Genomic DNA, 144,179 nt, shown 5'->3' with positions numbered 1-144,179 from the left:
AATGGATGTGTTTCAAGCCTTCTTGACAGGCAGGGCCCCTCATGATCAAATGACATCATTAACGTTTCAATCTGCCTCCCAGAAGATAAGACAGTAGCCATTTTGTGGGTCTCTGGGTCTAGACTTTTTCCTGGTCAGGTCACCTGGTTAGTCAGGACAAACTCATGGCGTTGTGGATAACAATCTATTTTTTGTCAACCCAAGAAAAATAATTGGATGTGCCTTGAAGAGGTGTTTGAAGCTGACCACAATTTCCATCCAGAATACACATATTACTGTCTGAAGACCCAAGCAGGAGCTCGCTTGACATATCCTTCCACCGTCACAGCTGCTTTAAATATAGACCCCCTGTTAATGGCAGGAAAAGAGAGCGTATCCCTCCCCTGGCTCTGGCCACGCATTGACAGTGGGTGTAAATGAGTTATAGAGCCATTTCCCAGCAGACACACAAGATCACTGACGAGAGAGAGGCCCGATGCAGACTGTAAACCACACAGACGGTATGTAGACAGTGTTTTCCGCTTTAAGCCCTACCCTGTGACAGTGGTAATTACGTCAACAAAAATAGTGACTAAAATATTTGTCAAACACGTATTTTTCCGTGGTAATTGACGAGACTTTAGATGACTAAATAGACAAAAATAGAAAAAACAATAACTAAAATAAAATGATTCTTCATTTCAGTTGACAAAAACGAGAAGAGACAAAATTATCTCTGTGACTAAAACCGGACTACAAAGTGGGCTGGACAAAATTTTGGGTGAGAAAGAGAGCTTTTCAGTGATAAGCACAATAAATATTAGTAGCACAGATGCAAAGTTCTGTTCAGCAGTGGGAAGGATGCGCCACACCCTCCACTCACAGACTAATTCAGCTGTTGAGCTGTGGGGGTTCAAGTGATGAGTGTAGGCAGACAGGCTCTGCTTTGGCTCCACTTCCGATTATACAAATTGCGCAGGCGACTCTCTTGCTTCCCCATAGCTAACCAGTCAACACCAGCCTTCTAGTTAGCTACCCTTTGTCTCTTTAAGAGACACAAACTGCCTTACATAATTTAAAAAAATATCAGCATTGAGTTTAAAAGTAAAACAACAGTAACTACAGTGTGTTTTTCTCTCCCTTGAGTATAGAAAAGGAGACTGTCTTTGAATTTGTAGTCTGGCTTACCCTTCACACTTTCATTACTGCATTTCATAGTTAGGTCCTGTAGCCAACGTAGCCAAGTCTCCCTCTTTTCCTCAGAGAAAACGGCTTTTTTATAGCACTTACCATTCAAAAGATATGACCCATATGTTTTTTATTTCTATCGAGCATTGGCAGGCCGCATTTTACACATCACAGGCCATTCTAAAACTAGGCTACTTGTGGACCTGACTGTTAACCATTTGTTTAGGCTACACCTTGTTACCTCATCAGCTACCTCTAGCTAACAACCTGAGGCGCATTCAGCAGGACTCAAAGTTTTGGAACGTTCAGATAGAAATATGCTATGTAGAACAAACATGCCTCTCTGATATGTTGAATAATGAATAACATTGGCTCTATTCATGGAATTTCTATCTGCAATGTTCAAGAACGTTTTGCAACTGAAAGCGGCCGTGGTAACATTACCAGTAGCCTATATGCAAACATTTGGTGGCACAGAAAGAAAGGAAAAGGAATAGCAAACAATTTATTGACTAAATTCCTCTTGCCACAACACTATATCTGTCAGTGGAGGTTGCTGAGGGGAGAATGGCTCATAATAATGGTTGCAATAGAGTAAATGGAATGGAAACATGGTTTTCATATGTTTGATACCATTCTATTCTCTCACTAACCCGTTCCAGCCATTATTATGAGCCATCATCCCCTCAGCAGCCTCTACTGATATCGGGGAAATCTCAGACTTCCGACTTCAGTGCATTCAAGACAACTGTGAATTCGGGGGAAAAAAAGAGCTTAGACTGGGGAAATTCATTCTGAACAGTGATCCAACTCAGAATTCCAAGTTGGGAACTCAGGCCTCTTTCTAGATCTCTGACTTTCCAACCCCTAAGATCACTGATGTCATGATTCAAACTCGACCTCGTTCCCAGTTGTCTTGAAATAACCATTAGACCCACTACTCTTTTATTTGTTAAATAGAAAATGGTTACAGTCTTGTCCCACCTATCGCTGCAACTATCGTACGGACTCGGGAGAGTCGAAGATCGAGAGCCACGCGTCACCTGAAACACGATCCTGCCAAGCCACAATTCTTGCTTAACCCGAAAGCCAGCCTCACCAATGTATCGGAGGAAACACCGTACCTCTGGCATCTGAAGTCAGAGTGCATGCGGCCGGCCCTCCATAAGGAGTCATTAGAGCGTGATGGGACAAGGACAAACCCTCCTCTAGTGCCTTAGACCGATGCTACACTCAGGAGGCCTAGAACCACTGGTCTAATCATGCAGGTCCAGGATTTGTTTCAGCCAGGGTTCATTTGCATTTCACACATGCTTTATAGCGCAGTTCAGGGTACCAAACGCTCCAGGATCCAGATCATAAGGGGATATGTGAAAGCACCCTAAGGAGTTACAGTAATTCTTATATATTCCTATATACTGTATGGTTGTCATATTTCTGCTGTTGGGAAGAGAATAGGATGTTATGCAAAAAAAAACATGTTGGTAGGACAAGGCTATATATGTTTGTACACATGGAAGTCAGTGATGTATGTTTACTATAGGTTAATGAGGCAATACCAAATGTAATGACTAAAATGAAAGGGCATTTAGTTGACTAAAATGGCCCACCGGTTCCATCATTTCGACAATAACTAGACTAAATCATTATTCAAATGACAAAAATGTGATTAAGACTTAATAATATTTTAGTCAAAATGACTAAGACTAGACTAAATCTAAAAAAAGAGTGCCAAAATGAACACTGTGAGCAATATAGATATAATTTCACTCATGCCACCATCTTCCATTTCAATGGAATCATGTCTCTATGTGTGTGTGCTCGTGTGTGTCCTGCCTGCACACGTGTGTGTGTGCACAAGAAGGAGTGTGGGTCAGATATGATGTGAAAGGTTTATTGATGTGTACAATTATGGCTGGGGCATGGCTGTAGGCTGTGAGCCATACAGAGAAGGGACAGGCTGGGGTGTGTTATCAGTGCCTCAGAGCCACAATGGACTGCCAGTGGTAACAGAATCATAGCTAGGGACATGCATCTTTATCAGTGCCTCAGAGCCACAATGGACGACCTGTGGTAACAGAATCATAGCTAGGGACATTCATCTTTATCAGTGCCTCAGAGCCACAATGGACGAACTGTGGTAACAGAATCATAGCTCCTACAACTACCCCAGTGATGGATGAACAACAGGAATATCTCCAGGGCTCTTAACCATCTCTCTGCATCCCCTGGCTGGACAATATACCCTTGAGAAGTATTATAAAAAATGGGATGTATTATAATAACAATGGATAGTATCTATGTGCCTCTCCATCCATTCTCTGCTTTATGAAGTTAAAGCATGTAAACATACAGCTACAATACAGGCATACTGCTCTCTCTCGCAGACTTGGAGCTTATCTATGAATGGAAAAACAATGTAGTTATGAAGAAATGTATTTAGACTTGCAGCTCCAAAGCCTTTTCTCATACCACTCAATGTTCCACAGTTGAACTGTATCAAATACTGATAGCTGCCGATATCAACTTGATGTGTTGTCATTATCAACTTGATGTGTTGTCATTATCAACATGATGTGTTATTATTATCAACGTGATGTGTTGTCATTATCAAATTGATGTGTTGTCATTATCAACATGATGTGTTATTATTATCAACGTGATGTATTGTCATTATCAAATTGATGTGTTGTCATTATCAACGTGATGTGTTGTCATTATCAACGTGATGTGTTGTCATTATCAACCTGATGTGTTGTCATTATCAACGTGATGTGTTGTCATTATCAATGTGATGTGTTGTCATTATCAATGTGATGTGTTGTCATTATCAACGTGATGTGTTGTCATTATCAATGTGATGTGTTGTCATTGTGAGAGAATTGATGTAAGGGACTGGAAATCCCATGTTAGGTCTTAGGTGTAATCAATCAAACGTTAGTCAGCTGCCATCTAGATATTTCCATGGGTAAGAGATCAATACCACAGCTGAATGATTGACCAATGCTAATTCAATTGACTTTTTCAATCTGAATGAAATCTATTCAGAAGCCCGAATTTGCCTGCTCTCTTGCTTTAGTTAAAAGTGAGTTAAGTAAAGAAGACAAGAGAAGAGGACAAACAATACAGAGAAGGATTGATCTAGCCTCTACAGAGAAATGCAGTGCAGCAGTCATCATTTAGCCATATATTTAGTTTCTAGATTCCTTGTTTTATGTTCACTGTATTTTAGCAATTTTCCATTCTCTGTTCTGCTTGGGGTTGTAAAGTGGTTGCAATCACAAATCAAATGTATTTTTCCTCAGAAGTTGCTTTGTCCCAGCACCCAGACTTTACCCAGACTGTCTGTTGCAGACTACACATTTAAATTCTACCTTCCCCCAAGTTCTAAAATTTACAGCACTGTTACAACTGTAGCTGCTCAGTTTTACCACAAACAAACAGACAAAACACCATGGATAATCTTCAAGAGGGGTGTTATTTGGTCCACCTAAGGCACATATGTCAAACTCATTCCAAGGAGGGTTTTCTGCGGGTTTTCGCTCCTCCCTTGTACTTGATTGATGAATCAAGGTCACTTATTAGTAAGGAACTCCCCTCACCTGGTTGTCTAGGTCTTAATTGAAATGAAAAACCAGCAGACACTAGGCCCTCCATGGAATGAGTTTGACACACCTGCTGTAAGGAAACATGACCTCAGATTAGCCATGATTGATGGGGTCATCTGACAGACACAGAAACAAAGCATGAAATGGACCTCGAGCCGTTGCTGTCCTGTCTGTATGCATCCACAGACAGACTCTAGATGCTGGCTCTTTCTCAATTTTCCTGCCTGTCCTCGATTCCTCGCATCTTATCTCCTTGTCTCCTATCAACCATATTGGAGTTGATGGTCCAAGGTCCCTCCCTCGAACGTTCTTTTCCAATGCATTTTGAGGAGGTGACGAAACAGAATGTGAGGAATCGAGGAAAGAGGAATTGAGAAAGAACCACCTGACTTTCGTCTTGAATTAGCATTAGCTCCTTAAAAACATGAACCCCCAGAATAATCCATCAGTCTGTCCATCAATAGGCCGTATTCATTTCCAGGCTTTAAGAATCAGCCCCTCTGTTTGTATCGTACCCGGCATGGAGGTGCAGCAGGTGGCCCTGACGGAGGGTAATGAGCTGCAGCAGGTGGCCCTGACGGAGAGTGATGAGGTGCAGCAGGTGGCCCTGACAGAGTGTAATGAGCTGCAGCAGGTTGCCCTGATGGAGGGTAATGAGCTGCAGCAGGTGGCTCTGACAGAGGGTAATGAGCTGCAGCAGGTGGCCCTGACGGAGGGTAATGAGCTGCAGCAGGTGGCCCTGACAGAGGGTAATGAGCTGCAGCAGGTGGCCCTGACGGAGGGTAATGAGCTGCAGCAGGTGGCCCTGACAGAGGGTAATGAGCTGCAGCAGGTGGCCCTGACAGAGGGTAATGAGCTGCTGCAGGTGGCCCTGATGGAGGGTAATGAGCTGCAGCAGGTGGCCCTGACAGAAGGTAATTAGCTGCAGCAGGTGGCCCTGACGGAGGGTGATGAGCTGCAGCAGGTGGCCCTGATGGGGGTAATGAGCTGCAGCAGGTGGCCCTGACAGAGGGTAATGAGCTGCAGCAGGTGGCCCTGACGGAGGGTAATGAGCTGCAGCAGGTGGCTCTGACAGAGGGTAATGAGCTGCAGCAGGTGGCCCTGACGGAGGGTAATGAGCTGCAGCAGGTGACCCTGACAGAGGGTAATGAGCTGCAGCAGGTGACCCTGACAGAGGGTAATGAGCTGCAGCAGGTGGCCCTGACGGAGGGTAATGAGCTGCAGCAGGTGGCTCTGACAGAGGGTAATGAGCTGCAGCAGGTGGCCCTGACGGAGGGTAATGAGCTGCAGCAGGTGACCCTGACAGAGGGTAATGAGCTGCAGCAGCTGAGTGCCATCTTCCTTGGGAATTCCCTGTCTGGAATTACAGGGAGTAAAAGCGTAGCCTACGCTTCTAGCATGACAAAGACCAAAGCCGGCGGGAGTACTATTGAGGACAGTGGTGTCTCTCGAAGGATCTTTTAAACAAACAAAAAGGGTTCTACTAGCATTTGTTACATCAACAAGAAAATAGCTTCAAGTGGAGTCGACTAATAAAATAATGGACAACTTGACCAGGGAGGTCCAGGACCTGAAGAACAGTTTGCAGTTCTCCCAGGGTCAGCTTGATAAGATTAAACAAAAAAACGTCAAGAAGACAAATCTGTAAGTCATTGAGAGAGGACATTAGTTCTGTGTGTGAATCCAAAAGAACAATAACAGAGAAATCAGATTATCTCGAGGGACAATCACGGCGGAACAACATTATTGTAGACGGAATTGCAGAATCTCCACATGAAACCTGGACGGAGGACAAAGTGAGATAAATGATCTTGGGAAACTGAAGATGGACCACAGGAAGATTGAGTTGGAGGGTGCCAACAGGACTGGAAAACCCACACTGGCTCAGGTTCAAGGACAAGGTAGCGGTTCTGGAAAAAGTCATGAACTTGAGGGGAACATACATTTTCCTCAACAAGGACTATCCTGAAGATGTGCGCCAGAAGAGAAAATAACTTATCGCGGCCATGAAAGCTGTCAGAGCGCGTGGGGACATTGCTTACATCCGCTATGACAGGCTAATTGTCCACCCTCCCTTCCAAAAGCCAGGAAGGGAAGAGAGAGCAAAGCCTATGGGTTCGTAGCTTTAACCCTGCAGCACTTACATGCACACCAACTGATATTTGTTTGCTTCATTAGTTCTTTTCCATATTATGTCTGTCTCTGAGAAGTTACCCAAGAAAGGGCTGAAAACAGTCCCTTATTAACATGTGTAGCCTTAGAAATAAGGTGAATGAAATCAATAACTTGCTAACATCAGATAACATTCATATATTAGCCATTTCTGAGACTCATGTAGATAATTCCTTTGATGATACAGCAGTAGCAATACAAGGGTATAACATCTATAGAAGAGACAGGGATATTTATGGGGGAGGTGTTGCTATTCAGCACCATATCCCTGTAATTCTTAGAGGAGATCTCATGTCAAGTGTTATTGAAGTGTTGTGGCTGCAGGTTCACCTGCCTCAACTAAAGCCTTTTCTTTTGGGGTGTTTGTTGCATTGTGTTCATCACTGATTGTCTAGTATAGCATCCGTGATTCATATCATCGATTGGACAGTCTATTTTGTTTATGTTTTTATCGGAAATGACTAGGTGGTTTGGTGGTTCTATTATATTTTGAGATGCTACTCGTTGAGATAAACATTAGCTTCAACTGAAAACAAGTTTTTTTTTTTAAATGGTATAAACACAACACATAGGCCACCAAGTGCTAACAGTCTATCTAAATAAAGTGTGTGAAATGCGAGATAGTGTATGTGATATAAATGGAGAGGTCTACTTTCTTGGGGACTTGAATATTGACTGGTTTTCATCAAGCTGTCTGCTCAAGAGGAAGCTTCTCACTGTAACCAGTGCCTGTAATCTGGTTCGGGTTATTAATCAACCTACCAGGGTGTTTACAAACACTACTGGAACAAGATCATACACATGTATTGATCACATTTTTACTAATACTGTAGAACTCTGTTCTAAAGCTGTATCCGTACCCATTGGATGTAGTGATCACAATATGGCTTTATCTAGGAGAACCAATGTTCCAAAAGATGGGCCTAAAATAGTGGATCATACAACATATTTTGCTGTGACGCTTATGTGGATGATGTAAAAAAATATTTGTTGGTCTGTTGGAGCATGCAGACGCTGCACTTGATGAATTTATGAAATTGCTTCTTCCAATTATTGATAAACCTGTTAAGAAGCTGACTCTTAGAACTGTTAAGGCTCCATGGATTGATGAGGATTTGAAAAACTGTATGGTTGAAAGAGATGGTGCAAAATAAGTGGCTAATAAGTCTGGCTGCACATCTGACTAGGTGACTTACTGCAAATTGATCAATTATGTGACTAAACTATACAAAAAGAAGAAGAACCTCTATTTTGAAGCCAAGATCAATCAATGAAATAAAGAATGATGGGAAAAAACACAGGCATACTTCAAATTAAATTAGGGGCAGAAAGACAAATTCAACTCCATCTTTCATCGAATCAGATGTCTTATTCATCACAAAATCATTTGATGTTGCCAATTATTTTTATGATTACTTCATTGGCAAAGTGGGAAAAGTTAAGCAGAAATTGTCAACAATGAACAGTGTGCCAATATATTCATCCATAAAAAAACAAATAATGAAAGAAAACCATTGTAAGGTTGAATTTTGTGAAGATAGTGTGGGGCAGGTGGAAAACGTATTGCTATTGTTCAATAATGACAATGACTGACTATAGCCACTCCTATCTGTCATAGCTTTAATCGGAGCCGAGAGGAACGTGTTTGTCCTCAGGCCTGGAGGGAAGCCAAAGTCATTCCGCTACCCGAAAGTGGTAAAGTGGCCTTCACTGGTTCTAACAGCAGACCAATAAGCTTGCTGCCAGCTCTTAGCAAAATGGTGTTTGACCAAATACAGTGCAATTTATCTGTAAACAAATTGACAACAGACTTTCAGCATGCTTATTAAGAAGGGCTCTCAACATGTACTGCACTGACACAAATCACTGATGGTTGGTTGAAAGAAATAGATAATAAGAAGATTGTGGAAGCAGTAGATTAAAGTGCAGCCTTTGATATTATTGACCATAACCATTTTTATGGCTTTTCAACCTCTGCCATATCGTGGATCCCGGGATATCTATCTAATAGAAATCAGAGGGTTTTCTTCAATGGAAGCTTTATCAGGTATCAAGGTAAGACCCAAGTGCAGACTGTGTGAAGTAACAATGTTAATTGTAACAACAGGGCAGGCAAACGACAGGTCAAGACAGGCAGGGGTTGATAATCCAGAGTAGGAGTGAAGGTACAGGACGGCAGGCAGGCTCAGGGTCAGACAGAGTGGTCAGGCAGCCAGGCTCAGGGTCAGGGACAGGCAGAGTGGTCAGGCAGGCAGGCTCAGGGTCAGGGACAGGCAGAGTGGTCAGGCAGGCAGGCGGGTACAAAGTCAGGACATGCAAGGATCAAAAACCAGGAGGATGAGAAAAAGAGAGACTGGGAAAAGACAGGAGCTGGCAGGACAAACGCTGGTAAGCTTGACAAAGTATTGCTGATGATTCAACCATATACGTGTCAGCAACCACAGCTAATGAAGTCACTGAAACCCTAAACAAGACACTTGTAGTCAGTTTTGGAATGGGTGGCCAGTAATAAACTGTTCCTGGACATTTCTAAAATGAGGAGCATCGTATTTGGTACAAATCATTCCCTAAGCTCTAGACCTCAGCTGAATCTGGTAACGAATTGTTTGGCTGTTGAACAAGTTCAGGAGACTAAGTTCCTTGGTGTTACCTTAGATTGTAAACTGTCATGGTCAAGACATATAGATTGAATGGTTGTAAAGATGGGGAGAGGTCTGTCCGTAATAAAGAGACACTGTACAGACCGGCACATCTTGAGCTTCATCAGAGGGCTAATGTAAATACTATGCATGCCAGTCTCTCCTGGCTAAGAGTTGAAGAGAGACTGACTGCATTTCGTCTTGTTTTTATAACGTGTAGAAAATTACAAACTGTTTACATAGTCAAATTACGCAGAGCTCTGACACACACACTTACCCCACCAGATATGCCACCAGGGGTCTTTTCACAGTATTATATGCAGTCATTAGTGCATGGAACTTCCTTCCATCTCTAATTGCTCAAATGAACAGCAAACCTGGTTTTAAAAAACAGATCAGACAGATAAAGCAACTCAGATAAAGATATTTTGTGTGTATGTATTGATATGTAGGCTATGTGTGCTGTTTTGTATGTGTATGTATGTAGTTCTGTCCTTGAGCTGTTCTTGTCTATTAATGTTATGTATCATGTTTCATGTTCTGTGTGGAGCCCAAGAAGTGTCGCTGCAGCTTGGTCAACAGCTAATGGGTATCCTAATAAAATACTAAATATGCTAAACACAGAAAATGCTGCCTAGATGTCAGCCATCTACAGAGACATCAGTGGCCTTCCGTTAGAGTACATTTCATATGAAATTATTACATTTTATAGGTTTATCATATTTTACCCACATAGATCATACAAATCCAATCAAATGTAATTTGTCACATGCACAACTAGTGTAGACTATACCATGAAATGCTTGCTTACGAGCCCTTCCCAACAAGTTTTAAAATAATAATACACAATTTATCAAAATTAGTAACATGAGGAATAAAAAAAATACACAAGAATGGAGCTACAGGGAAACTAGACAGAAAGTATGAAGAAATCATATTTTCAAATACCTGCCCTTTTTCAAGCACGCAAACCGATAAAAAATAACAACAACAAAAAACTATTAAAAAACATCTGTGTGGCCCTCAGTTGAATTTCGAAATCCCGATGTGGCCATCGAGCCAAAAAACTATCCCGCCAATCTGAGAACGACGTAACCCCCTGGGCACAGATGTCAATTCAACGTCTACTCCATATTGGTCCAACGTAATTTAATTTAAATGTACCCAATGGGAAATTTCAGTAATGGATTTATTCTTTCTAGGTTTTAGGGTAGTAGCCTACAACTAGAATGTTTTCTTAGGACATTACATTTACTGTTGGATGAATACATACAGCACCTTCAAAACGTATTCAGGCTCAATAACTTTTTCCACATTTTGTTCAGTTAAAGCTTTATTCTAAAATTGATTAAATAAATAAAAATCCTGATTAATCTACACACAATACCCCATAATTACAAAGAAAAAATAGGTTTTTATACATTTTTGCAAATGTATAAAACCCTAAAAACAGAAATACCTTATTTACATAAGTATTCAGACCCTTTGCTATGAGACTCGAAATTGAGTTCAGGTGTATCCTATTTACATTGATCATCCTTGAGATGTTTCTCGACTTGATTGGAGTCCACCTGTGGTATATTCAATTCATTGGACATGATTTGGAAAGGCACACACCTGTCTATATAAGGTCCCATAGTTGGCAGTGCATGTCCGGCAGCGCAGAGACCGGATTGTCTCGAGGCACAGATCTGAGGAAGGGTACCAAAATATTTCTGCAGCATTGAAGGTCCGCAAGAACACAGTGGCTTCCATCATTCTTCAATGGAAGAAGTTTGGAACTACCAAGACTAATCCTAGAGCTGGCCACCCGGCCAAACTGGTCAATCGGGGGAGAAGGGCCTTGGTCAGAGAGGTGACCAAGAACCCGATGGTCACTCTGACAAAGCTCTAGAGTTCCTATTTGGAGATGGGAGAACCTTCCAGAAGGAGAACCATCTCTGCCGCACCATCAATCAGCCCTTTATGGTAGAGAGGCCAGACGGAAACCTCTCCACAGTAAAAGGCACATGGCAGCCCACTTGGAGTTTGCCAAAAAGGCACCTAAAGACTCTCTTTAGAAACAAGATTCTCTGGTCTGATGAAACCAAGATTGAACTCTTTTGCCTGAATGCCAAGCGTCACATCTGGAGGAAACCTGCAACCATCCCTACGGTGAAGCATGGTGGTGGCAGCATCATGCTGTGAGGGTGTTTTCAGTGGCAGGGACTGGGAGACTAGCCAGGATTGAGGCAAAGATGAACAGAGCAAAGTACAGAAAGATCCTTGATGAAAACCTGCTCCAGAGCTCTCAGGACCTCATACTGGAGTGAAGATTCATTTCCAACAGGACAACAACCCTAAGCACACAGCCAAGACAATGCAGGAGTGGCTTTGGGACAAGTCTCTGAATGTCCTTGATTGGCCCAGCCAGACCCCGGACTTGAACCCAACCGATTATCTCTGGAGAGACCTGAAAATAGCTGCGCAGCAACGCTCCCCATCCAACCTGATTGCGAGAATCTGCAGAGCAGGATGGGAGAAACTCCCCAAATGCAGGTGTGCCAAGCTTGTAGAGTCATACCCAAAAAGACTCGGGGCTGTAATCGCTGCCAAAGGTGCTTCAACAAAGTACTGAGTAAAGGGTCTGAATACTTATGTAAATTATATATTTCAATTTTTTTGTTTTGTTATGAGCATAAATGAGCACAACTTGCAGACTTGTTTACGTGTTGCTGTGCGTTTTTGTTGCCAACCTTACTTTGCTACCTGACAACTTTACGGTTTTTACTTTTTAATTACCGTTTATATTTTTAGTTTTTCCCTCACTCAACTTTTTTTCATTCAACTTTTTCACTCCGGACGCTTTATCTGGACATGGTTCATCAGGACCTCCAACAGCCAAAGCTAAGTAGTAACATTAACATGATGCCTCCTAATTGCAGTCACTGTATAATATACAGGAGAACAATCGCCTTACGGCGAGGATAGCTGTGCTGCAAGCCCAGCTTCAGACGCAATCGTTAGGCAAGCGTAATTTCAGTGTAGGAAAGGATGAAACAGCGTCTGTGCATCCAGTAAGTACAGATAGTAACGTTAGTATAAATCCCCTTGCACGGTCCCCGCAGCCGGACAACTTTCTCATGGCTTCTGGAGGGAAATGCTGTAGGAATGCTCAACCGGTGTCGCTCATTCAGCCGACAGAAACTTTCAACCGGTTTTCCCCATTAATCAGCGAGTCGGAGTCTGAGGCAGAGCCTTCTCTGGTCTCTACTCCTCCCGTTATGGGGTCTGAGACGCCGAAGCTTCCCACCATTAGCTCTGACAAGTTGAAAACCCTAGTCATTGGCGACTCCATTACCCGCAGTATTAGACTTAAAACGAATCATCCAGTGATCATACACTGTTTACCAGGGGACAGGGCTACCGACGTTAAGGCTAATCTGAAGATGGTGCTGGCTAAAGCTAAAACTGGCGAGTGTAGAGAGTATAGAGATATTGTTATCCACGTCGGCACCAATGATGTTAGGATGAAACAGTCAGAGGTCACCAAGCACATAACTTCAGCCTGTAAATCAGCTAGAAAGATGTTTCGGCATCGAATAATTGTCTCTGGCCCCCTCCCAGTTAGGTGGAGTGATGAGCTCAACAGCAGAGTCTCACAACTCAATCGCTAGTTGAAAACTGTTTTCTGCCCCTCCCAAAATATAGAATTTGTAGATAATTGGCCCTCTTTCTAGGACTCACCCACAAACAGGACCAAGCCTGGCCTGCTGAGGAGTGACAGACTACATCCTAGATGGAGGGGTGCTCTCATCTTATCTACCAACAGAGACAGGGCTCTAACACCTCTAGCTCCACAATGGAATAGGGTGGAGGCCAGGCAGCAGGCTGTTAGCCAGCCTGCCAGCTTAGTGGAGTCTGCCACTAGCACAGTCAGTGTAGTCAGCTCAGCTATCCCCATTGAGACCGTGTCTGTGCCTCAACCTAGGTTGGTCAAATCTAAACATGGTGGTGTTCGCCTTAGCAATCTCACTGGAATAAAGACCTCCATTCCTGTCATTATTGAAAGAGATCATGATACCTCACATCTCAAAATAGGACTACTTAATGTTAGATCCCTCACTTCAAAGGCAGTTATAGTCAATGAACTAATCACTGATCATAATCTTGATGTGACTGGCCTGACTGAAACATGGCTTAAGCCTGATGAATTTACTGTGTTAAATGAGGCCTCACCTCCTGGTTACACTAGTGACCATATCCCCCATGCATCCCGCAAATGCGGAGGTGTTGCTAACATTTACTATAGTAAATTTCAATTTACAAAAAAAGAAATACTTTTTTGTCTTTTGAGCTTCTAGTCATGAAATCTATGCAGCGTACTCAGTCACTTTTTTTAGCTACTGTTTACAGGCCTCCTGGGCCATATACAGCGTTCCTCATTGAGTTCCCTGAATTCCTATCGGACCTTGTAGTCATAGCTGATAATATTGTAATTTTTGGTGATTTTAATATTCACATGGAAAAGTCCACAGACCCACTCCAAAGGGCTTCAGGAGCCATCATCGACTCAGTGGGTTTTGTCCAACATGTCTCTGGACCCACTCACTGTCACAGTCATACTCTGGACCTAGTTTTGTCCCATGGAATAAATGTTGTGGATCTTAATGTTTTTCCTCATAATCCTGGACTATCAGACCACCATTTTATTACGTTTGCAATCGCAACAAATAATCTGCTCAGACCCCAACCAAGGAGCATCAAAAGTCTTGCTATAAATTCTCAGACAACACAAAGATTCCTTGATGCCCTTCCAGACTCCCTCTGCCTACCCAAGGATGTCAGAGGACAAAAATCAGTTAACCACCTAACTGAGGAACTCAATTTAACCTTGCGCAACACCCTAGATGCAGTTGCACCCCTAAAAACTAAAAACATTTGTCATAAGAAACTAACTCCCTGGTATGCAGAAAATACCCGAGCTTTGAAGCAAGCTTCCAGAAAATTGGAACGGAAATGGTGCCACACCAAACTGGAAGTCTTCTGACTAGCTTGGAAGACAGTACCGTGCAGTATCGAAGAGCCCTCACTGCTGCTCGATCATCCTATTTTTCCAACTTAATTGAGGAAAATAAGAACAATCCTAAATGTATTTTTGATACTGTTGCAAAGCTAACTAAAAAGCAGCATTCCCCAAGTGAGGATGGCTTTCACTTCAACAGTAATAAATTCATGAACTCCTTTGAGGAAAAGATCATGATCATTAGAAAGCAAATTACGGACTCCTCTTTAAATCTGCGTATTCCTTCAAAGCTCAGTTGTCCTGAGTCTGCACAACTCTGCCAGGACCTAGGATCAAGAGAGACACTCAAGTGTTTTAGTACTACTATCTCTTGACACAATGATGAAAATAATCATGGCCTCTAAACCTTCAAGCTGCATACTGGACCCTATTCCAACTAAACTACTGAAAGAGCTGCTTCCTGTGCTTGGCCCTCCTATGTTGAACATAATAAACGGCTCTCTATCCACCGGATGTGTACCAAACTCACTAAAAGTGGCAGTAATAAAGCCTCTCTTGAAAAAGCCAAACCCTAACCCAGAAAATATAAAAAACTATCAGCATATATCCAATCTTCCATTCCTCTCAAAAAAAATGAAAAAGCTGTTGCGCAGCAACTCACTGCCCTCCTGAAGACAAACAATGTATACAAAATGCTTCAGCCTGGTTTTAGGCCCCATCATAGCACTGAGACTGCACTTGTGAAGGTGGTAAATTACCTTTTAATGCCGTCAGACCAAGGCTCTGCATCTGTCCTCGTGCTCCTAGACCTTAGTGCTGCTTTTGATACCATCGATCACCACATTCTTTTGGAGAGATTGGAAACCCAAATTGGTCTTCACGGACAAGTTCTGGTCTGGTTTAGATCTTATCTGTCAGAAAGATATCAGTTTGTCTCTGTGAATGGTTTGTCCTCTGACAAATCAACTGTAAATGTCGGTGTTCCTCAAGGTTCCGTTTTAGGACCACTACTGTTTTCACTATATATTTTACCTCTTGGGGATGTCATTCAAAAATATAATGTTAACTTTCACTGCTATGCGGATGACACAGAGCTGTACATTTCAATGAATCTGTCACACCCTGACTATAGTTTACTTTGTATATTTCTATGTTTTGGTTGGTCAGGGTGTGAGCTGAGTGGGCATTCTATGTTTCATGTCTAGTTTGTCTATTTCTATGTCTGGCCTGATATGGTTCTCAATCAGAGGCAGGTGTTAGTCATTGTCTCTGATTGGGAACCATATTTAGGTAGCCTGGGTTTCACTGTGTGTTTGTGGGTGATTGTTCCTGTCTCTGTGTTTTCACCAGATAGGGCTGTTTCGGTTTTCGTTACGTTTCCACGTTTGTTGTTTTTTTGTAGTTTTTGTATTGATTCGTGTTTTACGTTTGTTGATTAAACATGGATCGCAATCTACACGCCGCATTTTGGTCCGACTCTCCTTCACCAAAAGAGAACCGTTACAGAATCACGGTGAAGCCCCAAAATTGCCCTCGCTAGAAGCCTGTGTTTCAGACATAAGGAAGTGGATGGCTGCAAACGTTCTACTTTTAAACTTGGACAAAACAGAGATGTTTGTTCTAGGTCCAAAGAAACAAAGAGTTCTGTTGAATCTGACAATTAATCTTAATGGTTGTACAGTCATCTCAAATAAAACTGTGAAGGACCTCGCCGTTACTCTGGATCTCTCTTTTGACAGACATATCAAGACTGTTTCAAGGACAGCTTTTTTCTATCTACGTATCATTGCAAAAATCAGAAACCTTCTGTCCAAAAATGATGCAGAAAAATTTATCCATGCTTTTGTTACTTCTAGATTAGACTACTGCAATGCTCTACTTTCCGGCTACCCAGATAAAGCACTAAATAAACTTCAGTTTGTGCTAAATACGGCTGCTAGAATCCTGACTAGAACCAAAAAAATGGATCATATTACTCCAATGCTAGCCTCTCTACACTGGCTTCCTGTTAAGGCAAGGGCTTATTTCAAGGTTTTACTGCTGTCAGTATTTGTGATGGGATGAAAAGTGATTTTAGCTTCTAAAATGTGAGATTTGGGTTTTCATAAGGTAGGGCTCTGCTCAATCAGTGGCCCGCCCCTGTGAAGGGACATGGGCTATAAAACTTTTCGAACACCCCCTCCTCTCCCTTCCTATATAAGCCCTTGACGACAATATAACCTCCTGTTCCGAGGACGACGGTCCGATGTCAGAATTGTTCAGATAATAACAACAGAACAAAGCCAAGATCAGCGTGAGCTTTGGTTGCGAATGGTATGAACTTTGAACTATTATTCACTACAGAAGTGATACCTCCTAGCCGTTGAGTTAGCAACAGCAGATGCAAACGCAGGTTAGGAAGGAAAAGACAGAGTATCCCGTCTACCACACAACGACGTTACTACAACATATTCAATTTACCAGCAGAGACATTCTTCAAAGGACAAAGGACTCGGTTTGGCAACACGGCCTTCCATCTACCACCAACCCACCGAAGCGCAGCTCAGAGTAAATCTTTATTGCATTTTCCTTTTCCAAATGGGCAGTAATTTAGAATGCATAAGATAATGTATTTACGATAGCACAGCTTCGCCCTTTGTTCCTCAGTCTTCCCGCTCTTTCACTCAAACCCAGACCCTTTTTTTGTGTGTAACCAGCTTTCATATCAGTTCCACACGCTAGGGATGTTTTCCTTTATGACGTCATTTGTAATCAAGTTATGATTTAATTATGTGTATGTGTAATTCTGTGTGATTAGTTAGGTATTTAGTAAATAAATAATTAAACCCAATTTTGTATTGCTGATTCAAATTGTTAGCCAGGGTTTGTGCAGATAACCAAGAATTTACAACTTTCAGATGAGACTGAATTAAGATGACAATTAATATTGACTGCTATTGATGTAAAATATTACTAGGTCTTTAAGAGTTTATTCGGAAGATAACAGCTCTATAAATATTATTTTGTGGTGCCCGACTCTCTACTTAATTACATTTACATGATTAGCTCAATCAGCTAATATTAATTACGGATAAATTATTTTATAGAATAGCATGTCATATCACTTAATCCAGCATAGCCAAAGACACGACACTGCTAACCTACAAAGCATTACATGGGCTTGCTCCTACCTATCTTTCCAATTTGGTCCTGCCGTACATACCTACACATATGCTACGGTCACAAGACGCAGGCCTCCTAATTATCCCTAGAATTTCTAAGCAAACAGCGGGAGGCAGGGCTTTCTCCTATTGAGCTCCATTTTTATGGAATGGTCTGCCTACCCATGTGAGAGACGTAGACTCGGTCTCAATCTTTCAGTCTTTACTGAAGACTCATCTCTTCAGTGGGTCCTATGATTGAGTGTAGTCTGGCTCAGGAGTGTGAAGGTGAACGGAAAGGCTCTGGAGCAACGAACCATCCTTGCTGTCTCTGCCTGGCCGGTTCCCCTCTCTCCACTGGGATTCTCTGCCTCTAACCCTATTACAGGGGCTGAGTCACTGGCTTACTGGTGCTCTTTCATGCCGTCCCTAGGAGGGGTGCGTCACTTGAGTGGGTTGAGTCACTGATGTGATCTTCCTGTCTGGGTTGGCGCCCCCTTTGGGTTGTGCCGTGGCGGAGATCTTTTTGGGCTATACTCGGCCTTGTCTCAGGATGGTAAGTTGGTGGTTGAAGATATCCCTCTAGTGATGTTGGGGCTGTGCTTTGGCAAAGTGGGTGGGGTTATATCCTTCCTGTTTGGCCCTGTCCGGGGGTATCATCGGAGGGGGCCACAGTGTCTCCTGACCCCTCCTGTCTCAGTCTCCAGTATTTATGCTGCAGTAGTTTATGTGTCGGGGGGGATAGGGTCAGTTTGTTATATCTGGAGTGCTTCTCCTGTCTTATCCGGTGTCCTGTGTAAATTTAAGTATGCTTTCTCTAATTCTCTCTCTCTAATTCTCTCTTTATCTCGGAGGACCTGAGCCCTAGGACTATGCCTCAGGACTACCTGGCATGATGACTCCTTGCTGTCCCCAGTCCACCTGGCCAAGCTACTGCTCCAGTTTCAACTGTTCTGCCTGCGGCTATGGAACCCTGGCCTGTTCACCGGACGTGCTACCTGTCCCAGACCTGCTGTTTTCAACTCTCTAGAGACAGCAGGAGCGGTAGAGATACTCTTAATGATCGGCTATGAAAAGCCAACTGACATTTACTCCTGCGGTGCTGACTTGCTGCACCCTCGACAACTACTGTGATTATTATTATTTGACCATGCAGGTCATTTATGAACATTTGAACATCTTGGCCATGTTCTGTTATAATCTCCATCCGGCACAGCCAGAAGAGGACTGGCCACCCCTCATAGCCTGGTTCCTCTCTAGGTTTCTTCCTAGGTTTTGGCCTTTCTAGGGAGTTTTTCCTAGCCACAGTGCTTCTACACCTGCATTGCTTGCTGTTTGGGGTTTTAGGCTGGGTTTCTGTACAGCACTTTGAGATATCAGCTGATGTACGAAGGGCTATGTAAATACATTTTATTTTATTTTGATTTAACATGGTTCACATCATTCTAGCATGACATAATAAACAAATGCTCTTAGCTGGAATAGTTTAAATTCATGGTACAATGTAGCTTTTTCTGCATTCACAGGACTAACACCATTTCTCAAAAACTTTTTGGCTCTCACCGTTCTCTGAGAGAACCCAAATGGGCTCGGAGGTGAGACTTTATCGTAATACTCCATGAGAACTGATTAAAAAAAGGAGAAATAACTGCTCTCTCTGTCTCTCTCACTCTCAATAAAGCTTGTGTTCGGGGAAAAACAGCCGTAATGTCTTTCAGTTTAGCCTGGGGGAAAGTACTGCGGTGTTGAGGCTATATCACTGAAAGGTCAGTCCATCCTGAATCTGATTAAAACTCTTTCCTGGTAACAGTCAGTGCCAATCAGACAGAGCTATCATAATTGTATAAAGTACAACATAACAGCGGGGGTGGGGTGGGGTTTGGAATATTGGATATTGAGATGTGTTAACACATCGATTTGACCTTTTGTAGAAATTAATGTAAATCAGTTGCCAACCTGTGTTTTCCCCCAATGTTCCCTCTCTGTCTCTCTCCTGTTTGTTATTTTGTTCTTACTATTTTTCCTTTCTTTCTGTCCTATTTCCTTTCTTTATCACACCCCATCTCTCTCTCTCTCTGCCATCTCTGCAGAACTCTACCAATCAAGCCCTTTATGGTAGAGTGACCAGACGGAAGCCACTACTCAGTAAAAGGCACATGACAGCCCGCTTGGAGTTTGCCAAAATGCACCAAAAGACTCAGACCATGAGAAACAAGATTTTCTGGTTTGATGAAACCAAGATTGAACTCTTGGTTTCAAACCTGCCACCATCCCTATGGTGAAGCATGGTGGTGCTAGCATTATGCTGTGGGGGTGTTTTTCAGTGGCAGGGACTGGGAGACTAGTCGGGATCGAGGGAAAGATGAACAGAGCAAAGTACAGAGATCCTTGATGAAAACCTGCTCCAGAGCCCTCAGGACCTCAGACTGGGGTGGTTCACCTTCCAACAGGACAACACAGGGACAAGTCTCTGAATGTCCTTAAGTTGCCCAGCCAGAGCCCGGACTTGTACCCGATCGAACATCACTGGAGAGAACAGAAAATAGCTGTGCAGCAACTCTCCCCATCCAACCTGACAGAGCTTGAGAGGATCTGCAGAGAAGAATAAGAGAAACTCTCCAAATACCGGTGTGTCAAGCTTGTATCGTCATACTCAAGATGACTCTAGGGTGTAACCATTGCCAAAGTTGCTTTAACAAAGTACTGAGTAAAGGGTCTGAATTACTTACAGTACCAGTCAAAAGTGTGGACACACTCATTCAAGGGTTTTTCTTTATAATATTAATTTCTACATTGTAGAATAATAGTGAAGACATCAAAACTATGAAATTACACATATGAAATCATGTAGTAACCAAAAAAAGTGTTTAAAAAAACATATATATTTTAAATTTGAGATACTTCAACGTAGCCATCCTTTGCCTTGATGCCAGCTTTTGGCATTCTCTTAGTCAGCTTCATGAGGTAGTCACCTGGAATGCATTTCAATTAACAGGTGTGCCTTGTTAAAAGTTCATTTGTAAAAGACCAAGTCCATATTATGGCAAGAACAGCTCAAATAAGCAAAGAGAAATGAGAGTCCATTATTTCTTTAAGATATTAAGGTCAGTCAATGGGGAATATTTCAAGAAGTTTTAAAGTTTGTATAAGTGCAGTCACAAAAACCATCAAGGGCTATAATGAAACCCTTGTTTCATGTTGTCCACGATCAGCTCCTTGGTCTTTCAGAACTTGGGGGAGAGGTTGTTGCTCTGGCACCACACTACCAGGTCACTCCTCCCTGTAGGCTGACTAATTGTCACCGGAGATCAAGCCTACCACCATTGTGTCGTCAGCGAACTTGATGATGGTTTTGGAGTTGTGCGTGGCAGACCAGTCATGTGGGAATTACAAACTGGGACAAGGAGAGGTTGAAGAGGACAGTTAATATGCTCCACCGACATCTGTGTTGATTTTGTTAGAGAGCATAAAAAACAGGCTTTATAAAGTGCACCTAAAGTGATTTTAAATGACTTGACACATGAAACAATTTTCCAGATTGTCACGTTGGTATGAATGATTAGGGAGACAGGCTCAGCAATGCGTAATATTTTTTTACATTTCTTACCCAAATTACAGCATGCAGTGTAAAGGCACGGAGACAAAGATCAAACAAACACTATATAAAACACAGGGTTGAAACCCAAACAAAAGAGCGAGGAGTACCTCGAATAAATAACACAAGCGCACAATGATTAACACACAGAACGAGACCCGAAATCATCTGCACAATCCACAATGGCAAGAAAGCCAAAAGACATAGCACAGGCACTCACATGCACCAACAGACATTGTAACAATAATCGACAGGACAATGGTAACCCAAGGACACACTTATACAATTACTAATCACTGGGAATAGGGGCCAGGTGTGCGTAATGGAAGTTCTGGAGGGATCCGTGAAACTGATACTTTCATTGGTGTTCAATGATAATATCAATCTCCATTGGGATATTGTGATTGTACAATGAAATGTGTTTTTTAAATTTGATATACAATAGATCCTTACATCGGTGATGTTGTTACACTCTCCCTCCTATGCTAAAATAAGATCTGATAAGCCCCTCCATGACAACACAGGGTAAGTTCTTTGAAGTGCACCTCTCAGCCCAGACCATTGTTTATTTTTATTAACCTTTATTTAAAAAGGCAAGTCAGTTAAGAACAAATTCTTATTTACTACAACAACCTACCCTGGCCAAACCAGAACAACGCTGGGCCAATTGTGGGCCACCCTATGGGACTCCCTCAATCAAGGCCGGTTGTGATACAGCCTGGAATCGAACCAGGGTCTGTAATAGCACCTCTAGCACCGAGATGCAGTGCCTTGGACTGCAGCGCCACACGAGAGCCCGACCTACAGTATATAAAGGTGTACCTTCCTGCCCAGACTTACAGTATATTAAGGTGTACCTCTCAGATCTACAGTTTATTAAGGTGTACTTCCAGAACTACACTATTTTAATGTGTACTTCTCAGACCTACAGTATATTAAGGCGTACCTCAGACCTACAATATATTAAGGTGTACTTCTCAGACCTACAGTATATTAAGGTGTACCTCTTAGACCTACACTATATTGAAGTGTGCTTCTCAGATCTACAGTATATAAAGTTGTACTTCTCAGACCTACAGTATATTACGGTGTACTTCTCAGACCTACAGTATATTGAAGTGTACTTCTCAGACCTACAGTATATTAAAGTGTACTTCTCAGACCTACAGTATATTACGGTGTACTTCTCAGACCTACAGTATATTAAAGTGTACTTCTCAGACCTACAGTATATTAAAGTGTACTTCTCAGACCTACAGTATATTACGGTGTACTTCTCAGACCTACAGTATATTAAAGTGTACTTCTCAGACCTACAGTATATTACGGTGTACTTCTCAGACCTACAGTATATTAAAGTGTACTTCTCATAACAAGCATATTTTCCACAGATCTGTTATTTGGCCGGAAGAGGCAGCGGGGTCATTACTATATCGGGACCTATCCCTGGAGAGGCCCGCACTCCAAAATAAACTCCACACACAAACACACACACTCAGAAATTATGACACAAACACGCCTCTCTATGCTCCATACGACCCCATACGTACTGGTGTGGGATCAATAATTTGATTGCTTTCCTGTTGCTCGGAATTGTCCTGCATCACATGAAATGCAGATGAGCTTTGAGATTTACATACATTCACTGAAACCTACACTAACACAAGGTTATATTAACATATGCACTTTTCATGTAGCTTACTTTTGGACAGCTAATAGCCTAACGGCCGATCATGCAACGTTATGGGCTACACTTTAAGGACCTGTTGCTGCAGGATTATTTTGCTCTGACAAATAGGTCAAATTAAGATCCCACATCTGTACATATTTCTCCTCGCCCAGGGTCTAAACTAACACAACTAGCAGTGTGGAGACTAGGTGCAGCCAGCCGCCTAAACAAGATGTATAAATAAACACAAGGTGGGGTAGGGAACCAGGGAGAGGAGGCCGGGGTAAGAGGAGGGGAGGAGTCAGACCTATAGCTAAAGTAGGCAGACTAGGCTGTGTTTCGCAAAAGCAGCTTATTATCGCTAAGACTGGGGCTCTTCAGATCACAGATAGCTGGCCTCAGGGCATAATCACTACATACAGTACTGTAGAGGCCTTGTGTTTAGAAGAGTGTGAATTAAGAAGCCTGTCTCGTCCATAGAATAATATAATAATGGTCTCATCTCCTACACCCACATGAGGAGAACATATAGGGAAGTAGGCCATGAAGAGCAATATAAGCCATTCCTGTACATCTGAATATCTACATCCTCCGCTGAGTTTGCATGTTGCTTGATTGCATTTTTACAGCTTTCAGAGAGGGGGGGGGGTGCATTGCACACTTCTAATCACAATAGCAGTCTCTTTTTACACACTGAATAAGGATTATGCTAAATGTGGATCATTTCCACATGAAAGGGTCAATCTGCGATTGCTAAATTCAATTTTGGACTTTTAAATGAATCATACACCTATATATACCCATTGATTATTGAATAATATAACTTATGAATACCTCATGAGCTTAGTTCCATGTTCTTACCTCACCTGAACCCAACACAAACTTGTTTTATTCCTTTGTTTGTAAACAAAGTAATTGTAAACAAACACTTTATAGCCTCAAAACATTGTTAAAAATGTCATGTTGATCTCATGGATGGTCAGTCCTTGCATTCATAGCGCTGTCTATAAATTTGAGATTGGCTACATTTCTTCAGCTCATCCCTCAGCTACACCCCTGAAAAAAGGGTTCCAAAAGGGTTCTACGTATATGCTTCCCTCAGTGTTTAAACTTTTACATCAGGAGTTCGAGTAATCTTATCATTTAAAAAAGATACACATGAGAATGTTTTAAACTGTACCTATATGGGAATAATTGTGCACGTATCTGGTATTCCCTTAATCATTTTACATATACGGTACTGCCGTGATTTATGTCTTTCAAATGAGTGGAGTGATTTTATAGAGTGGAGTGTAGGAGAATAGAAGGGAATGAGTGAACCAGCAATGTATTGTACTGTGTAGTAAATATCAAATTGGACAGTTTAGCTAGTGTTGATTTTTCACTGTAACATGCCTAGTGTTGATTCAGGAGTTAAATTAACTTAAACCTTAGTGGTATTAAAAAAACAGTATTGGTGTTAATAACGAGAGCGGAGTGTGATTGTGTCATTTTTACTCTGTGTAGAGTAAAACACTCAAAACCACTTATCATAAACTCAGCAAAAAAAGAAACGTGAAAGACCTTGTCTTTCAAAGATTCGTAAAAATCCTAATAACTTCACAGATCTTAATTGTAGAGGGTTTAAACACTGTTTCCTATGCTTGTTTAATGAACTATAGTCAATTAATGAACATGCACCTGTGGAACAGTTGTTAAGACACTAACAATTTAGGCAATTAAGGTCACAGTTATTAAAACTTAGGACACTAAAGAGGCCTTTCAACTGACTCTGAAAAACACCAAAAGAAAGATGCCCAGGGTCCCTGCTCATCTGCGTGAACCTGCCTTGCATGCTGCAAGGAGGCATGAGAGCTGCAGATGTGGCAAGGGCAATAAATTGCAATGTCCGTACTGTGAGACACCTAAGACAGCACTACAGGGAGACAGGACGGACAGCTGATCGTCCTCGCAGTTGCAGACCATGTGTAATAACACCTGCACAGGATCGGTACATCCGAACATCACATCTGCGGGACAGGTACAGGATGGCAACAACAGCTGCCTGAGTTACACCAAGAACGCACAATCCATCAGTGGTCAGACTGTCCACAATAGGCTGAGAGAGGCTGGAATAAGGGTTTGTAGGCCTGTTGTAAGGCAGGTCCTCACCAGACATCATCGCCAACAACGTTACCTATGGGCACAAACCCACCTTTGCTGGACCAGACAGGACTGGCAAAAGTGCTCTTCACTGATGATGAGTCGCGGTTTTGTCTCAATAGGGGTGATAGTCGGAATCGCGTTTATCATAGAAGGAATGAGCGTTACACCGAGCCCTGTACTCTGGAGCAGGATCGATTTGGAGGTGGAGGATCCGTCATGGTCTGGGGCGGTGTGTCACAGCATCATCGGACTGAGCTTGTTGTCATTGCAGGCAATCTCAACGTTGTGCGTTACAGGGAAGTCATCCTCCTCCCTCATGTGGTACCCTTCCTGCAGGCTCATCCTGACATGACCCTCCAGCATGACAATGCCACCAGCCATACTGCTCGTTCTGTGCGTGATTTCCTGCAAGACAGGAATGTCAGTGTTCTGCCATTCCTCACAGAAATGTCTGGGAACTTGCAGGTGCCTTGGTGGAAGAGTGGGGTAACATCTCACAGCAAGAACTAGCAAATCTGGTGCAGTCCATGAGGAGGAGATACACTGCAGTACTTAATGCAGCTGGTGGCTACACCAGATACTGACTGTTACTTTTGATTTTGACTCCCACTTCGTTCAGGGACACATTATTCCATTTCTGGTAGTCACATGTGTCACGACTCCCACTGAAGGTGGCTCCCCTGCCTGTTCGGGCGATGCTCGGCGGTCGTCGTTGCCGGTCTACTAGCCGACACTGATCCCTTTTTCCTCTTCTGTTTGTTTGGTCTTATTAGTTGCACCTGTTCCTTTTTGTGTTTCTTGATTTTTGTATATATAAGCCTGTTAGGCCAGCCTAGGTTTGTGCGGGATTGCTATGCTGTTAGTTTGTGGATGGTTGTTTGTATCTTATTTTTCAGTTTTGGGTCCTGTGTATGGGCCGGTCAGTTAATGTGCCTTGGGTTTTTTGCTCTCTGCACCTGAATCCAAACCCACTGTTGTTGAAGAACTCTGATAACATGTCTGTGGAACTTGCTCAGTTTATGTCTCAGTTGTTGAATCTTGTTATGTTCATGCAAATATTTTGCTAATTTTGCTATTTTATTTCAAGGCATGCTCTATTTCAGGTTGCTTTTCAGAATGTTTTGTTTCAATATCTGTGTTTTTGCATGTACATTGGTTGATTAATATTATGCTATACAAAAATAAATAACGTATCTTTTTCTAAACTAATCCAATCTGGTAGTAGTTGGAATTATTGCACTCATTACTGAGATGGTTGTTCCTGTTTAGATTATTTAGGTAGTCTTCTTACTCTATCCTCTCTACCCTGGTAGTCATTCGGAATGCAGGTTGCGGGTGATTAAATGAGCCAATGGTTGGATATCCTCACTCTGGCTGGATTCCAGTAGATATTACACTTCACTTTGCACGCCGGTGTAGCGTGACTTGCAGGCCTGATGTGGCCTATAAACCAGGAGTTTCCTAAGACCACTGTGTTAGGGTATAATTTGGCCCTCAAAGAAAGGTGTCATGATATATGTAATGTATTGTCATAAGGAGTTTAATTTTAAAGGCTAGTAAAGCTGGTGAAACTGTTTATTAAGGGTTCTAGGAAGAACTCTTCAAAGATGAAAAAGGTTCTGAGTAGAACCTTTTAAAGGGGTTTCTAGGCAGAACTCTTCATAGAGGGTTCTAGATAGAACCATATACAAGGGGTTCTATGGCAAACCGTACATTAACAACCCCTAAAGGGTTCTACCTAGCACCAAAAAGGGTTCCCTATGGGGACAAACCGAAGAACCCTATATGGTTCTACTTAGCACCTTTTTTTCTAAGAGTGCATTTGCCAAACCAGTGGTGGGGAGGCGCATTGTTATTGTTTGAACTGCAGATTGGCCCTTTAAAGAAAATAAAAAGGTTCAAATAGATGGAGAAAAATGTGCCCACATGTAATTATAAAGCTGCAATGGCTTTATAAATGTGTGGCAATTAACTGCTTTGATTCCTTGTAATTCATATATAGACATTTACATAATGTTCCAACAGTGTAAATCTTAATTATCACAAATAGTACATCTAAAATGGCACCCTATTCCCTACTGACTATATAGGGAAAGGGGTGTCATTTTGACCTAACATATATTGATAAAGTCATTACCGTCAGTTAAAGGGACCATTTAAATGAAATCTCCACGTCCTTACAATTCAACAGTGGCTGGCCTGTGAACCGCACTCTAAATTAAATCGTGGAAGACTTGAAGATGGCGAGAAGGAGGGAGGAATAGGGGGAACAAACAAATTAGAATTAAGATGGGAGTTTTGTGGCTTATTGGGGCCAACAGAGGGCAATGTTATCTGTAACATGCATTTAAATCTGCCATATCAGGTGCAGAAGCACTTCAGGGATGGAAATGAGGCTTGTTCCATGGATGTTCCATTCAACCCTAGTCACGCCAAGGGCAGATTCATACAAATGCAGCTACCACACAACGCATATGTGACGCTTGGAGCGCAATGATGAGGAGTGAAGGTGGAGAGGAAGGGCCAACCCAAGCCGTCTTTATGATAATACATAGGATTTATTTTTTCCTTTTAAAACTTGAGGGTGACTTTCGTATCTTAACTTGATGTATTTCCTTTCCATATAGTGGCGTGTCCCAATGATGTCATTCCTAACCAGATACTCCTGATACAGTACGAGTCAGTACGGAGCTAGGTCGTTCTGTATCCCAGAGACATATCACTGGTTGGCCTGTCAGCTGTGTCAGCCAGAGATAACACAGAGCACTTTGTCACATAAAGGGCATTTAAGGTGATGCGTTGTGGCCAATAAGACAATTTTGTTTCAATTAATACATTAATTGATTTGTTACGCTAATTTGATTGTTTTTCCTTCTGCTGTCCCTCACTGTTAGGATACTCGTACAGGGAACAAATATTATTGCACCACACTGTTTAAAAGAAGTGCTATGTACTGTAACACTAAAACTAGTGGCAACTGAGCTGCCACCAACTTTAAGGAGACGAAACCTTAACTTTGCTGGAGCATTGAAAAACATGGTTGTGAGGGTATTGGGACAGATTTATGATGTACTGAAACATTCATCCTGAGGTGTTCTGAAACATGACATGGTGTGTTGTAACATATGGGTGTGAGGGTATTGGGACAGACTGAAGGTGTACTGAATTTCTTTATAAAGCCCTTTTTACATCAGCAGATGTCACAACGTGTTATACAGAAACCCAGCCTAAAACCCCAAACAGCAAGCAATGCAGATGTAGAATCCCAGCTGGCAGTCTTTTTCTGGCTGTGCCGGGTGGAGATCATAAGATCATAAGAGTACATGGCCATGGTACAAATTCGAACAGGAATATCACGTCAGTGACTCAACCCACTCAAGTGACGCACCATTCCTAAGGATGGCATGGAGAAGCTAGTGACTCAGACCCGTGACTCAGTCCCCTTAATAGGGTCAGAAGCAGAGAATCCCAGTGGAGAGGGGAGCGTGCCAGGCAGAGACAGCAAGGGCGGTTTGTCGCTCCAGTGTCTTGCCATTCACCTTCGCACCCCTGGGCCAGACTACACTCAATCATAGAACCTACTGAAGAGATGACGGAGTCTACGTCTCTCACATGGATAGGCAGACCATTCCATTCAAATTGATTTTAAAGGAGAAATCCCTGCCTCCAGCTGTTTGCATAGAAATTCTAGGGACAGTAAGGAGGCCTGTGTCTTGTGACCGTAGCTTACATGTAGGTATGTACAGCAGGACCAAATCGGAGCGATAGGTAGGAGCAAGTCAATGTAAAACCTTAAAATCAGCCCTAGCCTTCACAGGAAGCCAGTGTAGAGAGGCTAGCCCTGGAGTAATACGATACATGTTTGGGGTTCTAGTCAAATTTCTAGCAGCCGTGTTTAGCACTAACTGAAGTGTATTTATTGCTTTATCCTGGTGTCTGGAGAGTAGAGCATGACATTGTGTGTTGTAACACATGGGTGTGAGGGTTATGAGACAGATTGAAGCATTGAAACATTCATCCTGAGGTGTTCTGAAACATGACATTGTGTGTTGTAACACATGGGTGTGAGGGTTATGAGACAGATTGAAGCATTGAAACATTCATCCTGAGGTGTTCTGAAACATGACATTGTGTGTTGTAACACATGGGTGTTAGGGTTATGAGACAGATTGAAGCATTGAAACATTCATCCTGAGGTGTTCTGAAACATGACATGTGTGTTGTAACACATGGGTGTTAGGGTTATGAGACAGATTGAAGCTAAACTGAAACATTCATCCTGAGGTGTTCTGAAACATGACATGGTGTGTTGTAACACATGGGTGTTAGGGTTATGAGACAGATTGAAGCTAAACTGAAACATTCATCCTGAGGTGTTCTGAAACATGACAGGTGTGTTGTAACACCAGTTAATCACGAATGTGTTATATATTTTTTTAGGGCAATGGTCAGTAAAATATCAAGAATACAAAGGTTGTCTTGATTCATATTGAAAGGTTGAATAAACTGCACAATGCAGTCAGTCATTCAGGCCATGGGGTTTGTGAAGAGTCACTGACCCATTGACTGCATGCTATCATCATCATGCCTACCTGGCTGACATCAATACACATTCATTCAACCCTGGCTATTTCCCCTCGGGTAGGAGAGGAAGCTAGAATAGTCCATTGTCAGAATATGTCATTGTGGGAAGATGGGAAACAAGACCCCTATATTGTTGTCATTTGAGAGTGTTGGGGGGGGGGCATCCTAGGTGATATCTTGTGGCCAATGACACAATGAGCGGAAACGTCTATTTGTTTCAATTAATGAATTTAGAAATTAATCCATTATTAAATGTTATCAATTATACAATTGTTTCTCCTCATCTCATTGCAGTCTCTACTGGTACAGTTGGCAAATGGTATTGGACCACCTGTAAAATGTTGTCTTCCCCTTACAGGGCAATGGTCAGTAAAACAGCAAGAATACAAAGGTGAACTTGATTCATATTGAAAGGTTGAATGAATTGCACAATGCAGCCTGTCATTCAGACCAGTTTTTTTAGATTCAGTGACCCATTGAGTGCATGCTATCATCATCATGCCTATCTGACTGACATCAATAGACATATGGCTCTGGCTATTTCACCCTATAGGCAAGAGGGAGGAAGCTAGAGCAGTCATTGTAGATGATCATAGTGGATGATGGGTAACAAGCGAAGCATTGTCTCTAAGTACAGATGTAGGATCTTATTTAGAGACAGTTTACTACAGCAGGAAAATAATTCTGCAGCAACAGGAAATGTAAATTATTATGTGGATTATAATTAATGGACATTTTTCGTAGGGGTTGATACATTTTTTTGTTCGGGTAAATCAAGTCTGACATTTTAAAGTGGAATAAAAACAACTTCAGAAGCCTTTTTAAAACTTGAATACACGAGAAGTTTGCATTTCTGGTTGTGCAGGAAAATTCTCAGTAACAAAAGACTGATCAAATTAAGATCCTAGATCTGTAGTCTGAATCAATGCTATTAGTTACCTTCTATTTTATTGAGTTTCTTCATGGCTTCAAAGTCCATGTGTCACCCCATGTTATCCCTGCAGGAAGCCAAATAGCAATTTGGTGAACTAATCTCTAATCTATTAAGTAAGTGGGGCTGTGTTCCTCCTCCTCTGTCTCACACAATAGACAAGACTGTAGTGGTCTGTTGTGTTAGGTGAGTGAGTCGCTAGACTGTTACTTGCTTCTTGGAAAGGCTCCTTTTGGTAGGACTGAAATAAACCCATAATTTCTCACTCACTCACTTTAGTACACACACACACGCATGACCGCAATCATGCACACAGGCAGGCAGGCAGGCACACACACACACACACACACTTCCAATTTAGTGCCCGGATTGACAATTATCATTATGTTCCCATCTAATTTTGCCTTTACAGATACTTAATTAGTCCTCACGGTTAATGTACTGTTTTATGTAAATCCCTATACAGTCTAAGCGCATCCATATACCTTTGTGGTGTGGCGTGGCACAGACCCCACTGTCTGTCTCCTTTCATGTTGTTAAGCCATGCTGCTTTTACTGTAGCTATAATGTCATCTCAAAAGGTAATCATGATGGACATGATCGGTCATACAAGACATGGTCCAACCATCCTAACCCTAACCATCCATTCAGTAGCTTTACGGCCAGTCAATTAGCCATAAAGACTACCATTGGTCTGTTGATTGGGAAGTGAAGGCAGGCGTTGTGAATATTAGCTGCAGCCATCTGTTGTTTCTGTACATTTCCATACTGCCAGGTATTCCTGAAGTTGTTTTTGGCCACATACATTTGTTTTATACATGTTGATGATGCTGCTGTACCACAGGAGGTTGGTGGCACCTTAATTGGGAAGGACAGGCTCATAGTAACGTCTGGAACAGAATTAATGGAATTCCGTTCCAGCCGTTCACTCCATTCCAGCCTTTATTATGAGCCGTCCTACCCTCACCAGCCTCCTGTGTGTTGTACAGATAATGCAGTGCTGATTTGGCTGAATGGAACCCCTGGACTGACACTACCATGTCTCCATAAGGAAGCATCCATGATGCAAGCAGACGCACTTCACTAATCAGTAGCCATAAATCATTGAATGTATAGTATTCACACAACATTGTGCGATAGCGGATTTTCGCCACTGTGATGAGACGCCCTCTTCTTGCACATCCTGGATGTGCAGGGGGGATATTTTCAACCATACAGACACAGGCAGGCCAAGCACTTGAGCCTAAGGGGTTTGCTGTCCTCATCCTCTCTCTATGACTGAAAGAGAGACTCAGCCAATCTGTGCACGGTGACGCACCGCAAGGCTGGATCTAGATGCGCTTCATCATCATATTTAACACACCCACCCTCGATCTCACGCTGGACAGACAGTGGTTCTCTTTTTCCTCGCGCAAAAGCCACATATTCGAGAGAGAAAGCGAATCGGCACCTGTCCGAATTATTTATTTGATTTGTCTCGTTTTGGTTGTTTTGTATTGCCTGTCGTTATTCCGGATTTGTTGTGTGATCATTGACATATATTTCATACTGGGTCACTTACTGTGCAATAGGCTATATGTCAACTAATTCACTTAGCCTACACTTTTTTAATTTTATTTTTTACCTGCGGCGCTTTTCAACGTTGGTTCGCCGTTTATCGTGGCAAAGGAGGAATCTCAAATAGTATTTTATTTATTTATTATATTTTGACATTGGTGAATAGCGCTCCCTGCGCGTTTCCTATCCCGGACTGGACCAATGCGTTGCCCGTGGCCAGCGGATCCACGATAGCCTCGTTTCTCACACCGCAGAGTTCACGCTCAACGGCCGGACGGATGTGTGCCAGCAGACCCCGCGAACACACACCTCTGATGGATCATTTATCTACCGTTTTTGAGCTTTTATTTCGGGCCCCTTGCACTTTCTTTATACCTTATGTTGTGCATAAAGCCTTGAGGTCGGACTCGGATCTATAGAGCAGAAAGCAGTTGAGATAATGCCGCTTGCTCAACTTGACCGTTGGTCTGAACCGAATCGACCTGTTTTACCTGGGCGCATGCGGAGAATCCTCTCGTTCTGAATCACAAAAGGAGCCTTCTATGTGGTTGGGAATACAAAAGTTGAACACTGAAAACTTTAGTCTACTCAAGACGGCTATAAGTGAAGATGGTTTCGTGTTCAACGTGTATTTCATTAAATTGGCATCCAGCGTAATAAACATAATCAGTGATGTAGTGAGTCTGTTCATATGCGTGCTCATCATTTGCAGTAAATACTCACAACAGCTCAAACAGAGGACTATGAAGATGCTACTCTTCCGTAAATTCCGGGTTTTGATTCTCATGGTGTTTCTAATCGCCTGCTCGATGCACATCTTGATAGACTTGTTACCAAAGCTGGAGAGGCGCGGCAACACCGGCTGCTCCTGCTCGCACACGCCGAGCGAGGGCCCTCAGAACTGGGCTAAACACCGAGCCAGGTCGGGAGTGGAGTCGGGCTGGCCTAACAAACACACTCTGAGAATCCTCCAGGACTTCAGCAATGAGCCAAACTCTAACATCTCTTCCCATTCTCCGGAGAAGATCCCCAAAGCGGGGGATAAAACGGAAGCCTTTATACGGCCTGAACATTATGCGCAAAATGGTGACCAAAATAGACGGTTTATACCGGACACTGTGCTCAACAAAAACGTACCTGTCAAAGGTTCAAGGTTGCGGGCGCTGTTTGACCACCCATTATTTAAGAGAGCCTTACCATCTCTGACCGACGAGGACACATTGTTCAATGTCAATACAGACATCAGATTTGACACCAAAGGCGCCACAGAGAATCAGGAATGGTAACCTATATTTTTATAGATATTTATAGACTATCACCAGTCTATCTGAAAGTGATTATTATCCTCCTCAAATTCAACATAAGACATGAACATACATTAAACAAAAAATACACCTAAGATATGATATGTTAATGACAATTGTAATCGTGTTACTACATGAATAAAAGTGTTATTACACAAAGGGTTATAGGCTGCTGAACCGTATTATCAAATGTCCCTCTTGCAAATTCAAGTCCCTTAGTAAAACAGGTCACCTCAACACACAAAACACTAAAACAGCTGAAGCACTAAAAAGGATGGGGATTCTGGGGTTACACAAAATGCATGATCATGTCATCCTCCCTGTTGTAATAACACTGATGACCCTCTCCCCCCCACCCCCCCCCCCCCAGGCATGCTGAGCAGAACGTGGAGGAGTACTCTCCGACAGGAGGGGAGCTGACGGTTGACTCCTACCCCAACTGGCTCCGCTTCCACATAGGGATTAATCGATATGAGCTCTACTCCAGACACAACCCAGTCATCGATGCCCTCCTCAGGGACTTGGTCTCACAGAGAATCACCAGCGTTGGTAAGTCAGAGGAGAGAAGGTAGCTTCTCTATAGCCTGGTCCCAGATTTGTTTTTACTTCGTTCAGCCAACTCTCATGCCATAGAAGTTGAGAAACTAGCCTGGTTCCAGATCTGTTAGTGGTTTGTTTAGCCATCTCCTCTGACTATCATTGACACAGATAACTTGGCGAAGGCACATACAGATGAGACGAGGATAGTTTCTCCTCTGTATGGCACAACAACAATAGTCAGAGGACTTGGCTAAACGAAACACAGAAACAGATCTGCGACCAGGTTCTCTCTCCAAATCCACACGCAGTGAAATGAGAGGATGCAGGATGGATACAGCTTGGTCTGGCAGTATGGCCAGCTACATGCTGCTCCCTCCAGCCCATGTAATTACACAGCTATATGACTACTGAGAGGCCAGGATGTCAATACCAATTGAGACTACAGAAGCCATCAGTTGGTAGTTTGGGTTTTTCTTTATATAGCATGCCTAGCTACCTACTCAACTCATTCACAGAAAGAATACAATACAAATGATCAATGGATATTATATACTGTATATTGATAATGAATGACAAATTCCATTTTCTAGTTGATAGGTGACATATTTGGTAATGTGTAACTCACACTAGGACATGTAGAACATAGAGCCTAAAGCCTTTGGGTCTGTTACATCAGGGCATCTTTATAGAGTGGGTATGCCAACAGTCTAGAGACTGAAACGTTGACATTTTCCTCTTTAATGGTTCACCCTCTTCTCGCCTTTGCACAGCCCATGTCAACATCTCTTTTACATTGAACAAGATTTTCTCAAAGCTATTATGGTATATTTCAAAGACTTTGTGCCTCTTTTTGGGGGCCAATTTGCTTTACGGCCAAGAAATTGACTTGAATTTTGTCCCTTTTTGGATGTGAGGATTTCATCTTCTGCCCTCTGAACAGCTGTCTCAGGAGTCCCTGTAGAATGGCTTATTATGTTCTAGGTTCTAGAATGAGAGAGCGAGAGAGAGGGAAGAAAGAACAGAGAGAGAGAATAAGGGAAGAAAGAAGAGCGCGAGAGAGAGAACAGAGAGAATGGAAAGAACAGAGAGAAAACAGACAGCGATGTGAATGCACTCTTTGTCCTTCACCTCCCAGTCTCCTTCCTGATCAAACAAACACTGTGACATCATCTGTCACTCACTCTGAGTACACAGTCACACAGTCTGAACTAGAGATCGACCGATTATGATTTTTCACCGCCGATACCGATATCGAATTATTGGAGGGCCAAAAAAGCAGATACCGATTAATCGGCCAATTCATTTATGTGTAATAATGAATATTACAACAATACTGAATTAACACTTATTTTTAAATAATATAATACATCAATAAAATCTATTTAGCAAAAACAAAGTGTTGGAGAAGAAAGTAATGTGCCAATATGCAATATGTGCCATGTATGTGCCATGTAAAAATGTGTGCCATGTAAAAATGTGTGTCATGTAAAATATGTGCCATGTAAAATATGTGCCATGTAAAAATGTGTGCCATGTAAAATGCGTGCTATGTAAAATATGTGCCATGTAAAATGTGTGCCATGTAAAATATGTGCCATGTAAAAAGCTAACGTTTCAGTTCCTTGCTCAGAACATGAGAACTTATAAAAGTTGGTGGTTCCTTTTAACATGAGACTTCAATATTCCAAGATAAGACGTTTTAGGTTGTAGTTAATATAGTATTTATAGGAATATTTCTCTCTATACCATTTGTATTTCATATACCTTTGACTATTGGATGTTCTTATAGGCACTATAGTATTGCCAGTGTAACAGTATAGCTTCCGTCCCTCTCCTCGCCCCTACCTGGGCTCGAACCAGGAACACATCGACAACAGCCACACTCGAAGCAGCGTTACCCATCGCTCCACAAAAGCCGCAGCCCTTGCAGCGCAAGGGGAATAACTACTCCAAATCTAAAAGCGAGTGACATTTGAAACAGTATTAGCGCACACCCAGCTAACTAGCTAGCCATTTCACATTGGTGACACCAGCCATTAGGCTGATAGGCTTGAAGTCATAAACAGCGCTGTGCTTGTGAAGAGCTGCTGACAAAACGCACGAAAGTGCTGTTTGAATGAATGGTTACGGGCCTGCTGCTGCTTAGTCAGACTGCTCTATCAAATCAGACTTAATTATAACATAATAACACACAGAAATGCGAGCCTTTGGTCATTAATATGACACAATTTCACTAGTTAACTGTACGGTTGCAAGATTGGATCCCCTGAGCTGACAAGGTGAAAATCTGTCATTCTGCCCCTGAACAAGGCGGTTAACCCACCGTTCCTAGGCCGTCATTGAAAATAAGAACGTGTTCTTAACTGACTTGCCTAGTTAAATAAAGTTGTTGTTTTTTTAAATTTAAAAAAAGGAAATTGGCGCCCAAAAATACAGATTTCCGTTTGTTATGAAAACTTGAAATCGGCCCTAATTAATCGGTCATTCCGATTAATCAGTCAACCTCTAGTCTGAACTGAATCAGTGGGAGAGGTTGACCATCCTCTGGAGAGGGAAATTCATTGCATAATTGATTATATCATCTCTGATGATTTCCTTGTACTCTACAATGTCATCCAGTGAGACTGATTCTGCCATACTGTAATTGCTGTCAATGATGGTTTGAGTTGTTTGTCTTTGTGTATCTCCAACAGCCATGAAGTCTGGAGGCACACAACTAAAACTCATCATGACGTTCCAGAACTACGGACAGGCTCTGTTCAAACCTATGAAGTAAGTAGACTGCTTTATAACAACCAGAAATGTGTCTCATGGTGATGTATTGTATAGGTTCAATAGGCTATTCGTACAGTGCCTCAGGGGGACAATCTAGATGAATAAAGGTTAAATGAAAACTAAATTAATTTTATTTAACCTTATTTGTATCCAGGTTGGCCATATTGTAATGATAATATACTTCCTCTGAGAGACTTGGTCCTTTGGTCCTAATCCTTTTCATCATTGTTATAGCTAGCTGGGTTTTAAATTGAATTACTTTTGTTATCGTAATTGGTTAATCATATTCACCCTCCTGTGGTGTGTGGCCTCAGTGGCAGTGTGGAGAGCTGGGTTAAGCCTGTGGCTGATCCCAGGGGGGAGAAGGAGGAGGCGGAATAGGAGGAGGGAAGGGGGAGAAGGTGGTGGAGGAATAGGAACAGGGAAGGGGGAGAAGGAGTAAGAGGAGGGAAGGGGGAGAAGGAAGAGGAGGGAGGAAGGGGGAGAAGGAGAAGGAGGAGGGAAGGGGGAGAAGGAGGAGGGAAGGGTGGAGAAGGAAGAGGAGGGGGAAGGGGGGGAGAAGGAGGAGGGAAGGGGGAGAAGGAAGAGGGAAGGGTGGAGAAGGAAGAGGAGGGAGGAAGGGGGAGAAGGAGGAGGGAAGGGGGAGAAGGAAGAGGGAAGGTGGAGAAGGAAGAGGAGGGGGAAGGGGAGAAGGAAGAGGAGGGGGAAGGGGGAGAAGGAGGAGGGAAGGGGGAGAAGGAGGAGGGAAGGAGGAGGAGTGAAGGGTGGAGAAGGAGGAAAAGGAGGAGGGAAGGGGGAGAAGGAGGAATAGGAGCAAGGAAGGGGGAGAGGAGTAGGAAGAGGGAAGGGGGAAGAAGGAGGAATAGGAACAGGGAAGTGGGGAGAAGCTATTCATAGGCTGTCATTACTAACTCCTTCAGTCTAGTCATATTAAGTCAAGCGAGACACACCTCAAATCAGGAGAGAAGCATACTGACATTTTAAACCAGGTGGTTCGAGCCCTGAATGCTAATTGACTGAAATCTGTGGTATATCTGACAACATGCAACGGGTATGACAAAAAATTACTTTTTACTGCTACTAATTACATTGGTAACTAGTTCATTATAGCAATAAGGCACATTAGGGGTTGTTGTATATGGCAATATAGCACGTCTAAGGACTGTTCTTACGTACACAATGCAACATGGAGTGCCTGGATACAGCCCTTATACCATATACCACACCCCCTAATGCATTGTTGCTGAAATATGCAATCAAAATCCATCCAGATTTTCTCTATGCGGTACACTAATATTAAATTTGAACAAAAACAGGAAATTACGTTTGTTTGGGATTTAAATCTATTTGTTGTTTGAGGCTGTCAACTCATGTCTGATATTATCTATCCCCTTGGTGTTCTAATCTAAAGACAAGAGGGGCAGGAGGAGTATGAGACTTATTTTCACTCCCCCGTCTTGATACATTTCATTTAACAAAGCATGGCCATCAGAACTGTCTTGATGGCAGAGTTAGACCCCAATCTCCATCCAGCTGGACTGGCAGACATTTCCTCTGCACTATTCCCTAGACAATATTGTGAACCGACACACACACACTTACATTTGAGACATTTAGCAGACACTCTTTTTCAGAGGAATCAGTGTTAACTGCCTTGTTCATGGGCACATCGACAGATTTTTTCACATTGTCTGTTCGGGGATTCGAACAGCAAACTTCCGGTTACTGTACCAACACTCTTAACCGCTAGGTTACCTGCCGCCACACACACATGCATACACATGCATGCAAACACTTGCACACTCACACACACACTGCACCATAACACCCCACCAACTCTCTCCTCAATCTGTTTGCGTGTTGCCACATGGTGCATCAAAGAGACAGAGGCTGCAACATCAAAGGCTTCACATCAGCTTCTCCTCTGAACACAAATGCAAATGCATCAACATTTGAGAGAGAGGAGCAGAGCGTCTGGGTACCAATCTGGCGACGGACTCTACCGGTAAACTGGGTTCAGAATAGAATGGCACCGAGCAGGTGCAGAACAGAGCAGGAATCCAGTAGTGCTGCTCTGTATCAATCCTATGTCTCTCTCTCTCTCTCTCTCTCTCTCTCTCTCTCTCTCTGTCTCTCTCTGTCTCTCTCTGTCTCTCTCTCTCTCTCTCTCTCTCTCTCTCTCTCTCTCTCTGTCTCTCTCTCTCTCTCTCTCTCTCTCTCTCAATTCAATTCAATTCAATAGACTTTATTGACATGGCAAGTTAAATTACTTGTCAAAGTATACGGTACCAGTTAAAAGTTTGGACACACCTACTCATTCAAGTGTTTTTCTTTATTTTTAATAAATGATAATAATGAAGACATCTAAACTATGACATAACACATATGAAATCATGCAGTAATAAAAAAGTAGCCGCCTTTGCCTTGATGACAGCTTTGCACACTTTTGGTATTCTCTCAACCAGCTTCACCTGGAATGCTTTTTCAACAGCCTTGAAGGAGGTCCCACATATGCAGAGCACTTGTTGGCTGCTTTTCCTTCACTCTGCTGTCCAAATCATCCCAAATCATCTAAATTGGTTTGAGGTCGGGTGATTATGGAGGCCAGATCATCTGATGCATCACTCCATCACTCTTCTTCTTGGTCAAATAGCCCTTATACAGCCTGGAGATCATCCGGAACCAACCTGGAACCAAAAATCTTAAATTTGGACTCATCAGACCGAAGCACAGATTTCCACCAGTCTAATGTATATTGCTCGGGTTTCTTGGCCGAAGCAAGTCTCTGCTTCTTATTGGGGTCCTTTAGTAGTGGTTTCTTTGCAGCAATTCGAACATGAAGGCCTGATTCACACAGTCTTCTCTGAACAGTTGATGTTGAGATGTGTCTGTTACTTGAACTCTGTGAAGCATTTATTTGGGCTGCAATTTCTGAGGCTGGTAACTCTAATGAACTTATTCTCTGCAGCAGAAGTAACTCTGGGTCTTCCTTTCCTGTGGCAGTCCTCATGTGAGCCAGTTTCATCATAGCGTTTGTTGGTTTTTCCGACTGCACTTGAAGAAACTTTAAAGTTCTTAAGATTTTCCAGAATGACTGACATTCAAATCAAATCAAATCAAATCAAATTTTATTTGTCACATACACATGGTTAGCAGATGTTAATGCGAGCGTAGCGAAATGCTTGTGCTTCTAGTTCCGACAATGCAGTAATAAAAAGCAAGTAATCTAACTAACAATTCCAAAAAAAACTACTGTCTTATACACAGTGTAAGGGGATAAAGAATATGTACATAAGGATATATGAATGAGTGATGGTACAGAGCAGCATAGGCAAGATACAGTAGATGATATCGAGTACAGTATATACATATGAGATAAGTCTGTAAACCAAGTGGCATAGTTAAAGTGGCTAGTGATACATGTATTACATAAGGATGCAGTCGATGATATAGAGTACAGTATCAACGTATGCATATGAGATGAACAATGTAGGGTAAGTAACATTATATAAGGTAGCATTGTTTAAAGTGGCTAGTGATATATTTACATCATTTCCCATCAATTCCCATGATTAAAGTGGCTGGAGTAGAGTCAGTGTCATTGACAGTGTGTTGGCAGTAGCCACTCAATGTTAGTGGTGGCTGTTTAACAGTCTGATGGCCTTGAGATAGAAGCTGTTTTTCAGTCTCTCGGTCCCAGCTTTGATGCACCTGTACTGACCTCGCCTTCTGGATGACAGCGGGGTGAACAGGCAGTGGCTCGGGTGGTTGATGTCCTTGATGATCTTTATGGCCTTCCTGTAGCATCGGGTGGTGTAGGTGTCCTGGAGGGCAGGTAGTTTGCCCCCGGTGATGCGTTGTGCAGACCTCACTACTCTCTGGAGAGCCTTACGGTTGAGGGCGGTGCAGTTGCCATACCAGGCGGTGATACAGCCCGCCAGGATGCTCTCGATTGTGCATCTGTAGAAGTTTGCTTTGTGCATCTGTAGAAGTTTCATGTCTTAAAGTAATGATGGAATGCCTTTTCTCTTTGCTTATTTGAACTTTTCTTGCCATAATATGGACTTGGTCTTTTACCAAGTAGGGCTATCTTCTGTATACCACCCGTACCTTGTCACAACACAACCGATTGGCTCAAACGTATTAAGAAGGAAAGAAATTCCACAAATGTACTTTAAACAAACCACACCTGTTCATTGAAATGCATTCCAGGTGACTACCTCATGAAGCTTGTTGAGAGAATGCCAAGTGTGTGCAAAGCTGTCATCAAGGAAAGGGTGTTTACTTTTACTCATCGCAAATATAAAATATTTTTGATTTGTGTAGCACTTTTTTTGCTTACTACAAGATTCCATATGTGTTATTTCATAGTTTTGATGTCTTCACTATTATTTTACAATGTAGAAAATATTAATAATAAAGAAAATCCCCTGAATGAGTTGGTGTGTCCAAACTTTTGACTGGTACTGTATATATAACAAAATAGTGGGACCAACAGCAATAATAATAGTAATAGTGGAAATGGGATTACCATTAACAGAAATTATGTCTACTTATGATAAGGTAAAAGGTTTATGTTTTGTCTCTATATGATATGGTAAATATATCCAATGCAAAAAACATCTACATTTAAATTGGATTAATATGCATATATTTCCATTCATTCCAATATATTCCCGTTAATTCCCAAAGTAAGTTTCCACCTATGAATATTCCCCAAAATGAGCAACCATACTCCGATCACTCTAACATAAATGAAAATGTAATTGAAAATCTAATCAAACACTTCATGGCAGGCCATGAGCTAATGTTGTGCAAAATTTGTATAGGCTATGCACAAGAAAAGAGTGATGGCCTCTACTAAAAAGAGGAGGCTCTCAACAGCTTTCTTTAGATTAGACCTACTGTATTTTATAATTAAGATTGGTCAAAGTAACCACTCTTTTCCTTGATTATAGCTTACAACAACAATATTAATGATAATAAAAATATATATAAGCAGTAGTAGTAGACCAGTCTCAACAAGTCAGTAGTAGTAGACCAGTCTCAACCAGTCAATAGTAGTAGACCAGTCTCAACCAGTCAGTAGTAGTAGACAAGTCTCAACCAGTCAATAGTAGTAGACCAGTCAATAGTAGTAGACCAGTCAATAGTAGTAGACCAGTCAATAGTAGTAGACCAGTCAATAGTAGTAGACCAGTCTCAACCAGTCAATAGTAGTAGACCAGTCAATAGTAGTAGACCAGTCAATAGTAGTAGACCAGTCTCAACCAGTCAATAGTAGTAGACAAGTCTCAACCAGTCAATAGTAGTAGACCAGTCTCAACCCGTCAATAGTAGTAGACCAGTCAATAGTAGTAGACCAGTCAATAGTAGTAGACCAGTCTCAACCAGTCAATAGTAGTAGACCAGTCAATAGTAGTAGACCAGTCAATAGTAGTAGACCAGTCTCAACCAGTCAGTAGTAGTAGACAAGTCTCAACCAGTCAGTAGTAGTAGACCAGTCTCAACCAGTCAATAGTAGTAGACCAGTCAATAGTAGTAGACCAGTCAATAGTAGTAGACCAGTCTCAACCAGTCAATAGTAGTAGACAAGTCTCAACCAGTCAATAGTAGTAGACCAGTCTCAACCCATCAATAGTAGTAGACCAGTCAATAGTAGTAGACCAGTCAATAGTAGTAGACCAGTCTCAACCAGTCAGTAGTAGTAGACCAGTCTCAGTCAATAGTAGTAGACCAGTCAATAGTAGACCAGACCAGTCAATAGTAGTAGACCAGTCTCAACCAGTCAGTAGTAGTAGACCAGTCTCAACCAGTCAATAGTAGTAGACCAGTCAATAGTAGTAGACCAGTCTCAACCAGTCAATAGTAGTAGACAAGTCTTAACCAGTCAATAGTAGTAGACCAGTCTCAACCAGTCAATAGTAGTAGACCAGTCAATAGTAGTAGACCAGTCTCAACCAGTCAATAGTAGTAGACCAGTCTCAACCAGTCAATAGTAGTAGACCAGTCAATAGTAGTAGACCAGTCAATAGTAGTAGACCAGTCAATAGTAGTAGACCAGTCTCAACCAGTCAATAGTAGTAGACCAGTCTCAACCAGTCAATAGTAGTAGACCAGTCAATAGTAGTAGACCAGTCTCAACCAGTCAGTAGTAGTAGACCAGTCTCAACCAGTCAATAGTAGTAGACCAGTCTCAACTAGTCAATAGTAGTAGACCAGTCAGTAGTAGTAGACCAGTCTCAACCAGTCAATAGTAGTAGACCAGTCTCAACCAGTCAATAGTAGTAGACCAGTCTCAACCAGTCAGTAGTAGTAGACCAGTCAATAGTAGTAGACTAGTCTCAACCAGTCAATAGTAGTAGACCAGTCAATAGTAGTATACCAGTCTCAACCAGTCAGTAGTAGTAGACCAGTCTCAACCAGTCAATAGTAGTAGACCAGTCAATAGTAGTAGACCAGTCTCAACCAGTCAATAGTAGTAGACCAGTCAGTAGTAGTAGACCAGTCTCAACCAGTCAATAGTAGTAGACCAGTCAGTCCTAGTCAATAGTAGTAGACCAGTCAGTAGTAGTAGACCAGTCTCAACCAGTCAATAGTAGTAGACCAGTCTCAACCAGTCAATAGTAGTAGACCAGTCTCAACCAGTAGTAGTAGACCAGACCAGTCTCAACCAGTCAATAGTAGTAGACCAGTCTCAACCAGTCAGTAGTAGTAGACCAGTCTCAGACCAGTCAATAGTAGTAGACCAGTCAATAGTAGTAGACCAGTCAATAGTAGTAGACCAGTCAGTAGTAGTAGACCAGTCTCAACCAGTCAATAGTAGTAGACCAGTCAATAGTAGTAGACCAGTCTCAACCAGTCAATAGTAGTAGACCAGTCAGTAGTCAGTAGTAGTAGACCAGACCAGTCAATAGTAGTAGACCAGTCAATCAATAGTAGTAGACCAGTCAGTCAGTAGTAGACCAGTCAGTAGTAGTAGACCAGTCTCAACCAGTCAATAGTAGTAGACCAGTCAATAGTAGTAGACCAGTCTCAACCAGTCAGTAGTAGTAGACCAGTCAAGTAGTAGACCAGACCAGTAGACCAGTCTCAATAGTAGTAGACCAGTCAATAGTAGTAGACCAGTCTCAACCAGTCAATAGTAGTAGACCAGTCAATAGTCAATAGTAGTAGACCAGTCAATAGTAGTAGACCAGTCTCAACCAGTCAATAGTAGTAGACCAGTCAGTAGTAGTAGACCAGTCTCAACCAGTCAGTAGTAGACCAGTAGTAGACCAGTCTCAACCAGTCAATAGTAGTAGACCAGTCTCCAGTCAATAGTAGTAGACCAGTCAATAGTAGTAGACCAGTCTCAACCAGTCAATAGTAGTAGACCAGTCAATAGTAGTAGACCAGTCTCAACCAGTCAGTAGTAGTAGACCAGTCAGCAGTAGTAGACCAGTCAATAGTAGTAGACCAGTCAATAGTAGTAGACCAGTCTCAACCAGTCAATAGTAGTAGACCAGTCAGTAGTAGTAGACCAGTCAGTAGTAGTAGACCAGTCTCAACCAGTCAATAGTAGTAGACCAGTCAATAGTAGTATACCAGTCTCAACCAGTCAATAGTAGTAGACCAGTCAATAGTAGTAGACCAGTCAGTAGTAGTAGACCAGTCTCAACCAGTCAATAGTAGTAGACCAGTCAATAGTAGTAGACCAGTCTCAACCAGTCAATAGTAGTAGACCAGTCAGTAGTAGTAGACCAGTCAAGTAGTAGACCAGTCTCAACCAGTCAATAGTAGTAGACCAGTCAATAGTAGTAGACCAGTCTCAACCAGTCAATAGTAGTAGACCAGTCAATAGTAGTAGACCAGTCAGTCAATAGTAGTAGACCAGTCAATAGTAGTAGACCAGTCTCAACCAGTCAATAGTAGTAGACCAGTCTCAACCAGTCAATAGTAGTAGACCAGTCAGTAGTAGTAGACCAGTCTCAACCAGTCAAGTAGACCAGTCTCAGACCAGTCAATAGTAGTAGACCAGTCTCAACCAGTCAGTAGTAGTAGACCAGTCAGTAGTAGTAGACCAGTCAATAGTAGTAGACCAGTCAATAGTAGTAGACCAGTCTCAACCAGTCAATAGTAGTAGACCAGTCAATAGTAGTAGACCAGTCAGTAGTAGTAGACCAGTCAGTAGTAGTAGACCAGTCTCAACCAGTCAATAGTAGTAGACCAGTCAATAGTAGTAGACCAGTCTCAACCAGTCAGTAGTAGTAGACCAGTCTCAACCAGTCAATAGTAGTAGACCAGTCAATAGTTGTAGACCAGTCTCAACCAGTCAATAGTAGTAGACAAGTCTTAACCAGTCAATAGTAGTAGACCAGTCTCAACCAGTCAATAGTAGTAGACCAGTAAATAGTAGTAGACCAGTCTCAACCAGTCAATAGTAGTAGACCAGTCAGTGGTAGTAGACCAGTCAGTAGTAGTAGACCAGTCTCAACCAGTCAGTAGTAGTAGACCAGTCAATAGTAGTAGACCAGTCAATAGTAGTAGACCAGTCTCAACCAGTCAATAGTAGTAGACCAGTCAATAGTAGTAGACCAGTCAGTAGTAGTAGACCAGTCTCAACCAGTCAATAGTAGTAGACCAGTCAATAGTAGTAGACCAGTCTCAACCAGTCAGTAGTAGTAGACCAGTCAGTAGTAGTAGACCAGTCAATAGTAGTAGACCAGTCAATAGTAGTAGACAAGTCTTAACCAGTCAATAGTAGTAGACCAGTCTCAACCAGTCAATAGTAGTAGACCAGTCACCAGTAGTAGTAGACCAGTCAGTAGTAGTAGACCAGTCACCAGTCAATAGTAGTAGACCAGTCAATAGTAGTAGACCAGTCTCAACCAGTCAGTAGTAGTAGACCAGTCAGTAGTAGTAGACCAGTCAATAGTAGTAGACCAGTCAATAAGTAGACCAGACCAGTCAATAGTAGTAGACCAGTCAGTAGTAGTAGACCAGTCTCAACCAGTCAATAGTAGTAGACCAGTCAGTAGTAGTAGACCAGTCAGTAGTAGTAGACCAGTCTCAACCAGTCAGTAGTAGTAGACCACAACCAGTCAGTAGTAGTAGACCAGTCAATACCAGTAGACCAGTCAATAGTAGACCAGTCAATAGTAGTAGACCAGTCTCAACCAGTCAATAGTAGTAGACCAGTCAGTAGTAGTAGACCAGTCAGTAGTAGTAGACCAGTCTCACCAGTCAGTAGTAGTAGACCAGTCAAGTAGTAGTAGAGACCAGTCTCAGACCAGTCAATAGTAGTAGACCAGTCTCAACCAGTCAATAGTAGTAGACCAGTCACCAGTCAGTAGTAGACCAGTCTCAACCAGTCAGTAGTAGTAGACCAGTCAGTCAGTAGTAGTAGACCAGTCAATAGTAGTAGACCAGTCAATAGTAGTAGACCAGTCAGTAGTAGACCAGTCAGTAGTAGTAGACCAGTCTAGACCAGTCAATAGTAGTAGACCAGTCTCAACCAGTCAATAGTAGTAGACCAGTCAATAGTAGTAGACCAGTCTCAACCAGTCAATAGTAGTAGACCAGTCAGTAGTAGTAGACCAGTCAGTAGTAGTAGACCAGTCAGTAGTAGTAGACCAGTCACCAGTAGTAGTAGACCAGTCAATAGTAGTAGACCAGTCTCAACCAGTCAATAGTAGTAGACCAGTCTCAACCAGTCAATAGTAGTAGACCAGTCAATAGTAGTAGACCAGTCTCAACCAGTCAATAGTAGTAGACCAGTCTCAACCAGTCAATAGTAGTAGACCAGTCTCAACCAGTCAATAGTAGTAGACCAGTCTCAACCAGTCAAGTAGTAGTAGACCAGTCAATAGTAGTAGACCAGTCTCAAGTCAGTAGTAGTAGACCAGTCAGTAGTAGTAGACCAGTCTCAACCAGTCAGTAGACCAGTAGTAGACCACCAGTCTCAACCAGTCAATAGTAGTAGACCAGTCAATAGTAGTAGACCAGTCTCAACCAGTCAATAGTAGTAGACCAGTCAATAGTAGTAGACCAGTCAGTAGTAGTAGACCAGTCAGTAGTAGTAGACCAGTCAATAGTAGTAGACCAGTCAATAGTAGTAGACCAGTCTCAACCAGTCAATAGTAGCAGACCAGTCTCAACCAGTCAATAGTAGTAGACCAGTCAATAGTAGTAGACCAGTCTCAACCAGTCAATAGTAGTAGACCAGTCTCAACCTGTCAATAGTAGTAGACCAGTCTCAACCAGTCAATAGTAGTAGACCAGTCTCAACCAGTCAATAGTCGTAGACCAGTGTCAACCAGTCAGTAGTAGTAGACCAGTCTCAACCAGTCAGTAGTAGTAGACCAGTCAATAGTAGTAGACCAGTCTCAAGTAGTAGTCAGTAGTAGTAGACCAGTCTCAGTAGTAGTAGACCAGTCTCAGACCAGTCAGTAGTAGTAGACCAGTCAGTAGTAGTAGACCAGTCTCAACCAGTCAGTAGTAGTAGACCAGTCTCAACCAGTCAGTAGTAGTAGACCAGTCTCAACCAGTCAGTAGTAGTAGACCAGTCTCAACCAGTCAGTAGTAGTAGACCAGTCTCAACCAGTCAGTAGTAGTCTGACCAGTCAGTAGTAGTAGACCAGTCTCAACCAGTCAGTAGTAGTAGACCAGTCAGTAGTAGTAGACCAGTCTCAACCAGTCAGTAGTAGTAGACCAGTCTCAACCAGTCAGTAGTAGTAGACCAGTCAGTAGTAGTAGACCAGTCTCAACCAGTCAGTAGTAGTAGACCAGTCTCAACCAGTCAGTAGTAGTAGACCAGTCTCAACCAGTCAATAGTAGTAGACCAGTCTCAACCAGTCAGTAGTAGTAGACCAGTCAGTAGTAGTAGATCAGTCAATAGTAGTAGACCAGTCAATAGTAGTAGACAAGTCTTAACCAGTCAATAGTAGTAGACCAGTCTCAACCAGTCAATAGTAGTAGACCAGTCAGTAGTAGTAGACCAGTCAGTAGTAGTAGACCAGTCTCCACCAGTCAATAGTAGTAGACCAGTCAATAGTAGTAGACCAGTCTCAACCAGTCAGTAGTAGTAGACCAGTCAGTAGTAGTAGACCAGTCAATAGTAGTAGACCAGTCAATAATAGTAGACCAGTCAATAGTAGTAGACCAGTCAGTAGTAGTAGACCAGTCTCAACCAGTCAATAGTAGTAGACCAGTCAGTAGTAGTAGACCAGTCAGTAGTAGTAGACCAGTCTCAACCAGTCAGTAGTAGTAGACCACTCAATAGTAGTAGACCAGTCAATAGTAGTAGACCAGTCTCAACCAGTCAATAGTAGTAGACCAGTCAATAGTAGTAGACCAGTCAGTAGCAGTAGACCAGTCTCAACCAGTCAATAGTAGTAGACCAGTCAATAGTAGTAGACCAGTCTCAACCAGTCAGTAGTAGTAGACCAGTCTCAACCAGTCAATAGTAGTAGACCAGTCAGTAGTAGTAGACCAGTCAGTAGTAGTAGACCAGTCTCCACCAGTCAATAGTAGTAGACCAGTCAATAGTAGTAGACCAGTCTCAACCAGTCAGTAGTAGTAGACCAGTCAGTAGTAGTAGACCAGTCAATAGTAGTAGACCAGTCAATAATAGTAGACCAGTCAATAGTAGTAGACCAGTCAGTAGTAGTAGACCAGTCTCAACCAGTCAATAGTAGTAGACCAGTCAATAGTAGTAGACCAGTCTCAACCAGTCAATAGTAGTAGACCAGTCAATAGTAGTAGACCAGTCAGTAGTAGTAGACCAGTCAGTAGTAGTAGACCAGTCAAGTAGTAGACCAGTAGTAGACCAGTAGACCAATAGTAGTAGACCAGTCTCAACCAGTCAATAGTAGCAGACCAGTCTCAACCAGTCAATAGTAGTAGACCAGTCAATAGTAGTAGACCAGTCTCAACCAGTCAATAGTAGTAGACCAGTCTCAACCTGTCAATAGTAGTAGACCAGTCTCAACCAGTCAATAGTAGTAGACCAGTCTCAACCAGTCAATAGTCGTAGACCAGTGTCAACCAGTCAGTAGTAGTAGACCAGTCTCAACCAGTCAGTAGTAGTAGACCAGTCAATAGTAGTAGACCAGTCTCAACTAGTCAGTAGTAGTAGACCAGTCAGTAGTAGTAGACCAGTCTCAACCAGTCAGTAGTAGTAGACCAGTAGTAGACCAGTCTCAACCAGTCAGTAGTAGTAGACCAGTCTCAACCTGTCAGTAGTAGTAGACCAGTCAACCAGTCAGTAGTAGTAGACCAGTCTCAACCAGTCAGTAGTAGTTGACCAGTCAGTAGTAGTAGACCAGTCTCAACCAGTCAGTAGTAGTAGACCAGTAGTAGTAGACCAGTCAGTAGTAGTAGACCAGTCTCAACCAGTCAGTAGTAGTAGACCAGTCTCAACCAGTCAGTAGTAGTAGACCAGTCAGTAGTAGTAGACCAGTCTCAACCAGTCAGTAGTAGTAGACCAGTCTCAACCAGTCAGTAGTAGTAGACCAGTCTCAACCAGTCAATAGTAGTAGACCAGTCTCAACCAGTCAGTAGTAGTAGACCAGTCAGTAGTAGTAGATCAGTCAATAGTAGTAGACCAGTCAATAGTAGTAGACAAGTCTTAACCAGTCAATAGTAGTAGACCAGTCTCAACCAGTCAATAGTAGTAGACCAGTCAGTAGTAGTAGACCAGTCAGTAGTAGTAGACCAGTCTCCACCAGTCAATAGTAGTAGACCAGTCAATAGTAGTAGACCAGTCTCAACCAGTCAGTAGTAGTAGACCAGTCAGTAGTAGTAGACCAGTCAATAGTAGTAGACCAGTCAATAGTAGTAGACCAGTCAGTAGTAGTAGACCAGTCTCAACCAGTCAGTAGTAGTAGACCAGTCTCAACCAGTAGTAGACCAGTCAATAGTAGTAGACCAGTCTCAGACCAGTCAATAGTAGTAGACCAGTCAATAGTAGTAGACCAGTCAGTAGTCTCAACCAGTAGACCAGTCTCAACCAGTCAATAGTAGTAGACCAGTCAATAGTAGTAGACCAGTCTCAACCAGTCAGTAGTAGTAGACCAGTCAGTAGTAGTAGACCAGTCAATAGTAGTAGACCAGTCAATAGTAGTAGACAAGTCTTAACCAGTCAATAGTAGTAGACCAGTCTCAACCAGTCAGTAGTAGTAGACCAGTCAGTCAGTAGTAGACCAGTCTCCACCAGTCAATAGTAGTAGACCAGTCAATAGTAGTAGACCAGTCTCAACCAGTCAGTAGTAGTAGACCAGTCAGTAGTAGTAGTAGACCAGTCAATAGTAGTAGACCAGTCAATAATAGTAGACCAGTCAATAGTAGTAGACCAGTCAGTAGTAGTAGACCAGTCTCAGACCAGTCAATAGTAGTAGACCAGTCTCAACCAGTCAATAGTAGTAGACCAGTCAATAGTAGTAGACCAGTCAGTAGTAGTAGACCAGTCAGTAGTAGTAGACCAGTCAATAGTAGTAGACCAGTCAATAGTAGTAGACCAGTCTCAACCAGTCAATAGTAGCAGACCAGTCTCAACCAGTCAATAGTAGTAGACCAGTCAATAGTAGTAGACCAGTCTCAACCAGTCAATAGTAGTAGACCAGTCTCAACCTGTCAATAGTAGTAGACCAGTCTCAACCAGTCAATAGTAGTAGACCAGTCTCAACCAGTCAATAGTAGTAGACCAGTGTCAACCAGTCAGTAGTAGTAGACCAGTCTCAACCAGTCAGTAGTAGTAGACCAGTCAATAGTAGTAGACCAGTCTCAACTAGTCAGTAGTAGTAGACCAGTCAGTAGTAGTAGACCAGTCAGTAGTAGTAGACCAGTCAATAGTAGTAGACCAGTCAACCAGTAGTAGACCAGTCTCAACCAGTCAATAGTAGCAGACCAGTCTCAACCAGTCAATAGTAGTAGACCAGTCAATAGTAGTAGACCAGTCTCAACCAGTCAATAGTAGTAGACCAGTCTCAACCTGTCAATAGTAGTAGACCAGTCTCAACCAGTCAATAGTAGTAGACCAGTCTCAACCAGTCAATAGTCGTAGACCAGTGTCAACCAGTCAGTAGTAGTAGACCAGTCTCAACCAGTCAGTAGTAGTAGACCAGTCAATAGTAGTAGACCAGTCTCAACTAGTCAGTAGTAGTAGACCAGTCAGTAGTAGTAGACCAGTCAGTAGTAGTAGACCAGTCTCAACTAGTCAGTAGTAGTAGACCAGTCTCAACCAGTCAATAGTAGTAGACCAGTCTCAACCAGTCAATAGTCGTAGACCAGTGTCAACCAGTCAGTAGTAGTAGACCAGTCTCAACCAGTCAGTAGTAGTAGACCAGTCAATAGTAGTAGACCAGTCTCAACTAGTCAGTAGTAGTAGACCAGTCAGTAGTAGTAGACCAGTCTCAACCAGTCAGTAGTAGTAGACCAGTCAGTAGTAGTAGACCAGTCTCAACTAGTCAGTAGTAGTAGACCAGTCTCAACCAGTCAGTAGTAGTAGACCAGTCTCAACCTGTCAGTAGTAGTAGACCAGTCTCAACCAGTCAGTAGTAGTAGACCAGTCTCAACCAGTCAGTAGTAGTTGACCAGTCAGTAGTAGTAGACCAGTCTCAACCAGTCAGTAGTAGTAGACCAGTCAGTAGTAGTAGACCAGTCTCAACCAGTCAGTAGTAGTAGACCAGTCTCAACCAGTCAGTAGCAGTAGACCAGTCAGTAGTAGTAGACCAGTCTCAACCAGTCAGTAGTAGTAGACCAGTCTCAACCAGTCAGTAGTAGTAGACCAGTCTCTCTCTCTCTCTGTCTCCTTTTTGCATCCGTAAAGTCTTACTTATGGTGAAAAGTGATTTTGAGCATCAGTCAGGTCAGTCAGCTTCCTCATTGCCCAACTCAGGCAACAGTAAGTCTGATGATTCACCCCTTAACATCGGCCTTGTCATGTTGTGCGCCTTACAAATGATCTCTGCATCCTATTTAGTTGCACAATGAGGTAGAGCCACCCACAGTACAGTCTAGTCTACTGTCTTAGTGGGTTAGCCTGGAATCCTAACTGATAAGCTCCATTTCACCATGATTCCAGTCTTTGTTTGGGTATGGAGCAGTAGGTTGGGCTTTAACACTGCCTCTGTAACGATCATTATTCAGTCTAGCTGTCTGTCTGTCAGTCTCTCTGTCTCGTCTGTTTATGGGTGTGGAGGAGACGTGATCGTCATATGTACATCCAAATTAGATCCTGAGTACACAGACATTGTTTGTTAGCTGATGAGATCAAATTGGAGGCAGGGTTGGGTGTTGATATAATCATGGTTTCTGTTCCAGCATTCCTGGTTAACTGTATTGCTTGCCAATCAACTCCACTGAGTCATACAGTACACACAAATCCAATATACCCTGTCGCTTTCTATGGAGACAAATTGGATAGTCTGTGTAGTATCAATCAAACACAGGAGGCTGGTGAGGGGAGGACGGTTCATAATAATGGTGCAACCATATATTTAACTGATTGACAGTTTGACAGTAGAGCCAGTGCAATATTTTTCACTCTTTTTTGTCAGTATATTAACAACACCAAATAACTCCCCTGAGATATGTGTAGGAATATCATTACTCACACAAAACATTTCAACATTTCATCAAAATGGGCGAGATGTGAAACAATGGTTTTATCAAATAGCATCAGAGCTCAGGGCGATGTGCTGTATTGAGATAGAAAAATGTCTGAACTGAACAAGACGCGTCTGAACAGAGTGTCTTTCATTCGCTTTGATGGCTGCTTGGCTTCTCTCTGAGAACAATGCAGCCCTATGACAATACAACGAGTTCTGTTTTGTCAGCCTTATAGAGAGATATCAAACTAACACAATCGTTCAACATTCTCAGCATATAATATCATCTCTTCTCTTTATTTTAATCTCGAATACAATATGAACATTATTTCTCTCTCTCCCCTCTCTCTCTCCCTCCCTTTCTCTCTCTCTGTCCTCTCTTTTTTATAATATAACAATATTTGACTAGGTTTCCTGAGATTGACTGTTGTAGAGGAATGACTGGCCTCAGGACAACTGGTTGAGAGGAGATGAATATGAGACAGGTCTAAAATGAGTAGAACTGACACTTTATGATTACTACAATGACACAGCTTCAGGCCAGCGAAGGTTGGTATACTGTAGTAGATGTTTCACCTCTAACCGCTGGTTCAGGGTCAGATATTGTTTTCCCATCAGATTGTTTTATGGTGAACAAATACTGATTATTGTAAGGTTGTGTGATTCCAGATCTGTGGTGATTGAGGGTTCATCTTCTAACATAAGTGACACAGGGCAGTGATTGCTAGATGGGGATGCCTTCCCCGGGCCATTGAAAACAAGTCTAGGAAGCGCAAGAACTGTTCTATATGCACTATTTCTATGCTTTTTAATTGATTTATTTTTGCATCTTGTTCTTTTGGGTTTGTACACCAGACAAATCTATTTCACAGCGGTTTAGATGGTACAATGATTCTCTACACTATACTTGATTGTTTTGTCACATAAACTGAAATTAGGCGAACTATTAGAATTTTGGCAAGCAGGAAATTGCAGAGCGATTTCTGCATAGTGCACCTTTAATTGACCTGCCTGGTAAAATAATTATAATTACAGTAAGTAAAACAAGAAATGTCACACTCTTCAAAGATATATTATGATGATCATCTGAACACAGATCTAGGATCAGCTTAGCATCACCCTACTATAACTTAACCATTAGGAGGAAACACACAAACAGACCTTAGACCAGTGTCTTAGTAGCAGTTCACAGTGTTCCTAATGGGAGATGAAGTGAGTCAGAAGAACAAAATAATGAATCAGTAAAGATCCCAGTGTGATCATGTGATACAACAACACTGTGAGCCCAACACTGGTTCAGCAAATTACCCCCTAATGTTTAATAATGTTTTGACAATTTCCCTGTTGTAATGCTGTAATTGGGTCCTCTGGGCATTGTTGAGTTCAACAGGGTTTGTGTTGAATGACTTAATATATGTTTATGGAGGCTAGTCTAATGAACGGGAGGCATTGTGAAAGGCAATGTAAGCATAACACACACGCGCACCCCCCCACGTACGTATGTACGTATGTACGTATGTATGTACAGTGGGGCAAAAAAGTATTTAGTCAGCCACCAATTGTGCAAGTTCTCCCACTTAAAAAGATGAGAGAGGCCTGTAATTTTCATCATAGGTACACTTCAACTATGGCTGACAAAATTAGAGAAAAAAAATCCAGAAAATCACATTGTAGGATTTTTTATTAATTTATTTGCAAATTATGGTGGAAAATAAGTATTTGGTCACCTACAAACAAGCAAAATGTCTGTCTCTCACAGACCTGTAACTTCTTCTCCTCTCCTCTCCTCTCCTCTCCTCTCCTCTCCTCTCCTCTCCTCTCCTCTCCTCTCCTCTCCTCTCCTCTCCTCTCCTCTCCTCTCCTCTCCTCTCCTCTCCTCTCCTCTCCTCTCCTCTCCTCTCCTCTCCTCTCTCCTCTCCTCTCCTCTCTCTCTCTCCTCTCCTCTCCTCTCCTCTCCTCTCCTTTCCTGTCCTCTCCTCTCTGCTCCGCACTCCTCTCCTCTGCTCTGCTCTCTTCTGCTCTATTCTCTCCACTCTCCTCCTCGCTGTTCTCCTCTCCTCTCTGCTCTCCTCAGCGTTCTCTAGCATTGCTGAGTCTCATTGTTATAAATGAACACTTCTCAGCCCAGTGTTTCTCCTCACCACACCCCTGATGATTTTGGACAGGCTGGGAGCAAACAAACCTTTCTCTGTTACATTCATTGATAGGTAGCTCTGCAATCCGTGCATTACTCACAGCTTCCATGCTGTGAGTGTTTAAACCTTAGAAACATTTCTTTAAAAAGCTAAAAATCCTCCCTCCAGGTAGATTATTATCAGTTAGAATGTTGTTCTGCTTCCACTGTTAAAGGAATAAAAACACATTTTTGTGCTTAGTAAAGGAAAGGTGACGGGTTAGTACAGAATCTGCATATCACAGGTTCTCTGTGTGTTTGTCTTTGTACGCCTGGGTGCGTGTGTGACTTCACTCCTGACATTTCTGTGTTGTCTCAGAGGCATAATGTTTATGGCTCATCACAATGCATCACATTAAGGCAGGCTCTGATAAACCCGCTCATTGTCTCTGGGAAGACAGAGAAGGTTAATCACCCTGTTTTTATGACACTGATGTACACAACCCCTCCTCCGGCCTCATCCCTATCTGTTCTCCTCTGGAGAGAGAAAGAGTCATTTTAACAGTAGCTCATTGTGTGACTGTGTCAGTTGATATCAACTGTCACCTTGTCTCGTCTCTTGGAGAGAGAGAGACATTATTAGACCCAACCAAATCAGGAAAAAACAAAACATAATTACTTGACACATTAAGAAGAATTAACAAAAAAACTGAGCAAATTAGAATGCTTTTTGGCCCTAAACAGAGAGTACACCGTGGCAGAATACCTGACCAAAATGAAGGAAAGCTTTGACTATGTAGACTCAGTGAGCATAGCCTTGCTACTGAGGAAGGCGGCCATAGGCAGACCTGGCTCTCAAAGGAAGACAGGCTATGTGCTCACTGCCCACAAATGAGGTGGAAACTGAGCTGCACTTCCTAAACTCCTGCCAAATGTATGACCATATTAGAGACACATATTTCCCTCAGATTACACACACCCACATAGAATTCAAAAACAATCCCAATTTTGATAAACTCCCATATCTACTGGGTGAAATACCACAGTGTGACATCACAGCAGCAAGATTTGTGACCTGTTGACGCAAGAAAAAGGCAACCAGTGAAGAACAAACACCATTGTAAATACAACCTGTATTTATATGTATTTATTTTCCCTTTTGTAGTTTAACTATTTGCACATTGTTACAATACTGTATATAGACATGATATGACATTTGAAATGTTTCTATTCCTTTGGAACTTTTATGAGTGTAATGTTTACTGTACATTTTTGATTGTTTATTTCACTTTTGTTTATTATCTATTTCACTTGCTTTGGCAATGTAAACATATGCTTCCCATGCCAATGAAGCCCTTTGAATTGAATTGAGTTGAATTGACATCCCTCCAAGGCCGACAGTACTACTCTATCTTTCTGCCCAGAGATAATGTAGCTGCTCTCAAAGCCATCACGTTGATTCTTTCAAACTGCTTGACGAAAACAGTGAATACTCCTTTTACCCTGACGTACCTGGGTACGAGACGTGAAGCAGCCGTGTAACTCTTCTCAACTTTGATCGGCACAGTGCTTTTCCACGTTTATAGGTGTCGGTTTAATCTAGTCTCCTGCATGCCAAAAGAATAAAGGCATTTCAAATGTCATATTAGGTCTATATACAGTATTGTAATGATGTGCAAATAGTTTAAGTACAAAAGGGAAAATAAATCAACATAAATATAGATTGTATTTAGATTGTATTTACAATAGTGTTTGTTCTTCACTGGTTGCCCTTTTCTTGTGTCTCTCTGTCTCTCTCTCCTCACCAGTAGACATGTTTTATAACCGGTAGTTCGTTTTGGAGGAAAGACCCTCAGGAGAATCATTCATAGATAATGAAGCAGGGGGTAAAATACCACGTTGACAGTTCCACAAAGTCTTGACTCAGGTTTAATTATGACACCGAAGGGCCAGTGTCACGTTTTCACTCCTCACATCTCCTCTCACCAGACGGACAGTAGGTCTAATCGGGTTTTTATTTGTATTTTTTACATAGGAGCTAAGTGATCTGATATGAAATATGGTGTTGTATAGGTCTATATGCATCATTATTGGACAACAGCTAAATCTATTTGCTGCTGTACAGTACATGGTAGTTTGGTCTTTCCCTAAGCTAAGTGATCTGATTCTAAATACACCATGTTGTGTTGTAAATATATAACAGAAATATCTGTTCAAAGCTTTACATGAGTACAGCGCCTTGACTCCATCTCTCACAAGGGATTTTTAACTCCCTGATCCAGTGAAGGGAGATGGGAGATGTGGATGGCTCATCCCATTGATGTAACTGTCCTCAACGCAACGCGTAACATCCCTGTCCCAACATGATTAGTTCTCTAGTCTCCCCCCTCCTACAGTCCACCAGGGTTGATGAAGACTTTCTATTTGCACTCTGTCTCTGTGAGTTAGATGTTGAATCTCTCTCTCTCTCTCTCTCTCTCTCTCTCTCTCTCTCTCTCTCTCTCTCTCTCTCTCTCTCTCTCTCTCACTCACTCGCTCTCTCTCTCGCTCTCTCAGCCCCTCATGATGGGTTCAGATTTTTTTGTGTGGCCCTCATCCCCATCAAAGTCGCCCACCCCTGCTCTAAATTGTACCAGATAGGGGTTCTTTGGCTTGTAACTGTAGCAAAACCCTTTTTGGTGCTATGTAGAACCATTTTTTGAACGTTCTATAAATAACCATGCTGATAAGGTTCTAAATGGCACCTGTATAGTGCTATGAAGAACCCTTTCCTAAGGTTCTATAAAGTACCATTACAAAAAGTAGTTTATAAACTGGGTGATTGACTTCGTGATATAAGGCCAATACACCACAGCTAAGTGCTGTGTCCAGGAACTCCGGTTGCATCGTGCGTAAGAACATTGGCCATATACCACACCTTATTGCTTAAATATAACACCTAAAAAGGGTTCTGCTGTCGTTAAATACCTTTTTGGGGCTATTCAGAACCCTTGTTATGGGTCTTTGTAGAGCCGTTATAGAGAATAGTTCTATAAAGAATCTTCCTCAATCTGAAAGGTTCTTTGTAGATCCTTTTGAATATAGTTGTTTTTTATTCTGGTCAGCCATATTATATTGTTAAATTCCATAAGTGTTATTATGTGTTCATTGACAAGTTGAATCAAGTCATCTACCTCTGGAACAGCTGGGGGTCCCTGAGGGGAGAATTGACAACTAGTGACTGATTCAGTCAACCACTTTCAAATGACACAAGGCCATACGTGAGTCTCTCACAAGACACTGGCCGTAGTCATATATAATGTCATTCTTCTTCTTCTCTGAGGTTTAACGGTGGTTGACATCCAATATGTTGCATTGCCACCCCCAACCGAACTATAGTGTAGATCCATTACACTTTGTGATACAAAATGGGAAAAAGGAACCAAAAAAAGGAACAAAATTGTATATATATATGGACACATACATTTATATATATTTATTTTTATATATTTATATGTATTTATATATTTATATATACAGTACCAGTCAAAAGTTTGGACACACCTACTTATTCCAGGGTTTTCTTTATTTTTACTACATTGTAGAATAATATTTTAGAATAAGGCTGTAACATAACAAAATGTGGAAAAAGGGAAGGGGTCTGAATACTTTCCGAATGCACTGTATAGTGTACCATGGGTAAAGACTCAAAAAGACTGACAGTGACTCCTCAGGTTCACCACGGAGGTGAGCCTGGTCACAAACACCAGCAATCTTCAACTTCAATTGCTCCACCTCCACACTTAATGCTACCCCTACTCCTTGCCCTGTTCCTAAGAGCAAAGGAAGAAACAGATCTTGACTCAAGTTTTGTGGCACAGAGTGTCTGATCCTTCTGGTCAGAAGAAACACAAACATCAGAAGTCCACTTCGGGTTACCTTCACCGATTCAACAACACCCATCTTCTTCTCCACCAAACCGGGAACCATCCATTGATCAGCCAAAAGGCCTGGTATAATGTGTAATGGCATAACACAACACATTAGATCAACTGAAATGATACTCACGGCTGCACAAAAAGAGACTGAAAAAGAGAAAAAGAGTTGTGAGAAAACCTACACACCCAAATATGCTAATGAGCTGCCTCCCCTAGAGTTTAATGATCATTCAAAGAGCAAATGAGCCTTTTGTGAACCACAAAGAACCATTGAAGGATTCTTTGAGTCGTTATGGTTCCACATAGAACCATCACCCTTACCAAAGAAACGTTGAGAAACCCTATTTTTTTTGTTTGTACGTTTCAGGGCTGTAGAATAGAAAAACCTTCACAGCGGAACACAAAGCAGCCAGAAGTGTTCCTATATCAATGCATAAGGAGGACACACCTACCATAACAGCTTATCCACCATCATTAATTGTCTACATTTGTGAATGTGATTGTGCTATCCAAGTGGTAGGCAGTAGTCACAGCTGTTTTGAATGGAACAACAACAACAAAAAGTATTCCACAGGGACTGGAAACTGGTGGCTTATCATATATAAAAATGTCTTTCTCTTTGTGTGTGTGTGTGTGTGTGTGTGTGTGTGTGTGTGTGTGTGTGTGTGTGTGTGTGTGTGTGTGTGTGTGTGTGTGTGTGTGTGTGTGTGTGTGTGTGTGTGTGTGTGTGTGTGTGTGTGTGTGTGTGTGTGTGTGTGTGTGTGTGTGTGTGTGTGTGTGTGTGTGTGTGTGTGTGTGTGTGTGTGTGTGTGTGTGTGTGTGTTTTCCTCCCTCTTATTCACCCCAGAGAGTTTATTAAAGTAGTTTGTGGATTGTGTAAAATGAAAGGATAAAGAAAATTGCATATGGCAACCAGCCCCACCAATGAATGATTAAAATGTGTTGTTGCAAAGAAAACATGACTAGTGTACTTCAGCTTGGTTTTGCCAATCTGGAGAAAAACAGTTTATGAAACTCCATGTAGTAGGGACAGACCATCTTGTTAGTCTTTCAGTAAGGAGGGAAAACATGATGGTGTTTGTCTATTGGCTTATTCAAATATGAGCTTTGGAGTTGAATCTCTGTCCGAGCAAGACCTTGTGTCTGGGGGAGTGTCTCGCTCATCAGTCACAGTAATGACCCAGTGAAGAAATCATAAAACAGTGCCAGAAATAGGATTTTATATTTACCTTCTGCCCTACCCCCTTCCTCTCCCTCCCACACAGTAGACATCATCATTAAGATGGCTGCCACTTGTAGTCTCTCTCTGCAAAACATTAACTCTGGCATACTTTCAATACACTGATCCAAATAAACTAGTTGGCCAACCATTATATAAACAAATGACTTGGCTTTAGCATGAAAACATCACTTCAGATCAACAAAGTGATAATCCTGCTCCAGCTATGATCACTTAATGGCATTTTTCCCTTAGAGGAAGTGGAAAGGCTTGGGATGGGACTATTTGAGGTTTTAGAGTCTAAAAAGGCCCCAGAACGAGTAGGTCACCACAGGCTATTATTTCATTTGTGAATGTGTTATGAGGGAGTGTATGGTGAGGCTCTGTGACTAGTTCGGTAGGCTTTGTTTCCCCTGTAGGAAAATACATGACAGTCATTCAGGAAGAGGTTTACAGAGTGGCACCGAGACTATAAGTGACTATAACTGCCACCAGACCTCTCTCTCTGCTGGATCCTTCTGGTATTCTGCAACATATTTGTCACAGTTCTATTTTTGTATATCTATATCTAGTGTATCTATATCTTTGGTTCTATATCTACACACAGTTCTATTTATATCATTAATCTAAAAGTAATGTTGATTCTCTTTCTTTCTCTCTTTCTCTCCTCTCTCACCACTCGACTCCCTTTTCCAGTCCTCCTCCCCCATCCCTTCATCTTGGAGCAATAGAAAGCACTGCCCTTTGTCTAGCAACAAACATGTTTTCTCTTTAACAACCTGACCGATCCAATACGGAGGAAAATATATCTCTTAAAATCTTGTGTTTTTCACTCCTTCTCACTTTGTGTTTTGCTCCAGTGACTCTTACCAAAGCAGTTTATCCACATTGTTGGACAATGTGAACAGTCGTTCATGCACTGCCAATGTCAAGGGAGTCATTTATAATCTCTTTTTTCTTCTCTGACAAACGTGTTTTTCCCCAATGAAGCGTCCCAGACGGTGCCTGTAAATGTTTAACAAGGTTAGTTTTCAGTTGTAGTTTCCACAGTGTATCCTCTCCTCTATTATCCTGTTATATTGGTGTGTGTAAAATAACACAATGAAAGGTTTGGGTTCATGTAAGGTCAAACAGAGAGTTTTTTAAGATGCCATATTCTCTACTTACATAATAACACAAGGAGCTCTGCAGATTGTGTGGGTTGCGATCATCCTTTACTGCCGTCTCTATGGGTGGTTTCTCTCAGTTTCTTTCTGTTTCCAGCAGGCTCTCTCTTTCTCCCTGGCTCTATTCCAACCTCTCTCTCTTATCTCTATCTCTGTCTTCCCTGCTCTCTTCATCTATCCATCTCTCTCTCTCTCTCTAGGCATCAGACTGGGTGTTGGTCAGGGGGTTCCCCTCACCGCTTCCTTACTGCCTGGTCACAAAGGCTCGTCCCAGAGTTTCCCTACTATATTTATAGAAGCCTTTCTGTGTTTTAAATGCTTATCAACAGCCACATTATTCCCCACCCACCAATTTACTGTACTGGGTAGTGCATCTCTGGCTATACCACAGGGCTCTGACTATACCACAGGATCTGACTACACCACTGGCTATACCACAGGGCTCTGACTATACCACAGTCCTCTGACAACACCACTGGCTATACAACAGGGCTCTGACTACACCACTGGGCTCAGACTACACCACTGGCTATACCACAGGGCTCTGACTATACCACAGTCCTCTGACAACACCACTGGCTATACAACAGGGCTCTGACTACACCACTGGGCTCAGACTACACCACTGGCTATACCACAGGGCTCTGACTATACCACAGTCCTCTGACTACTCCACTAGCTATACAACAGGGCTCTGACGACACCACTTGACTCTGACTACACCACTGGGCTCTGACTATACCACAGGGCTCTGACTATACCACAGTCCTCTGACTACACCACTGGCTATACAACAGGGCTCTGACTATACCACAGTCCTCTGACTACACCACTGGCTATACAACAGGGCTCTGACTACACCACTGACTACACCACTGCGCTCTGACTACACCACTGGCTATACCCACAGGGCTCTGACTATACCACAGTCCTCTGACTACACCACTAGCTATACAACAGGGCTCTGACGACACCACTTGACTCTGACTACACCACTGGGCTCTGACTATACCACAGGGCTCTGACTATACCACAGTCCTCTGACTACACCACTGGCTATACAACAGGGCTCTGACTACACCACTAGGCTCCGACTACACCACTGGGCTCTGACTACACCACTGGCTATACCACAGGGCTCTGACGACACCACTGGGCTCTGACTACACCACTGGCTATACCACAGGGATCTGACTACACCACTGGCTAAACCACAGGGTTCTGACTATACCACAGGGTTCGGACTCTACCACAGGGTTCTGATTACACCACAGGGTTCTGACTATACCACAGGGTTCTGATTACACCACAGGGTTCGGACTATACCACAGAGTTCGGACTATACCACAGGGTTCTTATTAAACCACAGGGTTCTGACTATACCACAAGGTTCTGATTACACCACAGGGTTCTGACTATACCACAGGGTTCTGATTACACCACAGGGTTCGGACTATACCACAGAGTTCGGACTATACCACAGGGTTCTTATTAAACCACAGGGTTCTGACTATACCACAAGGTTCTGATTACACCACAGGGTTCTGACTATTCCACAAGGTTCTGATTACACCACATGGATCTGACTATACCACGTGGGTTCTGATTACACCACATGGATCTGACTATACAACAGGGTTCTGATTACACCACATGGATCTGACTATACCACAGGGTTCTGAGTATACCACCTGGTTCTGACTGTACCACAGGGTTCTGATTACACCACATGGTTCTGACTATACCACAGGGTTCTGATTACACCACAGGGTTGTGGCTTCTCTCAGTCACATCCTACAGTATAGGTTCTCTCCACCACATCTCTCTTTCTCTTTCTTTCTCACTTTCTCTCTATCTCATTGCTCTCTAATGACTATTCCAATAAGGAGTGTCACTCTGTGTCTACCACATACTCTGTCTCTCCTCATGCACAGTCCACATGATTTACTGTTGAAACCCAGATACTGGAACTAGAAGGATCTATTCTATACTATATCTTTTTGACTCTCTTCCATGCGTTTTTGAGCCATTTTCACATTTTATTAGCTTTTGGAAATGCTTTATTGATTTGATATTCTACACCATTTAGGCTGTTTGTGCCTTGAGAGCAAACCAGCCAACATTGCGAGATCTACTCAACATACCTGAGGTGACATCTGTTATCCAATCACCTCAATTCACGTCAACGCAAAGGAACCAGGATTAAGAAGTACTGATTGTGTTGCAATTAAGCCTCCTGGAAAAACTGGGGAAAACAGCTCTACATGCCTGGTCCTGTCGGTGCTGTGGCATGCCAACAAAGCCTTACTACCGAGACTGCTTAGCTGTATAATTAGCTTAATTTTTGCAGCAATACATCCCAAACATGAAAGATTTTCGAGAAACAAATCTAATTATAGTTAGAGAAGTCAAAGAAGCGACCAAGGATGCTTCTGTCTGAAATGATATCCAATAGGGATCTACTTTTGACTGAAATATCCCCCTATTCCCTATATAGTACACTGCCTTTGAAATATCACCCTATTCCCTACATAGTACACTGCCTTTGAAATGTCAACCCTTGTACAGAACACTACTTTTGAACTGTCAACCTATTCCCCATATAGTACACTACTTTTGAACTGTCAACCTGTTCCCTATATAGTACATTACTTTTGAACTGTCAAACTATTCCCTATATAGTACACTACTTTTGAACTGTCAACCCTTGTACAGAACACTACTTTTGAACTGTCAACCTATTCCCCATATAGTACATTACTTTTGAACTGTCAACCTATTCCCTATATAGTACATTACATTTGAACTGTCAACCTATTTCCTATATAGTACACTACCTTTGAACTGTCAATCTATTCCCTGTATAGTACATTACTTTTGAACTGTCAACCTATTCCCTATATAGCACACAACTTTTTAACTGTCAACCTATTCCCTATATAGTACATTACTTTTGAAATGTCAACCTATTCCCTATATAGTACACTACCGTTGAAATGTAAACCTATTCCCAATATAGTACACTACTTTTGAACTGTCAACCTATTCCCTATATAGTACACTACTTTTTAACTGTCAACCTATTCCCTATATAGTACACTACCGTTGAAATGTAAACCTATTCCCTATATAGTACACTGCCTATGAAATGTCACCCTATTCCCTATATAGTACACTGCCTTTGAAATATCAACCTATTCCCTATATAGTATACCGCCTTTGAACTGTCAACCTATTCCCCAAATAGTACACTACTTTTGAACTGTCAACCTATTCCCAATATAGTACACTACCTTTGAACCATCAATCTATTCCCTATATAATACATTACTTTTGAACTGTCAACCTATTCCCAATATAGTACACAACTTTTTAACTGTCAATCTATTCCCTATATAGTACATTACTTTTTGACTGTCAACCTATTCCTTATATAATACACTACTTTTGAACTGTCAATCCTTGTACAGTACACTACTTTTGAACTGTCAAGCTATTCCCTATATAGTACACTACTTTTGAACTGTCAACCTATTCCCTATATAGTACACTACCTTTGAACCGTCAATCTATTCCCTATATAGTACATTACTTTTGAACTGTCAACCTATTCCCTATATAGTACACTACTTTTTGACTGTCAACCTACTCCATATATAGTACACTACTTTTGAACTGTCAAAATATTCCCTATATAGTACACTACTTTTGAACTGTCAACGTATTCCCAATATAGTGCACTACTTTTGAACTGTCAACCTATTCCCTATATAGTACACTACTTTTGAACTGTCAACCTATTCCCCATATAGTACATTACTTTTGGACTGTCAACCTATTCCCTATATAGTACATTACTTTTGAACTGTCAAACTATTCCCTATATAGTACACTACTTTTGAACTGTCAACCCTTGTACAGAACACTACTTTTGAACTGTCAACCTATTCCCCATATAGTACATTACTTTTGGACTGTCAACCTATTCCCTATATAGTACATTACTTTTGAACTGTCAACCTATTCCCTATATAATACACTACGTTTGAACTGTCAACCTATTCCCTATATAATACACTACTTTTGAACTGTAAAGCTATTCCCTATATAGTACACAACTTTTTAAGTCAACCTATTCCCTATATAGTACATTACTTTGAACTTTTGAACTGTCAACCCTTCAACCTATTCCCCATATAGTACATTACTTTTGAACTGTCAACCTATTCCCCATATAGTACATTACTTTTGGACTGTCAACCTATTCCCTATATAGTACATTACTTTTGAACTGTCAACCTATTCCCTATATAATACACTACGTTTGAACTGTCAACCTATTCCCTATATAGTACACTACTTTTTAACTGTCAACCTATTCCCTATATAGTACACTACTTTTGAGCTGTCAACCTATTCCCTACATAGTACATGACTTTTGAACTGTCAACCTAATCCATATTTAGTACACTACGTTTGAACTGTCAACCTATTCCCTATATAGTACACTACTTTTAACTGTCAACGTATTCCCTATATAGTACACTACTTTTGAACTGTCAACGTATTCCCTATATTGTACACTACTTTTGACCAGAGCCGGCCTGAATTTCGGACACACCAGCCAACGTTTCACTGCTGAGACAAGCTTTTCTATTTAGAAAGGATGCTTTTCAGAGCAGGGTTTACCAGGTTGGTTTATTGTAATTTCAACAGGATTGATTAGACCGTGCCTTGCTTGGCATCTCAAATTAAACATTGCTCCGACATCACCAAAAAGATATACCTCAAATGTGACTCATAGCTACAGAGGGTAGTGCCTTAGGCCCAGTACATCACCTGGTAAAGCTTCCTGCCATCCAGGACCTCTATACCAGGCGTTGTCAAAAGAAGGCCCTAAAAATTGTCAAAGACTCCAGCCACCCTAGTCATAGATTATGTTCTCTGCTACCGCACAGCAAGTGGTATATGAGCGTCAAGTCTAGGTCCAAGAGGCTTTTAAACAGCTTCCACCCCCAAGCCATAAGACTCCCGAACACCTAATCAAATGGCTACCCAGAGTATTTGCATTACCCCCCCCCCCTTCTACGCTGCTGCTACTCTCTGTTATTATCTATGCATAGTCACTTTAATAACTCTGCCTACATGTACATATTACCTCGACTAACCGGTGCCCCCGGCACATTTTTATTTCTTACTTTTTTTTAGGTATTTTCTTAAAACTGCATTGCTGGTTAAGGGCTTGTAAGTAAGCATTTCACTGTAAGGTGAATGAATGCCTGTTGTATTTGGCAGCGTAGCCTAGTGGTTAGAGTGTTGGACTAGTAACCGGAAGGTTGCGAGTTCAAACCCCCGAGCTGACAAGGTACAAATCTGTCGTTCTGCCCCTGAACAGGCAGTTAACCCACTGTTCCCAGGCCGTCATTGAGAATAAGAATGTGTTCTTAACTGACTTGCCTGGTTAAATAAAGGTCAAATAAAAAAATATATTTAAAAAAAATGTGACAAAGAAAATTTGATTTGATTTGATCATACCACATAAAAGGCCCAATTCAACATCCAGATTATGAGATAGTGATTGGGAGTTGTACTGTAGCTAGTGACGTGGGATAGGGATTGGGAGTTGTACTGTATCTAGTGTATCTAGTAGCTACAGTTGTACTGTGGCTAGTGACGTGTCATTGGTGGGATAGGGATTGGGAGTTGTACTGTAGCTAGTGACGTGTCATTGGTGGGATAGGGATTGGGAGTTGTACTGTAGCTAGTGATGTGTCATTGGTGGGATAGGGATTGGGAGTTGTACTGTAGCTAGTGACGTGTCATTGGTGGGATAGGGATTGGGAGTTGTACTGTAGCTAGTGACGTGTCATTGGTGGGATAGGGATTGGGAGTTGTACTGTAGCTAGTGACGTGTCACTGGTGGGATAGGGATTGGGAGTTGTACTGTAGCTAGTGACGTGTCATTGGTGGGATAGGGATTGAGAGTTGTACTGTAGCTAGTGATGTGTCATTGGTGGGATAGGGATTGGGAGTTGTACTGTAGCTAGTGACGTGTCATTGGTGGGATAGGGATTGGGAGTTGTACTGTAGCTAGTGACGTGTCATTGGTGGGATAGGGATTGGGAGTTGTACTGTAACTAGTGATGTGTCATTGGTGGGATAGGGATTGGGAGTTGTACTGTAGCTAGTGACGTGTCATTGGTGGGATAGGGATTGGGAGTTGTACTGTAGCTAGTGACGTGTCATTGGTGGGATAGGGATTGGGAGTTGTACTGTAGCTAGTGACGTGTCATTGGTGGGATAGGGATTGGGAGTTGTACTGTAACTAGTGACGTGTCATTGGTGGGATAGGGATTGGGAGTTGTACTGTAGCTAGTGACGTGTCATTGGTGGGATAGGGATTGGGAGTTGTACTGTGGCTAGTGACGTGTCATTGGTGGGATAGGGATTGGGAGTTGTACTGTAGCTAGTGACGTGTCATTGGTGGGATAGGGATTGGGAGTTGTACTGTAGCTAGTGATGTGTCATTGGTGGGATAGGGATTGGGAGTTGTACTGTAGCTAGTGATGTGTCATTGGTGGGATAGGGATTGGGAGTTGTACTGTAGCTAGTGACGTGTCATTGGTGGGATAGGGATTGGGAGTTGTACTGTAGCTAGTGACGTGTCATTGGTGGGATAGGGATTGGGAGTTGTACTGTAGCTAGTGACGTGTCATTGGTGGGATAGGGATTGGGAGTTGTACTGTAGCTAGTGACGTGTCATTGGTGGGATAGGGATTGGGAGTTGTACTGTAGCTAGTGACGTGTCATTGGTGGGATAGGGATTGGGAGTTGTACTGTAACTAGTGATGTGTCATTGGTGGGATAGGGATTGGGAGTTGTACTGTAGCTAGTGACGTGTCATTGGTGGGATAGGGATTGGGAGTTGTACTGTAACTAGTGACGTGTCATTGGTGGGATAGGGATTGGGAGTTGTACTGTAGCTAGTGACGTGTCATTGGTGGGATAGGGATTGGGAGTTGTACTGTAGCTAGTGACGTGTCATTGGTGGGATAGGGATTGGGAGTTGTACTGTAGCTAGTGACGTGTCATTGGTTGCAGTTGTAAGACACTTGAATGGAGTTTAATAGAGCATCAGACAATAACAGATGATGTGTGAGTCAGTGATTACCTTTAATAGAACTTAGTTTCACTCCACTTATTTTGTGTTGTTGGCTGTGAAAGCCATTGTGATGTAATATTTTTCAGTCTGTCTGTCTCTGTGTCAATCCTAGCCTAGGGGCTTGGCACAGTGGGGAACAACAATGCTCATTTGAACACATCAGCACTGTATTGAACAGTTTTCTCAGTTTCTTTGTTTCAATGGACATCAAGGAAAAACGGAAGACAGTGATATGTCTGATGTTTCCTGTTTTGGTGCACGATTATTCCCTGCTTTGGCTAACATCAAGGGCAGTGGAAATGGACTGGCATGAATTAATCTGCTTTGATTTCTGTCATGGCATACACGCACACACACTCACACACCTCCCCAAAAACGCATTTATTGCTGATTTATTTATTGATGGATTTATTTCAATTATCGCCCAGCGCTAACACACACACACACACTATGTAGCTGTACACTCTTGAGTGTCTGTAATGAATGAATAGGGTCAGGCTAGGTATGGGAATCCAGAAACTAGATCTGTGATCTCCTTTCTCTCCTTTTACCTCCGAGCCCCTATAGGATCAGACAGAGGGCTCTCTGTGTTGGAGTCCTACTCTACTCCTGGCTATAGGATCAGACAGATGGCTCTCTGTGTTGGAGTCCTACTCTACTCCTGGCTATAGGATCAGACAGAGGGCTCTCTGTGTTGGAGTCCTACTCTGCTCCTGGCTATAGGATCAGACAGAGGACTCTCTGTGTTGGAGTCCTACTCTACTCCTGGCTATAGGATCACTCTGCTTCTGGCTATTGGTTATTCTGCACTGGGACTGGCTGGGAGTATTAGGCATGGGGGTTACATAGGGTATTCTGCTGGAATATCAATACAATACATTAAAACAGGATCTAACAGGGTCAAACAGGGTCTAACATTACACAAATATAAAGGAGAAAGGACTTTCGGGCCGGTGGAGTGAAATTTAATAGGTAGCAGTCTGTTTTAGTGTAGAGATGTGTATAAAGGTGTTTTATTTTATTTTAATTGAACCTTTATTTAACCAGGAAAAGCCCATTGAGACACAAACTCTCTTTTTCAAGGGAGACCTGGCAAAGAAGGCAGCAACAATCAATATATTAGAGAATTAAAACAAAAAATACAATTTAATTTTTTAAAAGCATTTATACTCCTCTGTAACAGAGTCTCCCATCAAAAATATAAATTCATTCAGTGGCACTAACATATACATGAAGCAAGTGTTGTAGACTATTCCATGCCTCTGGTGCACAATATGAGAAGGCAGTCTTGCCTAATACTGTAAATGAACTGTGGACTTTAAGTAGCAACCAGAGCAGACTGGGTATGGTAACTGCTGGTGGTGAAGGAGAACAGACTACAGAGGTAAAGAGGGAGTTTACCCAGAAGGGCTTTGCAGATGAACACATACAAATGTTACTTTCTGCGCGTATAAAGTGAGGTTCAACCCACCATTTGGAACAAGGTGCAATGGTGGGTGAGTGACTTTGCATTTGTAATAAAGCGCAAGGATGTATGATAAACAGAGTCCAGTCTCTGTAAGACAGAGGCTGCATGCATATGCAACAAGTCACCGTAGTCAATTACAGAGAGAAAGGTGCGTATGTTTAGCTGCTCTACAGGTAATCCACCATGATCATCACCTCTGCTCCAGCATGCCACGTAGCAGGGTGCTAAGTCCTGTTCATTTGAAACTTAAGAACATGTCTTGCCTGTCTCTCTGCACACCTGTAACTTGGGAAGTATCTGCTCTCTGCAACTGGGATTTCCCTGCAATTAAAAAAATAATTAACCTTTATTTAACTAGGCAAGTCAGTTGAGAACAAATTCTTATTTCCAATGATGGCCTAGGAATTGTGGGTTAATGGCCTTGTTCAGGGGCAAAATGACAGATATTTACCTTGTCAGTTCGGGGATTTAACCTTTCGGTTACTAGTCCAATGCTCTAACCACTAGGCTCTAACCACCTGCCGCCCCAGGCTTCAACCAGGCTTCAACCAGGCTTCACCAGGCTTATTTTTTTACCTTTATTTAACCAGGAAGGGCTCATTGAAAGGGCTCATTCAAGAGCGCCCTGGCCAAGATAGGCAGCACCAAGTTATTACAAAAAAATTACAGACAGACAACATAAAAAACTACAAGTAATCTAGTAAAAGCCATTGAATTCACAAGAGTATAAAACAGCAAATTAAAAACATTGACAGGTCAGGGAATCAGCCTCAAAATCTTTCATCATTGATTTAAAAACACCAATCTGGACAGGTTCTTCCAGTTCAAAAGTATTTTGTAAGGTGTTCCAAGAAGATGGCGCAGAGTACATAAAAGCCCTTTTACCAAATTCAGTTCGGACATTAGCAGGATAAAGTCCAGCGAATGAAGAGAGTACCCACCACATTTCTGAACAATAAAAATGCACAAATAAAAAGGTAGTAAACCCAAAATGGCTTTGTAAATAAAAGTATACCAGTGACTGAGCCTACGAGTGACTAGAGAAGGCCAGCCAGCCCTGGTTTACAAAGTGCAGTGGCGCGTAAGGGTTTTGCAGTTTAAAATATATCTCAAAGTGTCATGGTAAAGAGTGTCAATTGATCTCAAACACTGAGCGGAAGCATTCATATATAAAATATCCCCATAGTCTAGTAAAGGCGTAAATGTAGCTGATACTAGCCTCCTTCTGGCTTCAAAAGAAAAACAGGCATTATTCCTAAAATAAAATACCAATTTCAGCTTCAATTTTTTTGTAAGTGGTTGAATATGCAATTTAAAAGAGAGGCCGTCATCAATTAAAATTCCAAGATACTCCACTACACAAGATACTCCACTCCACTACATCCCACATTGAGGGAGAGATTGTTGTCCTGGTACCACACTGCCAGGTCTCTGTCCTCTTCCCTATAGGCTGTCTCATCGTTGTCGGTAATCAGGCCTACCACTGTTGTGTCTCAGCAAACTTAACGATTGTGTTGGAGTTGTGTTTGGCCACGCAGTCGTGGGTGAACAGGAGGGGACTAAGCACACACTCCTGATGGGCCCCAGTGTTGAGGAGCAGCGTGGCAGACATGTTGTTGTCTACCCTTACCACCTGAGGGAGGCTCGTCAGGAAGTCCAGGATCCAGTTGCAGAGGGAGATGTTTAGTCCCAGGGTCCTCAGCTTAGTGATGAGCTTTGTGGGCACTATGGTGTTGAACGCTGAGCTGTAGTTAATGAACAGCATTCTCACATAGGTGTTCATTTTGTCCATGTGGGAAAGGGCAGTGTGAAATGCGATTGAGATTGCATCATCTGTGGATATTTTGGGGCAGGATGCGAATTGGAGTGGGTCTAGGTATCCGGGATGATGCTGTTGATGTGAGCCATCAACAGAATGGTGAATGTGAATGTTGATCTGTTTAAAGGTCTTGCTCAGATCGGCTATTCAAGCCCTGCCACTGTAACAGTATAACTTTAAACCGTCCCCTCGCCCATACCCGGGCGCGAACCAGGGACCCTCTGCACAAATCAACAACAGTCACCCACGAAACATCGTTACCCATCGCTCCACAAAAGCCCTTGCAGAGCAAGGGGACACTGTCTATCAATGAATTCTCTGAGAGTCCCTTCCACATTTCAACTGAGATCCTTTATAGCAAAGACACACACAGGATAAGACAGCATCGGCATAATTCATCGTTCAGCTCAGCGTTCAACAAAACACCACTTCAAGGTCTCAGAGCAAGTGACGTCACTGATTGAAACGCTATTTAGCGCGCACCACCGCTAACTAGCTAGCTATTTCACATCCGTTACACTCACCCCCCTTTTGACCTCCTCCTTTTCCGCAGCAGCCAGTGATCCGGGTCACGGCACCAATGTAACAGTATGACTTTAAACCGTCCCCTCGCCCATACCCGGGCGCGAACCAGGGACCCTCTGCACACATCAACAACAGTCACCCACGAAGCATAGTTACCCATCGCTCCACAAAAGCCGCGGCCCCTGCAGAGCAAGGGGAAACACGACTTCAAGGTCTCAGAGCAAGTGACGTCACCGATTGAAACGCTATTTAGCGCGCACCACTGCTAACTAGCTAGCTATTTCACATCCATTACACCACATCCGACGAGCGTCAGAGCCAGTGTAGCATGATTCAATCTTAATCCTGTATTGAAGCTATGACTGTTTGATGGTTCGTCTGAGGGTGTCTGGATTAGTGTCCCGCTCCTTGAAAGCGGCAGCTCTAGCCTTTAGCTCGATGAGGATGTTTCCTGTAATCCATGGCTTCTGGTTGGGATATGTATGTACGGTCACTGTGGGGACGACGTCGTCAATGCACTTATTGATGAAGCCGATGACTGAGGTGGTATACTCCTCAATGCCATTGGATGAATCCCAAAACATATTGCAGTCTGTGCTAGCAAAACAGTCCTGTAGCCTAGCATCCGTGTCATCTGACCACTTCCGTATTGAGTGAGTCATTGGTACTTCCTGCTTTAGTTTTTGCTTGTAAGCAGGAATCAGGTGGATAGAATTATGGTCAGATTTGCCAAGTGGAGGGAGAGCTTTGTATGTGTCTCTTTGTGTGAGGTAAAGGTGGTCTAGAGTTTTTTTCACTCTGGTTGAACATGTGACATGCTGGTCGAAATTAGGTAAAACAGATTTAAGTTTTCCTGCATTAAAGTCCCCGGCCACTAGGAGCGCCGCTTCTGGGTGAGCATTTTCTTGTTTCCTTATGGCCTTATATAGTTGGTTGAGTGCTGTCTTAGTGCCAGCATCGGTTTGTGGTGGTAAATAGATGGCTACGAATAATATAGATGAGAACTCTCTTGGTAGATCTTGTGGTCCACAGCTTATCATAAGGTACTCTACCTCAGGCAAGCAATACCTCAAGACTTCTTTAGTATTAGACATTGCGCACTAGCTGTTATTGACAAAAGACACACACCCCCGCCCCTCGTCTTACCAGACACAGCTTCTCTATCCTGCTGATGCATGGAAAATCCCTCCAGCTCTATATTATCCATGTTGTCGTTCAGCCACGACTCGTTGAAACATAAGATATTACAGTTTTGAATGTCTGGTTGGTAAGATAGTCTTGATCGTATATCATCCATTTTGTTTCCCAATAATTGCACGTTGGCCAATAGAACGGATGGTTAGTAAGGTTTACCCACTCGCCTACAAATTCTCATAAGGCAGCCTGACCTCCGCCCCAGGTCCAAGACCTCCGGTTTTGGACCTGTTCCTGAGAAAGCACTATAACCTTCGCATCGGAATCATTAAAGAAATATCTTTGTCCAGTTCGAGGTGAGTAATCGCTGTTATTTTCAGTCATAAGAGACGGTAGCAGCAACATTATATACAAAAGAAGTTACAAAATAAGTTACAAACAATGTGAAAAAACAAACAAAATAGCACAGTTGATTTGGAGCCCGTAAAACGGCAGACATCCCCTCCGGTGCCATCATTACTATGTTCTGAAATCAGAAACCTCTCGACTGGGGTCTTAACATTACATTATAAAGTAACACCATTGTCGATGCAATGCTACTAGGTTGCTAGGTTTTTCTGAAGTGTGTAAACCCTGGTGGAACTTTGGGTCTTAGTCCAGTAGTGTAAAGTAGAATTTGAACTGTGTTGGAGGATCATGGTCTTTAGTCTAGTAGTGTAAAGTAGGATTTGAACTGTGTTGGAGGATGATGGTCTTTAGTCCATTAGTGTAAATTAGGATTTGAATTGTGTTGGAGGATCATGGTCTTTAGTCTAGTAGTGTAAAGTAGGATTTGAATTGTGTTGGAGGATGATGGTCTTGTGTTTCCTCCATCCTCAGCCCCAGCCTAGCCAGGCAGGATCCCCAGGGGCTAGCCTAGTACAGAGACACTTAGCGTCAGTTTACAGCTGAAGCTCACACAGCTTAGTGTGTGTGTGTTTGACAGTGCACATCATCCCAAACGACAGAGGAAGAGTAGTGCCACGAGTTCGCTCTTCCCCCTTTCCCCCTCTCTCTTCCGTCCCTGCGAATGACTTTCACATGTTCACAGATGCGATATGATTCTCCTGAGCTCTCTAAGTCTGGGAGTTCATTGACTGTCTGACTACGCTGACTTATGCACTGGGACTGGAGGACAAGGACAGCATGTGTTGTCCAACAACATTTTGCAATACGTGTCACTGCACTACATTTACAGTGATATCTACACAGCGATCTCCACACAGCGATCTCCACACAGCAGTCTCCACACAGCGATCTCCATACAGCGATCTCCACACAGCGATCTCCACACAGTGATCTGCGTTTTGAGCTCTGTTGGCAAGTTACCTTCAAATCCTACATTGTTATTTGGAAATATTTGGAAGTATTTATGAGGCTCTGGCTTTGTCCTCCTTAGTGTGGCCTTCAGCTTTCAGCTGCACAGTGAGGTTTGCATCACTAAGAAGATACGAGTCTGATATTCTTCTTCTTCTGATAAAAGGCCTGTCTTTACTGTGTTTTCAAGTTCAATCTCTGATGTGTGTGTGTGTGTACTTGCGTGCATCACAGCTGGGGTCAATTCAAATTGAAGGCAGTCAATTCTGGAAGTGTTTTTAATTTAAAATAAAAAATGTAAACTCTTTTGAAATAAATAGCGTTATTGAGAAGTCATTGAAAATCAATGGCGTTTTTTCTACGTTTTGAATTGACCCCACCCCTGGCGTATGTGATTGGCCCATGCAGCCTCTCAAGGGAAGATTCATAAGCCAGGTCAAGCAGAGCTGTGTAATCTGAAGGAATGGACGGCCCCTGGCACTCTAACATTATGACTGTGTCATCATTGACCGCCTGTCTGGAATAGCCAGTCAAAGTGTGTGCATGTGTGTGTGTGTGTGTGTGTGTGTGTGTGTGTGTGTGTGTGTGTGTGTGTGTGTGTGTGTGTGTGCAGGTTGCAGGTTTGTGTGTATATTCTTAGGGAGACCTAGCCAGCTGTATGACTGAGGACTCCACTCAAATGGCACAAATGATGCTCCTTTTATTGGCAGCTCCCAGGTTATCCCACTAACCAACCCCCCTCCCTGTCCCTCAGAATGCCCTTGTAAAAATGATCCCACCACTCAGTAGATCCTCTCCCTTCCTGTCCTCTCCTCTCCTGCCTCCTCCCCTACTGTCCTCTCCTCCCATCCCCTTCTCTACCAGGGGACTCTCCCGCTGCTCTCCAGACAGAGCTAAACCCATCAGACCCCAGCTGAGAGGAATGGAACAGATCGACTCCAGTTACTCATCCTAAGCTTGTGTTAATTAAGAAGCCCCTGTGTATGTGTAGCCTAGCTGGTCTAGCAGAGAGACACTGTTCGTTCCTTTTCCGTCCTCTTAAATGTATATAATTTCTACCACTTGAAGAGAAGGAACTACAAGGCTGTATGCATCTTTATAACACTTTTATCTACCACAGCAATATGATGGATCTAGACTCTTACAGGATGAAGTACCTGTTGTTTATTTCATGGCTGTTGTAGAGCATCCCTGTAGCCCTCAAATTCAAATCTGGATCTCGAAGCCAGTCACACTTCTGGTTTTCATCCTCTCATTCTGATCAGGGACTGATTCAGACCTAGGACACCAGGTAAGTGCAATTAACTACCAGGTAGAAACAAAAAACAGAAGTGTATTGGCCCTCCAGGACCAGAATTGAACAGCCTGATGTAGACCATCACTGTGGGTTAGACCAGGGTTTCCCTAACTGGGTGGACATTTTGGCTTTTGCGCTTGCACTACACATCTTCTGATGACATCCCCCACTGTAGGTGCTTTTGGTAGCCTGGTTGCGTCCAGACTGAGGAGAAATCCACATACAATGCATCCCTGACCACCTCCTGAGTGGTCAGACAGATCTGAACACAAAGCGACATTTGTGTCGTCTAAGCCCGTCTTTTCAATAATATCATCATATTCTTTTAGCAGAAGTCGCATGTACTGTAAGTGTCAACACAACCAGAGAAATGCTGAGGGGCTGCCTTAACGCCAGCGTCCCACCTGACCAACATCCGGTGAAATTGCAGAGCGCAAAGTTCAAGTTACAAAAATCATAATATTAAACATTCATGAGAATACAAGTGTCATACATAATTTAAAAGCTTGACTTCTTGTTTGTCCAGCTGCTTTGTCAGATTTCAAAAAAGCATTACATTAATTTTCCAATCAAACAGAGGCAGTCAGAAATAGCAATAAAATAAATCACTTATTTTTGAAGATCTTCATCTGATTGCAATCACAAGGGCCCCAGCTACATAACAAATGGTCCTTTTGTTTGATAAAGTCCTTCTTTATATCCCAAAAAAGTTAGTTTAGTTGGCGCGCTTGACTCAGTAATCCACCGTTTTCCCTCGTTCAAAATGCATATAAATGAATCCCGTAAATTACCAATAAACTTCTTCCAAACAAGTCAAACGACGTTCCTAATCAATCCTCAGGTACCCTAATATGTAAATAAACAATCAAATTTAAGACGGAGAATAGTATTGTCATTACCGGAGATAAATAACGATTTTTTTATTTTTTTTATTTCACCTTTATTTAACCAGGTAGTCTAGTTGAGAACAAGTTCTCATTTACAACTGTGACCTGGCCAAGATAAAGCATAGCAGTGTGAACAGACAACAACACAGAGTTACACATGGAGTAAACAATAAACAAGTCAATAGCACAGTAGAAAAAAAAGAAAGAGTCTATATACATTGTGTGCAAAAGGCATGAGGAGGTAGGCGAATAATTACAATTTAGCAGATTAACACTGGAGTGATAAATGATCAGATGGTCATGTGCAGGTAGAGATGCTGGTGTGCAAAAGAGCAGAAAAGTAAATAAAAACAGTATGGGGATGAGGTAGCAAAATTGGGTGGGCTATTTACCGATGGAATATGTACAGCTGCAGCGATCGGTTAGCTGCTCAGATAGCAGATGCTTAAAGTTGGTGAGGGAGATAAAAGTCTCCAACTTCAGCGATTTTTGCAATTCGTTCCAGTCACAGGCAGCAGAGAACTGGAAGGAAAGGCAGCCAAATGAGGTGTTGGCTATAGGGATGACCAGTGAGATACACCTGCTGGACCGTGTGCTACGGGAGGGTGTTGCCATCGGGACCAGTGAACTGAGATAAGGCAGAGCTTTACCTAGCATGGACTTGTAGATGACCTGGAGCCAGTGGGTCTGGCAACGAATATGTAGCGAGGGCCAGCCGACTAGAGCATACAGGTCGCAGTGGTGGGTGGTATAAGGTGCTTTAGTAACAAAACGGATGGCACTGTGATAAACTGCATCCAGTTTGCTGAGTAGAGTATTGGAAGCTATTTTGTAGATGACATCGCCGAAGTCGAGGATCGGTAGGATAGTCAGTTTTACTAGGGTAAGGTTGGCGGCGTGAGTGAAGGAGGCTTTGCTGCGAAATAGAAAGCCGACTCTAGATTTGATTTTAGATTGGAGATGTTTGAGTCTGGAAGGAGAGTTTACAGTCTAGCCAGACCCCTAGGTACTTATAGATGTCCACATATTCTAGGTCGGAACCATCCAGGGTGGTGATGCTAGTTGGGCGTGCGTGTGCAGGCAGCGAACGGTTGAAACGCATGCATTTGGTTTTACTAGCGTTTAAGAGCAGTTGGAGGCCACGGAAGGAGTGTTGAATGGCATTGAAGCTCGTTTGGAGGTTAGATAGCACAGAGTCCAAGGAAGAGACAGAAGTATACAGAGTGGTGTCGTCTGCGTAGTGGTGGATCAGGGAATCGCCCGCAGCAAGAGCAACATCATTGATATATACAGAGAACATAGTCGGCCTGAGAATTTAACCCTGTGGCACCCCCATAGAGACTGCCAGAGGACTGGACAACATGCCCTCCGATTTGACACACTGAACTCTGTCTGCAAAGTAGTTGGTGAACCAGGCAAGGCAGTCATTAGAAAAACTGAGGCTACTGAGTCTGCCGATAAGAAATGATGATTGACAGAGTCGAAAGCTTTGGCCAGGTCGATGAAGACGACTGCACAGTACTGTCTTTTATCGATGGCGGTTATGATATCGTTTAGTACCTTGAGCGTGGCTGAGGTGCACCCATGGCCGGCTCGGAAACCAGATTGCACAGCGGAGAAGGTACGGTGGGATTCGAGATGGTCAGTGATCTGTTTGTTGACTTGGCTTTCGAAGACCTTAGATAGGCAGGGCAGGATGGATATAGGTCTGTAACAGTTTGGGTCCAGGGTGTCTCCCCCTTTGAAGAGGGTGTGACCACGGCAGCTTTCCAATCCTTGGGGATCTCAGACGATATGAAAGAGAGGTTGAACAGGCTGGTAATAGGGGTTGCGACAATGGAGGGGGATAGTTTCAGAAATAGACAGTCCAGATTGTCAAGCCCAGCTGATTTGTATGGGTCCAGGTTTTGCAGCTCTTTCAGAACATCTGCTATCTGGATTTGGGTAAAGGAGAAGCTGGGGAGGCTTGGGCGAGGGGGGAGCGGAGCTGTTGGCCGAGGTTGGAGTAGCCAGGAGGAAGGCATGGCCAGCCGTTGAGAAAAGCTTGTTGAAGTTTTCGATTAGCATTGATTTATCGATGGTGTGTGCACCCTCACCGGAACGCACTCCAACACTACAGCCAAAATGGGAGCCACTTACAAAAACTACAAATTCTAGCGAATTTTTCAAAAAATAAGCCTGAAACCTTTTCTAAAGGCTGTTGACATCTAGTGGAAGCCCTAGGAACTGCAATCTGGGAGGTATTCCTTTTACATTCCCATTGACAGCCATTGTAAACAGTGGTGAGCTGACGAAGAAAAAAATCTGGATGGATTGTCCTCGTGTTTTCGCCTGCCATATCAGTTCTGTTATACTCACAGACATTAGAGTGTTTTCTATCCAATACTACCAATTATATGCATATCCTAGCTTCTGGGCCTGAGTAACAGGCAATTTACTTTGGACACCTCATTCATCCAAGCTTCCGAATACTGCCCCCTATCTCGAAGACATCCATGTCATTGGCATCGGGGTAGCAGTTGTTGTTGGGGGTTAGCTGCCTTGCTCAAGGGCAGAATGGCAGATTTTCCCACTTTGCCAGCTCGGGGATTCAAACCAGCAACCTTTCAGTTACTGGCCCAACGCTCTTAACTGGGGAACTCTGAAAAAAAACTTACTCCAACTAGGAAAAATAGTTTTGAACGTTCATACAACTAGGAATTCCAAGTCGCAAACTCAAGCAGCTTTCTAGAGCTCCGACTTTGCGACCTAAAGATCACTGACTTTATGATTTGACTTCAGAGTTCCCAGTAGTCTTGAAAGCACCATTAGACAGCCTTGTTCGTTCCACTGTAGTGTGAGAAGAGAGTGAGGTCCACAGGGATGTTCATACATCAGCCGTGTGCAGGAAGACCATCCATTACCCATAATCATTAAAACATAATTGGCCAGGCGGCATGTTGAGAGGGAGGGAGATGAAAAATACAGGTAACCACCAAAATAATGAAGGGATGAGGGGTACAAAGTATACTGACAGCAGGTGCTTCCACACAGGGGTGGTTCCTGAGTTAATTACCTTATTTGTATTGCTTTTGTACTGTTTTCACAAGTACTGAATGTGGTACATTTTCACAACTCTTAGTACAAAACTCCAAACTGGTCACACTTGTAACGCAGCCAGTCTTTCATTCAAAACATGTCATTGTATATTAATTTGGATTATGAACATCTTTCACCACACAACCATTCATTCAAAATATGTTTATTGTGAAATGTAATGAGAACGGTGGTTTAATCACTAAAACACAACATAATGACATCTTTTCAATTTAGTCGTTTTAACTACCAGTTAATCCAATAGCAAACAATGCAAGATACGTCTTTCAAATCGCCCTTAGAAGTGCTGAAAGTAATATGCTACAGTACAGTACTGTAAATTACAGTAGATTACATAGTTTTCACATTAGGCAATGCACTTACATTACCCAACAAAATTGACAGAAAATCTATAATTTCCATAATATCTATCCAATGTGTGATCAATGAAGACATTCTCTACAATCATTGATGAAATAAATGTATATATAATTGCAACATAGGCGAACTGTCTGTAAGAAATGTATGTTTTTAGTGTATTACAAGTATTGAAACAAATGAGAAGAGAATCATATGAAAAGTATTGTGTGCATTGTGAAAGGCAATTACTTTATATGAAAGGTATTTCTAGGTGACACTGATTAGGTTTGATGAAAAAGTTAGTATGATTTTGTGTAGTCAATTGAAAATGTGCTCAAAGTTGTGAAAAACTGCCTTTTTGATGATCTGTTTTGAGTTCTGTACTAAGAGTTGTGAAATATTACCACATACTTGTGAAAATAGTCCCAAAGCGATAAAAAAAACTACGCAATTAACATCCCATCACGCTTAGAGTCATGTATAAAAAGTCCCAGCTGCCCATTATTATAACTACCATGGCTCAAAGAAGAGATCTCAGTGACTTTGAATGGGGGGGTCTCAAAGGTGCATAGGGGGTTTAAATAGTGTGTGTGTGTGTGTGTGTGTGTGTGTGTGTGTGTGTGTGTGTGTGTGTGTGTGTGTGTGTGTGTGTGTGTGTGTGTGTGTGTGTGTGTGTGTGTGGGTGGGTGGGTGTGGGTGTGTGTGGGTGTGCATGCGTGTTTGTGTCAGTCACCAAATCTCAACCCATTTGAAAAATGATGGGAGATTCTAGAGCAGTGCCTGAGACATCAGTTTCACACCACCACTCTTCTAAAAATGCCTAAAAACACTCATGGTGGCCCAACGCCCTATTAATTAAAACACTTTATGTTGGTGTTTCCTTTATTTTGGCAGTTATCTGTACATCCCTGTTCTGTGGCTCATCTGAAACAACAAGTCATTCCCGGTATATATATCTATCTATCTATCTATCTATCTATCTATCTATCTATCTATCTATCTATCTATCTATCTATCTATCTATCTATCTATCTATCTATCTATCTATCTATCTATCTATCTATCTATCTATCTATCTATCTGTCTATCTATCTGTCTATCTATCTATCTATCTATCTATCTATCTATCTATCTATCTATCTATCTATCTATCTATCTATCTATCTATCTATCTATCTATCTATCTATCTATCTATCTATCTATCTATCTATCTATCTATCTATCTATCTATCTATCTATCTATCTATCTATCTATCTATCTATCTATCTATCTATCTATATATCTATCTATCTATCTCTCTTTCTTTCTTTCTCTCACTCTCACACTCTCACACTCACTCATTCACTCAGGGGAGGGGGAATGGAGAGAGGGGGGGGGAGAGAGTGAAGAAAGAAGCGAAGGCCAGGTCACTGGGTGGGTGACTTTTAGGAACAGATGTATGTAGTTACACAGAGAACGCTCCAAAAACCAACTGTCAACTTAGAACCACTTTCTGAATTCTATAGTGTCTAAGACAAGGGGGGTTGAGCCAGTTTATGCAATAAAGATCACCAAGCAATTTTTAGAGTGAATTATATTATATAGACTACAGCTATGTTTTAGATTGCTATAGACTTTCAAAAAGGACCATTGAAGAATGTAAGGATTCCGACCATCAATTGCTTGTTTTGAAATGGCATCAAAATGAATCACCTTCTGAATGAGCTCATGGGACAGACCAGAGACCATTCCATTCAACTTCACTAACTTCCAAGTGTGGTTTGTGTTTCATACTGAATCTAATACAGTTAATATAAAGAATAGCACCTTCAGACACAAGGATGCAATGAGCAGGGGTCAATTCTATTTATAAAACAACAATAGCAGTGGGTGTTGTCCTTATACTGCATTGCAGTAACAGGGATAATAATAGTCCATTCCAATTACATGAAGAGGGTGATTGTGTTATCGTGACAAAAGCAAACATTAAAGTAAATGCATGGAAGCTTGGTGATTGTTGACGTCAGTCTTGTTATCAACATCAGAAGGATTAAATTGCACCTTTGGCACTGTGAGAGTTTGAAGCAGGTGTTATGGATGTGTGGATCAATGAATCAATGCAGGAGAAGTTCTACGATCAGCACAAATAGAATAACACTGGCAGCTATTCTACCATCACTCTTCTACCTTCACTCTTCAACCTTCACGCTTCTACATTCACGCTTCTACCTTCACTCTTCAACCTTCACTCTTCTACCTTCACGCTTCTACCTTCACTCTTCTACCATCATCTGAATGGTGGTATTAGAATGATGGATTATCTTCTATGACAGTGGTTTCCAAACTGTGGGGCAAGGGATCGGCAGGGGTCATAGAGGATAAAGGAACTCAGTCCGAATTTCAACTTACTCTTGAAAGTTGTAATAGTAGAATGCACAAGGTGCAATTTCAAAATTTAGTAGTCCATCATCAGTTTTCCTGTTGTCATATCAGTTATTGCATACCTTAGAGAGCTATTTATAACTTGTCAGAAATGTCCAGATCAACTAGCCCATGTCAGCTAAGGTTTTTTAGCTTGGTGTTTTAGCCCATATATTTTGTTGTAATGTTTGAGTCACAAGAATATCACATGAATACACAAGACATGGCAACATTTATAAAATTGCAAGGAAATGAGCTTTAAAATGGCAACATTTTCTCTGCACCCCATTACAAAATATGTAGAATTGCAGGAAATAAGCTTTAAACCTTGCAAAATTGTCTCTCCACCAACAAGAGGGGTGTGAACAGTTAGTGTCATGTACAGTGTTTGTGTCCATAGAAATAGATGTGGCATGCAAGTGCAGGGGTGGGCCAAGTCAAAGTCCAGACCTGAATCCAATCGAGAATCTGTGGAAAGAACTGAAAACTGCTGTTCACAAATGCTCTCCATCCAACCTCATTGAGCTCGAGCTGTTTTGCAAGGAGGAATGGGAAAAAATTTCAGTCTCTCGATGTGCAAAACTGATAGAGACATACCCCAAGCGACTTACAGCTGTAATCGCAGCAAAAGGTGGCGCTACAAAGTATTAACTTAAGGGGGCTGAATAATTTTGCACGCCCAGTTTTTCAGTTTTTGATTTGTTAAAAAAGTTTGAAATATCCAATAAATGTCATTCCACTTCATGATTGTGTCCCACTTGTTGTTGATTCTTCACAAAAAAATACAGTTTTATATCTTTATGTTTGAAGCCTGAAATGTGGCAAAAGGTCGCAAAGTTCAAGGGGGCCGAATACTTTCGCAAGGCACTGTATCTCAGATAGGGGGGATTGAGGCCTAAGAGGGTTTTATAAATAAGCATCAACCAGTGGGTATCCATTTTACAGAGGATGTGTCCTATAAGGAGCATTGATGGCAAATCTGATGGCTGAATGGTAAAGACCATCTTGCGGCTCAAGAGCACCCATACCTGCTGATCTATAATTTACTTCTCTGTAATCTAGCATGAGTAGTAGGATGGTCATCTGAATCAGGGTTAGTTTGTCTGCTGGGGTGAAGGAGGAGCGATTACGATAGAGGAAACCAAGTCTAGATTTAACTTTAGCCTGCAGCTGTGTACCATCTCGCCATACTCCCAAGTACTTGTATGAGGTGACAACCTCAAGCTCTAAACCCTTAGAGGTAGTAATCACCCCTGTGGGGAGAGGGGCATTCTTCTACCAAACCTTTGTTTTGGAGGTGTTCAGAACAAGGATAAGGTCAGAGAAAGCTTGTTGGACAGAAAGAAAGCGTTGTTGTAGAGCATTTAACACAGGGTCCAGCTGAGTATAAGACCGTATCATATGCATTTAAATGGATGAGAGAGCTTCCTACTGCCTGAGCCTTGTTGTTAATGTAAATTGAGAAGAGCGTGGGGCCTAGGATCAAGCCTTGGGCTACACCCTTGGTGACATGCAGTGGCTGAGACAGCAGATGTTCTGACTGTAAACACTGCACTCTTTGAGAGAGGTAGTTAGAAAACTAAAGAGTGTTTTATATCCTAATCTGACAATTATATGCATATTCTAGATTCTGAGCCTGAGAAATAGGCAGTTTCATTTGGATAATTTTTCATCCAAACATCAAAATACTGGCCCCTACACTCAACAGGTTAACCGGCCCACAAGAATGAAATGGTCTACCGTATCAAAGTCAATAAAAATAGCAGCACAACATTGCTTAGAATCAAGGGCAATTTTGACATCATTGAGGATCTTTAAGGTTGCAGTGACACATCCATAACCTGAGTGGAAACCTGATTGCATACCAGAGAGAATACTATAGACATCAAGAAAGCCAGTCAGTTGATTGACAAGTTTTTCCAACACTTTTGATAACCAGGGAAAAATAGAAATAGGCCTATAACAGTTAGGATCAGTTTGATATCCCCCTTTAAATGAAGGACAAACTGTGGCTGCCTTCCAAGCAATGGGAACCTCCCCAGAGAGGAGAGAGAGGATAAAAAGGTCAGAGATATGCTTGGTAATGATAGGTGCAGCAACCTTAAAGAAGAAAGGGTCTAAACCATCTGACCCAGATGTTTTTTGGGGTCAAGTTTAAGGAGCTCCTTTAGCACCTCGGACTCAGTGACCGCCTGCAGGGAGAAACTTTGTAGCGGGGCAGGGGGAAAAGAGGGAGGAGCATCGGGGCTAGTCACATTAGAAGGGTGGGAGATGGGGAAATGTTGGAAGGGCAAGGAGGCATGGCAGTCAAATAGAAATTCTGACTTAATGAAGTGGTGATTAAAGAGCTCATGTGCTTCTTGTCAGTAACAACCACATCATTAACTTTAAGGGACATGGGCAGCTGTGAGGAGAAGGGTTTATTCTCCAGGTCTTTAACCGCTTTCCAGAACTTCTTGGGGTTAGACCTACAGAGAGAGAACTGCTCCTCCGGAAGGCCAAAGTTAGTTACTTTAACTTATTTCTTATTTGCCTTAATGAGAGCCAGTCAGCCTGAGTATATGTGTGCTGAGCCTTTCGCCAAATGCAGTTCTTGAGGTGGAGTAACTCTGCAAGATCATAGTTGAACCAGGGGCTGAACCTGTTTTTAATGATAATTTTCTTCAAGGGGGCGTGTTTGTTAACAGTACCACTGAAAATATAAAAAAAGAAGGTTCAAGCGTCTTCGACAGAGGGGATTAAGCTGCTTCTATACCAATTTACAGAGGCCAGTTCATGAAGGAAGGCTTGATCATTAAAGGTTTTTAGCAAGCGTCTATGACAAATCAGGACAGGTCGTTTCACTGAGAAGCCATTACAAACACAGGCTGTAAAACAGTGATCACTAAGGTCATTACTGAAAACACCAGACTGATACCTATCAGGATTATTTGTGAGGATAACATCTAGAAGTGTAGCCTTTTCTGGATGTTTGGAGTCATACCTTGTGGGATTGGTAATAATCTGAGAAAGATTTAGGGAGTCCCATTGCTTTAGGACTTGGTCAGGTGGTTTAAGCATGTCCCAGTTTAGGTCACTGTCACACCCTGACCTTAGATTCTGTGTTTTTCTATATATTTTGGTTAGGTCAGGGTGTGACTAGTGTGGGTACTCTAGTTGTTGTATGTCTAGGGTTTGCTGATTGTTTGCTTTTGGGTGATGCAAAACAAACTTGCCCATTGTCAGACTCTTTTCACCAGCCCGCATACATGCTCGGTTGCCTAGAACGTCCGGCTGCCCAGAGGTGGAGCGCAGCAAGACAAACACGCAGTCTAGTGATTGAACTTACTTTTTTCATCATCATTACAAACATTGGCTAAGCTGCTCAGGAGGCAGACAGACAGTCAAGTATTGCTTTTTCAGGAACTATGATATGGCCGCAACTATAAAGGTTAGCCTACATCATCACACAAAACATTGATTGTTTTTTTCTCCAAAGTGTAGGGACTGCATCCTTCTTGTGCAACTGCAATATCGTTTACAACAGACAGAGTGACAAGGTTGTAGCCTTCATAATATACAGTATGTTTTACGAATGTTCGTTAAAATTGCGCAGGGTTTTTTTTTTCAGCTGTTCAGAAATATAGACATAGTGTAACGATTCTCCTCCTCTTCTGAGGAGCAATGCGCAGCGTGATAAGTGTCTATGTTGTTTATTAAGACCGGAACACTGAAGCAAAACAAAAATAGAACAAAACGCAACAGTTCTGTCAGGTACTCAAACACAACACTAAACAGAAAATTATCACCCATTATCACCCAATTCAAAATGGGAAAACAGGCTACCTAAGTATGGTTCTCAATCAGAGACAACAATTGCCAGCTGCCTCTGATTGGGAACCATACCAGGCCAAACACATAGAGATAGAAAACATAGAACACAAAACATAGAATGCCCACCCCAACTCACGCCCTGACCAAACTAAAATAGAGACATAAAAAAGGAACTAAGGTCAGGATGTGACACATAGGCTACATCATCATTGTTCAGAAGAGAGGGAGAAAAGAGATAAACGTGAAGAGGGGGAGTGTGTGCAGCAGCTGCGTTAGTGTGCGTAAAATAACAAAATAACACATGTGCAGAATGTTTTTTTAAATTTATTTCACCTTTATTTAACCAGGTAGGCCAGTTGAGAACAAGTTCTCATTTACAATTGCGACCTGGCCAAGATAAAGCAAATCAGTGTGACACAAACAACACAGAGTTACACATGGAATAAACAAACGTACAGTCAATAACACAATAGAAAAGTCTATATACAGTGTGTGCAAATGAGGTAAGATAAGGGAGGTAAGGCAATAAATAGGCCATAGTGGAGAAATAATTACAATTTAGCAATTAAACACTGGAGTGATAGATGTGCAGAAGATGAATGTGCAAGTAGAGATACTGGGGTGCAAAGGAGCAAAAAACGAAATAACAGTATGGGGATGAGGTAGTTGGATGGTCTATTTACAGATGGGCTATGTACAGGTGCAGTGATCTGCATAAATCACTTATTAATTATTTCCTCATATCAGTCTCATTCTGAATGTCGTTGACTCCGTTAATCTGCACAAACCCTAACCTAAATAATGAATCAGCAATACACAAATTAGCTTAATTATGTATTTACTAACTAACTAAATAATCACACAGAAATACATAAACACACACACTGTATATGTTATTGATTACTAACATAAGGCAATGAGAAGTGCCTAGTGGATTAACAAAAACACGGCCGTTTGGTTACACAATGGAAAGGGGTGGGGGGGAAAAAAAGAGCGGTAGAGACAAAGAGAGTGGACATATCGTACATACATTTGGAACTACGCTCACCGTAAATATGAATATTTAGCACCCTAACAACCACTAATTGTTACGGCTTTCTTCCGTCGAAGGAGAGTCGGACCAAAATGCAGCGTGGTTAAATCGAGACATCTTTAATAACGATGAAAACGAACAATACAAAAACAACAAACGGAATGTAAAAACCTATACAGCCTGTCTGGTGACAAGTGACACAGAGACAAGAACAATCACCAACAAAACCCACAGTGAAACCCAGGCTACCTAAATATGGTTCCCAATCAGAGACAACGAGAATCACCTAACTCTGATTGAGAACCGCCTCAGGCAGCCATAGACTATGCTAGACACCCCTACTCAGCCACAATCCCAATACCTACTAAAACTAGGGTGCTAAATATTCATATTTACGGTGAGCGTAGTTCGAAATGTATGTACGATAAGTCCACTCCCTTTGTCTGTCCTGTTCTTTATCTTTCCCCACCTCGTTCCATTGTGTAACGATACATCAGAGTTGTAGCACACGGTGGTAAAGAGGGAAATGCTCTTCCCTTTCGTCTTGGTCAATTGTCCTAGACTACTTCACAGGAGCCAGCTGCAGACTGAGAATGTTTGGTCTAATCTTCACCTTCACTTGTTGAGAGTTTCGCAGGATCTATTATTTTCTGGTCTTGTAGTTTTAACCATTTCGTGATGTCCGGCTTACACCATCTAATGTACATTTCGTTACGAGTTATTTCAAGCACTCTGGCCTGAAAGGCGGTTCCATCATGTTGACACAAACTCTGAGCTCACTTGGGCGTGGCTACTAACCGTAGCCACATGAAAAACTATTCTCATTTAGAAGGCTGAAATCACATTGCTATCTTTTCATAAATAGATTCATATTTAATCATATATGTTTTACAACATTTAGATGTAAATCTGAAATATACATTGTGAAAGCTCTTAAAGTTACGATGTTCCCGTTATAACATATTTCTGATCATTTTAATGACATCCCAAAAGAGATACTAATTTCCCATATTCCATCCCTGATCATCCCCATCATTTGGATGTTGAAGTATATTGTCCCAGTGTCCATTGTCTAATGTTTGAAGATTTGTGCAAGAGTCTCTCTTCTGTAACCCAAATTATTTCTTTCCCAATATTGCAGAACCAAACGGAGAGATTCTGTAAGGTATTTACGATTTGGTTGTTAAGTCATAAAACCGTGCCAACTCCAACAGGAGAGAGAGAATTTGGCTATCTGTCAGCCATTGGCCTAGCTGATCCGGCACCATTGATCCTCACCAAGGAGAGCGAGTCATGACAACACTTTTACTTTAACGTAATGATACAACTAGTTGTTGATTCCAGACTTCACTCATCATGGGGTTAACTGACTTGCCTAGTTAAATAAAGGTTAACAAAAAAATATATATATTAAATTAAATACCTTGATGTTTCACACCTTTTATAATTAAAATAATTTGTTTACACTTTATTTTATGATACTTATAAATACATTTTATAATCAGCTAGTGTTGATTAACACTTTACTCTGCATCCCTGAGGGTAGTAAGATATATTATATAATTTAGGTGTTGTTAGCACCATAGAGCCCTCTATCTCTCTTCACCAGCCCCACAGTGAAGCCTCATCACTGGGCTGGGTTGAGAGACACTCCACACTCTGCTTCTCCACGACTCAGGGTTGGACGTTAATAGCCTGTTTGAAATGCTTAATCGCGTTCAAAAAAAATCAAATGCATTTTCATTAAATGTAATCCCTTAATAATGTCCTGGTGGCTTTGATAAAGATGCACTGGAAATGGAATGAGAGAAATTATATACACCAGGTGCTGTAGATGTCCTGGGTAGTGTTCCCACGGTGTTGCGTTGGGCTGACCGTACCACCCTCTGGAGAGTCTTGCAGTTGCTGATGCTGCAATTTCCGTTCCAGGCGGTGATAAAGGCCAACAGGATGCTCTCAATGGTGTATCTGTAGACATTTGTGAGGGTCTTAGGGGCCAAGACAAATTTCTTCAGCCTCCTGAGGTTGAAGAGGCGATTTTACGCCTTCTTCACCACACTGTCTGTGTGATGGGACCATTTCAGGTTGTCAGTGTTGTGCGCACCAAGGATCTGAAAGCTTTTGGCCGTCTCCACTGCGGCCCTGTTGATGTCGATGGGAGCATGCGCTCTCTGCTGTCTCCTGTAGTCCATGATCAGCTCCTTAATTTTGTTGACGTTGAGGGGGAGGTTATTTTCCTGCCACCACTCTGCCAGGGCTCTCACTTCCTCCCTGTCTCATGGTTGTTGGTAATCAGGCCTACCACTGTTGTGTTGTCAGCAAACTTGATGATTGAGTTTGAGATGTGCGTGACCATGCATCCAAGGGTGAACAGGGAGTACCGGAGGGAGCTGAGCAAGCACCCCTGTGGGGCCCCCTTATTGAGGATAAGAGTGGAGGAGGTGTTGTTGCCTAACTTCACCACTTGGGTTCGGCCTGTCAGGAAGTCCAGGACCCAGTTGCAAAGGGTTCAGACCCAGGGCCCTGAGCTTAGTTATGAGCTTGGAGGTCACTAATGTGTTGAAGGTTGAGCTGTAGTCGATGAACAGCATTCTTACATAGGTATTTCTCTTGTTCAGGTGGGATAGGGCAGTGTGCAGTGCGATGGTGATTGTGTCATCCATAGATCTGTTGTTGCAATATGCAAATTGTAGTGGGTCGAGGAAGTGAGTGCTACAGGGCGATTGTCATTTAGTTCAGTTACCTTCACTTTCTTGGGTACAGGAACAATGGTGGACATCTTGAAACAAGTGGGGACAACAGACTGGGATATGGAGAGATTTAATCATGTCTGTAAACACATTGAATCAAATCAAATGTTATTCGTCACATACACATATTTAGCAGATGTTATTGCAGGTGTAGTGAAATGCTTGTGTTCCTTGCTCCAACTGCGCAGTAGGATCTAGCAATTCACAACAATACACACAAATCTCAAAGTAAAATAAATATCTAAGAAATTCACTACCGTTCAAACGTTTGGGGTCACTTAGAAGTGTTCTTGTTTTTGAAAGAAAAGCACATTTTTTTGTCCATTAAAATAACATCAAATTATTCAGAAATACACTGTAGACATTGTTAATGTTGTAAATTACTATTGTAGCTGGAAACTGATGATTTTTTATGGAATATCTACATAGGTGTACAGAGGCCCATTATCAGCAACCATCACTCCTGTGTTCCAATTGCATGTTTTGTTGCATTATTATGGTGAAAATTATCTTCCCCAAATTTGAAACTCACGAGCTGCTTATGTATGCCAGATTAATGTGCTTCATTTTAAGAAGTTATACAAACATATAGGCCTATGGGCTAGACTACCTGAGGTGTGCGACTATGATTTGAAAATGTTGCAAAATGTTGTTTCTTATGCCGGGCATCCTTGACAAGTGACAATGTAAAATTCACAAGTGATAGGCTAATATTGTCACCGAATTAGCTTTGTTTCTTTATTTGTAATATTTTCTACATTGTAGAATAATAGTGAAGACATCAGAACTATGAAATAACACATATAGAATCATGTAGTAACCAAATAAGTGATAAACATATAAAAATATATTCTTATGACAGCTTTGCACACTCTTGGCATTCTCTCAACTAGCTTCACCTGGAATGCTTTTCCAACAGTCTTGAAGGAGTTCCCACATATGCTGAGCACTTGTTGGCTGCTTTTCTTTCACTCTGCAGTCCAACTCATCCCAAACCAGCTCAATTGGGTTGAGTTTGGGTGATTGTGGAGGCCAGGTCATCTGATGCAGCACTCCATCACTCTCCTTCTTGGTCAAATAGCCCTTACACAGCCTGGAGGTGTGTTGGGTCATTGTCCTGTTGAAAACAAATTATAGTTCCACTACGCGGAAAACAGATGGGATGGCGTATCGCTGCAGAATGCTGTGGTAGCCATGCTCGTTAAGTATGCCTTGAATTCTAAATAAATCACAGACAGTGTCAACAGCAAAGCACCCCCACACCTCCTCCTCTATGCTTCACGGTGGGAACCACAGATGCAGAGATCATCCATTCACCTACTCTGCGTCTCACAAAGACACGGGGGTAGGAACCACAAATCTCAAATTTGGACTCATCAGACCAAAGAACAGATTTCCACCGGTCTAATATCCGTTACTCGTGTTTCTTGGCCCAAGAAAGTCTCTTCTTATTATTGGTGTCCTTTAGTAGTGGTTTCTTTGCAGCAATTTGACCATGAAGTCTCCTCTGAACAGTTGATGTTGAGATGTGTCTGTTACTTGAACTCTGTGAAGCATTTATTTGGGCTGCAATTTCTGAGGCTGGTATTTTTTATGAACTTATCCTCTGCAGCAGAGGTAACTCTGGGTCTTCCTTTCCTTTGGCGGTCCTCATGAGAATCAGTTTCATTTTAGCGCTTGATGGTTTTTGCGATTGCACTTGAAGAATCTTGAATTTTTCCGGATTGACTGACCTTCATATCTTAAAGTAATGATGGACTGTCATTTCTATTTGCTTATTTGAGCTGTTCTTGCCATAATCTGGACCTGGTCTTTACCAAATAGGTCTATTTTCTGTATACCACCCCTACCTTGTCACAAAACAACTGATTGGCTCAAACGCATTAAGAAGGAAAGAAATTCCACAAATTCACTTTTAACAAGGCACACCTGTTAATTGAAATGGATTCCAGGTGACAACCTCATGAAGCTGGTTGAGAGAATGAGAAGAGTGTGCAAAGCTATCATCAAGGAAAATAATAGCTACTTTGAAGAATCGTAATTATAAAATATAGTAGGCCTAATCTATAGAAAGCTGATGAGAACCCCCTCTTTTTAGTAGAGGCCATCACTCTTTTCTCGTGCATAGCCTATACAAATTTTGCACAACATGAGCTCATGGCCTGTCATGAAGTGTTTGATTAGATTTTCAAGTACATTTTCATTGATGTCAGAGTGATCAGAGTAGGGTTGCACATTTTGGGGAATATTCAGAGGTGGAAACTTTCCTTGGGAATTAAAGGGAATATATTGGAATTAACGGAAATATATGCATATTACATGTTTTTTGCATTGGATATATTTACCATATCATATAGAGACAAAACATAAACCTTTTACCTTATCATAAGTAGACATAATTGCAAATGCTCAAATATTTTACAATATAAATAAAAAAACGATTTAGTTACGAATTGAACTTAAATTAAATGAGTTGACTCTTCACATGGGATGATTTCACTGAACAACAAAAGAAAGGCAATATTGAATAATAAAATTATAGTCTAGAAACTAAAGCTTTGGTTTTCTTCCTCTCAGGCTTCCATGTCTTCTCCCTGGACCTCCTCAATGTCCACCTCTTGGACATCAGACTCTGAGGCCTCATCTTCACTGTCATTTTCCAACCTTGTTGAGGATGGCTTGTTGTCAGGCTCAAATATGCCAGGATGGCCACCAATTTTTCAACCCTTGTATTGGTCAGCCTGTTGCGTGCTTTGGTGTGTGTGTGTACCCAAACAAGGACCAGTTGCACTCTGAGGTGGCCGATGTTGGTGGGATCTAGTGGATGATGGAGGAAACAGGGTAAAGAGCCTCAGATCCACAAAGTCCCTTCCACCAGGTGGCTGATGAGATATGTTGGCACGACTGCCATATTGCATCTCCATACCAAAGCCCTTGCTTGAAAGTGTACTTCACCAGACTGACAAGAACCTTGCCCTCATCCAGGCCAAGGTGGCGAGACACGGTAGTGATGACACCATAGGCCTTGTTGACCTCTGCACCAGCCAGGATGCTCTTGTCAGCATACTTGGGGTCCAACATCAAATCAAATCTAAGTTTATTTGTCATATGCGCCAAATACAACAAGTGTAGACCTTACATTGAAATGCTTACTTACAGGCCCTAACCAACAGTGCCATTTTTAAGTAAAGAATAGTTATTCTGCCGGGGCGGCAGCGTAGCCTAGTGGTTAGAGCGTTGGACTAGTAACCAGAAGGTTGCAAGCTCAAACCCCCGAGATGACAAGGTACAAATCTGTCATTCTGCCGCTGAACTGGCAGTTAACCCACTGTTCCTAGGCCGTCATTGAAAATAAGAATTTGTTCTTAACTGACTTGCCTAGTTAAATAAAGGTTAATTTTTAAAAAAATTTAAAATTTAGGTGAACAGTAGATAAGTAAGGAAATACAAAACAACAGTAAAAAGACAGTGAATAATAACAGTAGCGAGACTATATACAGTAGCGAGGCTATAACAGTCGCGAGGCAATATACAGGCACCGGTTAGTCGGCCTAATTGAGGTAGTACGTACATCTTGGTATGGTTAAAGTGACTATGCATATATGATAAACAGAGAGTAGCAGTAGCGTAAAAGAGGGGTTGGCAGGTGGTGGGTGGTGGGACACAATGCAGATAGTCCGGGTAGCCAATGTGTGGGGGCACCAGTTAGTCGGGCTAATTGAGGTAGTACATGTACATAAATGTATAATTAAAGTGACAATGCATATATGGTAAACAGAGAGTAGCAGCAGTGTAAAGAGGGGTTGGGGGAACAATGCAAATTGTCTGGGTAGTCATTTGATTACCTGTTCAGGAGTCTTATGGCTTGGGGGTAAAAGCTGTTGAGAAGCCTTTTGGTCCTAGACTTGGCGCTCCGGTACCGCTTGCCATGCGGTAGTAGAGAGTCTATGACTGGGGTGGGGTCTTTGACAAATTTTAGGGCCTTCCTCTAACACCGCCTGGTGTAAATGTCCTGGATGGCAGGCAGCTTTGCCCCAGTGATGTACTGGGCTGTATGCAATACCCTCTCTAGTGCCTTGTGGTCGGAGGCCGAGCAGTTGCCGTACCAGGCAGTGATGCAACCTGTCAGGATGCTCTCGATGTTGCAACCTTTTGAGGATCTGAGGACCCATGCCAAATCTTTTAGTTTCCTGAGGGGGAATAGGCTTTGTCGTGACTGTCTTAGTGTGTTTGGACCATTCTAGTTTGTTGGTGATTTGGACACCAAGGAACTTGAAGCTCTCAACCTGCTCCACTACAGCCACGTCGATGAGAATGGGGGCGTGCTCGGTCCTCCTTTTCCTGTAGTCCACAATCATCTCCTTAGTCTTGGTTACGTTGATGGATATGTTGTTATTCTGGCACCACCCGGCCAAGTCTCTGACCTCCTCCGTATAGGCTGTCTCGTCGTTGTCGGTGATCAGGCCTACCACTGTCGTCTGCAAACTTAATGATGGTGTTGGAGTCATACCTGGCCACGCAGTCGTGGGTGAACAGGGAGTACAGGAGGGGACTGAGCACTCACCCCTGAGGGGCTCCAGTGTTGAGGATCAGTGTGGCAGATGTGTTGCTACCTACCCTCACCACCTGGGGGCGGCCCGTCAGGAAGTCCAGGATCCAGTTGCAGAGGGAGGTGTTTAGTCCCAGGATCCTTAGCTTATTGATGAGCTTTGAGGGTACTATGGTGTTAAACGCTGAGATGTAGTCAATAAATAGCATTCTCACGTAGGTGTTCCTTTTGTCCAGGTGGGAAAGGGCAGTGTGGAGTGCAATTTGGTTGTATACAAATTGGAGTGGGTCTAGGGTTTCTGGGATAATGGTGTTGACGTGATCCATTGCCTTTCAAAGCACTTCATTTCGACAGGTTGCGTTAGTGTTCTTGGGCACAGGGACTCTGGTGGTCTGCTTGAAACATGTTGGTATTACAGACTCAATCAGGGACATGTTGAAAATGTCAGTGAAGTCACATGCCAGTTGGTCAGCACATGCCCGGAGCACACGTCCTGGTAATCCGTCTGGCCCCGCGGCCTTGTGAATGTTGACCTGTTTAAAGGTCTTACTCACGTCTGCTACGGAGAGCGTGATCACACAGTCGTCCGGAATGGCTGATGCTCTAATGAATGCCTCAGATTTGCTTTCCCCGAAGCAAGCATAGAAGTGATTTAGCTCGTCTAGTAGGCTCGTGTCACTGGGCAGCTCACATCTGTGCTTCCCTTTGTAGTCTGTAATAGTTTGCAAGCCCTGCCACATAAGACGAGCGTCGGAGCCAGTGTAGTACGATTCAATCTTAGCCCTGTATTGGCGCTTTGCCTGTTTTATGGTTCGTCGGAAGGCATAGCAGGATTTCTTATAAGCTTCCAGGTTAGAGTCCCGCACCTTGATAGTGGCAGCTCTACCATTTAGCTCAGTGCGAATGGTTCCTGTAATCCATGGCTTCTGGTTGGGATATGTATGTAAAGTCACTGTGGGGACGACGTATGTGGTGTTCTCCTCAATGCATTCGGAAGAATCCCGGAACATGTTCCAGTCTGTGATAGCAAAACAGTCCTGTAGTTTTGCATCTGCTGCATCTGACCACTTTTTTATAGACCGAGTCACTGGAGCTTCCTGCTTTAATGTACTCTGTGGCGTGTATGGGTTTCAGGCAGAAGTCTTCACGCTTTTTGATTGTATATCAGAACTGCATTTTCCTCTGCTTGGAGCTACAGTGAAGTGGGCAGGGCAGTACGGATTTTTTCTCTTACATCTGCAAGCAGAGTGTGAACATCAAACAGGATGGCATTGTCTCCCTCAATCTGTGCAATGGCTACTGCTATAGGTTTCAGGAGTTTCAGGCTGCTTACCACTCTCTCCCAAAATACATCACCCAGGAGGATCCTCTTGATGGGGCTGTCCATATCAGCAGACTGTGATATGGCCATTTCTTGGAGTGACTCCTTCCCCTCCAGGAGACAGTCAAACATGATGACAACACCACAGTAATGGGTGTTGCTGGGCAGCTTCAAAGTGGTGCTCTTATTCTTCTCACTTTGCTTGGTGAGGTACTGTAGATTGATGACCTTTCACATACCTAACCATTTACTTGGCTCTCTTGTAGAGTGTATTCATTGTTTTCAGTGCCATGATGTCCTTGAGGAGCAGATTCAATGCATGAGCAGTACAGCCAATGGATGTGATGTGAGGGTAGAACTCCTCCACTTTAGACCAAGCAGCCTTCATGTTCGCAGCATTGTGTCACCAGTGCAAATACCTTCTGTGGTCCAAGGTCATTGAAGACTGCCTTCAGCTCATCTGCAATGTACAGTAGAGACCAGTGTGTCTATTGTCCCTTGTGTCTGTGCTCTTGTAGAATACTGGTTGAGGGGTGGAGATGATGTAGTTAATTATTCCTTGCCCACCAACATTCAACCACCCATCAGAGATGATTACAATACAGTCTTCTTTCTTATGATTTGCTTGACCTTCACTTGAAATCTGTTGAACTCTGCATCCAGCAAATGAGTAGATAAAGCATTTCTGGTTGGAGGGGTGTATGCTGGGTGAAGAACATTCAGAAATCTCTTCCAATACACATTGCTTGTGAGCATCAGAGGTGAACCAGTTGCATACACAACTCGAGCAAGACATTCATCAGCATTTCTCTGACTACATTCCTCCAGTGAGTCAAAGAAACGTCTGATTCCAGGAGGAATCAGTATTTGCAAATGCACACAGCTTTTCCTTCTACAATGCCTGTGGCATTTTCCTGTAAAGATTAGAAAAAAATGAGTAAAAAAACAACAAATACAATTCCATGTACAGATAAATAGTTAAGCAGTTAGATTAAACAACTCCTTTGTAAGATAAATGTTTTACAGTTTTTTTTGATTGCTAAACGACAGTGGGCACAACTGGAGTCACATGTGCAAAACTCTAACTACAGTCTGCACTACCAACAGTCACCTGAGCTAAACAGTTCACATCACCTGCAAAACTCATTTCAAGCAACACAACTCTTAACACATGGCTCAAAACACGCTCAGTGCAGCCAAACACTATGCACAACCCTCACTGAGATAACACACACTGTCACTCAGAACACACTGAGAGTAAAAACACTAGCATCAAACACCAATACAGAAAATACAAACTTTTCATCTTTACAGTTTGAACAATTTCAGTGACTTCATACAAAGTAATGTTTTCTTCAAAGAAAAGAGTGACATTCTTTCACATGATTTATTAAAATTTTTAGAACATAACAATTCTTTAAGGTAAATGAAAATTAGCAGTTGGTTTCAATAGTCTGTAGTAATTTACAGAATTACAGTAATGAGAAAAAAAAGGTAGAAACTAAAAGTACATACTGTAATTCGAACAAATAATTGAGGGGCTAATCCTGCCTCTCTCTAGCATCAGGCCACAGGTTTTCTTCAACATCACATCTAATGTTTTCTCTTGCCATGCACCTGGGGAAGAACCTTCTGGAGTGCCTTATCCATCCCTGGCAGTCCTCTGGACTCGTGTCCTCACATCTGTGTACGCATGGCTTCCAAAAGAGATTTGGTCATGTGGGTGGTGACCAAACACTTTCCACCTCCAGGCAGAGAAAAACTCCTCTATTGGGTTGAGGAAGGGTGAATATGCAGGCAGGTACAAAACCATAAATCTGTGATGTGCTGCAAACCAATCTGTGACAGCTGCAGAGTGGTGAAAAGCAACGTTATCGCAAACTATGACAAAAACTTGGGGGTTTCTTACTGGCTCCCCCTGTTCTGCTGGCACTAGATGAGCATAGAGCTGTTCTAGGAAAGCTATGAGCCTTTCTGTGTTGTATGGGCCAATGAGTGGTGTGTTGAGAAGCAAACCATCATTGGCCATTGCAGCACACATGGTGATATTTCCCCCCCTTTAGCCTGGAACCTCCACAGTGGACCTTTGACCTATAACATTCCTTCCTCTTCCTCAAGACACCTGCTTAGCCTTTCAGCTGAAATTTCAATCAGCAGTGTTTGAAAGGCACAAGGCTGAAATCTATTCCGTTTTGAATGTGTGGTTCACAGTTTTGACAGCAGTGTGTTAGCATTTGAACAAAGTGCTGTAAATCCACAGTGTTGTGCAGGTTGTGGTTAAAGTCATGGGATAAGTGTGTAGAGTTTTGAAAACTGTGTCCAAGCAATGAAAAACGAACTAGAGTTTGGTCCACATGAACTGCTGCTGTGCAGACTGTAGTTAGAGTTTTGCACATGTGACTCCAGTTGTGTCCACTGTCGTTTAGCAATCGAAAAAAACTGTAAAATGAAACATGTATGGAAACAGGTGAATTAACACTCCTCAGTTAGTAGGCTCAAGCAAGCTAACACCCACATGGTAGCAAAAACTAACTAGCAGAAATTGTTAACAAGTTAGAAATGATTTAAACACACTTTGCTGTAGGCTACTATTTACTAGTTATCAAAAAATAATGTATGTCATATAAAACATATTCACCCCACCCAGTATTGTAATCAAAACTTACCAGAAAGCATGTAGTCCTTGGCTCAGACAGTGTAGTAGTGTGGGCTTAATAGCATCTCATTAGTCCATCTGGCCGTGCTTCTGCTCCAGTTTCAACTGTTCTGCCTGCGGCTATGGAACCCTGAACTGTTCACCGGACGTGCTACCTGTCCCAGACCAGCTGTTTTCAACTCTCTAGAGACAGCAGGAGCGGTAGAGATACTCTCAATGATCGGCTATGAAAAGCCAACTGACATTTACTCCTGAGGTGCTGACTTGTTGCACCCTTGACAACTACTGTGATTATTATTATTATTTGACCATGCTGGTCATTTATGAACATTTGAACATCTTGTCCATGTTCTGTTATAATCTCCACATGGCACAGCCAGAAGAGGACAGGCCACCCCTCATAGCCTGGTTCCTCTCTAGGTTTCTTCCTAGGTTTTGGCCTTTCTAGAGAGTTTTTCCTAGCTACCGTGCTTCTACACCTGCATTGCTTGCTGTTTGGGGTTTTGGGCTGGGTTTCTGTACAAGACTTTAATATATCAGCTGATGTAAGAAGGGCTATATAAATACATTTGATTTGATTTGATTAGTGTGCAAGATCTTGAGAATCAGCTGTACATGTGATTGACAGACAGTTCGCAAGTTTGATAGGCTACTAATGACCAGCAGCAGCATCAGAGCTTGGAGAAGCCTAAGTTCCTTGACTAGGCGGTCGCGTGGAATTTGACAGCCTTCATGACTCCTGACCGCTGGTGTTGCGGTAATATGGTCACCGCAACAGGGACAATATATTCAGAGAGAGCCATGGTTCCGTGAAACAGAGTATGTTACAGTCCCTGATGTCTCTCTGGAATGAGATCCTCACCCTGAGCTCATCTACTTTATTGTCCATGGACTAAACATCAGCAAGTAATATACTCAGAAGCGGTGGATGGTATGCACACTGCCTGAGTCTGACTAGGGCCCCACTCCTTCTACCTCTTCTCCAGCATCGGCGTTTTGGTACAGCCGCAGGGATGAATAGAGCTTCCTCAGGAAGTTCTAAAGGATCCAGGTCAGGTCAGTTCTGGTCTGATATAATGTCCCAAAGTTATTTCTGTATGTAGGTAATAATAGAAACATTCTGAGCAAATAATGTAAGAAATAACACAATAAAACCAAAATACTGCAAAGTTGGTTAGGAGCTAGAGACAGGGCGAGCATATCTGTCTGCACCATCTTGTTAGCGCCTAAAGACAACATCTATTCCATGTTGGTTCCATGTGGAAACAACGTTGCTTAAACCAGTGTGTGCCTAGTGGGTTGCTGATTTTTAGCTTTGAAATGCACAGGTGTAACATAGACGCAGGAAGCATGTGAAGTTAGGGAGTTTATTAACAACAAACATGGAATGATAAAAAACAAGAGAAGTGTCTGCAATGTTAGTAATGAAGTCCAGGTGTGACTGATGATAGGGCACAGGTGTGCGTAATGATGTTTGCCAGGTGTCCGTAGAGATGGGTGGCCAGGAACTGATTGTTAGTAGACCGGTAATGTCGAGCGCCGGAGTAGGATAGCAGGAGTAGACATAACAACAGAATTGAAAGCTATATTGATATTGCAGTGTCACGTGTGCTCCCTCTCCGGTCTCTAGGTCACCAGGCAGCTGACTATTGCACATACCTGTCACCATCTTTACATGCAGCAGCGCCTAATGACAATCATCTGGACTCCATCATCTCCTTGATTACCTGCCCTATTTATGTCACTACCTTTGGTTCCTTCCCAGGCGTTATTGTTTCATGTCTGTGTGCTGTATTTATTAAATATTCACTCCCTGCACTTGCTTCCTGACTCTCAGTGCACATCGTTATATGCAGTTATAGGTGCCTGAGTTCTGCAGTGTATTCTAGTGCTGTTGCTGCTTATAATGCATCTACAATTCGATACTGTGGCTGCTTGCAAATGTAGGATCGTAATTTCATCACTTTTTTTGTATCTGAGAATTTTCCTGCACGGGAAGTAATACAAACTTGTAGTGTATTTGAGTTTTAAAAAGGCTTCATCAGCAGTGAGCGGTAAATCGCTCCCAGACGATGTATATGATGGATCCCTCTTTATGACCTGTTGATGTAGCTGCCTGCCTGGGCATTTACAGGATGTCATTACAACAGGGCCTGGTAGGGGAGGCTTGCTTATGGAGTATTGTAGTGAAGGATATTAGGTTATGCCTGTCAGTTTATCTACAGTGTGTGTGGTAGACACGGGGTGGGGGTGTGGAGTAGCTGTGTGTGTGTGTGTGTGTGTGTGTGTGTGTGTGTGTGTGTGTGTGTGTGTGTGTGTGTGTGTGTGTGTGTGTGTGTGTGAGTGTGAGTGTGTGTGTGTGTGTGTGTGTGTGTGTGAGTGTGTGTGTGTGTGTGTGTGTGTGTGGGATTACAGATCTCATTCTGTATTGCATTGCAGGTGCAGGATCTGTCAGTCAATCCCTTAGCTGTCTCTTGCTGTCATCGTGAAAGCTATTCAATAACACAATAACATGCAGTTCTTCTGCGTTCTCCTCACAGAGTAAAAACGCATTTCATGTTGTCTTGCCACACACTAACCCTCTAATGGCTGTTTCAAACTCGGATTTACATTTAGGTCTATTTATAGCTTAAACACAGGACTTTTTAAATGTTGGGAAGTTTAATAAAGAAGGGATATTTACCACCCAGCAAGGTCAAAGATATCAGGCCTCACACTTATAGTTATTAGCATTCAACACATGTTATTTGATATATCTTAGAAAGTAGACACACAGAGAAGAGGACTGCCTATAGTGTCTTGGAAGTCAAAGTCAAATGGTAATGCAGAGAGAGAACCTGTCAGTCAGTCTTTTAGTACCGACCGACTCTCCAGTCATCTCCAATCCCTGTCAGAGTGTAACAGACCACCCCTGGGCCTCTCCAAAGCCATATCCAACCTCTTCCTTTCACCAACTCTCCCCCTCTCCATAGCCAGATATAGCCTTTAACCATCCTCCTTTCAGCTGTGGGATCTGAGGCATCAGGGGGGGATTGAGGAGTGTTGAAGGGTCTTTACTGTTCTTGGAGATACAGAGTTGTCTCACAAACACACACACATACACACGCATACAGTACAGGCACGTATAGGCACGCACGCATGATGCACGCACACACACACACACACACACACACACACACACACACACACACACACACACACACACACAGGCATACCTGGACCACCGTGTAGGTGTGGTTAAGAATCGTCTGGCTACAAGAGTCTCTAAGTGGAATGTTTACTGCCTAGCTGAGTATCTGTTCACACACTCCTCCCTCATAGACAAGGCAGTCTGGAGCATGCTCAAGGTCTCCTCCTCCTCCTCCCCTCTTCTCCTCTCAAATTCTCTCATCCTCACCCAACCAGTACACACACACACACTGTCTAACTGAGTACTAAATCACTATAAAACACAGCAGCCCATTGAGGCAGGGAGCGATACAGTGGTCATATACACTAGATAGCCTCTCCTATTTTAACTCTGTTTTTAAATGTGGCTGGGGAAAATATATACTTAGAAATGAGGCGCCGCATTTCCAACACAACAACATGATAATGCTGATTATGCATATTTATTACATTATATTTTTAATAATTTCTCTCATAAAAACTATAAGGTGCTTTTGTAGATACATACGTCACCATCATCCTTTAGGGAGATGTGTGTTGCTTTTCTCCTTTGATCAGCTCTATGATCAGGCCTAGTACTCCAGTAGAGTTAAAACAACAGGCCACCACCACCATCAGGCCTGGTGCTCCAGTGGATTGACTAGTGTTCCATTATTAAAGTGAGCAGTGATTCCAAGCCTATGTATACAGGGCAGCAGCCTCTATGGAGCAGGGTTGCATAACCAGGTGGAAGCCGGCTAGTGATGGCTATTTAACAGTCTGATGGCCTTAAGATAAAAGCTGTTTTTCAGTCTCTCGGTCCCCGCTTTGATGCACCTGTACTGACCTCACCTTCTGGATGATAGCGAGGTGAACAGGCCATGGCTCGGTGGTTATTTTCCTTTATTATCTTTTTTGCCTTCCTGTGACATCGGGTGCTGTAGGTGTCCTGGAGGGCAGGTAGTTTGCCCCCGGTGATGGGTTGCAGGCAGTGCAGTTGCTGTACCAGGCGGTGATAGTGCCTGACAGGAAGCTCTCAATTGTGCGTCTCTAAAAGTTTGTGAGGGCTTTAGAGACCAAGCCAAATTTCTTCAGACTCCTGAGGTTGAAGAGGCCCTATTGCGTGGTGTCTCAGTGATGTGTACGCCGAGGAACTTGAAGCATTCCACATTCTCCACTGCGGTCCCGTCGAAGTGGATAAGGGCGTTCTCCCTCTGCTGTTTACTGAGTACACGATCAGCTCCTTTATTTTGTTGACATTGAGTGAGAGGTTATTTACTGGCACCACTCTCCCAAGGCCCTCACCTCCTCCTTGTAGGCTGTCTCGTAATTGTTGGTAATCAGGCCTACTACTGTTGTTTCATCTGCAAAATTGATAATTGAGTAGGAGGCATGCATGGCCACGCAGTCATGGGTGAACAGGGAGTACAGGACGGGGCTGAGCACGCACCCTTGTGGGGCCCCTGTGTTGAGGATCTGTAAATACTTTTCAGGACAGGAAGCTATAGAAATGTTTTGTGTAGAACAGATATGAGTCTCTGACATGAAATAGGGACTTTTAGCAGCTCTATGCCATTTTCTATCTACAACATACTGAACATGAACCCTTCCTAAACAGCCCCAGAGGGACACCATGTGTGTGAAACAGGGTTTTTCTGCAGCCAGCTCTTCATCCTACAGTATGTGTCTGTTTGACAGATTATAGATGACAGAGACTGGAGGCAGCCTTTAAATGCACCTGTAAGGGCAGAGTAATGCCCTTGTCCTTTTCCTCTGTAGGTCCTTTACACAACATTTTTGCCACATATAATCTATGCTCTACATGAGCCCACAGTAAGTATGCACTTATCATGTCAATATGACTTTGGGAGAAAAGGACTTCTCTGCCACATATGTTCTTTGTTTTTCTGTCAGTGAGAGGTCAGGTATGATATGTAATGTACAGGTATGCCTATGGTTTTCCTGTTGCGCATTGCTACTATTCTCACACGCCAGTGTTTGCAGAGACACTGCAGGCCTATTGGATGCCTTGGGCTTCCAAGCCGCCATGCTGCCAAGAAGTTGTCTAAACCTGGAGTGTAAAACTATGTGTTTACTACTTGCTACAGGGTCATGACAATACCCTCCTCCCCCTGATAGGAATCACAGATGCCTCCTTAGCTTCTCTCTCTCTCTCTCTCTCTCTCTCTCTCGCTCCTTCACTCTCTCTCACTCGCTCCTTCTCTATCTCTCGCTCTCTCTCCCATATCTCTCTCCCTCCCTCTCTACCCCCTCCTCTCTTGCTCTCTCTCTCTTTCACACCTCTCTCTCTCGCTCTCTCTCTCTCTCTAGGCCGGTGTGTAATACCATGCTCCAGATAGATAGCTTTATTGGCATTTGAATTAGATGTGTATCAAAGTAATTACCCAGCCTTCCTGCCTCTGGGCAAGACACTCATTGACAAATACGTGTCAATGCTGGATCATCTCTGGCCATGTAGACAATAAGAGGGGAACACACACACACACCATGCATATAGGCACACACACACAAACATCCCACACACACCGTGCATGCACACACACACATCACACACACGTACGTACGTGAGGCACACGCACATGACAGCCACAGAATGTCAGGGGGACACAGCAAGACAGGGTCTTAGACAGTCAGGGGGACACAGCAAGACATGGTCTTAGACAGTCAGGGGGACACAGCAAGACAAGGTCTTAGACAGTCAGGGGGACACAGCAAGACAAGGTCTTAGACAGTCAGGGGGACACAGCAAGACAGGGTTTTAGACAGTCAGGGGGACACAGCAAGACAGGGTCTTAGACAGTCAGGGGGACACAGCAAGACAGGGTCTTAGACAGTCAGGGGGACACAGCAAGACAGGGTCTTAGACAGTCAGGGGGACACAGCAAGACAAGGTCTTAGACAGTCAGGGGGATACAGCAAGACAAGGTCTTAGACAGTCAGGGGGGACACTGCAAGACAGGGTCTTAGACGGTCAGGGGGGACACAGCAAGACAAGGTCTTAGACAGTCAGGGGGGACACAGCAAGACAAGGTCTTAGACAGCCGCTGGGCCATAGGTTAACACAGTGAAAACATGGTGTGTATTCTGTTGCACAGAAATGAAATCCAAGATTTTGTTATGTCTAGTTTTCACAAGGAAAGGAATGTGTTAGGAATGTGTGTGGTATGATTATGGATTTTCAGGAGCATGAATGACCTTGAATCATAGGACTGAATGTTTGCCAGAAGAAAGGTGTTAAAAGCTAGTAGGCCTACTGTACTAGTGCAGTAACTAGAGAGAAGACTTGTTTTCATACACATTTTTTCACTTGAGAAGAAATACTGAACCTAATATCTTAGATGCGAAATTGCTTGGCCCAAGAAAGTCTCTTCTTCTTATTGATGTTGTGAGGGTTCAGTGACCAGCCGGAGGAAGACGACACGACAGCACCCTCCTCGGGGGATAGGTACTCAGTGTAAAGCCAATTAGTACACACCTGGGCCCACTAATTGGCTTGGTGTCTCCCTCTATACAGTCGTGGCCAAAAGTTTTGAGAATGACACAAATATTTATTTTCACAGATTCTGCTGGCTCAGTTTGTATGATGGCAATTTGCATATACTCTAGATACTTCATGTTATACTTCATGTTACGAAGAGTGATCAGATTAATTGCAATTAATTGCAAAGTCCCTCTTTGCCATGCAAATGAACTGAAAAAAAAAAACATTTCCACTGCATTTCAGCCCTGCCACAAAAGGACCAGCTGACATCATGTCAGTGATTGTCTCATTAACACAGGTGTGAGTGTTGATGAGGACAAGGCTGGAGATCACTCTGTCATGCTGATTGAGTTCGAATAATAGACTGGAAGCTTCAAAAGGAGGGTGGTGCTTGGAATCATTGTGCTTCCTCTGTCAATCATGGTTACCTGCAATGAAACACGTGCCGTCATCATTGCTTTGCACAAAAAGGGCTTCACAGGCAAGGATATTGCTGCCAGTAAGATTACACCTAAATCAACCATTTATCGGATCATCAAGAACTTCAAGGAGAGCGGTTCAATTGTTGTGAAGAAGGCTTCAAGGTGCCCAAGAAAGTCCAGCAAGCGCCAGGACCGTCTCCTAAAGTTGATTCAGCTGCGGGTTCGGGCGGGGCACCAACAGTACAGAGTTTGCTCAGGAATGGCAGCAGGCAGATGTGAGTGCATCTGCACACACAGTGAGGCGAAGACTTTTGGAGGATGGCCTGGTGTCAAGAAGGGCAGCAAAGAAGCCACTTATCTCCAGGAAAAACATCAGTGACAGTCTGATATTCTGCAAAAAGTACAGGGATTGGACTGCTGATGTCACGTTCGTCTTTTTTTATTTTTTTCACCTTTATTTAACCAGGTAGGCTAGTTGAGAACAAGTTCTCATTTGCAACTGCGACCTGGCCAAGATAAAGCATAGCAGTGTGAACAGACAACACAGAGTTACACATGGAGTAAACAATTAACAAGTCAATAACACAGTAGAAAAAAAGGGGAGTCTATATACATTGTGTGCAAAACGCATGAGGAGGTAGGCGAATAATTACAATTTTGCAGATTAACACTGGAGTGATAAATGATCAGATGGTCATGTACAGGTAGAGATATTGGTGTGCAAAAGAGCAGAAAAGTAAATAAATAAAAACAGTATGGGGATGAGGTAGGTAAAAATGGGTGGGCTATTTACCGATAGACTATGTACAGCTGCAGCGATCGGTTAGCTGCTCAGATAGCAGATGTTTGAAGTTGGTGAGGGAGATAAAAGTTTCCAACTTCAGCAATTTTTGCAATTCGTTCCAGTCACAGGCAGCAGAGAACTGGAACGAAAGGCGGCCAAATGAGGTGTTGGCTTTAGGGCTGATCAGTGAGATACACCTGCTGGAGCGCGTGCTACGGATGGGTGTTGCCATCGTGACCAGTGAACTGAGATAAGGCGGAGCTTTACCTAGCATGGACTTGTAGATGACCTGGAGCCAGTGGGTCTGGCGACGAATATGTAGCGAGGGCCAGCCGACTAGAGCATACAAGTCGCAGTGGTGGGTGGTATAAGGTGCTTTCGTGACAAAACGGATGGCACTGTGATAAACTGCATCCAGTTTGCTGAGTAGAGTGTTGGAAGCAATTTTGTAGATGACATCGCCGAAGTCGAGGATCGGTAGGATAGTCAGTTTTACTAGGGTAAGTTTGGCGGCGTGAGTGAAGGAGGCTTTGTTGCGGAATAGAAAGCCGACTCTTGATTTGATTTTCGATTGGAGATGTTGGATATGAGTCTGGAAGGAGAGTTTACAGTCTAGCCAGACACCTAGGTACTTATAGATGTCCACATATTCAAGGTCGGAACCATCCAGGGTGGTGATGCTGGTCAGGCGTGCGGGTGCAGGCAGCGAACGGTTGAAAAGCATGCATTTGGTTTTACTAGCGTTTAAGAGCAGTTGGAGGCCACGGAAGGAGTGTTGTATGGCATTGAAGCTCGTTTGGAGGTTAGATAGCACAGTGTCCAAGGACGGGCCAGAAGTATATAGAATGGTGTTGTCTGCGTAGAGGTGGATCAGGGAATCGCCTGCAGCAAGAGCAACATCCTTGATATATACAGAGAAAAGAGTCGGCCCGAGGATTTAACCCTGTGGCACCCCCATAGAGACTGACAGAGGACCGGACAGCATGCCCTCCGATTTGACACACTGAACTCTGTCTGCAAAGTAATTGGTGAACCAGGCAAGGCAGTCATCCGAAAAACCGAGGCTACTGAGTCTGCCGATAAGAATATGGTGATTGACAGAGTCGAAAGCCTTGGCAAGGTCGATGAAGACGGCTGCACAGTACTGTCTTTTATCGATGGCGGTTATGATATCGTTTAGTACCTTGAGTGTGGCTGAGGTGCACCCGTGACCGGCTCGGAAACCAGATTGCACAGCGGAGAAGGTACGGTGGGATTCGAGATGGTCAGTGACCTGTTTGTTGACTTGGCTTTCGAAGACCTTAGATAGGCAGGGCAGGATGGATATAGGTCCGTAACAGTTTGGGTCCAGGGTGTCTCCCCCTTTGAAGAGGGGGATGACTGCGGCAGCTTTCCAATCCTTGGGGATCTCAGACGATATGAAAGAGAGGTTGAACAGGCTGGTAATAGGGGTTGCGACAATGGCGGCGGATAGTTTCAGAAATAGAGGGTCCAGATTGTCAAGCCCAGCTGATTTGTACGGGTCCAGGTTTTGCAGCTCTTTCAGAACATCTGCTATCTGGATTTGGGTAAAGGAGAACCTGGAGAGGCTTGGGCGAGTAGCTGCAGGGGGCGGAGCTGTTGGCCGAGGTTGGAGTAGCCAGGCGGAAGGCATGGCCAGCTGTTGAGAAATGCTTGTTGAAGTTTTCGATAATCATGGATTTATCGGTGGTGACCGTGTTACCTAGCCTCAGTGCAGTGGGCAGCTGGGAGGAGGTGCTCTTGTTCTCCATGGACTTCACAGTGTCCCAGAACTTTTTGGAGTTGGAGCTACAGGATGCAAACTTCTGCCTGAAGAAGCTGGCCTTAGCTTTCCTGACTGACTGCGTGTATTGGTTCCTGACTTCCCTGAACAGTTGCATATCGCGGGGACTATTCGATGCTATTGCAGTCCGCCACAGGATATTTTTGTGCTGGTCGAGAGCAGTCAGGTCTGGAGTGAACCAAGGGCTATATCTGTTCTTAGGTTCTGCATTTTTTGAACGGAGAATGCTTATCTAAAATGGTGAGGAAGTTACTTTTAAAGAATGACCAGGCATCCTCAACTGACGGGATGAGGTCAATGTCCTTCCAGGATACCCGGGCCAGGTCGATTAGAAAGGCCTGCTCACAGAAGTGTTTTAGGGAGCGTTTGACAGTGATGAGGGGTGGTCGTTTGACTGCGGCTCCGTAGCGGATACAGGCAATGAGGCAGTGATCGTTGAGATCCTGGTTGAAGACAGCGGAGGTGTATTTGGAGGGCCAGTTGGTCAGGATGACGTCTATGAGCGTGGCCTTGTTTACAGATTTAGGGTTGTACCTGGTGGGTTCCTTGATGATTTGTGTGAGATTGAGGGCATCTAGCTTGGATTGTAGGACTGCCGGGGTGCTAAGCATATCCCAGTTTAGGTCACCTAACAGAACAAACTCTGAAGCTAGATGGGGGGCGATCAATTCACAAATGGTGTCCAGGGCACAGCTGGGAGCTGAGGGGGGTCGGTAGCAGGCGGCAACAGTGAGAGACTTATTTCTGGAGAGAGTAATTTTCTAAATTAGTAGTTCGAACTGTTTGGGTATGGACCTGGAAAGTATGACATTACTTTGCAGGCTATCTCTGCAGTAAACTGCAACTCCTCCCCCTTTGGCAGTTCTATCTTGACGGAAAATGTTATAGTTGGGTATGGAAATCTCCAAATTTTTGGTGGCCTTCCTGAGCCAGGATTCAGACACGGCAAGGACATCAGGGTTAGCAGAGTGTGCTAAAGCAGTGAGTAAAACAAACTTAGGGAGGAGGCTTCTGATGTTGACGTGCATGAAACCAAGGCTTTTTCGATCACAGAAGTCAACAAATGAGGGTGCCTGGAGACATGCAGGGCCTGGGTTTACCTCCAAATCACCCGCGGAACAGAGGAGGAGTAGAATGAGGGTGCGGCTAAAGGCTATCAAAACTGGTCGCCTAGAGCGTTGGGGACAGAGAATAAAAGGAGCAGATTTCTGGGCATGGTAGAATATATTCAGGGCATAATGCGCAGACAGGGGTATGGTGGGGTGCGGGTACAGCGGAGGTAAGCCCAGGCACTGGGTGATGTTTAGAGAGGTTGTATCACTGGACATGCTGGTTGTAATGTGTGAGGTCACCGCATGTGTGGGAGGTGGGACAAAGGAGGTATCAGGGGTATGAAGAGTGGAACTAGGGGCTCCATTGTAAACTAAAACAATTATAACTAACCTGAACAACCGTATACAAGGCATATTGACATTTGAGAGAGACATACAGCGAGGCATACAGTAATCACAGGTGTTGAATTGGGAGAGCTAGCTAAAACAGTAGCTAAAACAGTAGGTGAGACAACAACAGCTAATCAGCTAGCACAACAACAGCAGGTAAAATGGCGTTGACTAGGCAGAGAGGGTCGGATTAACTACACACAGAGCCTGAGTGCGGCTGGGGCCGACAGATAAAACATAAACAAGCAGAATGGAGTACTGTGATTAATGGACAGTCCAGCATGCATCAGCTATGTAGCCAAGTGATCAGTGTCCAGGGGGCAGCGGTGGATGGGTAGGGAAGCTGGACTGGCGAGTATTATCCAGGTTAAAAAACTGGCTGGCTGTGCAGAAGGTAAAAGGTACACGCCGCTAGCAGTGGCTAACAATGACTAAATAGCTTGTAGCTAGTTAGCTGGTTAGCTTCTGGAGGTTCTTGAGTGTGTTCTAAAAATTAAAAATAATAGCGATTCCGTATCACATTGGGTGAGGCAGGTTACCGGAAGGTATAAACAAATTAAAAATCGAAAAGAGATTGAAAGTAAATATGGGTCCAGTGAGTGTTTGGGACGCGGCGATTCAGACGGTTAGCAGGCATGTGCTAACAAGCTAACAGTTAGTAGGCCGGGGCTAAACAAGGTAGCAGTTAGCGGACCGGAGCTAAACAAGCTAGCAGTTAGCAGGCCGAATTAGCAAGCAAGGAGATAGCAAGGGCTAGAAAGTTAGCCTTTGGGGGGCGTCGCGATGGGGTGAGTCTGTTTATGCCTCTTCATGCGGTGACATCGATAGACCGGTCGTGGGTCCGGATATTGTAGCCCAGGAGTATGCTTCGGTGGTAGCACAGGAGCTCTGGCCGGGCTAGCTTCAAGCTAAGTGGGTGGAAACGCTAGCCAGGAGTAATCATCCGGGGTTGCGGTTAGCTAGTTAGCTAGTTGTGAAGATCCAGCTGAAAATGTTCCGTTTGCGGTGGGAATCCAGTGGGAATCCGGGGATAAAAAAAATATAGGTCCGTTATGCTCTGGTTAGAGTCGCGTTGTTCGAACTGGCGAGAGCTTTCCGAGCTAAAGGTTAGCTGATGACCGGTTAGCTGAAGACCGCTAGCAATGGTTTGCTGACTGATACCCGGTAGTTAGCTGGCTAGCTTCAGTTGAGGAGATCCGGATCCGAAGTAAATCTAAATACTTTAGAAAAAATAGCTACATTGGGTGAGGCGGGTTGCAGGAGAATATTTAGAAGTTGAGGTTTAGCAAAATGTTTTAAAAGATATGCGAAGAAAAATATGTTTAAAAAAACGATATATACGATATATACAAGGGACACAACACGACAAGACGTCCGACTGCTACGCCATCTTGGATGACCAAAGCGCAGCGTGGAATAAAGAATCAACGAAACGTGACGTTCTGGAGTGCTCACAGGCATCTACACAAAAACAAAATCACACAAAACACAGTGGGGAAATGGCTGCCTAAATATGATCCCCAATCAGAGACAACGATAAACAGCTGCCTCTGATTGGGAACTATACCAGGCCAACATAAAAATAAAACACCTAGATAGGAACACCCCCCCCCCTCCCCTAGTCACACCCGACCTAAGGAATCAAAAGGCTCTCTATGGTCAGGGCGTGACAGCTGAGGACTGGGGTAAAGTCATTTTCTCTGATGAATCCGCTTTCTGAATGTTTGGGGCATCCGGAAAAAATCTTGTCCGGAGAAGACAAGGTGAGCGCTACCATCAGTCCTGTGTCATGCCAACAGTAAAGCATCCTGAGACCATTCATGTGTGGGGTTGCTTCTCAGCCAAGGGAGTGGGCTCACTCACAATTTTGTCTAACACAGCCATGAATAACACATCCTCTGAGAGCAACTTCTCCTAACCATCCAGGAACAGTTTGGTGACACACAATGCCTTTTCCAGCATGATGGAGCACCTTGCCATAAGGCAAAAGTGATAACAAAGTGGCTCGGTGAACAAAATATTGATATTTTGGGTTTTTGGCCAGGAAACTCCCCAGACCTTAATACCATTGAAAACTTGTGGTCAATCCTCAAGAGGTGGGTGGACAAACAAAACCCCACAAATTCTGACGAACTCCAAGGATTGATTATGCAAGAATGGGCTGCCATCAGTCAGGATGTGGCCCAGAAGTTAATTGACAGCATGCCAGGGCGGATTGCAGAGGTCTTGAAAAAGAAGGGTCAACACTGCAAATATTGACTCTTTGCATCAACTTCATGTAATTGTCAATAAAAGCCTTTGACGCTGATGAAATGCTTGTAATTATACTTCAGTATTCCATAGTAACATCTGACAAAAATATCTAAAGACACTGAAGCAGCAAACTTTGTGGAAATTAATATTTATGTCATTCAAAACTTTTGGCCACGACTGTATAGGTGTGCCAGGAGAAGAGCTGGGGATGAATTGGGATCAGACACAGGGATCTGTGAGGACGTCAGACTTTCCTACCTCAGAGGAAGCGTCTTCATCTGATGCACCTTGGCTCTATGTTAAACAAGGCAGGCTAAAGTTAGATGTAAATATGATGTGTAGATGTAAATATGATGTGTAGATGTAAATATGATGTGTAGACGATAGCCGTTTGTTGTTTTGTGTTCCCTTTTTGGCCACAGCCTTTTGGTCAGCTGCTTAGTTTATGTTTATTCTTTTTACGCTGTTGTTTCAGCATTGGACCCTCCCTTGTACTGGGCTTATTTTATTGGGCAAAATAAACCCTGTTTAGTGACAATGCAAAAGAAAAGGAACCACAACCACTGCCTCCGGTAATTTCATGCCTCCCTCCAGTGTTAGAGTATTTCGGATGAGCTGATCCGTCACAGTGTATTTTAGTAGTGGTTTCTTTACAGCTATTCGACCATGAAGGCCTGATTCACGCCGTCTCCTCTGAACAGTTAATGTTGAGATGTGTCTGTTGAACTTTTGAAGCATTTATTTGGGCTGCAATCTGAGGGGCAGTTAACTCTAATGAATGTATCCTCTGCAGCAGAAGTAACTCTGGGTCTTCCTTTCCTATGGCGGTCCTCATGAGAGCCAGTTCATCATAGCGCTTGATGATTTTTGCAGCTGCACTTAAAGAAACTTTAAAAGTTCTTGAATTTTTCCGGATTGACTGACCTTCATATCTTAAAGTAATGATGGACGGTCGTTTTTCTTTGCTTATTTGAGCTGTTCTTGCCATAATATGGACTTGGTCTTTTACCAAATAGGGCTATCTTCTGTATACCACCCCTACCTTGTCACAACTGATTGGCTCAAACGCATTAAGAAGGAAAGAAATTCCACAAATTAACTTTTAACAAGGCACATCTGTTAATTGAAATGCATTCCAGGTCACTACCTCATGAAGCTGGTTGAGAGAATGCCAAGAGTATGCAAAGCTGTCATGAAGGCAAAGGATGGCTACGTTGAAGAATCTCAAATTTAAAATATATTTTGATTTGTTTGACACTTTTTTGGTTCCTACATGATTCCATATCTGTTATTTCATAGTTTTGATGTCTTCACTATTATTGTACAATGTGGAAAATAGTAAAAAATAAAGAAAACCCTGGAATGAGTAGGTGTGTCCAAACTTTTGACTGATACTGAATATCATAAGATATCTTGTTGTAATTACAATTGTTCTGAAGACCAATGTATCCTTAACTACAACAACGTTCTCAGTAATGGTTACAGAAACATTCACTTCCTATGACTGATATGTGCTTGGCTGAATGCACCGACTCTAAGTTGCTAAACAAGAATGCACGCTAAATGACCAAAATGTAAACATGAACTTGCAAAGAACAATGGTTAATATGTCACTAGGTAATTACAGTAATATGCTGTAATTGTAATTAGTACTGTGATTAGTAACTCACTTGGTACTGTAATTTCTGCCAATAAGTTACTGTACATTTTACAGGAAATGTCTTACAGTGTAACCAAACACCATACGTAGGCCTAAGCAGAGTCACTTTTTCACTGTTGTTATTCTCATCAGGCAAAGACAGTCTGTTTCAAATTAGCGGTCCCTGTAGTCTTCTTCTTAGAAGATAGAATCTGCAGGCTGACTAGTCTTTGAGGATGAACAAGAGAGAGAGAGAGAGAAAGAGGGGGAGAGAGAAAGAAAAAGAGAACAAGAGACAGCGAGAGAGAGCTGAGTATGGAAGGAAGGAGGGATTAGGAAGCGTTAGTAGAGAGTTAGGAATGCGTTGTGGAGTGTTCCATGATTCCGGGTGAGTTATGTAATGATGGGTGCATATGTCAGCTTCACAGCTGTGGAGCAACAATCACACACAGCTGAAGGCTACAGAGAGAGGGAGAGAGAGAGAAAGAGGGAGATAGTGAGAGAGAGAGAGGGAGAGGACATGAGGGGGGAGAATGTGAGGAAGAAAGGGGGAATAGAGAGACAGAGAAGTGCTTGAGGGAGGAAGAAAGAGAGGGGGAAGGGTGAGAAAGAGTGATAGAAGAAGAGAGAGAGTGTAGCGCATTGCCTTGCCAAGATAAGAATCTGTTTCCAATCCTCCTCCTGTCTCTCCTGTCCTCTCCTCTGCTCACTACCCCTCCTCAGCTGATGAGATAAGGCCTGCAGAGTAGGTATGGATGTGGAGGAGGTTGCAGACCCATTTCTCCTGAAACGACTTCTCTCTGATTGTGTTTTTTATTCTTCTGAAGCTTGTGTAAACAACAGCTTGAGAGGAAACGTGAAGCATGTCATTGAATGGATGGAACAGTCCCATCTCAGCTATGTTCCTTCTATTAATCAGCAATACACCCTGACTACACGTAGATGTTGGATGTTTTGTGGTATTTATGTTGTTGTGATTAACAGAGTTTGTGAACTGCAGTTCAACTTGCTATCATTTCTTTACTGAAAAACATACCTTCTGTGTCAGCTCGTTGATAATCTAAATGTACCAAAGTGTATGTCTGTTTTTCTTCAGCTTCAATTCCTTTGACTCCTTTGTGCCTCGCCTCTAAACTCATCATCTCTGTTGGGCTCTCTGAGAGGGTTAAGCCTTAAAAAGCTTTTTTTAAACAGTCAAAGCTTTCGGTCAGACAGTGTGTGGAAAGCATTTTCAGGGAGGATCATAGGACTCCAGAAATAGGTACGGTAGAGGGCTACAGTAACCTCGAATCTCAAACACAAAGCCACAATACAATCCGCAAAGTTTCAATTGTGGCTTCACCTCTGTTAGTGCTTCAGAGAGGGCCTTGGTTGTGTGGTAGGCGGTGTCTCTTTGTTAGGTATAGAAGTTGGCATCTTAAAATCCTAGATCTGTGCCCAGAGCAACGTCTATCTACCCAGATAAAACTTTGATCTACCTTGACACTGATCTAAGGTAAATGCAGCGTTCTTTCTCCTAAGGCTATGCTTTGGGAAGGGGAAGCTGATCCTAGATCTGTGCCTACCCAGAGCTTATTTTTTTTGTATGGGGTTAAGAGAACAGGGTTCTCTGTAAACCCCTGACCTCTATAAACCCCTGACCTTTTCTTGTATGGGGTTAAGAGAACAGGGTTCTCTGTAAACCCCTGACCTGTACCCTTTCCCCTGCAGGCAGACTCGGGAGCAGGAGACGCCCCCTGACTTCTTCTACTTTTCGGACTTTGAGAGACATAATGCTGAGATCGCTGCCTTTCATCTGGACAGGTAAATCACACACACACACACCTGTACCTGACATGAAGAATCCACAGTGTGTATGTAGACAACCACCACCTCCGTAGTTAGTCAGACACCCACCACCTCCGGAGTTAGTCAGACACCCACCACCACCGAAGTTAGCCAGACACCCACCACCTCCGGAGTTAGTCAGACACCCACCACCTCCGGAGTTAGTCAGACACCCACCACCTCGGGAGTTAGTCAGACACCCACCACCTCGGGAGTTAGTCAGACACCACCACCTCTGGAGTTAGTCAGACACCCACCACCTCCGGAGTTAGTCAGACACCCACCACCTCCAGAGTTAGTCAGACACCCACCACCTCCAGAGTTAGTCAGACACCCACCACCTCCAGAGTTAGTCAGACACCCACCACCTCCGGAGTTAGTCAGATACCCTCCACCTCGGGAGTTAGTCAGACACCCACCACCTCCAGAGTTAGTCAGACACCCACCACAGACACCCACCACCTCCAGAGTTAGTCAGACACCCACCACCTCCAGAGTTAGTCAGACACCCACCACCTCCAGAGTTAGTCAGACACCCACCACCTCCAGAGTTAGTCAGACACCCACCACCTCCAGAGTTAGTCAGACACCCACCACCTCCAGAGTTAGTCAGACACCCACCACCTCAGGGAGTTAGTCAGACACCCACCACCTCCAGAGTTAGTCAGACACCCACCACCTCCAGAGTTAGTCAGACACCCACCACCTCCAGAGTTAGTCAGACACCCACCACCTCCAGAGTTAGTCAGACACCCACCACCTCCAGAGTTAGTCAGACACCCACCACCTCCAGAGTTAGTCAGACACCCACCACCTCCAGAGTTAGTCAGACACCCACCACCTCCAGAGTTAGTCAGACACCCACCACCTCCAGAGTTAGTCAGACACCCACCACCTCCAGAGTTAGTCAGACACCCACCACCTCCAGAGTTAGTCAGACACCCACCACCTCCAGAGTTAGTCAGACACCCACCACCTCCAGAGTTAGTCAGACACCCACCACCTCCAGAGTTAGCCAGACACTCATTTTGTCATCATTTACTGTACATATGGAATCAATATGTGTTGAGAAAGAAAGAAAATAAATAAATATTATATCAATTAAAAATGGCATACAGACCAATAAATCTGGTCACAAGGCAGATACAGTGGACGGATAAGACACTCATTTTAATAGCATGTGTAGACTCATATCAAAAATGTGGACACAATCAGAAGATCAGGACAAAGGATGCATGTTAGCAGCAGGTAAAAACGGTGCTCATGTCTGTATATCTGAGGAACAGTTAGCAGGCAGAGCTCTGTGTTACTCTATTAAAGCTCTACTCATCAGGAGGCCCATGAGTCATACTGACTGACTGGCTGAGCACTGCCTTCCTGCTCTTATAGGTGCATCTCAAATGGAACCCTTTTTCCTACATAGTGCACCATAGGGCTCTGGTCAAAAGTAGTGCACTATGTAGGAAATAGGGTTCCATTTGGGACTTGACCTATAACAGCAGGAAGGCCATAGTGCACTACTTTTGGCCGAAGCCCTATGTAGGGAATAAGATTCCATTTGGGCTCCGGCCAAAAGTAGTGCATTATGTAGGGAATAGGATTGCATTTCGGACATAGATTTAATTTAACAATGACTAGCTAACCCAACCACCCGGCTCTGTCTACCTGTCTCTTTCTGGCCTGTCTGCCTGTCTGTCTGTCTGCTCTGTCTATCTGCTCTATCTGTCTGCTCTGTCTACCGTGTCTGCTCTGTCTGTCTGCTCTGTCTTTCTGTCTGTCTGTCTGTCTGTCTGTCTGTCTGTCTGTCTGTCTGTCTGCCTGTCTGTCTCTCTGTCTGCCTGTGTGTCTGTCTGTCTGTCTTTCTGTCTGTCTGTCTGTCTGTCTGTCTGTCTGTCTGTCTGTCTGTCTGTCTGTCTGTCTGTCTGTCTGTCTGTCTGTCTGTCTGTCTGTCTGTCTGTCTGTCTGTCTGTCTGTCTGTCTGCCTACCTGCTCTGGAACTCCACTGGCTTTACAAGTCTTTATATCCTGCCTGTTAAGAACGCATTAATGATCCTAGAAGGAAAACTTCCTGGGTCTCCTGGATGTAAAGGAGACAAACAAATTATTATAATAATACTGCCATGGTTATGCCCTTTATTATAATAGTAGTGCCATGGTTACACATTGTATTATAATAATACTGCCATGAATGTTAATCTCCAGAATATAATAATACTGCAGTGGTTTTGCTCCATATTATAAAAATACTGCCATGGTTATGTTATGCTCCGTATTATAATTATCATAACTCAAGGCGAGACCCAGATGCAGACACAGGAGGAAGATAGTTGGAGTCTGAGATGTTTAATAATCCAAAAGGAGTAGGCAAACAGAGTCCAGAAACAGGCAAGGGTCAAAACCGGGAGAACTAGAAAAAGGAGAAATAGCAAAAGCAAAGAACAGGAAAAAACGCTGGTTGACTTGGACATACAAGACGAACTGGCATAGAGAGCCAGGAAACACAGGGATAAATACACTGGGGAAAACAAGCAACACCTGGAGGGGGTGGAGACTATAACAAGGAAAGGTGAAACAGATCAGGGTGTGACGATAATAATGCTGCCATGATTACGCTCTGTATTATAATGATACTGCCATGATGGTTACACTGTGTATTATAATGATACTGCCATGATGGTTACACTCCGTATTATAATGATACTGCCATGATGGTTACACTCTGTATTATAATAATACTGCCATGATGGTTACACTCCATATTATAATAATACTGTCATGATGGTTACACTCTGTATTATAATGATACTGCCATGATGGTTACACTCCGTATTATAATGATACTGCCATGATGGTTACACTCTGTATTATAATAATACTGCCATGATGGTTACAGTCCGTATTATAATGATACTGCCATGATGGTTACACTCTGTATTATAATGATACTGCCATGATGGTTACAGTCCGTATTATAATGATACTGCCATGATGGTTACAGTCCGTATTATAATAATACTGCCATGATGGTTACACTCTGTATTATAATGATACTGCCATGATGGTTACAGTCCGTATTATAATGATACTGCCATGATGGTTACACTCCGTATTATAATGATACTGCCATGGTTATGCTCAGTATTATAATAATAATGCCATGGTTTGGTCTCCATAGCTACATACTGTAGTGACATGGAGGTCTAATAGTTTTCTTTCAGGTCAATGATACTATATCGTTTGGAGTCACCTGTCGCAGCACTTTTCACACAGCAAGGCTTTTCTCTGTCTGGCTCAGTTGTAGTCAACTGTGGTGTGAAGATTGTCATGATAATGTACTTGTTATCTCTTAGGTAGAGGATGGAGGAAAATAAGAGGGAGGATGTAGGGTGGAGGTAGGTAGAAGAGGGAGGGGGAGGGTGGAGGTAAGGGAGGGAGGGTAGAGGTAGAGGAGGGAGGGTGGAGGTCATGATAGAAGTAGAGGAGGGATGGGGAGGGTGGGGGTGGAGTAGGGAGGGTGGAGGTAAGGGAGGGAGGGTAGAGGTAGAGGAGGGAGGGTGGAGGTAGAAGTAGAGGAGGGATGGGGGAGGGTGGGGGTGGAGTAGGGAGGGTGGAGGTAAGGGAGGGAGGGTAGAGGTAGAGGAGGAAGGGTAGATGGAGGGGAGAGTGGAGGTAGGGGATGGAGGGGAGGGTGGAGGTAGAGGAGGGGGTGGAGAAGGGAGGGTGGAGGTAAGGGAGGGAGGGTAGAGGTAGAGGAGGAAGGGTAGATGGAGGGGAGAGTGGAGGTAGGGGATGGAGGGGAGGGTGGAGGTAGAAGGGGGAGGGTGGAGAAGGTAGGGTGGAGGTAAGGGAGGGAGGGTAGAGGAGGGAGGGTGGAGGTAGAAGTAGAGGAGGGAGGGGGAGGGGGGGGGTAGAGTAGGGTGGAGGTAGAGGAGGGTGGAGGTAGATGGAGGGGAGAGTGGAGGTAGGGGATGGAGGGGAGGGTGGAGGTAGAGGTAGCGGGGGAGGGTGGAGTTATAGAAGAATGGAGGTACAGGAGGGTGGAGGTATAGGAGGGAGGGTGGAGGTAGAAGAGGAAGGGTAGATGAGGATGGAGGGAGAGGAGAGAGGGTGGAGGTAGAAGAGGAAGGGTGGAGGTAGAGGACGATAGAGGATGGAGGGAGAGGAGGGTGGAGGTAGAGGAGGGAGTGTGGAGGTAGAAGAGGAAAGTTGGAGGTAAAGGACAATAGAGGATGGAGGGTGGAGGTAAAGGAGAGTGGAGATAGAGGGAGGGTGTAGATAGAAGAGGAAGGGTAGAGGTAGAGGAGGATGGAGGGACAGGAGGGTGGAAGGTAGAGGAGGGAGGGTGGAGGTAGGAGAGAGAACAGTAACAGAGAGAACAGTCTATGACTAGGGTGGCTGGAGTTTGAGCCCCAGTGATGTACTGGACCGTTCGCACTATCCTCTGTAGTGCCTTGCGGTCCGAGGCCAAGCAGCTGCCATACCAGACAGTGATGCAACCAGTCAGGATGCTCTCAGTGGTGCTGCTTTAGAACTTTTTGAGAATCTGAGGACCCATGCCAAATCTTTTCAGTCTCCTGAAAATACTGAACTGTATTTGGCATGGGTCCTCAGATCCTCAAAAATGTGACATTGCCAAAGCAAGTGAAATGGATAAACAAAAGTGAAATAAACAATAAAAAGTCAACAGTAAATATTACACTCACACAAGTTCCAAAAGAATAAAGACATTTCAAGTGTCATAGTATTGTATATACTGTATACAGTGTTGTAACGATGTACAAATAGTTAAAGTTAAAAAAAATAATAATAATAATAAACATAAATATGGGTTATATTTACAATGGGGTTTGTTCTTCAATGCTTGCCCTTTTCTTGTGGTAAAGGGTCACAAATCTTGCTGCTGTGATTGCACACTGTGATATTTTACCCAATTGATTTGGGAATTTATCAAAAAAAATATATACTTTGTGGGTCTGGGTAATCTGAGGGAAATATGTGTCTCTAATATGGTCATACATCTGGCAGGTTAGGAAGTGCAGCTCAGTGTCCAACACATTTTGTGGGCAGTGTGCACATAGCCTGTCTTCTCTTGAGAGCCAGGTCTGCCTACGGCGAACTTTCTCAATAGCAAGGCTATGCCTCTCTCTCTCTCTCTCTCTCTCTGTGTTTCTCTCTCTCTCCCTCTCTCTCTCTGTTTCTCTCTCTCTCTGTGCCCCCAGGCCTAGTTCATGTCGGTAGGTAAATGTTGAAGCATCCCTGGTTAACAGTGGTGTCATCATTAACAGAAGGGGGGTTATACATGCATAAAATTAGTGTGTAGCACGCACAGAGACAGGAATAACAGCACTCAGAGAGAGAGAGAGAGAGACTGACAGAGAGAGAGAGAGAGAGAGAGAGAGAGAGAGAGAGAGAGAGAGAGAGAGAGAGAAAGAGGGACTGACAGAGAGAGAGAGAGAGAGACCATGTTCATGTTAGAAGACTCCATCTCCCTGGAGTGGTCTCATACGTGCTGAGAATACTATGAACACAGAACATCTGCATAGTTCATGCATACACACATTCACAGGACATACACACATACACATGTGCACCCACACATGCCAGTATTCTGTGCACATACCTGGGTTCACACACAGATGAATCATCATCAGAGGCATGTGTCCAACTTGTGTCTTCTCTGGATAACTGTCTCCTTCCCACATTGCAGTAGAGTAGAATAGAAACATAGCATATGTCAGAACTACATGGTGTAAATTAAGACCAAGCATGGTTGATTAGATCATTATCATCACTGATTTAGAATAGAGTAATTTGAGCTTTTGATGTGAAATCATTTAGACCTTCTGTGATGACCTAGACTGTTATTGTAGCAGTTCAAAGCAGAGTGCTCTTATGTCACAGCTACCTCTGGTGGTGTTAAAAATAAACTACAGCTTACTTGAAGAAGAATAGTAGAATAAATATGGTGGCATAGCATGTGGACCTATATGTCTCTCTATGTCCTGTTGCAGGATCCTGGATTTCCGCCGTGTCCCTCCTGTAGCCGGTAGACTATTGAATATGACTAAAGAGATCAAGGACGTGACCAGAGACAAGAAGCTGTGGAGAACCTTCTTCATCTCACCAGGTACTGAACCAGACATGCTACACTCATCTGTTCTCTGTGTCCTATAGGACAGTAGTATGAGGTTCAAACACAATTGTCTTGAGCAATGAAACTGTGAGTGAGTCAAGTGAGTCAAATTCAATGAAACTGACAAGGGAAGCTTATACAGCTTTATTCACATCAGGGGGATTTAGAGAAACAATGTAGCTTTGATCATGTTATGGGAATTTAGGAAAACAAGGTAGCTTTATTCATGTCAGGGGAATTTAGGAAAACAAGGTAGCTTTATTCAACTTAGGGGAATTTAGCAAAACAAGGTAGCTTTATTCAAGTCAGGGGAATTTAGCGAAACAAGGTAGCTTTATTCATGTCAGGGGGATTTAGGAAAACAAGGTCGTTTTATTCATGTCAGGGGAATTTGGGAAAACAAGGTAGCTTTATTCAAGTTATGGGAATTTAGCAAAACAAGGTAGCTTTATTCATGTCAGAGGAATTTAGGAAAACAAGGTAGCTTTATTGAAGTTAGGGGAATTTAGCAAAACAATGTAGCTTTCTTTATTCACATCAGGGGGGTTGAGTTCAGGGCTCTGTGCAGGCCAGTCAAGTTCTTCCACACTAATTTCTAAAAACCATTTCTGTATGGACCAAGCTTTGTGCACGCGGACAGTGTTATGCTGAAACAGTAAAGGGCCTTCCACAAAATGTTGCCACAATGTTGGAAGCGCAGAATCGTCTAGAATGTCATTGTATGCTGTAGCTTTAAGGAGCCTAGCCTAGCCCGAACCATGGAAAACAGCCCCAGACCATTATTCCTACGCCAAACTTTACAGTTGGCACTATGCATTGGGGCAGGTAGCGTTCTCCTGGCATCCGTCAAACCCAGATGTGTCCATTGGACTGCCAGATGGTGAAGCGTGATTCATCAATCTATAGAACACGTTTCCACTGCTCCAAAGTCCAATGGCGGCGAGCTTTACACCACTCCGGCCGACGCTTGGCGGTGCGCATGGTGATCTTAGGCTTGTGTGCAGTTGGCCATGGAAACACATTTCATGAATCCCCCACTGAACAGTTATTGTGCTGACATTGCTTCCAGAGGCAGTTTGGAACTCAGTAGTGAGTGTTGCAACCAATGAGACTATTTTTTACGCGCTACCCACTTCAGCACTCGGCAGTCCATTCTGTGAACTTGCATGTCCTACCACTTTGTGGCTGAGCTGTTGTTGCTCCTAGAAGTCTCCACTTCACAATAGCAGCACTTACAGTTGACCAGAGCAGCTCTAGCAGGGCAGAAATTTGACTAACTAACTTATTGGAATGGTGGCATCCTATGAAGGTGCCACTTTGAAAGCCACTGAGCTCTTCAGTAATTCCATTCTAGTGCCAATGTTTGTCTTTGGAGATTGCATGGCTGTGAGCTCGATTTTATACAGCTGTCAGCAATGGGTGTGGCTGAAATAGCCAAATCCACAAATTTGAAGGGGTGTCCACATACTTTTAGTGTAGCTTTGTTCATGTCAGGGGAATTTAGCGAATAAGGTTTCTGCATTCATGTGAGGGGAACAAAGCAGTGGTGAAACTTAGGTTCCTTACGATATGATATATGGCTCTTTTCACACACTTTGGTGAAACTTCCATTTTTGTGTGTTGCACTTGCATTCAGTACCCACTCTGCACAGACAGATTCAATTCAATGTCTATTCCACGTTGGTTCAATGTAATTTCATTGAAATTACGTGCAACCAATGTTGTGTGTCCAGTGGGTAGCGTCTATGAATCAGATAATTATGCATAGTATTGGCGTCAAACAGAAGAACCAAGGACACAGTTTGTTCCTGAGGTATTTACAGAACAACTGGTGCTGTGAGATTAGGATATCAGGACCTGCTTAGGCAAAGGAATTGTAACAGTAGAGCAGGGATGCAGTATATGGTAAAATGAATGGCTGCGGGGTTGCCGTTATAATGAGTACATGATGCTTGGACTGCTAAGGCATAAATGTATGAAAGTGTATCATTATTTTAAATGTATGTGGTTCTGCTCTTGTCTATTAATGTTCTGTATTATGTCATGTTGTATGTTTTGTGTGGACCGCAGGAGGGGTAGCTGCTGCTTTAGCATTAGCTAATGGGGATCCTAATAAAATACAAAACATTATAATAATAAAAAACACAGTATGAACATATCAACTGTGTTAAAGGACTGTAGATGGTTCTATCGGTCACCAAATTGACAAATCAATATCACCAACTAAGCCATTCATGTCAACTATGTAATTTCTCAGCCAACAACATCTGTTTCTACGGAGAGTGTTCGTACTACTGCTCTACGGAGCATGCTCTGTGCGGTAAGCCAGACCAGATCGAGGGTTCTCTGGCTGCCTTCCTCCCAGACCTGGCCCTGGCAAAACGCAAGACCTGGAGAAACCCCTGGAGACGATCCTACAACAAACGCAAGAAAGCAGAGTAAGGCACCAATACAAGGATGACATAAAATAGCAAATAGAGTGGTGCATTTATATACAGGCTTATACACCCGTGTAGAGTTTGAAGAGTTAAGATGTTGAACAGTTTTATTTTAAGGTTGTTCACTCGATAGGTATATGTACATACTGTATATGATCATTACTCTGCTGTGTGTGTGTGTGTGTGTGTGTGTGTGTGTAGGTGGGAGGTAGACCCTGACTACTGTGAAGAGGTTAAACAGACCCCTCCCTACGACAGCGGCACCCGTCTATTGGACATCATGGACATGACCATCTTTGACTTCCTCATGGGTGAGGCCACACCTCTTAATACATACTTCACAGGAGGCTGCTGCGGGGCGGACGGCTCATAATAATGACCAGACAGGCGCAAATGGAATGGCATCAAACATCTGGAAACCATGTGTTTAATGTATCTGATACCATTCCACTGATTCCACCAGTCATTACCACGAGCCTGTTCTTCCCAATTATGGTGCACCAACCTCCTGTGACTTACATCAGTGGAGGCTCCTCAGAGGAGGAAGGGGAGAACCATCCTCAGTGAAAACCTTTTTTTACCCTCTTCTTAGGGCTGCAATCTTGTTAACGGGATCGATATGACAACAGCCAGTGAAAGTGCAGGGCGCCAAATTCAAAACGACAGAAATCTTATAATTAAAATTCCTCAAACATACATGTATCTTATACCATTTTAAAGGTCATCTTGTTGTTAATCCAACAACAATTAGTTTTTCTGCATCATTTTTGGACAAAAAGTTTCAGATTTTTGCAATGTTACGAAGATGGAAAAAAGCTGCTCTTGAAATATTTTTGATATGTTCTTGAAAAGAGAGATCGGGGTCCAGAGAAAGGCAGATGTCCTTCACAGTTTTATTTGAGATGATTGTACACCCATTGACATTCATTGTCAGATCCGACAGCAGATCTCTTTGTTTCTTTGGACCTAGAACTAGCTTCTCTGTTTTGTCCGAGTTTAAAAGGCAAACATTTGCTTTCCACTTCCTTATGTCTGAAAAGACAGGCTTCCAGGGTAGCCAATTTTGGGGTTTCACCATGTTTCATCGAAATGTACAACTGCGTGTCGTCTTCACAACTGTGAAAGTTGACATTGTGTTTCCGAAAGACATCACCAAGAGGTAGCATATATAGTAAAAACAATAGTAGTCCTAGAACGGAACCTTGAGAAACCCCGAAACGTACTATTTATTTGTCAGAGGACAAACCATCCACAAAGACAAACTGATATCTTTCCGACAGATAACATCTAAACAAGGCTAGAACTTGTCCACGTAGATCAATTAGGGTTTCCAATCGCAATGCACTATATTAGCCCACACAGCGACAAGGATACACTTTCATCCTAGTTTTGGGACCTCATATTGAATCTTATAGGGATGCATAATGATATATAGAACAACCTTACAATTATCTACTTTGGCATCATGAACCCTCTAACACAATACATTCATTTGACTTGGTGAAAATCTGTTTTTGGACCTAACTCGCTTACCACTTTTTCCATGTGGTTTCTTGGTTCACAGACTCCATGAAATGATGACCTCTTCATAATTATGTGGTCAAATTATTAATTTTGTGTATGGTTTTCTAGAAACAAGGGTGGCTCAACTTACCCCTTTGGCTGAACTTACCGCACTCTCCCCTACAACTACAACATGGCTCCCTTTCTAAAATGACATCTCTCCTTAGGCAACATGGATCGTCATCACTATGAGACATTTGAGAAGTTTGGCAACGAGAGCTTCATCATCCATCTCGACAATGGGAGAGGGTTTGGAAAGCATTCTCATGACGAGGTGTCTATTCTGGTGCCTTTAAGCCAATGTTGCAGGTTAGTGACTTTTTTCATATTTTCCATCAACGGCATGTTTGATGTATCATTGGGCATGCAGACATCAAGGGCTTACCAATTAAACTGAAACGTCAGACACCTGTATTCATCCTGAACAATGAGAAATAAGGTATTTTTTATTTTAATTTAAAAAATATATATATATATATATATATATATATATATATATATATTAAACGTCGATTTTTAATAACATAGTAAAATGAATAATTTCAAACATAAAAGACAAAAATACTTAACTTCTGACTATTTTAATACACAGATAAGCGAATTTGTCGCTATACTTTTGGTCCCCTAAAATGGAGGGACTACAGGACTTTCTCCCCGTCTTCTTTGATTCGGGTTTGGGTGTAGCTGGTCTCCTGGGTGGTGGGGGATACTGGGGGTTCAACCTGGATGAGGATGGTCTCATGAGGGGAAACTGTATCAGACAGTTCATGGGCAGCAACAGGAGGAGAGGTGGAGGATTGTAGTGTGTGGGCATGGGTGTTGATTGCCACCTACAGTCTGATATACCAAGGCTTTCAGACAATCAGCATTCAGGGCTGGAGCCACCCAGTTTATAAATAAACTTCTGGCGCTGTCACGCCCTGACCTTAGTTATCTATTTTTTCTGAATTATTTTGCTCAGGTCAGGGTGTGACGAGGGTGGGTATGTGTGTTTTTGTCCTGTCTAGGGTTTTTGTATATCTATGGGGGTTTTGTATGTCTAGGTAATGTAGGTCTATGGTGGCCTGAATTGGTTCCCAATCAGAGGCAGCTGTTTATCGTTGTCTGTGATTGGGGATCCTATTTAGGTTGGCATTTTCCATTTTGGGTTTGTGGGTTATTGTCTATGTGTAGTTGCCTGTCAGCACTTGTGTTATATAGCTTCACGGTCGTTTTGTTATTTGGTTGGTTAGTTTGTTTAGTGTTCTTCATTTTAATAAAGAAGAATGTATTCATGTCACGCTGCCCCTTGGTCTCCTCTATACAACGACCGTGACAGGCGCTAACATGCGTCCTTTGTCCTGATCGTGTCCACGTTCTAATTGTGCCCACATTTTCAGAAATGCGTCTACACATGGTCTTATCGGTCCACTGTGTCTACATTTTGAACAGATTTCCTGTATGCTAATTATTTGACAGATATTCTTTCAAAATAATACATTATTTACATTTGTTTTTTATTGAATATTTAAAACAAGCCGCTCAACAACCCGATCACATTAGTCATCTAACAGCCTCCCATGCAGAGCGACATACAGAAGCAACCAGGGTCAACGCCCTGCTCAAGGGCACGTCGACAGATCTCCTACCAGCCCTCCAAGATCCCCCCCTACAGTTCCCCAAGAGCTACCCCCCCACAGTCCCCCCCGAGAAGAAATAAATACAATAATTCCATTCCCCACCCCCAAGACCCCCAATGAACCAACAACCAACCAAATGAACAAAAGAGGAAAAAATAGAAAGACAAAGGAAAACAGAAACAACAATGCAAAAAACAAGAGACATCAAGGACAACAAAAATCATAACAGCAAGGTCAACTGAATATGTTTGAGTGCATGTATGACATTATTTCCATTTGTGTGTGTGTGTGTGTGTGTGTGTGTGTGTGTGTGTGTGTGTGTGTGTGTGTGTGTGTGTGTACACATGTGTGCATGTGTGTGTATTTGAATGAGTGTGTGTATATTGCATATGTAAAAAGACCTGCACTGCATCAGCCTCAGGAAAACCGGCATTAGCTGTAACAACACTGCCCCTCAGTGTCATTCAAACTTACTTTTTGTTATATTTTATTTTTACGTATTTTTTAAAACGTTTATCTTTGACCGCCATTCATTCAAATCAATCACATTATTTATAACGCCCTTTTTACATCAGCCGATGTCACAAAGTGCTGTACAAAAACACAGCCTAAATCCCCAAACAGCAAGCAATACAGATGTAGAAGCATTCTATCCCCCGCCCTGCAACTCCACTCCCACTTGTCTCCAATTCCACATCCCAACCCTCAGCTTCCCTCAGCCCATCCCACCTATCTCTGCTGGCCAACCTCTTCGGATTTTGATGCACCATATATCTTTCAACTGTGATGTGATATTTAACATACAATTGCAATCTATCTAATCGAATAGAATCCACAGATTGCGAGTTAAAGATAAATACTTTTACTAAGTGTATTAGTATATTAGTAATTGACAGACCCGGTTTCTCCAGATCTCCCAACGGTGCAATTTGAGATCAATGTTATGCATTTTCAGTCCAAAAACAGGCTACTTGAGGGCAATACCAAAATAAATGGTCTATTGATTATCTATCCTCACAACAAAATCTGCAGAGCTTTGATGATTGTATGCCCCAAATATTTATGATTTTGTTGGTGGCAAGAATTCTATATAATAATTTTATCTGAAGGGCATTAAATCTTGAATCTCGCGTCATTTTATATATCAACTCATACACCCTGTACCATGGAATTTGTACATGAAAAATCTCTTCTCAAATATTTTGCAATCTGTATGGTACAGCTGTCAACATCCTGGTCCTCAAATGAAACTGGTATACTTTCCTATTAATGCTATTATTATTCCTCTGCCAATTTTGATCCTTTATATTGGGGAGACAGACCAGTTCCCTACCTCCTCCCGCTCCATTTTTGGGGTAATGCTGAAATCAATTGGTTGTAATCTTGGATTGAGCAAACCTTCCCACATAATTCTAATAACTTCCTGAAAGACATAACTCTACCATTCCAATTTCCAGTATAAATACGGGTATTTTGTCAACCAGCGCATTTGAGTTCAGCCATAATATTTGTTATAATATTTGTTCTATCTTTTCAGGGGGATGAAATTGAAATTGTAGCCAGCTCTGCAATGCTTGTTTGAAAAAGACTGACACTTTTAAAAAAGTATTATTTTAAATGAATGGTTGTTATTTTTTTAGTAATCCATCTGAGAAACATTTAGGGTTCAAGTAAAACTTTTGAATAAGTGAAGCTTTTAGAGAGAGGTTTAGTGCTTTTATATTTAATCATCTCAACCCACCCAATTCATATTTGTGTATCGTTTAGCATTCCAGATAAAGTGAAATATATTTAGCTCATATGATTTTAAAAACAAATCATCGGGAGTAGGCATCGCCATAACTAAGTGAGTAAACAGAGTTAATCAGACTTATTTTTCCATAAATAGACAGGTATTTACCTCTCCATGGCTGCAGGATCTGGTCTATTTACAAGTTTTCTATTTAAATTAATTTAGATATTTTGTGTTATGAATACCAAGTATGTCTACTTCACTATCAGCCCATTGTATAGGTAAACTGCAGGGTAATGTGTTAGTTTTTTAAAAGATCCAATATGTATCATAATTGGGTTTTAGTCCAGAGAGTCCAGAAAAGTTATCTAGATCTTCAATGAGACATTGCAGGGATCTAGGTTGCAGACTTAATATAAAACTTGGGTCATCGGCAGACACCTTTGTTTTTAAGCCTTGGATTTCTAATCCTCTAATTTGATTTGATATGATTTTAATAGCTAGCATTTCGATGGCCATAACAAATAGATAGTGTGACAGAGGACACCCTTGTTTAACTCCTCTTGACAATTCAAAACTCTCTGAGAAGTAGCTGCTATTTACAACTTATACCTGGGGTTGCTATACATTACTTTTAAAGATAATCACCCAAATTGAAAAAATCCAGGCATTTATAAATGAAATCCAGTCTTACTTTATCAAAGGCCTATTCAAAATCCGGTATAAATACCAGGCCTGGCTTCTTAGATGTTTCATGATGTTCTATTATTTCTAGTAGTTGTCGTATATTATCTTCAATGTATCGTCCATGTAAAAAACCTGTCTGATCAGGATGAACAATGCCTTTTTAATTCTGAGTGCTATGCATTTCACTAGTATTTTTGCATCACAACATTGAAGTGAATGAGGCATTCAGTTTTTAAGATAGATTGGATCTTTATATTTGCCATCTGGGTCTTGTTTTAATAATAGTGAAATCAGACCTTCCTGTTGAGTACCTGACAGACTACCATTTCTATAGGAGTAGCTAACAATGGAGTTTTGCGTATATCTAAAAAGGCTTGATATACCTCTACCGGTATGCCATCAAGCCCTGGGATTTTTCCAGACTGAAAGGATTTAATAGCTTCAAAACGTTTTTGCATTGATCTTTCTGTACATTTGTTAATGTTCTATTTTTTTCTATTATTTGGATAGAATTCTTTACAGTAATCGTCATTAAGTGGGAGAGGATGAAACGGAAAAGAGAACATCTGCTTAAAATATTTAGCTTCCTCTTTTAAAATATAATTTGGAGTCATAGATGACTCCGTCTTCAGTAACGAGTTTCTGCAAATTCCTTTTGTTAGCGTTCCTGTGTTGGAGATTCAGGAATAATTTGGTGCATTTTTCTCAATATTCCATCCAGTTTGCTTTATTTTTGTAATAGATTACATTAGATCGTTCTTGAATAAGTTCCTCCAGTTCTTTTTATTTTTCCTCTAACATATTTTGTATCTCTGTACTGTAGTATCATTTTTTTGCTATCTACCTGTACTATTCGTTCATGTATTTCCCTTGTTAGTCTTGTCTCTTTAGACAGAAACTGCTTTTTTATTATTGATGAATATTGAATTGAATGACCTCTGAAGGTACATTTTAAAGGTATCCCAAACAATAAGGTGATTTGCTGAACCTATATTGTACTGGAAAAATTCAATTATGAATTATTAGGTTATAGTTAAAAAATAAATTGTCCTCCAGTAAACTTTGATTAAATTTCCAATGTCCGCATGGAAATTCTATAAGAGTTATGTGAATGCCAATTAGATGATGATCCGATTGCATTCTGTCTCCTATTGAAACTTTTTTAGAAATTAATCTCTGCTTTTTTTGTTGAGTGCTCCAAATCCTTTCTGCCTCGAATTACTAATTTTGGAAGATTTTCTTGTTAAGTCCTTTTGTTGGATTTTTGTCATAGTTGTCGAGCACCGCTCCTACTTTTCTTTGTTTGTTGTAGGCTTTCCTGAACTCTCAGAATTTACTTGAAATGGGACTGGTGAACTGCAATGCACTTAACCTGAGTTTTCACTTATCATAAGTTGATGACTTTATATGAAGTTGTAATCAAACAGCATTAATGAACTTCCTCCATTCCCTCCTGTCCTTCCAGAGTGAAGAAGTCGACACACCTGCGTCTGCAGCTGCTGGCGAAGGAGGAGTACCAGCTGAGTGGTCTGATGTCTGAGTCTCTGCTGAGGGACAAACTGACACCCATTCTCATCCAGCCACACCTGAAGGCTATGGACAGACGACTACACCACACACTCAACGTCCTGGCAGACTGCATTGAGAAGGAGGGCTATAGTAATGTTGTGGAGGATGACCTGGCAGGGGAGAGGGAGTGGGGGCACACATCACCCAGGGGGAGGTAGCTGCGAGGCCTGAACCGTTCTAGAATAAACTAGACTGGATTGGACTGGATCGCACTGGCCGGAAGTAGGGTGGATCGGACTTAACTGGACTGGATTGAACAAATGTGGACGCTATCACCATAGGCCCCTTATTGTCCACCACAGCGCTACAGACCATGAAAGTCTTGAGAGATGTTTGTCTTGTTCAGAAGAGATTTTTGAATTCAGTGAATTCCAAGACTGATATTATTCCTTCTGTTGTCACCTGAATCATGTGTGTTTATACGCATTGTTGGGACCTGTCAAAGGCCTGTAAACAACATGCCTATTGGAGGAGATCGACTCTGTCTTAATTAAGAAAAATGTTTTATTGCTAATTGTTTAATTACTTCTGTTGTTTTACGTTGTTGTCGATGTGTTTTTTTTATAAATATATTTGATTGGAGTGCCGGTTTACTGCAAATTGTGTCTTCTGCTTTTCATCTTTCAAATGCAACCTGTTCCGAGAGTATTTATTAGTTACCCCTGCCAAAAAGTGGTCACAGTTCAAAGTTTGTCAGGTAGAGGGTAGCACTAGTGCATCTACAAATAGCAATGTCCTTTGTCAATAAATTTGAACTTTTTGTTCAATGTTAGTGGAAAGGAATCTGAATCGCTTATGGATTCTGTTTGAACTGTGTCAAAACCTAACCAGGGTACAGTAGGCTGAGTCCAATTTAGGCTCTTTTGACTTTTCAAGAACTGCACCAGTCCAGTGCTGTATCACAATTCACAGACCCGTTAATCATTGGTGGGACTAAATCAAATCAAAATGTATGTTCAAATCTATGTTTATATTACAACAATTATTCAGATTATTGCTTTGTACTTTTTTTTTCTTATTTTTCTTCTGCTTGTAGATTATTTTATTGATTTGAGGATGAAGTTCAGATTTAAAAGTAGTCCTCTATTATGGTACTAAGAAGCTAAACATGACACCAAGGTTTTGTATGATGATTGTTCCTTTAGAGTGTGATGAATGTCTGATGTCCAGATGGAAATGTGGTCTACAGATATTCAGGATGTACATTTCTTAACTTTCCAATGGCAGATCTGCTTTGCTGGAGAAAACATTTCAGTTATAGCTACTGAAAGTCAATATATAGATCATTGGAGGCTGGTGGGAGGAGCTATAGGAGGACGGGCTCATTGTAATGGCTGGAATGGAATAAATGGAACAGTATCAAAAACATTAAACATATAGAACCCACATTTCTGACTCCATTCCATTTTCAGCCATTACAATGAGCCCATCCTCCTATAGCTCCTCCCACCAGCCCCCACTGCAGTAGATAAACCTAGTGCCTGTGCAATGATAGAACTACTTGAAAGTTTGGGATCATTATTAAGAGAGTAATTGCAGGAAAATATGAATTCCTGATATAAAGCTATATACATAGGTGGGGAGTTCTGTGCGTATACTCCATCCCATCCTGTTTTTATCTGTGTCTCCTTAGGTCTGTCTGGTTGATACTGTATGTATGGACGGTTTATGTGGAGGTTTGTAAAGGTGCAATTAAACAAGATGTGCATTTAAATGTGTCAGTTAACCTCATCAGTTATATATCTCAAAGTTAGAAAAATAGATCCAATAATGATTGAGACGGGGCAAAAAACTCTGACTTGACTCTGATCCTTGTAGGCACCACAGAAACAGTCAAGTCTTACAGAAAACAAATATATCTAATATCTATGTGTCCATACGTTCAGAGTACAGTGCCTCATCTGTAGCTTAATTGACACAATCAAGTGAGTTGAATACATATAAGTACAGTAATGATGTCTACTACAGCACCCCAACATCAACATGTTTACAGTCTTTTTATTTTGATAACCTTTCACTGGCCCCCGTAAAAGCCTCCGCTATGCTTTATAAACACATCCATAGGACTGAATGGAGGAAGCCCAGTCTGAGTTTACGACTCAAATAGCACCCTATTCCCTATATTGTGCACTAATTTTAACCCTATGTGCCCTGGTCAAAAGTATTGCACTGTAAAGGTAATAGGGTGCTATTTGGGATGCTGTCTGAGACAAACATCTAATAGACAGAGACCACAGGCCTAAGTAGGGTAATCAGCCTGACCGCAGGCCTAACTAGGGTAATCAGCCTGACCGCAGGCCTAACTAGGGTAATCAGCCTGACCGCAGACGGGACAGCAGAGGAATCATCGTCATGGGAATAAACCAGGAATCTGACTAAACAGGACGCCTTATCTGATCCTGCGCCCACCCTCTTTCCTCTGCACTGCTCCGATGGAGTGACCATAGAATAGAATGGACATAGTTTTGGAATCTGGTAGAGGTTCTAATTCTATGATAGTGACTCTTTGTTTGAAAATGTGGGTGGTACACCATGCCCTGGATTTGCTCCAGAAGACCGTGGTGCAGTTGATTTCACTGCATCACTAAAGAAAGGGAATTAGTGTACTGGCATGTTTAGAATAGATAATGAGTTATTGCAATTAGAATAACTGGCTAATCAATTTATTTGCAAAATAATTTTGAGGAAGACGAACCAAAGGTCACAAAAGTTGCTTTCAAACAGAGGATACACCGTGGCTCTAAATGTGAATACAATATCCTGTAGTTGATAAAGACACCTCATTGTTGCAGTTGGACTGACACCTGATTATAGTTGATATAATACACATTTGCTGGTATAGGCCTACAGTGCCTTCGGAAAGTATTCAGACCCCTTGACTTCTTCCACATTTTGTTACATTTCAGCCGTATTCTAAAATGGATTAAATAAAACATGTTCCTCATCAATCTACACATAATGCGCCATAATGACTAAGCGAAAAAAAATGTTTTTTTAGAAAATGTTGTACATTTATTACAAATAAAAACCAGAAATACCTTATTTACATACACTACCAGTCACTACCAGTACCAAGGTTTGGACACACCTACTCATTCAAGGGATTTTCTTTCTTTTTGATATTTTCTACATTGTACAATAATAGTGAAGACAACAAAACTATGAAATAACACATATGGAATCATGTAGTAACCAAATAAGTGTTCAACAAATCAAAATATATTTTACATTTGAGATTCTTCAAAGTAGCCACCCTTTGCCTTGACGACAGCTTTGCACAATTTTGACATTCTCTCAAACAGCTTCATGAGGTAGTCACCTGGAATGCATTTCAATTGACAGTGTGCCTGTCAATTGGTGTGCCTGTCAATTTCTTTCCTTCTTAATGCGTTTGAGCCAATCAGTTGTGTTGTGACAAGGTATGGGTTGTATACAAAAGACAGCCCTATTTAGTAAAATACCAAGTCCGTATTATAGCAAGAACAGCTTAAATAAGCAAAGAGAAACAACAGTCCATCATTAGTTTAAGACATGATGGTCAGTCAATATGGAACAATTCAAGAACTTTGAAAGTATCGTCAAGTGCAGTCGCAAAAAAACATCAAGCGCTATGATGAAACTGGCTCTCATGAGGACCCCCACAGGAAAGGAAGACCTGAGGAGGAGTAGGAAGGATCGGACCAATATGTAGCGTGGTAAGTGTCCATGTTCATTTATTAGACTGAACATACAAAACAAAATAACAAAGTGAAAGGAAGAAAAGAAACAGTTCTGTCAGGTGAATACACAAAACAGAAAACAACTACCCACAAATCATAGTGGGAACACAGGCTACCTTAGTATGGTTCTCAATCAGAGACAGCGATTGACAGCTGCCTCTGATTGGGAACCATACCAGACCAAAAGCAGAAATACAAAACATAGACCAAAAACATCAAATGCCCACCCCAACTCACGCCCTGACCACACTAAAACAGAGACATAAAAAAGGAACTAAGGTCAGGACGTGACATCAACATCAACTGTTCAGAGGAGACTGTGTGAATCAGGCCTTCGTGGTTGAATTGCTGCAAAAAAACGCTACTAAAGGACATCAATAAGAAGAAGAGACTTGCTTGGGCCAAGAAACACGAGCAATAGACATTAGACTGGTGGAAATTTCTCCTTTGGTCTGATGAGTCCAAATTTTTTGATTTTTGGTTCCAACCCACGTGTCTTTGTGAGACGCAGAGTAGGTGAACGGATGATCTCTGCATGTGTGGTTCCCACTGTGAAGCATGGAGGAGGAAGTATGATGGTGTGGGGGTGCTTTGACGATGACACTGTCAGTGATTTATTTAGAATTGAAGGTACACTTAACCAGAATGGCTACCATAGTATTCCGCAGCGATACAGCATCCCATCTATTTTGCGCTTATCAGGACTTTCATTTGTTTTTCAACAGGACAATGACCCAACACACCTCCAGGCTGTGTAAGGGCTATTTGACCAAGAAGGAGAGTAATTGAGTGCTGCATCAGAAGACCTGGCATCCACAATCATTCGACCTCAACCAATTGAGATGGTTTGGGATGAGTTGGACTGCAGAGTTAAGGAAAGCAGCCAACAAGTGCTTAGCATATATGGGAACTTCTTCAAGACTGTTGGAAAATCATTCCAGGTGAAGCTAGTTGAGAGAATGCCAAGAGTGTGCAAAGAGTTCATCAAGGCAAAGGGTGGCTACTTTGATATATTTTGATTTGTTTGACACTTTTTTGGTTACTACATGATTCCATATGTGTTATTTCATGGTTTTGATATCTTCACTATTATTCTACAATGTATAAAATAGTAAAAATAAAGAAAAACCCTTGAATGTGCCAAAACTTTTTACTGTTACTGTAAGTCTTCAGACCCTTTGCTATGAGACTCAAAATTGAGCTCAGGTGCATCCTGTTTCAATTGATTATCCTTGAGATGTTTCTACAACTTGATTGGAGTCCATTTGTGGTAAATTCAATTGATTGGACATAATTTGGAAAGGCACACACCTGTCTACATAAGGTCCCACAGTTGACAGTGCATGTCAGAGCAAAATTCAATCCATGAGGTCGAAGGAATTGTCCGTAGAGCTCTGAGACAGGATTGTGTTGAGGCACAGATCTGGGGAATGATACCAAAATATTTCTGCAGCATTGAAGGTTCCCAAGAACACAGTGGCCTCCATCATTCTTAAATGGAAGAAGTCTGGAACCACCGAGACTCTTCCTAGAGCTGGCCAAGAACCCAATGGTCACTCTGACAGAGCTTCCTCTGTGGAGATGGGAGAACCTTCCAGAAGGACAACCAACTCTGCAGCACTCCACCAATCAGGCCTTTATGATAGAGTGGCCATACGGAAGCCACTCCTCAGTAAATGGCACGTGTCAGCCTGCTTGGAGTTTGCCAAAAGGCACCTATAGACTCTCAGACCATGAGAAACAGTGCTCTAATAAAACCAAGAAGGAACTCTTTGGTCTGAATGGCAAGCATCACGCCTGGAGGAAACCTGCAACCATCCCTATGGTGAAGCATCATGCTGTGGGGATGTTTTCAGTGGTAGGGACTGGGAGACTAGTCAGGATCGAGGAAAAGATGAACGGAGCAAAGTACAGAGAGATCATTGATGAAAACCTGCTCCAGAGTGCTCAGGACCTGAGACTAGGGCGAAGGTTCACCTTCCAACAGGACAACGACCCTAAGCACACAGCCAAGACAAAGCAGGAGTGGCTTCCGAACAAGACTCTGAATGTCCTTGACTAGCCCAGCCAGAGCTGAGACTTGAACCCGATCGAACATCTCTGGAGAAACCTGAAAATAGCTGTGCAGCAACACTCCACATCCAACCTGACAGAGCTTGAGAGGATCTGCAGAGAGGAATGGGGGAAACTCCCCATATACAGGTGTGCCAAGCTTGTAGCGTCATACCCAAGAAGACTCAAGGCTGTAATTGCTGCCACAGGTGCTTCAACAAAGTATTGAATTAAGGGTCTGAATACTTATGTAAATATTATTATATAAATATTATATATTATAAACATATTTTTTATAAATTTGCAAAAATGGCTAAACCTGTTATGGGGTATTGTGTGTAGATTGATGGGGGGGGGGGACCTATTTAATATTTTTTAGAATAAGGATAAGGGTCTGAATACTTTCTGAGAACATTCCTAATGCACCATACCTAGGCTGCCAGCATATGGTTGGGCACATTTTTCATGCCATTACTTGAATGTTTTATTCATTTGGAAAATGCACAATTACATGATCTGAGAATAGGACTATTTTTATTTGGACATAGACATCTAAAATGTTCAATCTTGTTTGACTCTTTAAAATTGACATGGGTGTTGATACTTATTTGCCCCATTAGTATAGAATTAGTAAACACAGAATTGCATTTTAAAACGGTTCTGGTCGCATTGATATAATCACACAAAGGGCCGCTACAACAATTAATCTACTGGATCCCAGCAGACCACACATGGAGGCCTCGCCACGGGCTGTTTTCTCCGGTCTGTGTCAGCTGCCTGGAGAGACCTACATGCCCCTTTAGGAGCCTGTCTGAACACACATCCCCTGTTTCACGGAAACACAATTTGCGGCCATTATACAGCGTTATAGACTGCATCTACAAAACTCTCCTTGTTGACTAAAACACAAGGAAACCCCCTCCCACACACACACACACACACACACACACACACACAAAAAAAAAAAATTGGACAGAAAAAAGTATAATCTTGACACAACACACTTTTTAAAGAGTTAGGCTGAAGACAAACAATAGAAAGAGAGTGATGGAGATGTGAGGTTTGCTAGAATTTGATTAGTTTAAATTCTGTTAGGTAGATGAACCTATAAGAAACAAAACAAAGTCAATTCTAAGTAGGCTATAGACCACCCAGATTCAAAGTGAGACAGAGATTAGTCTAGCTACCAGTTGATCACGCCCCGGGTTCAGACATTCAAGCAGACAGCATTTGTTGGGCTGGCCAAGTCATTTGGTGCATGGCATGTCTTATCGGCGCTAGCCTAGCCTACAGTAGCTGGGGACCAACAGTCAGCCAGTCAGGAGGAGAGTGGGGGTTCCTTGGGACCCAGTCATCAACGAGGGAGAAGGTAGACTTCATTCTCAGTAGCTACCACTATGAGTAGAGTATGCTAGAGTAGAAGACCGTTGACATTCACTGTAAAGGAAACAAGTGTCTGCTTTTATTTCGAGGGTGGTAAAAACTCGCCTTTATTTGTTAATTAGATGAAGCAGTCCGATAATAGCCAGTGTGGAAGTGTAGACATGTTTGATAACTCACAGTATCCATATAACTGCTTCAACTATGATGGAGATGGATACCCTTCCTGCAGCACTGATGAAGACAAGAAGATGTGTCGACCTGCTTACAGGTAGAATTCTTATGATTAATATAGGCTTATGAATTTATAATATAATTATCAAGTATTGTTATTAGCATTATTCATGATCTAAGCTATTATAAAAATATGTTAAAATATTACTTTGTTTAGTTAGTTTTAATGTGTAAAAAAGTACGAAAGAAATTACAATTATTTTGGTATTTTATAGACCATAATATAAATCCCAAAGGAATGTAATGCAACACATTAAAAACATTTTACTGGATTAGTTTAAATTCTGTTAAAGAGATGAACCTATAAGAAACAAAACAAAGCCAATTATAAGTAGGCTATAGACCAGCCAGATTCTCAGTTTCCTTATTTTCTTCATTTCAAATAACCAAATATTGTTGTTTTATTTTAATCAGATTGTGGTATTTCAACCAATATCCAAATTAAATTAGTATCATAATTAAGAATATTAAACCAGTTTCCTTGAATATAATTTGAATCAGTTTTATCAATATATTCTTGGTCAGGGTTGGGTAGGTTACTTTCTAAATGTAATCCGTTACAGTTACTAGTTACCTGTCCCAAATTTTAATCAGTAACGTCACTTTTGGATTACCAAAATTCAGTAATGTAACCTGATTACTTTCAGGTACTTTTGGATTACTTTCCCCTTAAGAGGCATGTAATCAGTTACTCTCCAACCATGTTCTTGTGAATTTCAATGTGAAAACCAACAAATAAATCATTTTACTTTTTGTAACTTTCTGTCTGCCCTTTCTCCTCAGTTACATAGCGTTGATAGCCATGGCCATCCAGCAGAGTCCAGAGCACCGGGTCACCCTGTCAGGGATCTATGAGTTCATCATGAAGCGCTTTCCCTACTACCGGTCAGGAGCTTCACATGTCTAGTCAACAGACATTTTCTGGATACCTTCCACAAATTCAGTTTGACAGAGTAGTGTTTCCTTTATCCACTACAGGTCCAACCAGAGGGCATGGCAAAACTCCATACGACACAACCTCTCTCTCAACAGCTGCTTTGTTAAGGTAACGGACATTTTATCACATGTTGTGTGATGATATTTGATCATTTGATTAAGAATCATTATCAGAGTACAAATGTTATCACAATCTTCGATACAAGTTTCACTTGATATCAGTCAGAATAATATATAAGACTATAATATTTTATCCTCATTGATTAAATATTGTATGAAACTTAGAAAATGTATTACAATAATAAGGTAACTGTAAAGACAGGCATACACGTTTACATACACATACCAATCGACTGTATGAATTGTACGCAAATACTTTTTTGCACACAATATCAGCAAAAATGGTAACAGACATAACACTGTTTCATTACAGTACTGTGTGTAGAATTCACATTTGAGCGTGATCTCAAAAATGACGGGTTTATTTATTTTTTCTTCTTGGTGTGTTTTTTAATTTTCCCTTCAGGTTCCCCGCACAGAGGGAAATGAGAAGGGGAAAGGCAACTACTGGACCTTCGCCACCGGTTGTGAGTCCATGCTCGACCTCTTTGAGAATGGCAACTTTCGCCGTCGCCGGCGCCGACGCAACATGAAGATTGGTTTCAGAGAGCCTGGGGAGCCTTTCCTCCCAGTAAACAACAACAACAATAACAACATCAACAACCAACAAATTGGCTCTACCAGGCGGACCGATCCTATCCCCAACCCGGACTCCTTCTGCTCCATCAGCCCTGCCCACAGACCAGGTCACCACAACCCCCTCAACCCAAACTGCCAGGGGAAACCAGAACCGGAAATTAAATTCAGTATTGACTACATCCTCTCCACCCCAGACCCCCCTCTGCCGGGCTTCAGACCCCCACATAGTGGTACAACAGAGCCCCACATACACGTTCTGGAGCCCCAACACCTCAACCTGCACTTCTGGACCCTGTGAGTGTCACAGTCTTGACTACAAAGAGAGCGAGACTACATCTGAAAGACTGGATGGTTTCTCCTCCATATCTGAATTAGTAAATGAAGAGATCGAAAGACTGCCCTTTTGTGCAAGGGGGTATTTTATTGACTTGTCCTGTGATTAAATAACATAGAGAGGTCAAGTATTGTGCTGTGGATCCTAGCTGATTATAGTAAATATACATTAGTCTACACTCAAAAGAAACTTGTACACTGTTCATATTCTTGTCCCAAGGCATACATGTTTACATTACGCTTTATTCATAAAGTAGGACGTTCTGTTACGAAGGTCAGTGAAAATAATGATTCACCTATTTAATATCTATAATCTATATAATATCTATAATCTATATAATATTTTGCCTATTTTAAGGACAGGATATTACAGAGTATGCTGACTGTATGAGAAATCTGATCAAACTGAAGGGAATGTGATATCATCATAAACTATTAAGATTAAAAGGTAATAATCTCTACAATGTTTTGGGTTAGTGAAAGTGTCAAAGCAATGAACAGGGTAAAGGGCACATGTCACAGCTGGTACTCAGCCACTTCAACCCTTGTTGTGATTGAAGGCAATTATCATGAGGTTGAATTCATCCAGGCTGAGCCCTCGCCAAACCTAATCTTTCCCAATGACCTTTTAAATTCTCCTGAGATTGATATAGTCCATATTTAATCCAGGCACTCCATTAAAATACATTATATTCATATATTGTATGCAGGAGTTTACACATGGGGTCTCCTCTGCTAACATTTATTTCCCTGTTATGAGGAGGGATATCAATCATCGCCGGGTTTCTCTTGCTTGTTTGAAGGGACAATTTTCAATTTAACCTTTATATTATGCTGTGACTACATCATTCAGGACAGGAGGGGGTTCAACAGAACACAACAACACTTAACATGAGTGGCATTTAATATAGCATTACACTTGCAAGGTGAGAACGAGATGTGACCCTAGTCAAATACACGAGGCCTGCCATAACACTGCCGCAACCCCCTCCCGACCACCCTGACGCAATTATAATTAAACACACCGGCATATGCCTCCTTGCAAATCCTGTGATCGATCAGTGATATTAACATTCATACCTGCTTGGCCCTCCAGTCAACGTCTAGCACCACCACTGTTATGGATCAGTAGGTTTCCATTAACGAAGCTGTTGATATAAGGTGGCGCTGTGGATGTAGGCCTATTTGGGTAAATTAACTTAGCATAAAGTGCTGCAAGGCTGGTCTGGGTCTGCATGGGTCTGTGTTGAGACACCAAAGAGAAAGAGCACAGGCAGGGGAAAAGTCGGTACACACATTATGTTGTCAATGAATCCTCCTATTATTGCTGTAGCTGCGGACTCAAGGGTTCTAGAACGGCGTCTATTACCTTTATTAAACGTCTTCATTTCATGTTTGATTTATTTTTCTTGGGAAATGTTTTTTTATTAATCCAAACATTTTCGCAAAATATTTTAAAAGCATTTTGAGGCTGTCAGCATTTTTTTTAACCTTTATTTATTTAAAAAACCTGACTCTGCAGCTGGCCTAACTAGCAGAAATCACCCAGTTCTGCCTGCCTCCAGGACAAGACTCATCCCAATAAACGTCAACCTGCTGTGGGCTATGTTGCAGGTAGGTAATGTTGAAATGTGCAGTGCAGCGCAGTGTAGATTGAGTGGAATAGGGAGAAGGAAATTGGGAAAGGAACAATCTGCAACATTAATAACATCTAAATCATAAACACAAGTAAGTCATTTAATCTACAGCGTTTATTTTATAATTGGATTTTCATTCTTGGGAGTAATTTTCAACATGACTATGATCGTGAATCTCATTATAAATATGTGTGTTGTTGTTTATAAACAATACAATACAGTGTATATTTGTATATGGGAGAGGCTGTGTAATTTCTCCTTACTTGACTAACAACCATTTCTTTGAGCTGTGGTAGGAGGGGATTGGAGGGGGTAGGGGTGCAGTTTGTTGTATGGGACTTGCTTATGTACCAGTCCTACAATGGAATGCAGATTGCTGGGTAATGATATCAGGCTTGCATCTAGCTAATGAAGATGGGTTGGAATAGCCTGAGAAGCCAGAAAGGACTCACATACATTTGAATCCATTCAAAGCCCCATTTACTGAACAAGTTAAAGGGCATGGGGTAGATTCTGCAGGGTGGAATATGCCAGTTTTAAAATGGCTTTTAAATGTGTTTTGAATGAGAACATCAACACTGGATGTCAAATCAATGTCAGTTTAGATGTGTTTACAGTTAGATTATATTTACCGTCTCTCCTTCAGGCCCTGTATGCCTCCTGCTACTGGAGACCTGTTAGGATGTCCCTGCTAAACCCCAAACGGGGGGTTCAAAATGACGAGAAGGGTGGAAGAAATGAAATAGGATGTAAGAGAAATATGGGAAGTATCCCTTATTTTACATCACTATTCACTGAGAATTGGCATCTAACTGCCTAGCAAGCAGGAACCACTTTATATGTTGAGGCACTTCAGTGAATCTCAAAAGAAATTAGAGTAATTTGTTAGCTAATTACTATGTAGTTACGGTAGCTTGCGACTCTTAGTAAATAGCAAGTAAACATCGGACTGTAAAATAAAGCGTAAGCCCTCATTTGCCTCATTTCTCCTCCACCTCCAGTTACATGTCTACTTGTTCCAGTCAGGAAGCCTGGCAGAGCTTACGATGAGTCCCAAATGACACCCTATTCCCTATATAGTGCAGTATTTATGAGCAGGACCCGTAGGGCTCTTCTCAAAAGTAGTGCACTATGTAGGGAATAGGGTGCCATTTGGGAAGCAATTTACTAAGACCATAGACAGAACACAATGTCTAATCCAATGTTTGATGGGCCAATCTGAGACAGCCACTTGTTGCTGAGTCAACGTCTTGTAAACCATCTTCATGAATATTATCTGTGACAACATCTATAAGGGTACAGCAGATTGCTTTAAAAAGCTAACTAGCATATTCACATTATATTGTCCCATGTTTCAGTATTCACACTTCACAGTCATGTCCTTTGGGTAAAAATACAATAATTAATATGCATTTATCATAAAATGATAGATGAGAAGACGGCAGACAATGAGATTAAAAAGTTTCAGAATCAGACCTTGACTTTATTTAATTATTCCTTGCAATTTTAAAGACTGATATCCACAGCATGCACAATGTGTGTGTTATCATGACACAGCTCTGTGTTGCATGGAAGGCGCATTGCACACCATGTACACACACATGCAATGCAACTACAATGCACCACAGCCCTGGTCAATACACACAAACGCACGCACGCCAGTCAGTCTCTCTCACAAACACACAGAGACACACACATCAGTCAATTTTGCTGCTTTGCTATGAGTGTACGGGCTGATTGACGGTCGTTAGTCCCAGTCCCTTCCAGCGCTGTTTGCACATGGCCATTTGCCTTCTCACACCCAGTTTGGCCAGTAGGAGCTGCTCACAGCTTCGAATGTGAACTGTGATTGTCATGTTTCCATTGAAACTGAAGAGAGAAGAAGAGAAGAACATCATTAATCCTGTCTGTTTTACACTGCTACTGCCTTCAGTGGGTTCTACCACAGATAAAAGGTTATCAGTATCTTTGATACTACTATGTACTGCAAAGATCCATGGTCCCATGTAAACAACCCCTAGAAAAGGGGAGGGCACGAGACCATTGACATTAATAGAGGCTGGGCGACTGTAAGACCACTTGTTAATTCATGTTGTCGTGTAAGTCGGCCTACGCCAGGGTTCCCCAACTGGCGGCTTGCGGGCCAAATTTGGCCTGTGGGTGGTTTTATTTGGCCCCCCAAGTT

At 42.5% G+C, this 144,179-nt stretch overlaps 2 protein-coding genes across 2 annotated transcripts; both read left to right on the top strand.

The window, feature by feature from the left end:
- Positions 1-32,021: 32,021 nt before the first annotated feature.
- Positions 32,022-132,718, top strand: LOC112259012 (extracellular serine/threonine protein kinase FAM20C). The gene is made up of 9 exons (XM_024433760.2): positions 32,022-33,494; positions 33,887-34,065; positions 36,750-36,828; positions 115,147-115,239; positions 121,275-121,390; positions 123,654-123,834; positions 124,036-124,145; positions 125,565-125,706; positions 130,901-132,718. The coding sequence occupies exons 1-9, from the start codon at positions 32,755-32,757 to the stop codon at positions 131,160-131,162; spliced, it is 1,902 nt and encodes a 633-aa protein (XP_024289528.1). The 5' UTR covers positions 32,022-32,754; the 3' UTR covers positions 131,163-132,718.
- Positions 132,719-138,027: 5,309 nt separating this feature from the next.
- Positions 138,028-141,053, top strand: LOC112259006 (forkhead box protein L3-like). Its single transcript, XM_024433747.1, has 4 exons — positions 138,028-138,426; positions 139,173-139,274; positions 139,368-139,434; positions 139,852-141,053. The coding sequence occupies exons 1-4, from the start codon at positions 138,281-138,283 to the stop codon at positions 140,320-140,322; spliced, it is 786 nt and encodes a 261-aa protein (XP_024289515.1). The 5' UTR covers positions 138,028-138,280; the 3' UTR covers positions 140,323-141,053.
- Positions 141,054-144,179: the final 3,126 nt, after the last annotated feature.

The sequence above is a fragment of the Oncorhynchus tshawytscha genome, linkage group LG27 (assembly GCF_018296145.1).
Source record: "Oncorhynchus tshawytscha isolate Ot180627B linkage group LG27, Otsh_v2.0, whole genome shotgun sequence".
Lineage (NCBI taxonomy): Eukaryota > Metazoa > Chordata > Actinopteri > Salmoniformes > Salmonidae > Oncorhynchus > Oncorhynchus tshawytscha.
Note: the sequence above shows the minus strand (reverse complement) of the source record. Positions and strands in the feature narration are given on the sequence as shown.

What these genes read in the sequence shown, in the direction of transcription:
- LOC112259012 (XM_024433760.2), top strand. Translation starts at nt 32,755, where the DNA reads ATGTGGTTGGGAATACAAAAGTTGAACACTGAAAACTTTAGTCTACTC. An exon ending in CATCTTTGACTTCCTCATGG is followed by an intron (nt 124,146 to 125,564) that starts GTGAGGCCACAC and finishes ATCTCTCCTTAG; the next exon opens with GCAACATGGATCGTCATCAC. An exon ending in CCTTTAAGCCAATGTTGCAG is followed by an intron (nt 125,707 to 130,900) that starts GTTAGTGACTTT and finishes CTGTCCTTCCAG; the next exon opens with AGTGAAGAAGTCGACACACC.
- LOC112259006 (XM_024433747.1), top strand. Translation starts at nt 138,281, where the DNA reads ATGAAGCAGTCCGATAATAGCCAGTGTGGAAGTGTAGACATGTTTGAT. An exon ending in ATGTGTCGACCTGCTTACAG is followed by an intron (nt 138,427 to 139,172) that starts GTAGAATTCTTA and finishes CTTTCTCCTCAG; the next exon opens with TTACATAGCGTTGATAGCCA. An exon ending in AAGCGCTTTCCCTACTACCG is followed by an intron (nt 139,275 to 139,367) that starts GTCAGGAGCTTC and finishes TATCCACTACAG; the next exon opens with GTCCAACCAGAGGGCATGGC.